Source organism: Gymnogyps californianus, chromosome Z, assembly GCF_018139145.2.
Source record: "Gymnogyps californianus isolate 813 chromosome Z, ASM1813914v2, whole genome shotgun sequence".
In the NCBI taxonomy this organism is placed as follows: domain Eukaryota; kingdom Metazoa; phylum Chordata; class Aves; order Accipitriformes; family Cathartidae; genus Gymnogyps; species Gymnogyps californianus.
In genome coordinates, this window is record NC_059500.1 from 27,132,635 (window position 1) to 27,276,813 (window position 144,179).

General features: G+C 38.9%; 1 protein-coding gene across 1 annotated transcript; it reads left to right on the plus strand.

The window, feature by feature from the left end:
• The first annotated feature begins 16,680 nt into the window (after positions 1–16,680).
• ST8SIA4 (ST8 alpha-N-acetyl-neuraminide alpha-2,8-sialyltransferase 4) lies at positions 16,681–81,105 on the plus strand. Its single transcript, XM_050912858.1, has 5 exons — positions 16,681–17,068; positions 21,737–21,868; positions 31,558–31,815; positions 46,388–46,681; positions 80,242–81,105. The coding sequence occupies exons 1-5, from the start codon at positions 16,956–16,958 to the stop codon at positions 80,516–80,518; spliced, it is 1,074 nt and encodes a 357-aa protein (XP_050768815.1). The 5' UTR covers positions 16,681–16,955; the 3' UTR covers positions 80,519–81,105.
• Positions 81,106–144,179: the final 63,074 nt, after the last annotated feature.

Sequence of the window (144,179 nt, forward strand, 5' to 3'; positions counted from 1 at the left end):
GCACTAAGATAAAATCCAAGTGAGATATGAATTGGGTCTGCGCTTTGCAGGTCATGTGGTAGGAATGGGCACAGACTGAGCCAGCTTCTGTAATGTTGGCTGTGTGCTGCTCTGCACTGGTGCTTTGACTTCTTGATGGATTGATTCAACAGCTTGTTAAAACTTTCCATGGAAGTAATACAGAATGGTGTTTACATACCTGCACCATGAGAGTGAATCTTGTCCTTCTTCAAATCATTCCAAAGTGCAGCCTTTGAAAATAATGTGATGACTGTAGTCTCCTGTTTATTCTAGTGTATGCATTAGTTGTTGGGTTTTTTTTTTCTTCATAGAACTTGATTATGAATTTTAACACTCAAAAAACCTCCTATATTTGGCACTTCTCCTTAATCTGTATTTATTTCTATAAATATTAGACCACATATGCACCCTGTTAGTAATTTTAGATCGTGAATAGAACTATGCCATTTTAAAAACATCTCCATCTGTTCTTAAATGTACCAAAAAAATAGAATGAATCTGAAGAAAACATAGAAACATACAAATAATACCTGTAAGAACTAAACAGTATCCTAAACCAGGTACTTTAGTCTGAAATCCTTCCAAACTTCTTGTGATTAAAAAAACCCCTATCCAAAATACAAACAAATGATTATGAATGTAATTTCTGAAGTAATACAGGGGGAAATGCAGTCCACTACATACTGCAGTGCAATGCTTGGGTCTGTTTTCCTTTATGCGCTTGCTATTTTGTAAGCATAGCCAAAGGTCCTGAGAACATCCTCTCTGAAGATGAAATATGTCTGATTTTCTCTGCTGCCTGTAAAGTGTGGTAGAGTCCTCTCTGAAGAAGTACCTCATGCACCACTTTGAGTTGAGACAGAAGACAGCAGCTGTCATACTGTTCATAGGCCCACTATAAAGAGCAGTAAAGAACATTCTTGATATTGACACATGAATCACTCCATATAACATGCCTGCAAGCACTGGTCAGTATATCAAATCTAACTGTAGTGTCTGATAAATGTCTACATGTCCATAAATATGCCATTAATCTAATGCCTAGAGATAAGTAAGTGTGTCCACAAAGCCAGTAATCAGGAAATTATTTCTAAAAAATCTCTTTAATAGCCATCGCATGTATGCAAGGGAGCAGTGGTATATTTTCTCCCCCTTATTGTTTTATTTAAATTAATCTAATTGCCTTTAGGTTGAAAAGCCTTGAGATGCTTCCCTGAGAATGCTAAAACACGAGCAGAGGAAATGGAGGTGACCAGGGTAATATTCCAACCATGTCAGCTTTTAGAGATTCAGTTACTGCTCAGATAAAAATGTTACAACAAAAGCAAATGTGTGCTTTAGTATATATAAAAATCTCACTTAGCAGGAGAATGGATTTAATTTTTCAGATGGGCCAAAGATAACTTAGGCACATTAAAGATAATTTAGTGTAGGATATTTCCTGAAACAGAAGTTTTTTTCAAACGGTGCATTGTCCTCAATCTTTTGTGTGGCAAACTGATTTAGGTCTACCAAGGGTAAAAATTATTGGAATGGACTCTGTCTAGCAAACTATTATTTTGCCTAAAATGTTAAAACATTTTGAAGTCCTGAGTGATAAAATAGCTCAACGTACTACCAAAAAGCAAAATTATTCCAGGAAAAAGAGAACTTTAAGTCTTGGCTCTGTAAAACCCCGAGAACCCCAGCTGAGTCCAAAACTTCTTAAAATGGGCTCATCTGCATGCATAGTACCATCTTAGGACAACACACATGCTTTAAATTAATGAGAATGGGACCATTTTTTCTTAATATTTTGCAAAATTGAGATCTCCATTTTGTCCTTTTGACTGGGCAGTCCCTGGTGGATAGTCTTTCTTCAAATAGTTTATCGCTGTCTTTATTTGAAACCCATCTCTTGTTATTTAGTCTGCTGTAATAAATGAGTTAATTGTAGGATGTATCCGTGTATATCTACAATAAGTCCTGACAAACAACTGATTCTGCACCACTACCAACCTCAAATTCTTTGTTTTTTTCATCAGCAGTTTTTTTTAAATAGCACATGTTGTTAATGTTGCTGTTACTGATCGTGTGATCTATTGCCTCTTGTCCTACACACCTCGGCATTTTGCTTTGAGAACTGTCCCATTTATTGCACAGACAGCTTCAGTCATTGATTTACCCTTCTATGTTTTTGTCTGTGATATCTGTGTTTAACTAGGTGGAGTTTCTTTCTTCCTCTGCTTGCTAACAAGAGCATTTGTGAAGCACAGTTTTCACTGGCCCTGGAGATATTTGTTGGGATTTGCAGAGTAAAAATCTTTCCTCACACTAACTTTGTATGTTGCCTTTTTCGTCATGCAGAATGTGGTCACTGACCAACTTCTGACTGGGATATTCAAATAGTTAGCTATACTTCAGGTTGGTAGAAAGATGGGTCTTCAGTTTCACAGGTCATCTTGCGATTTCCCCCCAAACCAACCCTTTATGCATGGATCAAAGAATTCTTTAGATTTTGAATAACTTTTAGTCTAGCATTTTTTCCTGCTCCTGGTGCAACACTTCATAGGTTCCTGAATCTTTAAATGTTTATGATTTCACATATCCAATTTCTTTACACTGTGATTTGCTTCAAGAAGAAAACAAAAGCTTTACAGAGGCCTAGACTGCGAGAGGTGGGAGAGACTGTGGAGGCTGCATTTCACTTTTGCTAAGTGTTTGGTTTTTTTCTCAGACCATGTAGTGGAAATGTGACACACACAAGTGATGGCAAGAGGAAAAATTCTAATTTGCTGGGCTTTGTCAAATGTCTCGTGGCATAAGGTGTTACCTGTTACTGAAAACTGCTGAATTAAACATCTACTTCTACAGATCTCCTTAGTCGCGTGGTCCAGAAACCTAGTGAGAAAGGCATCCAAAAGGTTGCCTTGTTTGGGTACTGGAGGACATCACTGGGAATTGAAGCAAGTTTAAAAGATCAAGGGAGCTGAATTTTCCTTTCCACCTTCCATTTCTTTTTAGAAGGCGGCAGAAAAAGCCCAGATATTCACTTTGGCTGCTGCTATGAGACCTCCCCTCCTGTTTCAACCTCTTTTAAACAGCTGAGAAGACCAACTGCATAAAGGTAGGTACAGCTTCAGTCAGAAACTCTGGTTTTAAATTGTTTCACTTCTCAGACACAGAAACTCTAAGGAAGGATATCATGAACACAAAAGACAAATTACAGAGAGACTGGCAGACTTCTTTCACTGCATGAGAAGGGGCAGAGCAGACTTGGACTGACTGCCCACACAAGAGCATTCCCACAGGACACGTAGAAATGCAGTGGCTGGAAGGAGAGGGCAGGTAAGTGTTCCAGCAGAGCTAAAAATGTGGTAACTGTAAGGGACTGACTGAAGTGGTGGCTTCAGTTAATGTTCACTCGAGACCTGAAACAGAAATTGAAGGTCTGCTTTACTTAATATGAAAAGGGAACACACCAAAGTAATAGTTTTTAACTGAAAAGTAAAAAATGCCTGAAATGACAAAGGCATAAGTCTTGCAGTCTTAATTGATTAAAATGAGTCCTTCCTGAGAGAGATGATAGTAGTTGGAATATGGAGCAACCCATTAAAACAGATGAAACCCGCTAAAACTTACTGGACCAAGAAGAAACTTAGAGATAAGGATGAACAGGGCTTTGATACAATGATTGTAAGTTCAAATTGGCTTAAAAAATAAAATTCTGATCCAGAAATGTAAATATCAGAATCAAGGAGGTGAAGATATACATGCTGTGACAGCCTGCAAGCCAGGGCATTACTTGGCACATGGAAAAAAAGGTGCAAGAAATGCAACAGAGTTTGCATGGGCTGGTCAGCACCTATAGAGCATGTGCAATCTGGGTAAAGAGAAGGACCGCTGCAGAGCGAGCTGAAATGTAGTATTTTCACTTCTACTTTCATCTCTCTGGTGGAATATGAGTGAGCTATGCTTAAATACAGGACTCTACTGTTAAGCGGTATTATTCAGCATGTTTATAAAAGCTTCACCTTATGAAAATGCTACTTTCACTTGAACGGTAAAGGATCAAATTAATTTTGCAGGAGTTTGAAGACATATCCCAGCATTTAGGAAGCCAAAATCTAAAGCTGAAACTGAGCAAATGGCACACAATTCAATTTGTTAGAAAAACTTACTATGCTGTACAGCAGATAAAGCAAAACAAGTAAGCAATGCAGTGGGTAATTGACTAGATTTGGGGAGTCAGGACAAAGGAAAAAAACATTTTGTACACAAACACAAAGAATTGGTAGCCTGCCGGAAAAGATGTATCTATTGAGGACAAAAAAGGAGCATTTGTGTGGTGTAGGATCTGTCAGTGGAGAAAGACGTCTGTGAACACACAATAATGTTTCATATGGAGAGAGTCCATTTCCTCAGATTGCTTTTTGGGTTGCCCTACAGAAAGAATTGCACAGGGGAACACAACAGAATAGCACAGCTAGGATAAAAGTTAACCTAGCAAAGAACAACGATTTTTTGCAGCAAGCCTGAGCTCATTCATCACCAACTTGCTTGCTTTGCCAGACTGTAAAAGTACAAAGTTCCCTGCAAATAAGCACTTTTTTCTTGAAAATCATCAGTCTGAATTCTAAAATCCTTGCCCTAAGAACGCTGCTTTGCAAGATGTACAGATCAAATCTTGAAAATCTGAGATGCTGACAGAAATGTTAAGAGGAGTCCTAGATGTGAGACACATCCAGGATTAAGTTGTCCTAAGATTCTGAGAAAGGTGCTGCTATAGCCCATTTGCAATCATGTGGTCAAAACAGGCTAATGCATCACAGGTGCTTATGAAAGCTGAGTGTCAATACACTCATACTGACAGATACTCCCATATTACACTATAAAATCTGCAAGCCATTGATTTTTGGGAAGAAAGTGCCACCTGGAACTCATCATAAATATTATATTGTTATTGCCAAAAGGGCTTCCTAAGCCTTTCCTCATCCTGAGAACACAGAATATTTCTGCGCTCTGTACCAGAGTTCGGGCTGGTAGGACATGGCTCCAAAGCAATTTCCAGTCATTGCCAGGTGAGGATTGACGTAGTACACTACAGCTCTCTTCTGTCTCCTCTTCCCTCTGCTTGGCATTTTTTTATTTTGAGGCAAGGATTTGGAGAGGAAGCACAGACCTAGACATGGCACATCTGTGCTTTGCAGTGTGGAAATTCTACACTGAGAGCACACAATCAGACTACAGCACTTTGCAGCAGCTGAGCAAAATAATTTAAAATGACCTGTTTCTGGGCACAAATCTATATTAATCATATACTTTTGTCTAGCCTAGGACCAAGGCAGATCTCCAATCAGCCAAAATAGACATATGAAAATAAGTTCTCAAAATTCTGCCCAGGTAGGTGGCGATTTCCTGTTCAAGCACTTCAAACTCAGATTTGTCGCTTCCTCTGTAATTAGAGAATATTTACTTCTTGTGACTTATAGCACTTTACATGTGTGTGTGTATAGATATTCCTTTCCTTCACACATCACTTTATTTCAGTCAGGGCTGAACCAGTGATTTCAAAACCAAACATCCCTTTGGCTTTAATGTTAAAGTTCACAGTCTGTGACAAGCTTGGTAAATCATATTTACTTTCCACAGCATTTCTCTGAACTATAAAAATAGTTATTGTGCTATTCATTTCCATCAAAAATAGCTATTTTTGATTTTGCGATGTAATTTCCTGTAAAAAGCACTAAAACATAAAGTATTCTAAGCAAAAATAAAAAGTTCTCTGCCTTTTATTTAATGCAAATCATATTTCTAAAAGTCAAAAGAAAAAGTCTCTGAAGTTGATACAGTGCTTGTATTTCCTCAGACAAAAAAGTCTTAACACTGAAAAGCTTCTAAAGGACTTCTATTACTGTGACTGGTTAAGATTTTGTATGCTTTTACTGAGTCATCAAAATACGGAAAAAAATTATTTCCCTCTATACTGTCTTTGAGCAGACTATAACTAATAGGATTAGATTATTAATGCAATTTCTATGGGATACATTTGTACTTCTTGTAATTTTTTAAACTTTTTTGACTAAGAGATAATATTTAATGAAATACACTAAGTAAAATTAGGGAACACCTTTCTTGATGTGTTCTTGTTCCATTTAGTGGCTTCCTATTTTGAGTATAGGACTGGAAGGTACGAGAGCTGAAGTGATATCCTAACCCTGCTGAAGTCAAAATTTTAGCATCTTCTTCAGTAGAGTCAGCAACTCAACCTTACATCTGCTTCACATGTCTGCCCACTGACTTGGGTGACATAGGGGAAATACTATTTCCTTGTGGGTTTTTCTTACCTTGGTTGGTGCCAGTGTCTTCTGCGTGGACTAATTTCTGAGGCGGGCTTTCCCATGGGAATTTAAGTACCTAGGACCCTGATCACCTGTGACTGGAATACAAAATCCTAGTTTGCAAAGAAATAAAACAGAAAATTTAAAAAAAAAGAAGAAAAAAAAGAAAAGGATATTATTGCATTTTAGAGAATTACTTGCCCTGAAGAGGCTACTGCTTACTTGGAATGTGGTAGACAGGGGTTTTGTCCTGCCTTAAACACTAGGTAATGGTGTAAGCCTCTTTCTCTCACTCATAGTGTAAAACTGTCATTGAGAACTGTCATTAAAAATGAACTTGATCATAGCAACGCAGGCTGGGAGTACAGCTTCGAAAACAAGTTACCACAGCAGAGGGTATACTGTGAACTTACAGCATCTGTTGGTTGTTATACAGTAACAGTTTGCATGCATGCTTTTGTCTGCAGCAAATATGAGATCATGTTGAGGTAGCTTAGCTGTCAACAAAAAGGGCTTGCTTGTTCATCTGCCCATACAAGGTCTATGTCGTGGTTTAACCCCAGTCAGAAGCCAAGCACCACACAGCTGCTCCCTCACTCCCCCTCCCCCTCCCCCTGCTCCCGGTGGGATGGGGAGGAGAATCGGGAAAGAAGGCAGAACTCGTGGATTTAGATAAGAACAGTTTAATAACTAAAATAAAATATAAACTTAACAATAATAATAATGAAATATACTACTACTACTACTAGTAATGAAAAGGAATATAACAAAAAAAAAGGGGGGGGGGAGGAAAAAAACCCAGTGAAGCACAATGCAATTGCTCACCACCCACTGACCAATGCCAGAGCCACAATCCACGCCTCCCAGCCAGCTCCCCCCTGTTTATATACTTGGCATGACATTCCATGGTATGGAATATCCCTTTGGTTAGTTCAGGTCAGCTGACCCGGCTATGCTCCCTCCCAGCTTCTTGCACACCTGCTTGCTGGCAGAGCATGGGAAACTGAAAAGTCCTTGGCTTAAGATAAGCGCTACTTAGCAACAACTAAAACATCAATGTGTTATCAACATCATTTTCACACTAAATCCGAAAGACAGCACTGTACCAGCTACTAAGAAGAGAGTTAACTCTGTCCCAGCCGAAACCAGGACAGTCTGTAAGCTGCTGCTGAAGGCAGCCAAAAACCTCTTCTGACAGGGATTTGAGTCTAAATCCTTTGTATGCCAGGTGAGTGCAGAACAGACTAAATTACTGGTAGGTCTGACCTCTCCCACTGACCAGAAATACAGTTTTGGACATGGAGAAGATTTCCTTTTGTTGAAACTTATAAAGACGTCATAAAAGTGTTGTTGAATTACAGTTTTCCAATTAGAAAACAAAGAGGAAAAAAAATTCACAACAAGCTGTAGTTTTAATCTCAGCAAATGCCTCAAAGTGTTACTGTCAAAGAGATAAGTAAGAAAATATAGCTGAAGGCATATGGGAAGCTCTTTTGTGTGACTTTATCTAACACAAAGCAATAAAAGTCAGCCAATTTTGTAGTATCTATCTATATACAGTTTAACCACCATTAAATTAAGCAAAATTAAAAATAGCAATAACAAAAATGGGAATTAGTTCCCAAAGAGTGAATGGCTCCTGCTGTGGTTTGAATTCAGACAAAAAGCTTCTTTCCCCACTTCCAAATCTATATAGCCTAGGTGGTTATCCTGCTGGGAACTATTAGTAAAATGATGGTTCTCACCGGGAGGCCATTCACAGTTATTAAAATATAGTAGAACCTCACATATCCACCATATAGCTTCTCAGAAAATCTCTTTCCAGTTCTCAGACATGGAAAATTCATGCAGTAATCTCTCATATTATATTTTCACTACGAAGTGTTTAGGAAATATATTACTCTGCATGCAGTAATGAGTTATGAAGTGTTATAAATAAATGAAACTAAAGCATAGGCTTTCAAATAAAAGAAAAAGTCATTTAATGTTGTATCATCTCCCTTACTTTTATAACCACGATTACTCACTTGGAAAAAAAAAATGAACATGCAAGCTCTACATTAATAGATGTAAAGCAAGTATTATTATGTCTTTCAGATACTTCCTTGAACTTCATTTCTGCAGTAACAACTGAAGAGTACTCTGGTAGCAGGTGTGCTGACAACATGTCTTAACTACAATTAATCACACTGTTCCTTGTCTTGTGTTTGCCTACTGCCTCTCAGCAGAAAGCAGGACTTAAAACTTCAGGCAGACCCGGTCAACATTGCTTCTGAATAAGTACCATGGTGCTGTATTTTGTGCATGGGTCTGGGCTGTGTGGAAACCTAAATTCGCCTTGCTGTGATTCCAGGTCTTTCAGCTCTAGAAGCTTGCCTAAAACATAGAAGAACAAAAGAGAAAGATTGAGCTTGTTTGAAACCAACCTGGACTTTTTGTGCCATGTTGAATGAGTATGCAAGAACAGAGATGATCTGCCTGAGTCTGATCTCACTTACTGTCTTGGGAGGCCTATTGGAAACACCATAGGACCAATATAGGGCAGACAGTTTGGGGCCTTCCTGATGTCCCATGTAGTAAGGAAGTCTACTGGGATCACTGATCTGAGGCCACCTGAAAACAGAACAGACTCAATGCAGCCAAGTTAAACCTAACCCTAACCATAAACCCTAACCACAAACCCTAACCCCAAACCCCAACCCTAACCTTAACACTAACCTGTAACCCCTAGCCCCTAACACCTAACCCTAACACCCTAACCATAACCCTAAACTCTAATGACCATAACCCTAATCTTAACAACCCTAACCCTAACCCCAACCCTGACCCCTCACCCCAAACCTAACCCCTAACAGGAGCCACTTTGGACCAAGGTTTCCCTGCAGGCGTGAGCAAGCACAAAAAATCAGGACTAACCCAATGCTAACATACAGCCATGATCTTTCTTCACGTCCCCTCTGCAATATGGACAGCTCAACTGACATCATAAGAAAGTATTCATAGGCCTTTTAAACTCTTAGTAATTTCCCATGACTCATAAGGAAAGTCTCGGTGGGGCTGGACAGTAGCAAAGGTTTTCTTGATTAACTCCTAGCAGTCTTACCTGGGAATACTTAAACCATTAGGCCTAGGTTCAGAGTCTGAAGGAAAGGATGCCTTATTGCCCTTATGAAGAGAGGAGCTGGAGGTTTGGTGTAATCAGAAAGAGGAGTGCTTTCTGGAGTTGTAATCATTTATCTAGTTATGTTTTAATTGTGTTTTTAATTTACAGATCGTTAAGCTGCAAGGATGGAAGTATGGCCAGAAATTTTCTTGACTTTCTTTCATTTGACCAAAGAGAAACTTTTAAGTAAACAGCAGTCTCCTCGCTGAGCCACACTTTACTTTCTAGAAAGATAAATTCTTCATTCAGACTCCAAAACAGAATTGTATCTGAACAGTGAAGTGAACTTAGAGCTTGAACACAGGCTCAGGCAATTTTAAGCAAGGGAGACAACAGTTTTGTTCTCACAGGAAGGACAAATCAAGACAAAAGGCAGACACAACTGTACGCATTTCTTACCTCAGCTTCCTCAGTAGGCCTAAGTTAGTCATGCTCCTCCATTCAAGTAGTTTCTTGTACGTTCTCTGGACTCTCAACTTTTTCTCCCATTTCTTTTATTGGATCAGATACAGCTGTTTCCCTATCTGCCAGTTCCCAACCCCTTAATCCCTTCATCCCCATCATTCTTCTATATCTACTTCCTCTTGTCTCTTTCTTTTCTGTTAGTTTCCTAGTGTTCTCTAATCCTTATTTCTGTTTCCTCATTTTTTCTATTCATCCCAATTATAAAAACTACAGGATGATTATTTTCCCTAAGGGTAGACTGTCTTGAGCCTCACTGAAAAAACATGGGAAGTAGTGCAGCTCATCATTATCTAATTTCACACATACAGCCTCTAGGAATGTGATAGCCATTTTGATATAAAGCAGTGAGGTTTTAGCCTTTCTGAAAGGCATACTAGCTGACAGCCATTTTGAATTAGCAGAACATTTGCATATTTATAACCAATGTCTATGGGACATTTGCAATATCCTATGTCACAAAAGTAAGGAGGAGATCATGACAACTGACAATGTCTTCTTTTAGACTGGCCTCTATCTGCAGGATCACTCTCCTTGAAATGTTAATATAGTTTATATTTTACTACTATATAAAAGTGTGCCTGGATCAGAGAAGTCTGCAATGCAATAACCACAACAGTGTGTGCCCTTAAATTAAACATCCTTCCTTGCTGTTACACTGCAACTTCATCTGGGGACCTCTGCACTGGATAAATACATTACTGCACAAAAGAACGTAAAACAGAGAATATGGCTTCATTGGGATTTAGTTCCAATGCTTTCTAAGGAATTGCTGTAGCATTTCTTCTAGAGAAAAAGATGTTCTCTTCCTATCACACACACAAAGAAATGGCTGAGAGATTCAGGTAAGCTTATTTCAACTGTCTCCACATTATTGATCCTGTGGTTGTGTTTGCAATCAAGGCGATTGCAAACACTGTCATCATTGCATGTTAGTCACAAAAACGAAAGGGGAGGTGAATCTGAATACAGATTCTGACCTTCTTTTTGTGTCTCTGAACTTCAAGAGAAATTTAAGCACCACCAACCCAAACTTTGAGTCCTATACAGTGGAATAACTATACAAAAATGCAGTTCATTGCATCATCTTTAATTCTGCTGCCTACAGAAAAGCTGTTGCATTATAAAGCTGACGTATTTGAAATGCTGCTATTTGCAATGCCAGTAATGCTAAAAATGTAATACAGGACTATACTTCTATTACAATACCAAGTAGATTATATTTCAAAGAGGAAGACATTTTAACGAAAGTATGTATGGATGATGACAAATAGAAGCATAGAAGATATTCAAATTTTGGCTGTAAGAGTATTTCTGCAAAGTATTAGTGTTCTGTACACATTAATATTAAGCAAACAATGGGGATGTCTGGTGTCTTTGCTTGAGCCATCAATGAAAATATTGAAGGACATTGATGTCTGCATGAAAACAGATCTAAGTATCAGTAGTACTTAAAAATTTCTCAAAGAATCATTCATTGTTTTAACTGATGTTTCTTTTTTACAACAAAATTTGAATAGTTAATACTATTAAACACATTGCATAGGACGAAATCAGAGTTAAAAGTGTTCAGCAAATGCAAGAATAAAGCATCAGCCATTCCTATTCCTGAAACAGAAGCATGGACAAACACATGGTCTTTCCACAATATTGAGTTATTATATAGGAATCAGAAAGCTCTACTTGCTGTAAATTGAGCAGATTTACATTAAAATTATATATTAAAAGTAATAGTTAGAAGGGACCTGAAAAAGTTACCTTTTCCATCTTTCCACCTGGAGTTAGGAATCCAGAGATTTGTGTAACTTGGTCCTAAAGATATCCAGTGATGGAAATGCTACAGCTTCCCCAGGCAATCTCTTCTAGAGTTTCTCTGTCCTCAGTGATAACAAGGACAGAATTAAGTCAGAAGATATTTCTGGGCACCCACCCACAACATAAAATACTCTTAATGCAAAAAGGACTTTATATGGTAATATGTTTTAACAAATGTAAATGTTTCAAGTTTCTAGCTACTTTCTTCAGCATGAAATGCAGCCTTTCAAGAACTCTTTGCCGTAGGAACTAATTAGCACTCTGAAATTTGAAATGCTTAAATGCATGATTATTTGTATTATTCACATTTTTGTTCCTCCAGTAGTCTTCATGAAAGAAATTTTACTGTCATCAGCAGCTGCCGTGAAATAGGATTTACTGAACATGTTTCTGGGTTCACAGAGCTAAACCATTCCTTTAATTCATATAAAATAAACCATACTATTTGATATAAACTCTATTCATTATTTAAATATCACTTGATTGTATGAGAAAGAGGAAATAATTTCAAGGCATAATTTAGATAGCTTGTTAGAGTTATGAAGTGCTGTTGATGATACATTAAAGAAAAGTAATTAAAGGAATTGGTGAAGTACTAGATATGAATGTTTAAATTCTCTATATAGTAAACTAATTTTCTGTTATCATAAACTTTGTCATTGCAAATGATATGTACCACCTGGCTCAATTATGTTACATATATGCTATATACCTATATACTATACGCGTCTGCCTGTTCTTGAGTACATCAGAGAGCTAGAGAATAAGACTATATTAGGAGGGAAACCTGTTCAGAAGAGCTATGAGAGAGGTCTTCCTCAGTGTAGTCACAGCTGTATGGCTCTCTGAAACAGAGATGAGGACTGATTTGGGACAGCACTGAACAAGTTGGGAACTTGCCCTTGATCAACTTTTAAGCAACTCCTGTGACTCTGGGACCCTGCTACACAGATAACTTCAAAGCTTAGAATGGCATCCACAGAAGGTGAAGATGGTGAATCACTGCAGGACCAGATCAATGGAGACGATACGTGGTGGAGTTGCCAACAGCAGAAGTCTTCAAGAACAGGTTAGATGATATGGGTCAGGCACATGAGTGATACCACAAATCCTGCCTTGTGACGAGGGATGCGCTGGTGTATTGGGTTTGTGTGGCAAGGTTTTGGTAGTGGGGGGGCTACAGGGGTGGCTTCTGTGAGAAGCTGCTAGAAGCTTCCCCTATGTCCGATAAAGTTAATGCCAGTGGGTTCCAAGACAGATCTGCTGCTGGCCAAGGCCGAGCCCATCAGCAACAGTGGTAGCGCCTCTGGGATAACATACTTAAGAAAGGAAAAAGAAGTTACAGGGGAGTAGCAGTTGCAGCGAGAGAAAGGAGTGAGAAGATGTGAGAGGAACAACTCTGCAGACACCAAGGTCAGTGAAGAAGGAGGGGGAGGAGGTGCTTCAGGCGCCAGAGCAGAAATTCCCCTGCAGCCTGTGGTGGAGACCATGGTGAGGCAGGCTGTCCTCCTGCAGCCCATGGAGGTCCACGGTGGAGCAGATATCCACCTGTAACCCATGGAGGAACCCACGCCGGAGCGGGTGGATGCCCGAAGGAGGCTGTGACCCCATGGGAATCCTGCGCTGGAGCAGGCTCCTGGCAGGACCTGTGGACCCATGGACCTGTGGAGAGAGGAGCCCACACTGAAGCAGGTTTGCTGGCAGGAGTTGTGACCCCATGGGGGATCCATGCTGGAGCAGTCCGTTCCTGAAGGACCGCACCCCATGGATGGGACACATGCTGGAGCAGTTCGTGAAGAACTGTAGCCTGTGGGAAGGACTCATGTTGGAGAAGTTCATGGAGAACTGTCTCCCATGGGAGGGACCCCACGCTGGAGCAGGGGAAGAGTGTGAGGAGTCCTCCCCCTGAGGAGGAAGGAGTGGCAGAAATAACGTGTGATGAACTGACCGCAACCCTCATTCCCCATCCCCCTACGCCGCTCGGGTGGGGAGGAGGTAGAGAAAATCGGGAGTAAAGTTAAGCCTGGGAAGAAGGGAGGGGTGCGGGGAAGGTGTTTTAAGATTTGGTTTTATTTCTCATTATCCTGCTCTGATTTGACTAGTAATACATTAAATTAATTTTTTCCCCAAGTTGAGTCTGTTTTGCCTGTGACAGTAATTGGTGAGTGATCTCCCTGTCCTTATCTTGACCCACGAGCCTTTCGTTTTATTTTCTCTCCCCTGTCCAGTTGAGGAGGGGGAGTGATAGAGCGGCTTTGGTGGGCACCTGGCATCCAGCCAGTGTCAACCCACCACAGCTGGGTTACCTCTCAGGATCCCATAGCCCTCTTCTGACCCAGCAGTGTGTTTTCGTGGTAGTACAATGACAGGCATGGGAACAGCCTGAATTTTCAGGAAAATGGCCACAGATTAGTAATGTGTACTTCTGGAGAAGTGTTTTGCTCCATAAACTCAAGTGTAACTACGTTTACCCTACTCAAGTGTAAACTGACAGTTTTACATTTTAATAACTGAATAAAAGTTTTGGAGTCTTGATGGTTTAGAGCTTGCAGTTACAATATTAGATAGGTTCCTCAAGGGTGCTGGGAGCATCACAGAGCACATGCTGGTACCGCTGATGGTATTTAAAACCACAAAGACATGAAAAAAACCCAACAAAATTGTTCACTTGCATGGATGAGGTTGCTGTGGCTACCTGTACAAAAAGTCAGTTTGGAGTCAACTTTTTTGGTCTCTCTGGGTGGTGGAGGTCAGTTTCAGTGTAGACTGGTTGTAAGCAGACTGAGCACAGAGAGAAAAGTGCACTGCTGGGCAAGGCACCTCATGACACCCATCACCATCAGTCCTCAAGTCTCTTGGATGCAAGCAGGGATTCCTTGTGTGGAGTGAGGATTAGTCCATATGAAGCAGCAGGGGAGCTGGGTTTTAAGCTTCAGGGGGAAGGAAGTGCAGCAGAAGTTGGGGAAGAAGAAGATGAAGGCACGCTACTTTCTGAATGTGCACATGGCCTGGCACGAAACCAAGAGCTGCTGTGAATAACTGGTATTGTAAGCTGCCGTTGGTAGTTGTGGGTGGAACCAAGTAAAACCACCCACTGAAGGTGGGTGAATTTGGGATCCTGGGTACACATTTTCAATATCTGTTGCTGATGAGCCCATCTAACTATAATCTAATATACAAAAATAATATAATGTATAAAAGAGTATTACAGATGTTCAACAGGGCTGACAAGACTGATGGAATCCTAACTTTTAAGCTGAACAAGTGATACAGTTTTTACAATGGTATTAAATAGGGTTTTGCATTGAATCCACTTTTTTTCTAGAAGAGACTGTCTGACATGAATTATACCAAGTGAAATTTGAAGTTCACACTCACAGATAGCGTGAAAAGGTTTTTCTCCTTTTGCTGCTGATGCTATTTAGAAGTCACTTTCAAGACTAGGTTATCAGAGCCACAGCAGAGAAGAGCACAGAAAACACAGGCTGATCTGGCTTGTGTGGAAGGAAATTGCAAAGTTTCCATTCCATTCCACTGAGGCTGAATTAAACCTTTCCTATTAAAGAGAACTGATTTTTAGAACATAACAACTACTAGCAGCCCTGACATTCTCAAGAATTTCTCTAACCTTTCTTCACTTCTAATGCCTGTGAGGGAATACTCTCTTGGGAAAGAAAAATCCGTGCTTATCTCCAAATTTGCTTGCATCTTGCTGTGAAATGTCTGTTACCAAACAGTTCTGGAGACAGCATATCAGACCAAACAGACCTATGGAAGTTTCTCTCATCCCATAAGCTCCCGCTCTTAACTAAGAGGAGAGGAGTCACTCTAGATTTGTCACAAACCCTTCCTGGATCCCCGTGGGACAAGAGTGATGTTGGTGTTGAAGCCTGTTCCATAAATGCAAACTTAAGGGCTGTGGGCAAGATCCCTGTCACACAGAATAGGGATAGCCCAGGACAGCCCAGTCACTTCGAAGAGGGTAAAATAACACTGAGAAAAGTGGATATAGCTCATGATTTCTTTTTTATGCTGCGTTATGCATTTTAAAGGTTTTTTTTGTTTTGTTTTGGGGTTCGGGGTTTTTTAGCGCATTTCAGAGAAATCGTCGTAGCAGAAGTAGGAAAGTAACGGCCATGTTGAGACCGTGTAGATGAAACAGGACGCCGGGGAGCGGGGGTTGGGCGGTGGATTTGGGCAGGCTCCGGAGCTAACCTCCCGGCGGGGGTGTGCAGGGGCCCTGCCGTTTCCCTTCCTTCCCCCCCGCCTTGCATTCTCCGGCTGGTGTCGGGGCCGGGAGAGCTGCCGAGGCGGTGCTCCGAGGCTGGGAAAAAACTCCAATGCCCTTTCAAAGCTCCAACCGTCCCTCGGGGAAAGAGGGGAAAAAAAAAAAAATCAACAAACCCCTTATCCTTCTCAGAAAAGGAAGCGTGTCGTTTCTTTTTAGTGGCACTGCGCTGGTGGTCCTTTACTCAAACTTTCTGACACCCAACAGGCGACGGGGTACAACGTGCTTCAGAGGAGAAAGGCATCCCCTCCCCAAACACAGCGGGGCTACAAAGGGGGGGCCTCCAGCCTCGGCGCAGCGGGTGCCACCCGTGCGCTCCCACCCCGCGCCGCGCACCTCCCGCAGCCGAGCGCCCTCGCAGCGCCGAGCCCCGGGCTGCCCACTGCTCGCTGCCGCTGCCCGCGGCCTGGCGGCGGCGCCGGGTGCCCGCCCCCGCGCGGCGCCCATTGGCCGCGCTCCTCCCGCCAGCGCCCCGCCGCGGGGAGGGAGGCGCCAGCGTCGCCCCCGGGCCGTCGCTGCCGCCGCGATCACATCGGGGCTGCAGTGGAGCCGGAGCCGGAGCTGGAGCTGGAGGGGAGCAGCGACGGGAGGAGCGCGGCTCGGCGGGCGCGCAGCGGCGGCGCCACGGACTTGTCCCCCCGGCCGAGGAGGAGCCGCCGCCTGCGAGCTTGGCCCCTGGGCAGGGGAGGACAGGGTGAAAGAAAGACAAACTAAACGCCAAACAACCCCCAGGGTCTGCGGCCGCCTGATTGTTGTTTTTTCTTTAATTATTTCGAAAACAAAATTTACTGTGTTTTTGGCAATTTGTGGCGCGTGTGGAGTTGTTTTCCGCACGCCCCTGACAAACAAAGGAAAAGGGGGAGGGGGACCGCGTTTCGCAGAAGACATGCGTTCAGTCAGGAAGAGGTGGACTGTATGCACGATAAGTCTCCTCCTCATCTTTTATAAGACGAAAGAAATAGCGCGGACCGAGGAGCGTCAGGAGGCACCTCTCGCCGGGTAATTGCGGGGCGCCGCGCCGGGAGGGCTCCTCGAGGGGGCGGCGGGGCGATGTTGCTGCCTGAGGTCCTCTCCGCGGCCCCACCCTGGTCTTCAGGTCCCCCCGCGCCGTGACCCGCTCCCTTGCGGTGCCACCGCAACTTGGCGCTCTCGCTGGTCGGCGCAGGGAAGGGTGCGGGGGTGCGGGGCGGGGGGTACCGCTGCGGGACGAGTTACGAGCGGGTTTGGCTGGCGGAGCTCAGCGGCTGGGGGCGAGGGGGACAGGGGCGGCGGGAGGTTGCCTGGTGCCGGGGTTGCGGCCGGTGCTGCTCCCCCCAACCCCAGTGATAGGGCGCGCCGGGGAAGTTCACGGGGCCGTGGCTGCTCCCCGAGGGCCGGGGAGGCTGGAGGTGGTGGCGGCGGCCGCCGGAGCGCGTTGTGCCTCGTTTCCTGCTTTGGGAGCCCTTCAGAGGCGAGCGTGCAGGGGTGCGCGGCCGCTGGCAGCTCCAGGTGGCCCCTGCCCTCGTCCTTGAAGGTTGCCTGGGAGCTGTGCTTAACTTCGGTGCTGCTTGGGGATGCTTGCTCTGAGGGTGTGCGGGACATCGCCCTTAGCTCCCGAGGCTCCTCCGCTGGAAGCTCTGGTCCCTCGCTGAGGCCCTCTGTTACATTTTTTCCCTCTCCTGCCTGCCTTCGGTTGAAAATAAAAGGCGAAAAGTCCCCTGCCGTTTTTCTATTTGTACCTCAGCTTTCTCTTTGTTGCGCATTGTGTTTGTGTACGTGCATGCCTTTATTCCTCATTTTTCTCCCAACTTGCAGCTATCCTGTGAAGATGTTGGGTTTTCAACCAAGCCTGTTTCTCCTTGGAGGGGTATAATTTTTTGTTTTCACTGTGCATAAATTCCGTGGTGGCTTAGTGAAATCAGCAAAGGCGGGGAAGGGGCTCACACTTTGTGTTTGCTTGTGCAAATCGGCTAGGGCGGAGATGGATTCACAGCAGATTTTCGTCCTTTGGTGTAAGCCCTTGCCTTAATTGGAGAAGAAGGCGGCATAAGGAGGTTGTACGTGCCCGTACGGGCCTGGAGGAAGCTGGGGCAATTACAGCCTACTTAGTCCCCCCTTCCCCCCGCAGTCCCCAGAGTTAAAGGCAGAAAGTGCATCCCTCTTCCCCAGCCCTTGCCCAGGCAGGCCGGTGCGGGAGTGGGGTGCAGGCAGCTGGGCGGCAGTGGCCCCGGCACCTCCCGGGAGCATGGAGTGGCCTCGCCTGTGTGTGTGTGCTTAATGATGCGATGTTTGCTTCCCGTGGTATTAAAGATTTTCACAGCTTGATGATAACTTTCCCTCTTGTTCAGCCTGGGTGTAAGCCCAGTTTCTGCCGCGATGCTGTGGTATCTGCATACTTACGAGAAGTACAGAAGTTTAAATTTTTTGGGTTCTTGGTGGGCAAAAATACATGTGAAAACGAATGTGTGAGGGAGATTCAACATTAAAGATAGTCATGTTTCTTAATTTGTACTCCTTCCTGTCAGACTAGAGGTAGCTGCTAAAATGATTCAGAAATTAGTCACTAAGTAGAATCCATACATATTTGCAAAAAAAGCCCACTCCAGCTTATGATACATTGTTTGACATGATTTAAAAGGTACTCAAATGAACTGATGATTTAATATTAAATGAAAGAAAATACATTTATTTAGTTATAAATATGTGTGTCCTTAACAACACTTTAAAATATAGCTGTAATGTACTTCTGCCAGGTCATTTAGTGATATCTCTAATTCTTTGGTATCAGTGAGACTTTCTGTGCAGTATGGTGCTACTCACTTTGGCTGAGGATATTGGAATATAGTTTCTTTTCCCAGCCTGTTATCCCATCCATTACTGTATGAAGCAGGAAGAAAACTCCTAAGTCTACTACTAGTACCTGCTGCCACTATTGATGTTACACTTGCCTTTCTCATGAAGGAAGGGCTCATGCCATTTGGTTATTTTTGGCTGGCCACATGGGCAAGCAAAGTCAGTTTTCCGTGGGATGTTTTACTTCCAGAAGTACCAGTAATGCAGAACTGTGAATGCGTGAGGTGGCCCATTTTACGGTTATTAGTGTCACTGCAGGTAAATCCCAGATGTTCCAAAATGGACTATGTGCAATTCCAAAGTATGTGATAAACCTTAAATCAGCTGTGTTCTCATAGCAAATTTTGCTAGGACAATAATTGCGAAAACATGCCTTTCTTTAACTAGACAGTAACATCCCTTTAAAGGTTAAGCAAGTAATGAAACATGCATATTATGTGGAATGCAGTGTTTCTTAAACAGTGTTATCTTCTGGTGATATGGAATATGCTTGAAGACAGTTATTTATATTTTATGAACTATCTTCAGGAGAAGAGATAGTCGTGTTATATTGGTCTGATTGGTCACCAGGGCAAGGTAATTCAGAGTGAAGGTTGACACTGTCAGCCGCATCAGAGAGGTTTTGCAGTGATTGTAGAAGATACAAGTACCCCAAATTTATTTCACGGTTGTTTACATAATGAAGAATTTTCTGGAGTAAATTTAGCTTTTTATGTGTTAGTTTATTTAATATTACTTTAAGTGAAAACTAAATAAAACAATACCAATAAAAGGGAGAGGAACATGTAAGTGAACACCTTTGTGTTTGTAGTAGAACTTTAACACAGAATGCCTAGGACCTTCTTTTAGGTCATTAGAACATAATTTAACAGTGTTTTACTGTACAATCTATATAGCTCACTGCAGATGTAAATTGTGAATATGGAAGACAACCACATTTCAAATGCTATGGTGCTTTAGGTGTTGGCAACTTATTTTGTTGCTAAGTTTTGTCAGCTGTGTCACTGTTGAATTGTCTACTGGATAACATTTAACCCAGTGTAAACTGGTGACATCTCTGAAGTACTTTCAGAGTGAGTACTTTATTTACGTGGATGTGTTTCGGTAATTTTCCTTTAGATGCATATGCTCTGTGCATCTAGAAAATATATGCAGGGAAATATATGTAACTGTACATAAATGTATATTTACAACCATTATGAAAAATTTTTAGGGAATAAAACATTTTAAAATACCAAGAAGTATTAATTACATTCTGGTTACTGATTTTAGGGACTTCGGCAGCATCCTCCCATGCCCATTAGTGTGATTTGGATAATTTGCGTACAGATCTTGTACCTACATGATTGCTTAAAGTTGTAGGTTTTTCGGTAGGTGGCAGTCTCACCTATGAGTTAGTGTAATGTCAGTGCTGCAGCATGTTGGCACAGATGGGATGAGGGAGGGAGAGCGATGCTAGTAAAGCTGGGTTGTTTTTGATGAAGTGTATAATACTGATATATTAGTTACAGGGGCTTTTGCAATCATAGCACTTTTTGCAAATGACTACATGTTACCAGTTTTGTTAATTTAGCTTAATTAATGTCCCATAGCAGGTTAGCTTGAGTTTAATCTGCTATGTAATTTACCAAATATTAATAGTTTTTATATATATATATATATATATACACACAGCAGTAATGTTGCTGTAGCTCTTACTAAGGGCCAGGATCCAATTGTTTTAAGAACTTACAGCCACAGGAAAACAAGAGTGAGCGATTCCCTGGAAAGCTTACAGTCTCACATCTTTTCCGTTTTGTTGGTTGAATGGCTGGTGGTCAAAACTTCCATTGGCAAACTAAGTGAAGTTACTGTTATTGGCAGTATTTCAGAGCGCGCTTATTTAACAGATAAAGAGATTTCTGTATGTTGCTGGTATATATACTCCTGAGATACAAGACATTCTACATGGTAGAATGTTGTATCCAACAACTTTGATATATTTATGATTAACAGCTATGTTTGAACTCAGCTGAACATTGCTCTGGTGCCTAAATGGAAACAGTATGGAAGATAATGGAAACATATGGAGATAAAAACAGATTTTAGACCTAAGACCTTAATTTGTGCTTGCAGTGTTTTAGCTTCTCCATCACATTTGTGTGACCCTATTGGCTAATATCATTGCAAGTGATAATGTTATGATACCTCATCAGATGTTCAGCGATCATCACCCACAGCTTACTATATTTTTTTATTTTTTAAGGTTACCTTACCAAAATTTATGAATATGATAAGATTGATGAAGAGGATAAGACAACTGGGTTTGTTTGGATGTGTGCATACAAAAGTTTCAGAAAGTCTTGAGGAAATTGTGTTTTGTGTGCCGTTAAACTCCAGAATTCCATGCATGAAAGTCTTTTAGTATCAACAGGAGGTAAAGGGAGTCTGTTAGGCCATTATTGTAGAACATGAGCAATTGCTGAGTGAAGCTTTGAAAGTTAACACGTAATTTTTAGTTTAGTACTGGAGATTTGGAACATAGAAATGCAGAATCTGCCTCACAAACATACTGAAGTTTGATCCAGGTTCACAATTCGGAGTTTAGTGTAATCTTTGTTATGTCTATTTCATTACAAATATAAACATATTTAAGCTCTTAAATTGCATATTCAAGTATTAGATACAGGTGTCCCATAGATTTCTCACAGGTACAGTTTATTTGCTTTGGCAAGCATACACATAATTGCTTTTTTGTTGTGAATAAAAGGAAATATCACTGGTGCTTGTGACGTAAATTACTTAAAACTAGAGTTAGCCTTGATTTAATAGTGTCTTTTCTATATTGCATTGCAGAGATGGTGAACTGAGTTTGAGTAGATCAATGATCAATAGCTCTGATAAGATAATTCGAAAGGGTGGCTCCTCAATCTTCCAGCATGCTGTAGAAGGTTGGAAAATCAATTCTTCTTTGGTACTGGAAATAAGGTGAGTGTCTTAAATAAAAAGCAGTTCATTTCATATTACCTATAATTCTTATCATTTCATATTGCCTATAATTCTTCTGGTCTGGAAAACAGTAATTTGATTTACAGGTGCAGGTGGATGTTTTATAACTGTACATATTTAGGGTTCAATGTTAAACGTGGCTAAATTACATTAGACTCCAAAGTCAAGTCATCCTTCAGAAGAATAAATAAAATGTTTTCATCTGGCTGTGTCAGTCAAACCCGTGCAGTCAGTATCTACATTATGCATGTCCACATTTGAGCTGGTTGTCTAGAACTCTGTTGCAGTCCGTGGTGAGAAACGGGCACTTTTAGGACATGATTTCCTCTCATCCTAAAGGTCTGAAATAGAACAGATGGAAGTACCCTGCACATACCAGTTTTTTTCCCTTAACTACAAAGGGCGCTTAGGCAGACAACTCAGATGCAGGAGTAAAGAGCTAGGACGTCAGGTGCTGCGAATCCAACCCTGTCTGTGGCTGGTCCAAGTTACAAGGTCAGATGTTGACAATACCATATCTTACGCAGTTTTTTTTCCTGAAGTCAGAGAGGCCAAAAAGAGCCTTTGGTTCATGCTGAGGGGGGAAACACAGTAGCAGAGTTGAAGTGAGTGATAGTTCTGATGTGTCTTAGTAGTTACAGTGGGTCTACTCACATTGGGGCCTGAGAGAAGAGAAAGCAGAAGCCTCTTAGTGTGTTGTATTGTCATCATATCTTCCCTGTCTTAATCAGGAAGGTGGCCAGTGAGAGAAGTGCATGGAGGGAGCATGGGTTGGCAGTGTGGAGGGCTAGGAGTGTCACATTCTGTGAAAAATGATAGAAAATAACTATTTTTAGCAGCAATTACATAGCAGAGTAGACTTGATTTTCTGAATATTAAGATTTTGAATGGGAATTTGATCTAATTGTGGTTTCTATGTCAATTCCCTTTCTACCTTTTTTTTTAATTAAAGGACAGCTTACAAAACCCTTAAACAGGCAGTGTTTCCATGTACGAAAGCAGGGCTTCTCTGAATGAGGAACTTAGGGGTTTTTTTTAATGACTGCTATTTTATGTCCCTAATTCTAACACATGCAGAAGATATGAGTAGCTCAGAAATCTACAAAGCTGTAGTAAAGGATTGATGTTCTGGAAGTGTTGTGCTATGATGGATGTAGCACAGCCCCGCTGCGAAAGCCATGGAACAGCGTCAGGGATGGAAGGAGTGGCAGCATTTGGATAGGCAACAAATTAGTACTCTGGAGCCTGTAGCTGTGTCTCAGTTGCCTGGTGCTCTCCGGAGTCCCCACTCCCTGGCTGCCTAATGAAAGGGACCCTTGGGCGCTCGGCTGCTCCCCCGCACCTGTGTTTCCTACTGGTGAAGACCTGGTGGTCGCCCTAAAATGCAGCTGAGGTGCAGCTCAGGAATGGAGTTTCTTCCAGGACCATCTGTTCAGGTGCAGCCTGTTTGACCACTGTATCGTTGTTCCATAAAGGCTAAGTTCTGCTCCAAGGTAGTCTAGGAAAGATAAGCAGATTTTCTATATCAGTAGCAGTATTTAAAATTTATATACATATAACTGACAATTTAAGTTGGAGCAATATTGAGTAACTTCAGAAGAATACTGTTGAAATTTCAAATTATAGGTTATGGTTCTGATAATTAGGAGAAAATAGCACACTGTTTTACTTGTGAAATAAACTGATTTGAAAGCCGTTGAGTGACTATAAGTAGAGACAGATAATTCTTTTCAGTCATTTTGTAGAAAAATTGTGTCATATTTCAGAACCTTTTAAAACCAGTACACCTTGCTGCTCAAGCCAAAGTAAAAATATTACAGTAACATTTTGATTAAAATTAAGAGAGAAAATGAAGCATGGATTATGCTCATTTTTCATCTGTTTCAAAAGCAAAATACATCATTCAGACAAAGAAGTAAAACAGTAGAGAATGCTTTAGATTTTTTTAAGCTTGTTACTACATGTGTATCATCTCAATCTACTAAAATCATGAGGTTCAAAACCAGTTTTTTCCTTACTGTTGGCCGAGGCAGGGAAAGTTCTCTCATTTTATAAATTACTAATGTGCTCTTAAGAAGCATCATGATGTGATTACATGGTGTTTTTTAAAAATTGTACAGTGAAGGATGTTTTTTTGTCTCAGTAGTACAGTGAAGAAAAACATGTATCTTGTACACTGGTTTAAGCAGTAAAGGTTCCACTTCATCAGCGTAAAAATTTTCTATACAGTAGAGAGCATAAAGCTGAGGTTATTTGGATGTCCATGTTGCTAGTCTTGTTTTGAGATGAAATAGCTACCATCATGCACACTGGGGCAGAGAGCAGGTATACACAGTTTAGATTAATGTGACGTAGGGCCAAAATTTGACATAAACTATATGAAAGGAATCAGTGCTACCAGCCAGTCATATTCTTTCCAGAAATCCTCTTTGCTAATGTGCATAGCATATTCAGTTATGGTGCTCAGTGGTGAGGGAGGGAAGTTTGGCATGCTTTTCCCTGAGGAAGCCACATGCAGCCCCTTGTGATATGTGTTCCACTCTGATACTGGCTAAACAATGTGCATTCTTTCACTTTTACAGGCAGTTTGCTGTACACCTTTCTTCTCTGTCACAGCAGTAAGAAGCATCTCAGCTGTAAATATTTTTACTTTTACGGACCTATCAGGACTAACTTCAAATGTGTCTAGCAATCTCCTAGAGTGTTCTCATGGTTAAACTAACTGTTCAGCCCTCCAAAGTACATTACATGAACTGTGTAGACCTTGAAGATGATTCATACTCTATTATTGCAACTGTTAATGTGAACAGTGGTGGTCTTGTGGTGTGAGGTTGACTATAGCTAGTGCCTGTTGAATGATGTATAAAAAGTTATCAGTTCTTACCAGTGGAGAAATAATTTGTGAAACCATTAATGTACAGCATAAAGAAGTCTCATAAAACTTATAATCAGCCATAAATGGAAGCTACTTTTGTGTCGTACGTCAGCTTGACACCCACATTAGCAATTTTAAAATGTAGAAGATATTTGATAGTGAGTTTTGCTTTGTGTGAGGACTGTTGATCAATGGTATGCCTGGACCTAGTCGGCTGGCAGCTGGAATATTATGCTTTGCTTTTTGCTTTGTTGACCATGGGCATCATCTCTGGCCATCTTGTTTTTGCTCAAGGTAGTGACCAATATATCAGCCTCAAAGATCCTATGAATTCTTGGCAAGGCCAGGGTCAGGTAGGAGTCAATGGGTGAAAAAGCTCCTTTGTCAGGACCCCATGGGAGGATGAAAAGCTTCCACTGGGTTTCTCGTGTCACAAGATGCTCTCTGGAACTTTGCAGCCAGAAGAGGCAGTCTAGGGAGTGTCGCAGCTCTTTTGGGAGGGCAGCAGCCCTTTGGAGATGTTAAGCAGGCATTAGAAGAAAGAGCTAGACTTGTGATTGAGGTGGAATGATGGGCATCATTAATTACTTGAGACTGTAGCAAATTTGCTGCCTTGCCAATCATGATTGGTCTCGTGGGAGAGTGATTTTTTCCAGCTGATGTTACCTTCTGATTGCTGGCAACTTCTTTGAAGAATAATTGGTAATTCCTGTGTCTAAGTGAAGAAGACTGCTTGCTCGGCTCCCCTTCTGTCTGAATGATTTCAGTCATCAAGAAGAGAGAGAATCCACCATCTGCAAGGTTTTGTGTCTGAAGTCCTTTCTGCTCTCTGTAGCAATGTGAAAGTTTTCCAGTTGTGGAAATTAGGAAATTTCAGTTGTATTGAAGGCCGTATTTCCAGAAAGGAGAGATGTGGCTGAGATGGTACAAACCTATCTGAGGAAGCCTTCCACACAGGAGTCATGCCAGCACATCTGTGACCTGTGTGAAATGAACTACAGTCTGACGTCTCAGTGTGTGACTTACTTCTTCCACTTATTTTTGATTAAATATGGGCATTTATGTTGGAAGGAGCAGATGAAGGTTTTGAATTGCAGGAAGGCAAAATAAAAAAAAAAGTGTGTTGAGGATGTAGTTATCTCCTTGCAATGTAACATAGAACTCGATGAGTGGAAATTTCCTGTCAGAAAAGTGTAAGAACTTGTAAGATGTTAACAGCATCATTAAAAAAAAAAAAAAAAAGTGCAACTTCCTCCTTAGAAAGGTTCAGATTATTATCGTTGTTTATCTTTTCAAGTTAATGTGAAACAGCTATGGTAAGTCCCTGAAGTGCAAGCAGTAAATACTGAACTGGGGATGGAGCAGTACAATTGCTCTCAAGCTTTTGGAGCAACATTTTGGGGCCAGTTGCACTGTTTCCTTCAGATCTGTGTCTCTAAGACATGCAAACTAGGGCTCTCTAGTCTGATTTAGTCATAATAAACCTTAAGGGTTTTTTGCCTTCTTTGACCCTTGTCTCAACTGAAAAGTCAGTGTTCACTGTCAGTTGGGGTGATTAACTCCTTTGACTCCTTTCTTTTGACTCTAACTTGCTTAACTTCATGAAAAGCTGACATATGGCTGGCCTTCATATGGTAAGCAGTAGTTGAGTCATGCTCTATTTAAAAGCCCTCTTTTCCTTTTGCATGCCCACTGAAGATCTGTGCCTGATTAGTACATGCTTCAGCTAGTCAGGTGACCTTTCTGGTCAAGGGAGAGTGAGGTGCCCTGAAGGGCACGAGGAGGGCTAGAATGGGGACAGAGCCAGAGAGCAACTTCCCGTAATATGGCGCTTCTGTTTGTGTGGTCCTCTGTGGGCTGGGGAATGCCAGGAACCTTTCCATGGTTAGTTGCAGTTAGGCGTGTTTCTAACAAATCCAAATGGGGGTTGGACTAGGTGACCTTTAAAGTCCCCTTCCTACCCAAACTGTTCTGTGATTCTAAATGCTGCTTTCCTTGACGAGGTTTTCTTAAAACTCCCTTTCAGTCAGACTAAAGCCAAACCCAACACAGGTGCAAACACTCACAGTCCCCACTGCCTTCTCAGGAGGCCAAGAGAAGGTGTATCTGTAGCCATCTACAAGGGCAGGCTGTGACCTTGTGTTACCACACAGTTTGTTCTTGTTTTGTTTCTTAATTAAACTAATTTAGCTGGCAAAAAGTATGCTTTACCTAGGTCATAGTCCTTGGTGATTTCAAAGGCTGAGAGCCGCCTTCTGCCTTCCAACTGGGGAGTGCGAAGTAGCGTCAGGACTTGCTAGCGTTAGAAAATCAAGTTGTTTAAAGACCTGTGTGAATCAGTCAGAGAAAGTCTGCAGGAGAGCAACAAGAGGGGTCAAAGATCTGCAACACATGACCTGTCCAATTAAAAAATAAAAGTTTAAAAAAAAAGTTGGATGGCTCCTTAGCCTCAGGTAAATGCAGGCTATTGCCAAGAGTAAGGAATAGTCTGTCCTCCACAGGCAAGGTATAAGGAATAAGAACAGGCTTCAGTTGCTGTGGGAAAGATCCGAGCTAGCATGAGGAGTATTGTGCTGCCAGTAAGGCTAGGGAAGCACTGACGTAGACTGCATGGGGAGTTTGCTGAGTCCCCACCACAGGAGGTTGTTAGGAATATATTAGATAAACATGGGATGGGGGTGATGTAGATTAAGGCACATCTTCAGTGGGGGCAGAGTGTGGACTAGGTAGTCACTTAGTCCGTCTCTTTTTCCATAATGTGGTTGCTGGTGAGCTAGCCCAGCTTCCTGGGTACTGAGGATGCACTTCAGGGGCTTCCCCTCATGGTTGGGATCCAGACAAGTCCAGATGCCCCAGCAGTGAGGATTTCTGGCACTGCCTTGCTCGAAAGGAATAATTTTTCCAGGAAAAGTGCTGGCGGTCATACTTCAGTGTTGTTGACAATGTCTAAAAATATCAGTTTATTTGTAATCTTAAAAGTCAAATGTTTAAGTGATTTCTTTTCTTTCCTTAATCCACACAATTCTGAGGCAAATGAGGGAGAGTTTGCCATTATATTATAGTTGTGTAGTACAAAGATTACAGTACAAAATAAAACCAGGAAAATGCACATAAGTAGAAAAATGTCACCATGTTGCCCCAGAGCAATACATATTTATATCACTTGGAAAGCTGTTCAGAGACAATGCTGTCTGTTACATGTACTTTATCAGATAACTGGGAGTTGTAGTTGATATTTCAATAGTATGAACATCTGTTTCTGGTTATCAAAGAAAAACCCTAGGTCAACCACAGATTGTGACACCATGTTTCTGTGAGTCATGTAAACATGTTGCAAACAGCTGCTTGGCTTCAGATAAGAGTGAGCCACATCTGCCTCACCTGCCCACAAAGGACTCAGGCCACACCCCAGATACAGTTTTATTCATCAAAACAGTACTTGAAGACCACCTCAAATAAAACAGTTTCTTTACACATTTTAGCTTAAGGTTGCAGAACATCTTTGCTTCAAGGTTTACTAAAAATTATGCTGTTTTTTTCCTTCCCCTAATTGAGCTTGCTTGTGAATTTTATGTGCAGCTGGATGTGGATTAGCACTTATTTTAAATTATTTTGTCATGTCTGTTAAATCAGAATAACCTTGTTATGCTATTTTCAGTGCTCTTTGTGGGACAGAACAGAGGTTTGAACAAGTTCTTATTATTAACCAGCATCAAGACTGACTGAGACACTGATGTATGTACTTTCAGTTTTTGTCATATCCCTTAGTAAATTTTTTTTCTCTTAGCGCTTACGTGAAAATGAGAAGTACTACTGTCCCCGCGGTACAGATGACTCAGTAGCATAGAGGAACTTAAAACAATAGCATGAACTCTGCGTTCTTATTCATATTTCTTTCAGTATTAGAAGATCTCTGGATACAGTCAGATTAATCAACTATTTTAATGTTAGCACTATTACACATCTCTTATACAAGGATTCTGTACTGTAATACCTGTGCAGACATTTAATTGAATATGCTACTGACAACTTCAGATAAGAAAATGTTTTTAAATATGTGAGAAGATATTAAGATTCAGTGACTTTTGCCCATCTCAAATTTTTATTGAAAAATACATTTCTTAGACATTTTGGAAATTTTAGCTCTGTTATATAAGTGGTTGATTATCTGAACCTAATTCAGGTTCACTTGAAACTCTTTGGAGCACTTCTATGAGCATATGTAAGCACATAGATAGATAAATAAACTTTGACTGTAAGTGACGAAGTTAATAATGGAAGCCAAGGTGCTTTTGGTTTTTTTGGCACTGTTTGCGTAACTTCACTGCCATCTTATGTTTTAAAATAATACACAAAATACTCTTATTCATGCACAAATGTTGCTACTTGTTTGCTAACAGAAACAGTATTTGGCCCATTCATTCTAGGTATCAGGGATGGGTGCTTTAAATTACTGAAGCGAATCTTCTGGTGATCACGTAACTTTTTTTAGTCAGAGCCCTAGGTTTCTGTACATTTCACATAATTTCTTTTGCTTTTTGAGACTCATTTGCAGTCACCCCTTCTCATGTCAGAGTGCATGTGAAGTGAGTCTCTGGATAGCTTGGCTGATGGTATTGCTAACTTTTAATGCATTCATCTTGTCCTTTACAGCCATAGCTCTGGTAGCTCTTTTCTTAGGTAATGAAGAACTTCAGTCATTTTTAATACTGCTAGATTGGGCAATTCCTTCTTTCTTGCTCTCTTTCATTTTGTAGCAATTTTTATATCTGTGGCAGAGTACCCACAAAATGAAGCTTATCAAACCCATGGAGATGTTAAGTCCATTCAACTTACAGGCTGAAGTGGTGTCTTCATCTTCCTTTTGCAGAAATACCTTGCCTGGCCTTACCAAAAGCTTTAGACACTCAGGATTTTAACATTATCTATCCTGCTCTGTTATTCTGAGTCCCTCATATGCCTCAGCACAAGCTGTCTTTGCTCTGATGCTGCTTCATTCATACAGGACAGCTGTAACAGACAGCCCAAGACATTCTTTCCTTTTTTTTTTTTTTTTTGGTCCTAGTTTAAGAAATGAGAGGAAACACTTGAAAAAATATTTTTATCATGTTTCACTTCCGCTATGGCTTTTAAGGTCAGTTCCAGGGTATTTTGTGTCACTGGTTGGAAGGTTCAGACATATTCTTCCCTCTTGAGGCTAGTGAGCATGGTGTTCCTATAGTTTATCCCTTTTCATTTGTAGGGGATTATTTCCCTGTTATGTCTCTGAGTGGATGTTGCAACTGCTAGAGTGGCATCTCTAGTTATCTTTTCCTGTTTTGATCTGCTCTAAGGAAGTTCTGCTCTAAAAACTTATTACATAAAAATAGCATTCTCTTAACAAAACATCTATTCTATTTTAAATTCCAGTTACCTGCTGACAGCAGTTGAAAATACAAAGTTATTGTTTTTCTTCTTGTCTTGTTAGAGTTGCAGAGGCAAAAGTTTCTATTCAAATTAACACATAGTGAACACCCTGACCCAGCTCAGCACTCCCCATCTGTTCTGTATGTGCTTAAGTTCAGATACGATCTGTATGCCTCTTCACAAATGTACATGCTTTGCAGAGCAGCGATGGACACAAACTTGTAAGGCTTTGCTCATTTGCAGTCCTGAGCTACCAGTGGCTCCTGCAGGTCTGGCCTGGAGCCCTTTCCAGCTTTTTATACCAAGGATAAGTGTGTACTGAAAACTGCTCAACACTGCCAGTGCAGGTACCAGTCATTACATAGCTACAGTCGTTAAAAGTGTCCTTTTTTTAACTTATATATTGAAAGTGTGTCAGTTTTCAGACCACTGTGCCCAACCCCGTAAGCAGTTACAATTATCGTGACTTAACTTCTTCAGCTGACATTTAAGCAGACATTCTTCACCTGTTACTTGCTGTGGATTGGGAGTATACAATGGTTTAATTACCATAGTTCATTTGACCCGTGGTAGCTTGTTAGACCCTCCTATCTTGGTCATGTGTGTCTGAACCCAGCTAATAGTTTAAACAATTAATTGCAGAGAAGCAAGATAAAGGATTGAACTAACCTGATTTAAAGCGATAGAGTTCGTAAGTGTTCCTATGAGTTCAGCTAACAGCTTGATTAGACCCTGAGCTGCGGTCGTTTAATTTGCAGTATGATTTTAAGCTGATTTTGTTTAAATTGGTACAAAAGAGTGTGGGTGTTCTTATTTCAAGTTAATTAGGATAACTTTGGCTGAACTTCAGTTAATTAGGAGCAAGTTTACACTAAACTGAATATGTTATTCTTGTGGTGAAATAAGAATTTATAAGAAAATGTGGCCATTCCCGAACGAAGCTGATTTGTGAGAGATGAGATTGTAGTGAAGCATTTATTTCCTAAATCATAAATACCTCATATATTTAACTATGTTGCTATGAAAACAAACTGCTCTGGTCCTTTTTCAAATACGTGTTTATTCCAAAGTTTTGTAAAATACTTAAAAATAGTATGCCTTCTAATTTCCAAAGTCATCTTCCCTTGGTCTCTCAGTGCCTTCGTCTGTAGGAAGTCATTAAGCTCTATCACTGTAGTATTTATATGTTATATTGTAACCAAGATTTGAACTCTGTCCTAACAGCTTTGCTCTAACTCCATCCTAGAGCGTGGGAAATGACCTTTGTCTGGGACTATCTCCCCTCTGCTTTATGTTGTATGCTCCATACAGTCTGTATTACTATTAGATAAACTCCATGCGAGCAGTGAGTGTTGGGTTTTATCTGTGCATTTTTCTGTCAACCCAGAAAGAACATTCTTCGATTCTTGGATGCTGAAAGAGATGTCTCAGTGGTCAAAAGCAGCTTCAAGCCAGGAGATGTAATCCATTATGTACTGGACAGACGTCGCACCCTAAACATTTCTCAGGATTTGCACAGCCTTCTCCCTGAAGTTTCCCCAATGAAGAATCGCCGATTTAAAACCTGTGCAGTTGTTGGGAATTCTGGCATACTTCTGGACAGTGGATGTGGAAAAGAGATTGACAGCCATGACTTTGTAATAAGGTGAGTTTTCATCTGCTGTTGAAGATAGACCCTGCTATGTTTCTTGGAGAAAAGCTGGGAGAAGTGTTTTAATCTGAGATACAGATTTCAGGCATTATCTGAAATTAATCTGCAACAGTATCCTTCACCGTGTGATTCCCCAAATTTAAATACATGACCATATTGTTGACAAGAAGATTATTTTTGCAGTGAAAATAAAACAAGGGCCAGAGGAGAGAGGTTTGTGCTGCTTATTTTTGCTGTTTGTTGTTTTTATTCCAGGCAAAATAACTATTCTTAGGGAGGCCTTGGTAGAATAAATGTAAAATGTTTTCTCTTTCAGAAATATTCTTTCTTATCTTTTGGCCAAAAAAGATGGCCTATTGTAAATTACTACATGACTTATGTGCAGCATACGGTAAAATTTCAGTTTGTTGTACTGATGTTGAACCAGATGGCTGCCATTAAGGTAACTGGAAGTCACACATCTAAATCCCTTCACATTGCTCTAAAAATGTATCCCTACAGTTTGGGCAAAAATGTTGATATGCTTCACCTTTTATTCATTCTTAAAACACGCACAGTAGAATACCTTTAGACTGCACATATCAGTAGGAGATAAAGAGGAATAGCGGGCCTCATTTGACAGCCTGGCATTATATGGATATAGAGAAGGCTGGGCAAGAGATAGGTCCTTCTGCTTTTGAAGCAGAAGTTTCAATTGTTTTGGTTTGAGAAGCATGAAAGGGCAGAAAACAGAAGGGCAGTGACAGAAAACAATATAGAAATAGTTGTCATTGCGAGTTATTTGCTTTTTCTTTTCTGACCTTGAAGAAAGATGGTGCCAAAAAAATATCAAAAGGATATGGAAAAGAAAAATTACATTTTTTCGGTACGTAAATCAAAACAGGATATGCACATGAAAGTTGTATTTTATTTGAAAGGTGTACTAGCAAGTGGCAACTGAGACAATAACACACTACTCTTTCATTTTCCTTACTTGTTTTGCTTGTACCACTAATCTTTCAAACTAGCATCCTTATTGCAGAAGGCATCAAAAAATAAATACTACATTTTAAAACCACATTTAGCTTATGGCATGCTTTTGTACTCCCTCTGAGATTAAATGTGATTCATTTAACAGGACTACAGAAAAATTTAGATACCAGATTTTCTAGAAGAAAATTTTCTTTCAGAAGGCAAGTTGCATACTTTTACTTAAATCATGTGCTGAATTACTTTGAAGTCATCTCCATGCTCTTCCCCATGTTTTAACTAGCCATGAAGCTAGGTGATGATATCTGATAGGAGATTCTAACTAATTCAAGCCATGTAGAGTAAAAATAATATTCTTTTGTGTATGAGTACAAGCAGATTTGTGTATGAGTAAAAGAAGAATGGCGAAGCTTAATAGGAACATCAAGAAGCTACTGTTGCTAATCAATTATTTAGACTGGAGAAACATCTCTCATATGGTGTATGACTAGTGAAGTGATCAGTATAACAACTAGTTAGTCTGATGATGTTGTGGATAATAATCTTTATAAGGTTCTGGGAATAGAATACTTGACCCTGTAGCTTATAGAGTGTTTTAATACAGTGAAATTTTTGGATTTACAAGTCAACCTTAAAACATTTTAGAAGTTCACGGATTATCTCATAGGTTAAACTATATGGTATTTATTTATGTACGTCTGGATGGGTGCACAGGTACATAACCTGTTTAAAGTAAATAGCAATGAATTCATTTGTATTTCAAGTTAAAGAAAAAGGCAAAGCATTCTCCAGAGTTATAGCTTCCTACATTCCTCTTCTTCCATTTAAAAAAAGTTGTACGCAACATGACATGTAATCATGTGACCTAATGGTACTGGCATACTTGGTAACCACTCACCTCTATTGCTATTAGGATTCTGGTATTAAAATGTACCATGACACTCTGTTACTCTCTTTGCTTTCAGCTGATTTCTCTAGAAGTAAAATGCACTCATGCTACTTGCCACCTGCTGGTGTTCTGAAAAGCAGTTACTGTGTGTACTGTGTGCTGCTAGGTGTATAGGCTGATGAACAACAGTTTTGTAGAATCTTCTGATGCTGAGTGCATTATGCCTATGTGCTGTGACAAGTATGTCATACTATTTTGGTTAAATATATTATCCAGTTGATTTTGATAGTACTCTGTGTTCTTTCTGAGGTCTGAAACAAAAGTGTGTGTTTTTGTGAGAGTTGTTTCTTAGAGCAGCAGTTCTAATGTTAGATCTAACGCCAACAATACCATAAATTTAATGATAAAACACTGATAGTAAAGATCTGTGAAAGTGAAGAGAACACAACAGACATCCAGCAGTATTTGCATTACAGTACAATAAACTCAATATCCTGAATTTTAATGCTTCTGTAAAGGTGGTATAAAGATGATATAGTAATAACTGATAAAGACACAGAATATACACTTTATTAAGGGTAAAGAAGAATGTCAGTACTTAGCACTTTAAGTAATTTAAGTTTGATAGTATCTGTCAATGTCTTTGAAAGTCATCCAAAGTTACTAATAACTGTCCATCTTCCTTGGAGACCTTCTAGCATATTCAGTGCCTTCTGTATAACAATGCCCCTCAAAGAACATTAATCCAACAGAGACATCGGATAATTAGAATAGTTGTATTATGAAAAGTGTTTAAAAATAGGCATCTAAACTAGAGTCAAATAATAAGCATGCCTGCAAGCCAACATATAATTCTGTCAGCAAATTTTACAAGTAAAACAATACAATTCTTCTTCTTCAGACATCTCTGAAAGTGCATAAATAAGGGTAATTTGTGCAAGCAAGGTAATACCTTGTCAGCGTAAGCAGATTTACTGTATTTACTGAACATTTTAAAGTGGCTTGGTTTTAATTACTTGATCTCATAAGGCCTTATTTTGTTCTCACGGCATCAGAAATCAAGAGTCTAGGGACATCTTCTGCTAGGATGAAATGGATTAGTTCCACAAGTTTAGTGAAGTCATGCCTATTTTGACAGTAGAAAATGTGACTTGTCTAGTTAAAATGGGAAGCAAGGAGACTCTTTGCTATTAAAAAAACCCTGTGCTGACTATAAACTATTTCCTGTTTCCCATATTCCTTTCCTTTTTACCTCTTATGGTTTTATACCCTGTTAAGTGAATATTGATCCTTGCACCTTTACTACTTTTGTAGTGGTGAGCTAAAGCATGCTGCATTTTGATACTATACCCAGAAAGGGTCTTAAGCATTTCAAAATCTCTGATTCCGTGAAATAAATCAGAATGAAAATGTGAGATAATCAACCAGATTACATTTAAAATGTATAAATGGCACAGTGCTGTTGCAGGAGCTGTTTTTTGCATGGTACTATTTTCAGCTGTTTATCTGTTGGGTCATATATATGGCGCTCACTCCCTGAGATTTAAACGCAGTAATGTGCGATCGCAGCCCAGAAGGCCAGTTGCATCCTGGGCTGCATAAAAAGAAGTGTGGCTAGCAGGTGGAGGGAGGTGATTCTAACCCTCTACTCTGCTCTTGTGAGACCCCAGCTGGAGTACTGCATCCAGCTTTGGGGCACCCTGTATAAGAAAGACATGGACCTGCTCGAGTGAGTCCAGAGGAGGGCCACTGTTGTGGTTTAAGTCCAGCTGGGAGCAAAGCACCACGCAGCCGCCCGCTCACTCCTCCCCCCTGGTGGGATGAGGAACAGAAAATACAACCAAAGCTCGTGGGTCGAGACAAGGACAGGGAGGGATCGCTCACCAATTATGGTCACAGGCAAAACAGACTCGATTTTTGGGGAAATATAAACCAATTAAATTTGTTAACAACCAAATCAGAGTAAGATAATGAGAAATAGAACCATATCCTAGAAACACACCTTCCCCCCGCCCCTCCCTTCTTCCCGGGCTCAGCTTTGCTCCCAATACCTCTGCCTCCTCCCCCGCAGCGGTGCAGGGGGGCTGGAATGGGGGTTGCAGTCACCTCGTCCCACATTGACTCTGCTGCTCCTTCTACAGGGGGAGGGCTCCTCACACTCTTCCCCTGCCCCAGCGCAGGCAGGACCCCAGGGGGGTCAGCCCTCCATGAGTTTCTCCAACTCAAGTCCTTTCCATGCTCTGCAGTCTTCTACAAACTGCTCCCACAGAGTCATGGCCTTTTCCGGGCCCAGCCAGCTGCTCCGGCCACCTGCTCCTGCTGGAGGGGAATCTCTGCTCTGCTGTTAACTCTTCATGGGCTGCAGGGGGACAGCCTGCTGTCTCACCACAGGCTGCAGGGGCATCTCTGCTCCAGTGCACCTCCTCCCTCTCCTTCTTCACTGACCTCGGTGTGTGCATGGTTGCTTCTCTCACATCCCACTCCTGACTGGAGCTCCTCTTCTTCTTCTTCCATCTTCTTTTCCTCCTCTTTTTTTTACTGTAGCTCTTCCTCCTCCTCTTCTTCTTCTCCCTCCTCCGTCTTACTCTCCCACCACAGGAGTCTTTTTTTTTTTTCACCTTCTTAAATATGCTATCACAGAGGCGCAACCACCATTGCTGATGGGCTCAGCCTTGGCCAGAGGCGGAGCCAGGGAAGTTTCTAGCAGCTTCTCACAGGAGCCACCCCTGTACCCCCTCCGCTGCTACACAAACCCAACATAGCCACGAAGACGATCAGGGGGCTGGAGCACCTCCTGTATGAGGACAGGCTGAGAGAGTTGAGGTTGTTTAGACTGGAGAAGAGAAGGCTCCGGGGAAACCTTACAGCGGCCTTCCAGTACTTAAAGGGGGCCTACAGGAAAGATGGGGAGGGACTCTTTTATCAGGGAGTGTAGTGATAGGACGAGGGATAACGATTTTAAACTGAAAGAGGGTAGATTTAGATTGAATATTCGGAAGAAATTCTTTACTGTGAGGGTGGTGAGACCCTGGAACAGGTTGCCCAGAGAGGTTGTGGATGCCCCCTCCCTGGAATTGTTCAAGGCCAGGTTGGATGGGGCTTTGAGCAACCTGGTCTAGTGGAAGGTATCCCTGCCCATGTCAGGGGGGTTGGAACTAGATGATCTTTAAGGTCCTTTCCAACCCAAACCATTCTATGATTCTATGATTCTATAATACATCTTCCTCCTCCGTAGTCTACACTTTCTCATGCTGAAATTCTCATGCCAGGGCTGTGTTAGCTGTTACATCTTACAGAACAGATGAACTTGTTATAGTAAGTGGTACATTTTGAAATACAGTAGTTACATAGGACTTCCTGAAAAATACAACTATATTTTGGGTAAATGTAAAATAACAATACTAAACATTGCCAAGTAGTAACTTTCTGATTCCTGGAATTACTTCTGGCAGCCAATAAGTACCAAAAAGAATTCAGTTCAACTTTGGGTTCAGAATTTGAACAATGCCAAAGATCAGAAGAAATATATATTTTTTTTTAAATTAATGGAGTTCAGCATTCATGATGGGAACTATTCAAAAGCAGAGGCCAAGTAGAGTTTTGCAATTATTTGGTTAAAAAACAAACAAACAAACAAAACCCCCCAAACCTAGTAAATAATCTTGTGTTTTTTTCTCATAGTGACACTACTTCTGGAAAAGTCCCTTTCATTTCAGTTGGACCATATGGAGAACAGGCCTGTTGAGTGAAGCTGTTTGACTAGCTTCGGGCTGCTCTGACAAGGAACAGCCAAGAGAGGATATTAGTTGCTTGTTTCTTTGGATTGAAGTGCATAGTTTATACATTACAACTCTTCTTTCTTCCATTGGAGTGTTTTCCTGCTAACTCTGTCAGCATCTAGGAATCAAGCTGAATATTTTTGCCATCATTGGTGATAAAGTTTTGCTGGGCAAATGCAGCTCTTATTTTTCCAGTGTCCTTTGACTTCTATTTTTTAACATGGCAATTCTTGTGGTTAGTAAAGTTGACATGGAAAAAACTTGCAGTCCCTTAATAAGTTTGTTGGTTTATCCTATGCAAAGAGGAGGATCATCTGTTTGACTTCCTCTGTGACGTCTTGGTTTTGTGGGCAAGCAATTGTGATATGAGCAGAAGACAGTGTATCTGTTCAGGAAGAAGCAAAGGACAGACCTTCTAACCATACCATGAAGGTGCGGTTGCTCATTTCAGGAGAACAATTTAAATTTCTCTGCTAGTATTAATATGTAAGCAGAGAGTGGTAGTAGCTTCTTTCTTCTGTGTTGTTCCTTCAGCTGATAGGAAAAAAACAATCACAAATTTGTCAGAATAAAAAGATTCAGGATATCAATGTACTTATATTCTGGAACTTTTATTTTTGTAACTTGTATCAGCTTTTATGTCCGAATATTTATTTAATATACCTTGCTTGGAGCATAACCATTGTGACAGTAGAGCTGGATGCTCAGAGCCAGCAGATCTGTTGAAAGCGAAGTTGCCAATTTAACAGATCTATTTTAAAACATGATTCTTCCCTTAAAAATAACATTTGAATACATCACGACTAGCTTGTTAAGACATTTTTCAACTCTCAAATGTGGCAGCTCTATTTTTGCCCTCTGTCTCTTCCTACAAATTGTTACACTACATTGAAACATTAAATGAAAGCAGAAGAAAGCCAGAAGGCTATCATCTTCAGATGTTGATGCTCAGTGATTTGTGTGTCTGAGAAAGGGGGAGCACCAGGGTACGTGTTCGGTGTTTCCAGTCAAGTTAGACATGGGTGGCCTCCACCTCAGGAGAACCTTGGAGAAGGCCTGACTTCTTGTGGCCACATTTTCCCTATTTGGCTTCACCTCATGACTTCTTCAGCTGCTGGAAGGGTCCTTGCATGACTGCTACTCCAGGCAGCCCATCGTGGGGCGAGATGTCTTCTTATGAAGCTGAATCTCTTAGTCAGTATGTACCACGCGGTGCTACCTATGCTGGTGGGCCACAGTACTGGGTACCCTCCATAAGCATTTATAATTCCAACTTTGGTGCAACTTCCTTTTTTTTTTTTTTAAATGGAAGTTAATTCTTAAGTAGGTAATATGGGAGGAGATTTAATGACATAAGTTTAGAAGGCTAAGGAAACATCAGTAAGAAGTGACTTCTGTAAACCCATATACAAGTGGTCAAAGATTCCAAAGTGGTTTCTTAAACAAACAGGTGTCCTATAAGCATCCAAATGCAGAGCACATAGGGTTAGCCCGACTCTTTCTATAATTATCCTGAGATAAAAGGATAGAATTCTTTTAAAGTTGCTTACTCCTATTGTTGATAATACAGTGCTTTTAATTTAGTAGTTTTCTGAAGAGTTTCAAATGCAGGAAAGCTTCACTAATCCATTTGTTCATTGACCAAGTGTTTCGATTAAGAGGTGTGACAAAGTTCAGAACAGTCTTAGTCTGAACATTATCTTTTTTGCTGTTCTCCATTTTTTAATGTTCAAACTACTGCTTTTTTCTACATTCCAAACTCACGATGCCAAAGTGCTTCTCCAAGACAATGAAAACTATCATTTTGCCTGAATTTATTGCAAGGTTAATAAAAATTTTTTAACCCTTTCTGTCCTCATGATGCTGCAGAACTGTTCTAAAGTTTTCTATACGAGAATAGTGACACTTCTGTAGCATTTTGATAACTGCCTTATAGAATATGCCCTTTATAGACAGTAATGTGTAAAGGTATTTTCACATAAAAAGGCAAAGATACAGGTATTCAGGAAACTACTAAGTTCCATTTCTCAGGTTTTCTTACATTAAAATATACTTCTCAATATTTTGCTGCTGTAGGGTTTTTTTTCCCCATATGCAACAAACTTTCAGTGATAGAAATTCCTTTCTTTATTTTGGTGTCAAAGTAATGGTATTAGAAAGAATAGTAAAACTCTGTAATTCATGGGTCATGTTGCAGCAAAGACTCACAATAAAGAGGTAAATAATGTGTTTTGCCACTGTTTCTAAAATACCACTTACCACTTTTCTGTCACTTCACTGTGCTGTGTCAGTTGAGGATAACTTGCTTTTCAGTCACTGGTGTTAAGGAAGATGCTAGGAAGAAAGAATTTAATGATTATCAGTATAGATTCTAGTTTGGGCAACAAGAAGTAGTGAAGTTTATTAGCAGGTGATGTTACAAAAATGCATCTTCTAACTAAAGTGAAATCAGTCATAAATTCAGGATTCTTGTGGACTTGTGTTGTAAAAGAGGATATCAGGTCAATAATGGTATATTTTACATGACACATCTTAAAAGACAGCTGTGATTCCTGTGTGTGAATAGAATCCATAATTATGCTGTACCTGAGCCTCTACACGGCTTGCAGCTGTCATGAGACGTTCTCTATTGTGTCATACAGAGGATAAGGACTGGGATGAAGTGGGATATGTCGGGGATTCCCTGCTAATCCAGATCCCTATGGTTAATTTGAAGCAATTTTAGTTTTATCAGGAGCCAAACAAGTATACAGAACATGTGAGAATCCATACTTATTACTAAACATTAGATTCAGCAGGGGGACATAGGAGGTTTGTGTATGGTTTTTTTGTAAATGTTCCTTTTTTGGGTGTATGTGTATGTGAACATTACCACAGTGCTGCTGCACACCTCTGTTTGAAGAACCGGGTGAAATGATGTGCTACATATACACAGGTATTAAGGTGATGTGCTTCCTGCAAGTAGACTAGGTAGAGAGTACTCCAACTGTTAGGTTGTCTGCTGCCTTGAACCTAACTTTTTTTTTTCCCTCCTGTGTGCTTGAGCCTTGAACTTTACTTTCACATCCAAATGTTTCTTAAAATGTCAAGAATCTTCGAATTCAAAATTGCAATTTTGATTCTTACAGGAATCTGGATATGTACCTGAATATAAAAGCTTTCAGGCTATTCAGGAAACAGTGTATGTTATTGATACTAGTTTAGGTAAAGCCTTATGTTTCAGAGAGATTTAATATTATGTCTTCCAGTAACAATCTAATTTTCATTTTTTTGGCTTCTCAGAGTATGTGGTTAATATTGTGTGATGGCTATTTTTGGCTTTGCTCTACAAGGAGAAGATATTTATGAAACAAAGCACGTTTTTACAGCACTTTTGTGCAGCTTGGGCTTTAGAGTGCTTTCTAAATACTTATTTCAACCTGTAAACCTCAAGTGCACAGATTGTTAAAGGATTAACAAGTGTACAGATTCATGGCCAAGTCTTGTGTTATTACTGTGTGAAGAATATTGGTTTAGTTCTCAATGTCAGATAAAGTGGAAATAGTAATCATTTTTACTCAAGCAAATTTTTATGCCTTTTATTTAAAATTAACTTGAAAATACCAATATATCACCTATGAATATTACGTATTGGACATTTGTGTGCATATACGTAAGCTGTATGTTTATCAGTGACCAAGCAAGTTCAACTGAATCTCTGTAGAATAACTGACTTCTCATTTGAGTGTATTTTTGTGAATTTGATTTCACCATTTTCTTTGTTAAGCTCTGCTCTCTAAAAGGCTAAGTATGTTATGGATGTGTTTGGGCCATAAAGGTGTCAGAGCAAACCCAGGGTTGATTACTTTGATGTGTAATATAGCAGCACTTACTCCATTCTTCAGTCTTTTGTCATGGCATGCAACTCCAGCCGTTGGCAGTTTGGTTCTTTTTTCTCCACACTTTTTCTTAATATATCCCACTGTAACTAATATATGCAACAGACAGTTGTGGAAGAAGCAAGTTTTCAGTCACTGAGACTTTATGGTCTGTGTATCTTAGGATCCCAGTTGTTCTACAGATACCCAAATACCATGTGATATTTCAGACGTGAACTAATTTTTCCCTTTTACCCCAGATCTCTTTTCAGTGATAGCATTGCAGTGCATGTTCCTGTTGAAAATCTTCTGCTATCACACTGAAAGCTTGTGTGTGTGAAGCTCTGCATTTTTACTATGAATATTTTATGTATATATTTGCCTTTCAGTATCATGATTATAGATGAATACTATGTAAATTAGGTGGCCCTGAAAACTTACTGATTACCAAAATCGTATAATTGATGCCTGATAGTAAGTTTAGACTAACTACCCTGTTGAAATGGCTGTGCTGAGGTTTTGGATATGGTCTGGATTGATGTAATGGGAAGAACAGGGACTGCAGTATTAATTTGAGGTATCTTGCATGTTATTGCCTATGATACTACCAATCACACAGATTATGAACGTTTCCCACTTACTTAGATTTTTTCCTAACCCCCTCTCCCAAATATACCAATCTTTGTCTCATTAGACCAGTTTTTGAACACTTCTACTGTAGATAGTGCTTAGAAGAAGTAAGGGAGCAAATAATGACTCTAATTATTTGCTAGTTTAGCGCAAGGGAAAAAAGGAGCTAGAGCTTCTGATTAAACAAAATTATATAGAAAAAATAAGCCATAAGCTTGTTCGTTTTAAAGAATACACTTACAGTGAATTTTTATGGGGGAAAAAAAAAGAAACCAAAGGAACTCATGAAAACCATTATTTTCCAAATTTATTTGTGCTGGGGCCAGCTGCATTTCATCATTTTCTCTGGAAACCATCAATAGGTTGGGCTTAGGAGAAGGAGGTTTACAAACCTTTATATAATGTGATGTGTATTCTCAATGCTCCTATTTACAGCTGTTTGCTTAATTGCTCAAGTCAATCTTCAGTGCTATGTGTGACTATTAATTACAACCTGTTCTCATATTCTTTGTGTTAGTAACCTCATAGCAAGTTTGTCCTGCTCAGCTTTGACCTGCAGCCCGCTTACTTGCAGGTTGACTAACATGAAGGCAATACTGAAGTTTTTTTTAGAATGAATGGAAGATGATGGTATGTTGCAGAAAACTGTGTTCTGGAGTCAAATTTTAAGCAATTGTATAGTGGCAAGGTATCAATAATGCAGCATGTGAGAAAGAGGAAACTCAATAAATTACAGTCTTCTATTTATTCTTCCTGCTGGATTTGATATAGCAATGATAACTTAAAAAAAAAAAAAAAAAGGTTTCATTTGTTATGTACAAATTCCTAGGCACGTAATGGTAAAGCTTGTGGTGCAGAGTCCCCCTCACCTCCTCTTCATTGTTGTGGATATATTCAGCGTTCTGTGCCGTACGACAAATGAGCTAGAATTAAAGAATATAGCAAGGGAGGGGTATTGCATTGCCTATTTCAAAGTTGTTCAGTTAATAGGCTTCTCAATTTGACTTAAAAGACAATAAGTATTTATTTATGTGTGTCTCTGAATATGAAGTTTTCTTGAAAGAGTCATGGGAGATGATTGACGTCTGCTAACAAAATAAACTTAAAAATTCCAACAACTGTATGAAACTGTGGCATAGTATAAAGATGCATTAGAGGTTAAGATAAAAGCTCTGACACATATAAGAAAGACGGGGACAAACTTTTTAGCAGGGCCTGTTGCAATAGGACAAAGGGTAAGCATTTTAAACTAAAAGAGGGTAGATTCAGACTAGATATAAGGAAGAAATTTTTCACAGTGAGGATGGTGAAACACTGGAACAGGTTGCCCAGAGAGGTGGTAGATGCCCCATCCTTGGAAACATTCCAGGTCAGGTTGGACGGGGCTCTGAGCGACCTAATCTAGTTGAAGATGTCCCTGCTCATTGCAGGGGGGTTGGACTAGATTACCTTTGAAGGTCCCTTCCAACCAAAACTATTCTATGATCCTATGATTTTATGATGCGTTTCTATAAAATTTTCTTGAACTCATCTGGAAGTATAAATTATCTGGTACTAGCAGTTTAGGGTGTTACAGTTCATGACTAGCAGATAAACTCTTGAACTTGTATGGAAACACTTCTGACATAACTGCTCCATTTACTCCCTACTGAAGAATGTGCTGATTTTAATTGATGGGTTTTAGCAGGTGTTTTATATTTTCCAACTTTGTGGATAAATACAGAGTAAATATTCAATATTGACACTTCTAATTTAATGAGCACTAGAATCATTCTTTGAAGGAAGTAAGCTCTAAGAAAATGAGAAGTGGCTTAATAAGAGTAGTATTTTTATAACTTGGTCAACTACAACTAATTTAGTAATGTTTATTTCCTTAACAGAGCTAGAAATTTGTGTAGAGCTTGTCTTACATTCATGTTCTACTAAAATAACAATCTTAGCAGTGTACTGCTAACAGCATCTAGTTACTTCTTTGGAAACAGTCTTTCAAAGTGCAGATGTACTTATCACATTATTTCAAACTTCAGCACTGCTACTAATCCATATTTATATAACTGAATTTTTAAAAGATCAAAGGTTTAGACGTGCTCAGCATTTGGAACGCAAAATGCCTTACCTGCCTCTAATATTATAATCAGGTGTCTAATCTGAGACACTAAAGCTTGAAAAATATGACTAATATTCTAAATAACAGTTCATAGATAACTCCATTGTTACTGAGTGCATTTGGATTGCTCATTACTTTCTGAAGTTACACTTGAAAAATCTGAATGTGCAATAGGTTAAGAATTTATACTGCTTACGCTGTAAACCTTTCTAAAATACAGTATTTGATATAAAGTATACTATTGATGAAGCAGTAAGGACATGCAAGGTAGGTAGACCTTGTATTTGGTATGCCTATGATGATTTTTTTCAGGATTTAGGTGAAATTACATTTATATGCTGGTTTCAAACTACATACACTTTTAAGATTTAGGCCCTGATGCTGTTGGCAGATCAGAAAGGAGCTGTCAAAAGACATGGAATCATAGTAGAACCGTAAGGCCTATGTTATATGTGCACGCTTTGCATATGGCGTATAGCTTTTAAAACGGAGTAGTGTTGGTATATAGGTGCTTCTCAAAGTTGGACACAGAGAGAGCAGGATTTGCAACGTCAAGCTCTGTCCTATGTTTGTAAGTAATAGATGTCATCATGTGCATATATGTGTGACTACTGAAAAAACCCTGCTGTTCAAGAATCCTTCATTATGTTGTGCAATCTGCCCTTAAAAGAGGTATTTTCAAGAGCAGAAGTAATTCAGTGAATTTGATTGGTTGATTTTAAGTCCTTGGTTTGATTTTTTTTTTTTATTTTTAGATTTTATGCAACACCAAACTTTTGACAATTCCAGGTTATAGGTTCATGCATTAAGGTTTTTAGAAACAATTTTCAAAGCCAGTATTGAAATCACCGGGAGTTTTTCTTGTACCCTAACTACCGTTTTCTAAAAGATACTACTCTTAGCAGCCTGCAATACATGCAGATGGTTTGTGGAATAGATGTATAAAGATACTGAAGAATGTAAATCCGTTTCCTAAGAAAACTCACATCTGCCCACATGTCATCAGAAACTTGGACAGCTTTATCTCCTAAGAATATATAGGCTTTACAGTTTTCAGAACATTTTTTTCTGAAGAAGATACGGCCACTTCTTTAGTTGATAATTACAGAATGAAAATGATGTTCTGAGGAATTAGTATTATCAGTCAGGACTAGGTCATCAGTTGGTGTTAACCAATATTACCCTGCTGACTTCAGCTATTTTTATATGACATTGGAGATCTGGACATTAGAAGATGCTAGGGGATAAGCTTAAGTAAAAAGTTTACTGTACCAGAAAAGAATTGCAGAACCAATAGAATACTATTTATATTAGGAATATAATAACATGCAACTGTTTTGAAGGACCTAGTTCCGACATTGCTTCTTAGCATCTTTTACCTCAACAGAGCAGTTTGTTAAATTGTGGAAATATTGTTGTGTCAGGATACTTACTTGGGGCATACCACCTACAGGCTAATTCACTGAGGATGTTGTGCAGGTGATTTGTTTCAGGTGGATCATACTGGTCACTGAAATCACAATCTGAATTGCATTTTGTCACCTGCATCCAGTGCTGCCCATGGAGAATGCTGCCTCTGTGTGATTACATATGTATGTATTTATATAACTTGAGGTAAAAAACTGTTGAACAAAGGCCTGATGAGACCTTTTTCTCAAGCTTAGAAAAAAGCACAAAGCTACTGCAAAATTAAACAAGGTTTGAAAATGAGACATCAAGGAAAAATGGAAAGATTAATAGTTTTTTCCAAAAATTTTATTTCTAAATTAAATGAAAATACTAAATTTCAAAACGTCCAATCAGCTGCAGTGATAATACCAAAAATCAAAATACCAAAAACTCATTTAACATGGGGTAAAGTTCATTTGTAAATCATACTTAAATACAGTACTGTAAAAAAATGCAATGACTAACCTGCATAAATTATACCTTAATTGGCTGGCATGGCTTCCTTTAAGAGCGTGAGCTGTTGGTAACATGATGACAAATGCGTACTAATGAAAAGTAATATGTGTTAGAAAGCATACTCTTATTCATAAGTGCTACTCTAGCTGTCAATGCATTTTAAAGCATGATGACATGGTTTTCAAATGTACAAAGAACTTTTTTTTCTCGCAGCATTATGTACATTTAATGTTTTTGAAAAATTTGTCTAATGAGTGTCCTACTTGGATAAAATGCTACGTGTTATCACCTATTATCACTGGTATTTTTTTCTCACGTTAAATTGAAATAGGCTTGCATGTTCATTTTCAGCTTTCCCTTCATGCACACATTGTTCTGAGTTAATGTTTCATATTTATTTTCATTTTTCCATTAATTTCTTCCTCTTCAGGTGCAATCTAGCTCCTGTGGTGGAGTTTGCTGCCGATGTGGGAACTAAATCTGATTTTATTACCATGAACCCATCAGTTGTACAAAGAGCATTTGGAGGCTTTCGGAATGAGAGTGACAGAGAAAAATTTGTGCATAGACTATCCATGCTGAATGACAGTGTCCTTTGGATCCCTGCTTTCATGGTCAAAGGCGGAGAGAAGCATGTGGAGTGGGTTAATGCATTAATCCTTAAGAATAAATTGAAAGTGCGAACCGCCTATCCATCACTGAGACTTATTCATGCTGTCAGAGGGTAAGTGTCTGGAAAAGACTGGTCTGTCCTTGGCACAATGAAGCTTATAACTAGAATTCCTAACAGGCAGAAAAAAGCTCAAGTAAAATGTTAAAAGGAGTATGATATTTCCATTATTGTTGTAATGGATTGAATTTATGATAAAATAAGTTTGTTTGGTAATAAATGTCATCCACTCATTTGGCCTGCTCTAATGCAAACAACTGAAATGCATTAGCAGAATAACTTTTCACTTTCACTTTTATGTACAAAAATTTTTCATGATCATTATAGTGATAAATTAATGAAAAAATAGTCTGAATTCAAAGGGTATCTGTGAGTCATCAAATCAGAGGACAATGAAAGTGCTACATGTCTTCTTTTGGGCAAGACTGTGGAGATAAAATATGATTTAAATAGCATAGGGCATAAGGTAACAATCATATAAATAATGAAGTCTGGCAGATCTGAAAATAATGAGCTGCTTCCTAAAACATCTAGGATTTTGTAGCAATCTTTCTCCTTTTGAATTTAGCCAGATGCTTAGGCAATTCAAAAACATTGATCAGAATCACTGAAAACATTAATGTAGCCAGTTGTTAAAAAAAAAAATGCATCCATGCTTTGTGCAGAGACTTTTTTCTTAACCCCATAATTAAACAAGACTGTCAGATGAAGGCTCCAATGTCTTTGTCACTACAAGTAAGGGTATATAGGGCTATGCATGAAAAACATTCAGAAGATGATGGTAGTGCAATACCTGTTTGTGCAGTGAATTATGACAATATGATAATATTCAGGTTGAGTTCCTTGAACTGTCTGTTTGTGGGGTTTGCGGAGATGCCTTAAAGTATTGGTATTGGCTTGTACACCAGTTACTGATTATGTATCTGCCTAAAAAGTTGTTACTGTTACAGCAGCAGAGAGAAGATCAGAGGGGATGTTTGAACTGTTAGTCCAATCTAGTATGAGAGTATAAGAATAAACTTAGAAATATGTTGTTCTTCAGGATATTAGGACTTTTGAATATGCTTTTGTCCTTCGGCCATGTCTCAAATAGATTAACTGCTGTATTCTTAACGTGGTACACTTCTGGCACTGGAAAAAAATAATCTGTTCCCTTTGGAGCTTGGAAATCCTTTGGAAATCCTTTAATTTTCTACCGAGTTGCTCAGTTTCCATGGTTGTTTCGATAGTTGTTTTGTTATACAGTTACACTTCAGCTATTTATGGGCCTTGATTTTGTTGAATTTTCAAGTATTCAAAATGCCTATAACACATGACTAGGTGTAGTAGTTTTTGTGTGTGTATATAAATCTGAATAAATAACATTACTTCCAGTTTACAAACAGCTGTTCTTGTTTCCATCTGCTAAATCTGGGCAAAATTATCAAATGTGAATGGTAATTCAGAATGTGCAGTCTTTCAGTTGGCCAACTTGAAGGTCCTTTAGGGGACTTCGTCTTAAAAAAAGAACTAGCATCTACATTGTCCCTCTGAAAGAAAGGCAACAAAAGCTCTGCCATCAGAATTGGTGTTGAAAATTTAGACTGTACTTTATTTCAGATTATACCTAGCAGTGTCATCTGATATGACTGCACAAATTTGTCAAGTTGTTGAATCTGTGCTCTAAACCTTAAGTCCTCCGCTTCAAACCTTGTTGTTTAATCACCTCACTTTTCCTTTTTCATTGTTGTGGGAAGTAACTGAATATCATCATGTATTCTTTACTGTTCTTTTTTGTAATTTGAGTAAGAACAAAACAAGAAGTCAAATTTATCTTTGATCTAACTCTGGACTTTACTAAGTGAGGTGCATGAGGTGAATATGTCTTCGTGAGTCAAGTTTGGAAGTGATACAGTTAGCAGTAATACATTTGGAACAAGTATTCTTCAGATTTCTTAGACAGCAGTCTTAAAACACCAGCCCATAATCATGAGGTTTGTATTATAGCAAAGTTAAATCTAGGGAAAGAGTGTCGTCTCTTTACAGGTTGAATTACATCCCTCTAAGATCTGTTAGGTTTATATGTCAAATGGAATACCATGGTAGTATGAGAAATTAATAAGCAAAAATTATTCTTAAATTAAAATGTGCCTGAGCTAAAAATTAATATTTTCTACAAATAAGTAAAGTAACTTGAAAAATAAAGTAAAATTTAAAGCTGCATAACCTGATTATCAAATCAGTCCATTTTGAGCAGTAAAACTTGGGAAAGTTTAAGCAAGTTACAACTGCTAACTTCAGTTTGAAACTAATGGACAGCTAAGTCTGCTGCTATTTAAAACAGTGTGTGCAACTTACATACTTAGTTTTAAGGAAAATCTTCATAATACTGTATTCTATCTATTGTGCTCATGTTTATTTCAAATTCAATGTAAACTGATGATTTATGAGCCTCTGAAGAGACACTATCTAAAAGGAACTTCTGTAAAACACTCCTTATTTTATGAATCTGAACTGGTTTTGTGTATTTGTTTTGATATATTTGATATATTCTTTTGTATATTTGATGCTTTTGCAAGCTCTCTGCTTGCAAGTCTAAGTCTTTGTGACCATGTTAACAGTGATGACCTAGTGGAGGCCTGTGGTGTTCCAAAACAGAAAGGGTAAAATAAACAGAATGTGAAGATTGCTGTTAGTTGAATGAGAAGCGAAAACAGGAAATCTACCCACAAAACCTGCATGTTAAAACACACAGTAAGACCTGTGCAGAGCATCTAATCTCCTTTGTAGCGTGCCTCAGCATACGTGCAAGACTGTGAGAATGCAAAGGTTATGCTACGTCTTTCAGCCTCGTAAGCGTAAGAGGGAGATGGAGTTTGATTTATTGATGTAAGCATGGCAAGGGAAGCTGAACTGCACAAAGTGGTTTTTGTAGACTGTCTTACTTTACACAAGGAAACTACTTGCGTCTGCAACCTTTGTTTTGTAGATTGTGAGCATTCTCAGATAGTTGTATCTTTGTGCTCGAATGTAGCTCCATGATTTTCATTAAAGGCCACAAAAGTTTAGAGCAGACACATGGGAGTGTAGCATTTGCAATCACTGTCCTGTATTAATATTTGTAACATCCCCAAACTCCTCTTAACCTCAATACAAGTAAGTATTCACTTCTTTTGTTTCTGGTTTCTTGCCTTGATAATTCCAAAGCATTCTGGCTTTACTCTTTATTTGAGTATGCATATTTTGCATTAAATAATAATTTGTATGAAGGTAGTTAGAGCTGTTTTAAATTAGACTTTAATAAGAGAATTGGTCAAGGAAGTCAGTGTGGGTCTTATGTTCCTTCTTATATCTTGAAACCCTCCCAAATTCTTAATGACTTAAACACAGTAAGGTTTTTGTTAGACCATGCCAAAGACATAATACCAGGAGGGTATACTGAAGAACTGTCATCAGCTTGAAAGCATATTCTTATGGAGACGAATAAAAGGTGCAATTTTATGTTTAATAAGCTAAAAGATTCCATTAAGCTGTTTTGGAAGACTTAGGCACCCATGCTGTTTTTCCTATACCACAGATATATCTGTAGATGTGGTATACCACAGGGCTATACCATATCCATATCATTCAACTTGTTGAAATGAGGCTTTTATTTGAAACTTTAATGTATTATATTGCAACCACATGTCTTCATAATCTAAAAATACAAAACACACTGCTGCAGGCCTGAAAACTGCCTAAAAAGAGAAGATGTCTATCCTAAAAAGTTACAATTAAAAAGTCTTCTTTTTCTTTGGAAGAACAAATTCCTAGTGTAAATTTAAATTGATATCAAGAGTTCTTTGATTTAATGCACCTAAAATTTTATTCAAAATATGGAAGTGTAGTGTATTTTGGGCTAAATAGTTTAGTAACTAATCATCAATAAACTTCATAATTCCAACCTGACATATTAAGTGCTAATAGAGACGTTTAATGCTGAAGCGTGCAGGCTGACAGCCACAATGTTTGGAAAGTATTGTCTCTATTCCTTTTTGTGTGTATCACACTGCCAAGTTGTTCAGGCAAATTAGGTTTTTCCTTCTTCAGTCTTAAAGCGTAAAGCATAGGCAGTTTCTAAAGACAGAACATTAACTTTCTTAGACTTCTGTTCTGATCTAGTGAGGCCAAATTCTGTATTCCTATGTGCTGTTTTACGTAACAACAGGGCAGTTTTGCTGCAGTCATGTATGGCACTGAAATTCTCTCTCCCATTTTTCCTTCTCTTAATGAAAGAAACTTTCTGAGCAGCACATAGTATTTGAGAGTTGCTCTTGATCAGATAGTAGAATAATGACTGCATTCTGAGATAATTTTGAAAAACTTTATTTTTTCCTGTCCATTTGTGCACTTTTTGGGTCATAAAAAAGGTAATGTGGTGTTGGAAAAAGAAATTACTTTTTTTGCAGATTTCATGCCTTATTAAACTTCTGTGAGTGATGGCCACTTCTCTGAAATCTCAGAGGGATTCTAAGTTTTAAAAACAGATTATGTAAATACTAAATCCAACATGATAACTACTTTTTTAATTAGTAGCATGTCTTAAATGGCCATTGGATTCAGATTTTTTACTTCAGTAGATTTAGATCAAGTGGTTTCATGTGATAATCTGTTTTCTCTATTTTGCTTTTGTACTTCTTGATCAACAACTTTGTATTTCAAGTTAGAATATTGGATTTGGAAAGTGATTTGGGGGCAGTTGCATTATTTTTTCACAAAGTGTCTCTAAAAGCTGTTTTATAGAACTTTTAATGTAATTGTGCACATATTACTGACAAAATAATTGAGGTAATCAATACGTAGCAGAGTTCAAGAAGGAACTAGAATCTATAAATGAAGAGCCTTACTTATTAAAAGGATTTATTTGCTCTGTAATGCCACTGCCAGGAAGGTTACTTATAAAGCAATTATAATGAGCAAACCACACAATGTGTTTTGTTTTTTTTTAAATTGAATTTAACAACAAATTTCGGAAACTTTGATTTATTAATAGGACTGAGATTTAGTACTGAACTCTTTCATTAGGATTATTTTTAATAATATTTTCCAAGTGAGATGATACACTTTGAGGTGTGGACAGTGTCTGTATTGAGTCTGGTCTCAGTAGCAGAGCACTAATGGAATATGATTAAACAGTAGGCAAACAGGAGCTGAGCCTGCTGGGATTGGAGTCCAGATCTTCTTGTTTACTTCTAATGGTGGCAGACAACCAAACCTGAAAGTAGGATCAGGGGATGCTTTCTGCTATGGATCCTGCCTTGCAGTTCTCTGGAGAGAGTAGAGAGGGCTCCTGAGACTAAGCATGTTGTTGGTACATTAGGTGGAGGCCAGAGTGAACTCCCAGAGCCTTGCACAGCACTTCTCCTGCTTCTGCTGGCAAATATCTGCAGACATGCTGAAGAGGCAGAACACCACCACCACCCCTGCCCCGCTCTGCCAAGCAATACAGTCTTTTAAAATACATTGGTTTTCTGAGAAGTTTTTTCTCATGTTTCCTCTACGAACTCCACAAAACAAAGTTCTCACACTCATCTTCATGTGTAAGGATGTTTTCTTGGCTTTTTTCCCTGCTGGAGCCATCCCATGAACTATTAGTCACTCAGTAGCAATATTGCTGAAATTGCTTCACATAAGATTCCTTCCTGTCTTTTGGGTATGGAACAATCGTGTGGACATCCTGTGGGATTTCCCTGTGCTCAGCTTATTTCCTCCTTGATGCTGCCTGTGAAAGAGCACTATTAGAGTTGATCCTGCATTAAACATGGCAGAATTCCCACTGAACTCTGTGTTTTGCCTCTGTAAAAAGTATGCTGTGCCTATTTATGGTCACTTTTCAGTACAGAGTCTTTTTTCCTTTATTAGTGAAAGCTAACAGCTGTTATTTGAATGTAGTGACCTTTTACACAACTTCACCACGGCTCCAGAGTCCTTTGCTGTGGGAATTACAGAAAAAATACTTTGAGAAACTCAAACATGCAGAAATCATGTAGTTCTCCATCAGCTCTGTGCTAATAAAGAAACAATTACTGGGAGCAATCTATATTGTAACACTTCTGTTTCTTTTCTTACTGCTAACAGACTTTACTTTTTTCTTTACTGCTAAAATATATTTCTTAGGAAAAGACATTTTGGAGTACATGGATGAACAAATAATCACTGCAGAAAACAAAAGATTTAAAAAATGGCCATTAAGCTAAAAATACAATACTGTACTTAATATAACAATGTCTTTTGCATCATGTCATACAAATATTCAAAATATTAGGAAAAAAATTCACGTTGCCCTACTTTTGAGTGGAGTACAATCCTGTTTTTCATATATGTGGATGTTAAGATAGGAGTTCTGTATTACAGTACCCTTGTGCCCTTGTGTAACGTATCAGTAGAGCTGGCTTTGTTTGGTAAGTTATACAAACAAATGGGATGCCAGTTAGTTTGGATTTTTCAGAACTTAATGTATTGTGCGAAGTCGTACTTCGGATCCCAGGATCCTGTCCTAGTGGGAGAGCAGGAGGTGATGCTCCCATTCCTGAAGCGGCGACACTCTGGGGTTGATCTTTTAGGCTAGCAGCTCATTACCAGGGCTGCAGGGCCTGTGCATCTCCTGAGGGTGCCTCCTCATATGGTTCAAAGTTTCTCAGGCTGAGCTTTTATTTCCTTTGCACAAGATCTCCTATTTTATTGTGTTTCAGGAAGATTTAGCAAGGCCTGTCAAGAGATATGTCACTTTTTGAGAGAAAGGAGAGCTTTTTCAATGGGGGCAAACACAGTTGAAGTAGAGGAGGACACGAGGGAAACTGAATGCGCACTAAACTGTCTGCTTTTTATATTTTTCATTGCCTGGTCCATTCCACACAGGAGGCCATGAAAAGCCTGGTCATGATTGTAGGGAGAGAACCATATTTTTATTTTTTATTTTATTTGATAATAAAATTCTGTGGCGTTTTGGTTTGGGTTTTTTTTTCTGACTCTTTTGCTGTGGCAACTGCTTTGTTCCTGATTATCAGAAACGTATATACTTAAGACTTGTAAAGCTTACTCTTCTAAGGTTGAATGTCAGGTTTCGACTAGAGGAGAGCAACAGAATCAGTCATAAGAAAAATAGTAATGAAATTGCCCATTTTCAAGTTTTGCTGCTTAGTTTATCTACCATGAGCAACAGCACTGTACCTAATGCTAATGACTGTTATCAGCTAAGCAGGGAATAAATAACACATAGTTTATTCATACAGTGTATTTGCAGATTTATATTTATTTTGAAAACTATTTTGCTATTGTATTATTATTATTTTTCAAATTTTTTATTTTATCTTCCCTTGCATAAAATCTGTTAGTTTCTGTGTTTCTGAACACTATAAAAATGTGCAAAATTAATTAACTCTCATTTGACCATATTGCACTCCTGTAACAAAAATTGTAGCTGTGCTGCTGAGAAGCAAACCGGAAAGAGTTTTTATAGTCTTTCTTTGAGGACCAAAGTACAGAGAGGAGTGGAGTCCATAGAGAGTCATGTTGGGCAGATAGTATTAATAGGATGGAGAATAGCTTCTCTTTTTTTTGACATGTGAGGTGAGCTATCTGTTGATTCTATATGATACATGTGTGCATGAGGAAGTTCTGTCAGGTTTCCTTCCTTTTTTAAAGTGATGTTTCTAAGGTAAAACCTATAATAATAATTCTGCTATTTTTTGTTTTGATTGTAATGCCTACCAAGAGTTTTCAAAGACGTGTGCATTAAGCTTTGATCTTACTGAAGTTTTGTGATGAGGAGCAGTTGTATTGAGCATCCAGTCAGTAAGGGATTTCTTCAAATGCTTAGTTAATTACTGAGGTAACATGGACATAAGCAAACAAAACTATAGCTTTATACACTATATGGTATGGCATTTCCCTTTGGTCAGTTCAGGTCAGCTGTCCTGGCTGTGTCCCTTCCCAGCTTTTTGCCCACTACCATCTGGCTAAAAATGCCTTTGCATCTGAACTTTTCAGTAAAAGTGGAGAGTTGTTGTGATACCATGTTATCATATGACAAATTCTACTAGTACTAAATATATTTATTAATCTTTTTTCCAAATTGATCCCCTTATCTGGAAAAAAATAATAAAAATAGTTAGAAAAAGAAAATTTAGAAGACTCAGCTTTTTTTTCTCTTTTGATCTTTGTTACATGTTTTCGGGGAAGGGGGACAAACCAAAACAAAAAGCCCAAACCAAACCAAAAGAGAGAAGATGGAAATGGATACACATGCCTGTGATTCTTTCTTTTGTAATTCTTTTGTATTACACTTCTAGCTGCCACATTGGCATTAGCAGAGCTAGATCAAGAAGAGTATGGCATTTCTTTCTGCATGGATGACCATGACAGATGAAAGATGATGCCACCAGGTGCTGTCAGTTACCTTATACTTCAAGTCATTGGATTGTTTGTGAAAATGAATAAACAGTCCTTCAGTGAAATAATACACTGGGACAATCCTTACAGTGGTGTCAGTATAGGAAGAAGCAGTTTGGCTTAGTATCTTCTGTAGCCTCGCTTTTTAGTGCATAAGTGTCCTGGTTTTGGCTAGGATAGTGTTAATTTTCTTCCTAGTGGCTGGTATAGTGCAGTGTTTTGGATTTAGTAGGAAAATAATGTTGATAACACACTGATGTTTTTAGTTGTTGCTAAGTAGTGTTTATACTAAGTCAAGGATTTTTCAGCTTCTCATGGCCAGCCAGCAAGAAGGCTGGAGGGGCACAAGAAGCTGGGAGGGGACACAGCCAGGACAGCTGACCCAAACTGGCCAGAGGAATATTCTATACCATATGACATCATGCCTAGGATATAAACTGGGGGAGTTGGCTGGGAGAGGTGGATTGCTGCTCGGGAACTAACTGGGCATCGGTCAGCAAGTGGTAAGCAATTGCATTGTGCATCACTTGCTTTGTATAGTTTAATTCTTTTAGTATTACTGTTGTCATATTATTATTATTATCATCATCATTATCATTATTTTCCTTCCTTTCTGTCCAACTAAACTGTCTTTATCTCAACCCATGAGGTTTTTTGTTTTTTCCCGATTCTCTCCCCCATCCCAGTGGGTGGGTGGGAGTGAGTGAGCAGCTGCGTGGTGCTTAGTTGCCGGCTGAGGTTAAAACATGACAATGAGTTTCTTCAAGAATGCTTTAATGGATTTATTTTAAGTCCTTGGGTTCTTGTTCGTATGTGGAGAAAGACTTAAGTGCTTCAAGTCAGAAGCGCTGAGTAGCATTTGGGCATTTTATGTCTGAAGTTACCAAATGCCAAGGCTAATGGCTACCTTCCTCCCAAACACAGCTTGTGGGGAAGCAGTCCGTCTTTTCCTTTTGCACAATGAGTATTTCTCTGTTGTGTAGGAGAAAAGCTCCTGTTCATTCCTCTTTCTGAGGTGTACTGGGTCTGGCTGGGATGGAGTTAACTTTCTTCATGGCAGCCCTGTGCCAAAATATAGGTGCTGTGTTCTGGATTTGTGGGTAAAACAGTGTTGGTAACGCACCAGTGTTTTGTCTGTTGCTGAACAGTGCTTGCAGAGTCTCAAGGCTGCCTCCATACCTCACTCTCCCCCACCAGTGAGTAGGCTGGTGGTGGGCAAAAAGCTGGGAAGGGACACAGCCAGGACAGCTGACCTGAACTGACCAAAGGGAAGGGGGATGTCTTCCAAGATGGCTGTTGCTGAGAGACAGGTGGGCCTCTGTCTGCTTGTGGGTGTAGGTGAGCAATTGCCTTTTTTCCCCCTCTTTCATTCACCTAGTAAGCTGTCTTCATCTTGATCCATGAGTTTTCTTGCTTTTGCTTTTCCTATTCTCTCCCCTGTGCCACCGAGGAGGGAGCAGGGAGCGGGAGAGCAGCTGTGTGGGTGCTTGGCTGCTGGCCAGGGTCAACCCACCATGTGAGGGAAGGAATTTGTGTGAGTATTTGCTACATCAGCCAAGTATAGGCTTTTCAGAGACTAAGGGAAGCCTACTAGCCTGTTCCAGTTTGCATCAAAGAATTAAGAGACTGAGAAAGTGAGAAAAAGGGTGAGCATTGCTGTATTTCAGACACTTGGGAGATAAAGAGGCCAGGTGGTTAGGTCAGTGCTGTCATGCCTGGTGATGTTTTAAGCACAGAACATGTTTTGAAAGAAAATAACTGATTCATTAGGCGACAGGTCTGGATTCTGCTTCTTGGGTGTTAGAAGGCGCACCGTAGTTGAGTTAGATGCTAGGTGCCTGCATTTTGGATGGAATGAGATTTAAATCTCTCACCAGTCCTCATTTCCTTCCCATGCTAGACTGAAGTCTCTGCCCCACTGTGCATTCTGTCTTACGCATCTCTTTCAGCAGAGGTTGTTCCTGTGAATCCTGTTCTTGGGTGTCCTGCTGTCCTTACACTCATGTGTAGACATAAAGACATGTCTATACGTGTATGGGAGATAAATGTTGTGTGTGGATTCACATTATGAATTTAATATGGTAAGGTTGCTGTATTGAAGTCCTTTTTTGAGATTTGTCCTTCAGTCTTCAACAAGTGAATTAATGGGCCACAAGAAAAATTAAGAAAATAACTGCTACTTCTAAAACGTAAAAAAACATTACTTTTGTTTCTACCTTTTTTTTTTAAACTATTTCTGTATTGAAATAATGGTTGATATACCTCATGAGCATTGTGGAGAGAGCTTATTTACATTTTCCATTCTGTATTTAGTGGGAACAAGAGTCATCATTTGCATTTTTTGAAGCATATACTTAGTGAAGTAGTCAAAGAAAATTGACCTAGAGAAAGTTACTGCTAGAACTTGCTTTTTCATTTTAAACTTAGTTGTACTTTATTGGCTAGCAGTGGGATACAGGGGAATTTCCAACCAGAATGAGTAATCATTTTCTCTTACAACTTGCAAGCAAAGAAGACCTGTAAAAGGATCTGAGATAAGACCCTGCTGAGAACAAGTGCAACTCCTGGTTTCAGAACATTTTGGAGGCTCGTGAGAGGTTTTTTATTTTTATTTTTTCCATTTCGGTATAAATGTGGGCACACTCACCAGAAGTGTTGGCAGAGAGGAAGTAGTGGGTGTATCAGAGTCATACTGAAACCAACAGGTGGCACAGCTTATGCTTATATCAAAATCTTTAGCTTCAGATGAAACATAACATACAGAAGGGCTAAGAGGGCAGTATCCTCCTGTTTGTTCCAGGCTGCTCTTACAATGTAGAATTCATCTGTGGGCTTTGCAAACTGTTTGAAAGATTGATGTTTGGCATGAACTTTCCAGATGAGGCATGTCTCACCTTTCGTCTGTAAGGGACAGAGTATAGAAGAAGATGCAACAGAGAGAAGATAGATTACAGAACATAGCTCTCAATGACAAGAAGCTTTCAGAAAATAATCTCAGTGTTTCTTTTTATCTTCCTTTGCAGAGCTACCAGTCATTTTAAAATCACTAAAGCAAAACCCTGAGGGCTGATAAAGACAGGATCGAGGAGGGAACCCCTCCCTCAATGCTGCAGTGTGTTTTCTCTAAACAGTGAGGCACACACGCCTGCACCAGCTGGGAAGCTGCATGGCTGCATGAAACCTGACAAACATAGCTGTGAGCCGTGCTGTGGAGACTGTGTGCTGAGGAGATGGTGCAGCGTGGCTGGCTGTAGGGGATTGCTGTAGGCTGGCACGGGCAACAAAATGCAGGGCTTGACTTGTAGACCACTGATGGCAGTTGGGATTTCTGCCTGCAAGGGGTTTGTTGCGGGTTTTCATAGAGGAATTGATTGGCTGTATTTTGTGAGTTTCTCTGAGTCCCCAGGGATGTTTCACAGTGGGAGCAGATCCATAGAGATGGCACTGGCTGGCTGTGGAGTCAATTCGAACGTGAACTGAATGAATTCTGGGGAGGGAGGACGGGTTTGAGAGGATATGGGTAGAGGAAGATTTGGCTCACGCATTTGGAAATCTCAACTCTCTGATGTTGTTAGTAGTGAACATCTGTCCTTTTCCTGCTGAATCCATTTAGAGAACAGTAGGCTCCTCACTGATAAGGGTAATGCAGAAAGGCTGTTGTGGAGTGCAAGCCTGTGATCTCCTGGTTTTAACTCATGAGATTGCTAAGCCATTGTTGTTATTTTGGTACGATGATCATCCTCTGAAACAGAGGCGAAAAAAGAAGAGGAAATCTGTCTTTCTGGTTTTGTTTTCAATTTCTATAAACTTGTTTGTAATATGCAAAGCAAGTTCGAGGCATGAAATATCTGGGAAATGTGCCAATATGTAAACACCCTTCATTTCTATAACATTGATGACTTGAAGTTGAGTAGCTTGAATTCAGACTGAAGATCTCACTTCAAATTACTGTTGATTACATGGCTGATGGTAACTTAGTAATATACCATGACTTTTAGCATAATAGTAAGTAAGTAACAATAAGACAGTTCAGTTTTTGCTTAAAGGTTTTAATCAAGAAAGTGACAAGTTTTTCCTTTCCTTTTAAAAGAATTTATTAAAATGCATTTACACAGCCTTTTTTTCTTTTTTTTTTTAATTGTAATCTTACAGTTTAGTGAACTGGCTAGCTGATTTGTTTTGGGATTGTCATAATTCCTTTTTTTCTTTATTTGATTTATAGCAGCAGTAATAATAGTAGACACCTACCTGCTGGATGCCTCTATTGATACATTTTAAAGTGCATGAAACCCACAGAAAGAAAATAAAACAAGTTATACAATGGAGGGGACACATCTCTAAATTTTGGGGGGAAATACTAGCCAATCATGACAAAGTCTTTTGTTGTATTTCTCTATACTCCTTTCTGAATTACGTAGTAGAAAAGAGAAATTGATATAGAAGGCTGTCATATCAGCAAATGTTGGAGGAAAACAGACTAAAGATGGGAAATCTTTCTGGAGGAAAAACATTCGTTAATCTCCTTACTTGAAAACCACAGGAATTTCTGTTGGGAAATTATTGCTTGTACAATCAGTAGTGGGATCTGCAGCCTTTCACATAGATATCATATATTTCTTTCAGACCAAGTGTAGCACTGACCGAAAAAATTTTTTTCTTGGTCTGTTGCATGTCCTTTTGAAACCAGTTTGTGGGCTTGGCAGAATTCCAGTCACATCTTATTGCTGCTAATTGGCATTTTGGTTGGCATTGTTTGCAGTGAAGCTAGAGCTTAATAGGATGTGAAAAGTGAGCAACAGTTATTCTTTAAAGGCGCTGGTCCTTTGGCATGGCAGCTTGTGGACTCCTGTGTATTGTTCAAGGGTGCTTTTCATATTTAATGGACTTTGTAAGGCAATCTCTCACTTTTGAGCTCTACATTAAGTTGTGATGCAGCAAATTGTTTCTGTTCAATCACGTTCTTCAACACATGCTTGCACATGCTTCAGTTAATGCTTTTTAACTGTTAAGGGGTTTGTGTAATCTTGATCCTAAGGAGTAACTTCTGCCTCCTTATTTTACTCAAGTAGTTTACTTTTATTTGTATGAAGCCTGGCTGTTCTGGTTGGTTAATTCAGTGACAGCTGTGGGATTTATTATGGCAAAATCAATAGATTTTATATCTGATTAATCTGCTTTGGTTCATTGCATTGATCAAATCTAAGGGCCTGTAATGGATATTTTATATAATAATCTCTAAAAGGGAGACTTCAGATTATGTTGATTAAATCAAAAGAAGTCAGATTTTCTTCTATATAATTGAAGTTAGTCTAGTAACAGCATTGAACATGTTGTTTTACTGTATCTATCCAGAGTTGGTGTTGGACATGATTGACTTCAGCCTTCAAGGGGAGTTGCCACAAGCTGAAAGCAATTTTAACCTGTTTATCAGTCCAATGAGCAAAGACCATCCTGAACATACTCTCAAGTTCACAGGCTACATTTTCCAACATCAGTTTCAGTATCAGTGCCATTAATGAAACACTCTATGGTACAGGGCGTAGTCTTCATCCTGGGATCATCTTTATAATTTTCCCCCTATTGCAGGGACACAGAATATAATATTCCACAGCAGGGAGCAGAATGTCCCATAGTTGTGTCTTTGTCTTTTTTAGGGTAAATATAACAGTTGATATAAGATGTTAGAAAATGGTGTCTCAAGAATAAAGACCTGTGGAATAGATGTTTTGGGGAACAAATAAATTATTCCAGGGTTTTCTGAAGTGACAGAGACAGAATTTAACAATTCAAGTAGGTCCTTCCATTATTGTGTTCCTAATTCCTTAATATACGTAGTGGACACACTGCATTTTATTCTTATTCCTCATATATTTGTTTTTTTAATTTGATGAACATGACAGCATTTGCATTGTTTTGAAAAGAGAGAAAATTAGTTCAGATTTTTTCTGTTACAGAAATATGTTTACTGGGCATTAGCATAAGAACAAATATTCACATCAGTAGGAAAGACTAGATCTAATGGTGAAAGCTAGAATTAGTGCAAGTTATTAACTATAATTACACCACTCCAGTAACATTCTGCTGCAATTTTCATAGGAAAAATGCTAATCAATTGTAAGCTGTAGTAATGCTTTCATAAAATATTAAGAATTCCATCAGTTTTTGAAATGTGTGTTTTATAAATTTAAACCAAACTTACCTATGTTTTTCAAAGCACTTAGCAATGTCCGCCAGTCAGTCTGCTGCATATTACTATTATTATAACTTTGCATTAAGACTACATTGTTCTTTTTCCCTTACTAGCCCTTAGCTGAATTGTTATCTTTGTTCAAACAGAGATTTTTCCCTGTTCTTAACTTGACATGGCTTTGCCAGAGAAGCATTGGCTGATGTGGTTGAAGAGTCTTGTCCAATCAGTCCCACTCTTGTATTGTTACAAACCAAATTCCTTTTCCACTCCATTTGCCCATGTTTGACATGGGAGATAGCTTTGCATGTGGTAATTTTTAATGAACATTTTGTCATGCCCTCACCAATCCCCAGGAAAAGTCAGGACCCCAGAGCACAGTTTGACAAAGCACGTAAGTTCAAGATTAACATGAACATGTGCTTATGTTGTATTATATATTATTTCAGTGACATGGATATGTATTATTTCAATTGAAACTAAATTTAAAATTACTTAACGTCTCTCGTAGGTGAAATATAATCTGTAATTGCTATCATGTAATAGATATTTAATAGTCATGCAATAGGAAAATTATAATTTTGCATTTATTAGAGGATTCATCATTACTGAGCAGGACATGGGTCAAATTCATTTCTTGGCTGCGGTATCTTTGCTGACCCAAGCCATTATCAAGGTTTCCTACCAAGGAACTGCTTCAGTAGCCTTTCTGAGGCTTGAATAGCTACTCTGAGACATATAAATAAAGGCTCTTTCAGGAAAGGAATATGGCTGGTAGAAAGCAGGCTGCTTATTTATCACTCTGCCTAATCTCTGCCTGTTAAAATTGCCCCTGTGGGCCAGGTGAAATCGGATGCACTCTTGGGTTCTGATTTCTCAGTTTTAGCTCCAGCAATAGGAGAGGTCCCAGTGTGGGCTTGTGTCTCTGCCCTTCAGCTGGAGGCTGACCTCTGGTATCAACTCTGCTGATGCCACAGACCAAACTTCTGCCTAGAAAGCTAGCCCGCCATCACAGTTGGTCTGGATCAACTCTTAGGTCCATGAAATGTGCCAGCAGCAGGGAGCAGCAGTGCTCTCTTGTGCTACCCCTGAATGGGAAGAGAGCCCCAGAAGATGAGTGGAGGGGAAAGGAAGGTTTTCCAGCAGTGGTTACTGCTCAGGGCAGAGCTTTTCCTTTAGTGGAGGAGGGAGTTCTACTTCAAAAACAGACACAGCACGATTGTGAGTCAAACTATAAGCTTAGGCTATAAGTGTCCTAAAAACTTGAAAATCTCAGCAAAGTAAAATATATCTTCTATGACTGCCTTGTCATTTTGCTGTTAGGAAATGCTGTTTTTTCTGTACACTACACATTTTCTTTTGTCTGTCACTTTTCCATACTTTCACTCTCTGTTTTGCCTTATTTCCCCCACCTCTACATACGATTCTGTGTGTGAAAGAGTTTGGTAGGTAGTCTTATTTTACTGAATAGAAAATTAGTTGTGAAGGCAAAGGTAGTTCCTTCTCTAAAACCAATAAAATATTCTTGTGCCCTCTCCAATCTGATCACGATTTTTCTCTTCCTCCCATTCATCCTTTTGCTTCATCACTTCTGTTTAATCCAAACTAATGCCAATACTCTTTTTAGAGAAGGAAATAAGTAATATTTACAATATATATGAGAGGGAAAAAAGCAATTGACTCCCCCTAAAACATACTTATATTTCTAGCCCCATTTACTTAAAATGCAATTACTTTCTTGTGCTTACTTTTATAACTGTTTTGTTAGGATTGGGCCTAGTGTGCTTTCCAGAATGGAAATCCAACACTACTTTCCCTGCCACAGTTCTTCATTTGCACTGTCAGTGTGCTTAACTTTTGTAAGCGTTATTTGCTTGTGTTGAATGGTTGATTGGGGAAATGGAGACGTAGTGGTGCTCCAATCTTTAGTCTCTAAAGATTTGTGTAGAAGTCTGATTTGGTTAACCCGTTACAATGAGTTTAGAGGTGTTTACATATTCCCTAGTGTATGTTTAACCACAAAGGAAAACTGCACAGCTCAGCACTACTTAAAGTCACTGGCCTGAAGAAGTGTGTTCATCTGGAATAGCAAAGACACGCTCTAACTGAAGCACATTAGCACAACTGTGTAAGCAAAGCAGCACAGCGCCTTTCTCCCATTATGCTTTGCATATTCTCTGGTCATGAGCATTAGCATTAACTCAAATTCTCTGAATGTATTGCTGTCTCCAGTCATGAGTGACAGAGGACTGTTGCTATTATCACTAGCTATTATGTATGTCTGTAAGACTATACAATAGAAGCATCTTTCCAGTCAACAAACTGTCTCGCTCAGAAAAGCTTTGCTGGGTATTTTGCACCTTCCCCCTTGGTCATAAAAGACAGCCAGATAGTGAAAGCTTGGACCTTAACACAAAGCTGCAGAGCGTAGAAAGGATTGAGCTGAACTGTCTTCTAGATTATACACAGACTAATTGTTTATGAAGTTCCAACCAGGTATTTCTTTCCAAATGTGTTGCAGGAAATTGGGAGATACTTGTGTAACAGACAGTATAGCATTAATGAAAAAGTGTCATGAGGAAAGATTCGTGTTAGATTATGTGGATGAAACCCAAGCCCTACTGAAACAAATCAGAGTACACTTACGAACTTCCATATAATTGAGATTGCACCTTTTGCTCTAACCTGGCCTTTATAGGGTTAGCATTTGGAGCAGGAATAAAGTTGAGAAGAAAGAAAAAACTTGCTAAATTAGTACATTGACAAGTCATGGAAAAGTTTCGAATGGGAACATCATTGATCAGTTCATAGCTGTGCTTTGTAGCTATAGACATAGGAAAATAGTTTCTCTTCTGTGAATTCATGCAGAAGGAATGAAACAAAGGAAAAAAGAGGACTATCAAATTATGGCAAATAGTTGCTTGGGTTTGGTATTGAACTTGTCGGTTCTATGTTTTTTCCTAGTTAATCAAATGCTTTTTCTTTTGTGCTGTTTTCTCATCATTGCTACTGTACCTTGCTACAGACATTTGTTTTGTATTAGCTTAGATCTGACTATTTATGAACTGTCTAAACACATCTCCCATCTTCCATTTCAAATCCTCATAAATTCACATACATGCTTTTTGATCACCATTTTTACACCTAAGGGTCACTCTGTTCAAGTGTTCTCCATAATTTTTTAAGGTTTTATCTTAGCCCTTAATGTTTCCACATGTTTAAACAGTTCCATGGGGCAAGAGTAAAATATATGAAAAAATAGTCTTCTTAACTATTAGCAGTGTAAGGGGGAAAAAAAGCCCATTAATGCCAGCAGCTTTTAACCGAAGTATAATAAAAAATAATTTACTTGATGCAGATTCTGTCTATATTAATCAAAAATAGATTGATTTGAACTTACAGACTGATGCATTGACTTTTATCTTGTAAGTGTGAAGGTAGTTAATTCATTTATAATGTGTGTGGGAGGAGTAAAACAAAAAGAAATTGATGCAATTTTATTATTTATCACTGGTGGGTTTAGTTTATGGCCACAAATTGAAAAAAAAATACTTTTTTTGAGCAGGTCAGAATTTGTTAAACTGAAGGAAACATTAGCATATCTTCATATCTCTGTATATAAGCTGGCAATATATGCTTGCAGCCCAGAAAGCCAATCGTATCCTGGGCTGCATAAAAAGAAGCGTGGCAAGCAGGTTGAGGGAAATGATTCTTTCCCTCTACTCCGCTCTCATGAGACCCCACCTGGAGTACTGCATCCAGCTCTGGAGTCCCCAGTACAAGAAAGACGTGGACCTGTTGGAGCAGCTCCAGAGGAGAGCCATGAAAATGGTCAGAGGGCTGGAACACCTCTCCTATGAAGACAGGCTGAGAGAGTTGGGGTTGTTCAGCCTGGAGAAGAGAAGGCTCCAGGGAGACCTTATTGCAGCCTTTCAATATATAAAGGGGGCTTATAAGAAAGATGGAGAGAGACTTTTTACCAAGGCCTGTAGAGAGAGGACAAGAGGCAATGGTTTTGAACTGAAAGAAGGTAGGTTTAGATTGGACAGAAGGAAGAAATGTTTTATGATGAAGGTGGTGAGACACTGGAACAGGTTGCCCAGAGAAGTTGTGGATGCCTTATCCCTAGAAGTGTTCAGGGTCAGGTTGGATGGGGCTTTGAGCAACCTGATCTAGTGAAAGATGTCCCAGCTCATGGCAGGAGTTGGACTAGATGATCTTTGAAGGTCCCTCCCAACCCAAACGATTCTGTGATTCTGTAATTCATAGAATTCTGTATTTTTCCCCATTATCTGTATTGCAGGAATATGTTATTGTCTAAGTATGTCACAGAAATAAGGTAGACATGGAACGCCTCACTGAGAGATATATCTCTTTCCACCAGACCACAGGAAGGAGCTGATTTGCCAGAAAGGAAAACTTTTTCTCCAGAAGTTTATCTATTGGTTTTCTTAGCCTGTAAAATGTACTCTAGGTCTATTTTACTGCACCTTTGCTATGTACTTGTGTGCACATCTAGTGCACCTGTGATCCCTAAATAAATTATTTATAACTGACTTCTTTTAAAATGAAGATGTGTTTCACTCTTAAAAATGGTTTTATGTATGAGTTGAGGGAGCAACGCTTTTCAGCAGAGGCAAGTACTGTGCTAGAATGGGTGTCGGCTGATTACTTCCATGACTCTGAAGCAAGGATGAGTGTTTAAGTACAACAAAGACTAACCACGTTTACTGTCAAAGGTTCAGCGCTCTTTTTGGTGTAAATGGATTCCTAAGGGCTTAAATGACTTCAAAAAATAAATTTGTGGATATTCTTTGTGATTTTCAGTAGCTACATAAGTAGCCTCTACTGTCCCTTCTCTCCTGTAGTGTGATATATCACAAAGAATATTTCTAACTACCCAAGCCGCAGATCAGTGTTTCCAAGGTGTTTTGAGAGTTGGAGGAAGAGAACAGTCTGGGCAAACTCAGCATGCTTGGAGCAGCAGGGAACACTGACTGGTGGGGGGGGGGTACAGAAATCATGACTTGTTACAGAAGTAACAAGTGCAGATAGAGCTCTGATGGTGCGGCCTGAGACAGTGAGTCATTTCTGTGCCTTAAAAGTCACAATGAAAAGAGAAGTGATTGAAGTGACTTCCTAGAAGCTTGAACACTTTGAAAAAGGAGGAGGTGAAAGGAGCTGTGGAAGGCCCCGTTCAGGTGTTTCTGTGAGAATGCTGAGCAGTTAAGCACAGCCTGAAGACTAAGGTGTCCCGTAGGTGTCAGCAAAAGCTTTGCTCAGCAAACTTATTTTAAAAGTTGTCATGAATGTGACTTGCATTGTGACAAAAGCATGAAAATAAAGTAAAATAAAGTAAGAGAAGATGCATCTTCCCTCACTGCTGAAAAAATATTGTGTGGCTAATCGTAGATGACAGTGAATAAATGATCTGGAAGACCAATGATAAGCAGGAAAAAAAGCCCTTCTACCAAAAATAAATAACAAAAGTGACCTTGGCTTCTGGAAGCTATTAAGGGAATGTTGAATAGACCAAAGCTTAGGACCTGGGGAATTCTAATACAGGTTCTCAGATGCAGAAAAGAACTTGGTAAGTAGGTCTTAAAAATAGTATGTCAACATTAGAGGATGTGCATGCATTCCAGCCTACCCAGTAACGCTATGAGAAGATGGTTATTGTGAAGTGAATAGAGGAAATGTGGACATGATGATCCTCCTACCAGTACTTAGTTTGGACTAGATCAAGCCCAGTCTGTTAATAATAGCATTTTGTTATAAACAGTTTCATTCTGCAAGCTTCTCTAATGATCTTTATTTCCAACCTTGTTCTGCACTTAAGATAATCTTTATCACAATACCTTTAAAATGTCCTTGTTCCATTGCTTTGATTTTGGTCTTCATTGTCCTTCAAAATAAGCAGCTGTTTCCAAGAGGAAACATCGAAACATCTGCATTGAAACGGCTATTTCACTGTCTCACATACAAGCACACACATGCACACTATTACTCCTTTTTTGTCTTTTTCTCCGTTATTTACTTACTTTGTTCTTCATAATGACAACCAAAGCATGGCAATGGCAAGTCAGGTCTAGCTATTGTGCTAACATCAGATTTGCAGTCATTCTTTCCTGATGAATGTCTGAATTTCCAGTCTATGCTACCAGGCAAGGGTTGGCACCTTTTCTCATGATCTCCACTCTTGACAGATATGTAGTCTCTGATGAGAATCAAGGAGCATCACTTTCAGTATTAAAAAAAAGTGCCGTTGGTTTTTTCAAGTACAGTAGGCCAGTTTTAGTAAGAGACCTCAAAGAATTGCTTAAACATGCTAATTGCAGTCTTCAGGAAATATCTTGGAGACTGTACCTGTGTTGTGGTTTAACCCCAGCCAGCAGCTAAGCACCATGCAGCCACTCCCTCACTCCCTGCCTGCTCCCAGTGGGATGGGGAGGAGAATCGGGAAAGAAGGTAAAACTCGTGGGTTGAGATAAGAATGGTTTAATAACTAAAGTAAAATATAATACTAACAATAATAATAATAATGAAATATAATAATAGTAATGAAAACGAATATAACAAAAAAATAAGAGGGGGGAAGAAAAAAGGAAAAAAATAGTGATGCACAATGCAATTGTTCAGCACCCACTGACCGATGCCCCAGCAGCGATCTGCCCCTCCCGGCCAGCTCCCCCTGTTTATATACTGAGCATGACATTCCATGGTACGGAATATCCCTTTGGCTAGTTCGGGTCAGCTGCCCTGGCTATGCTCCCTCCCACCTTCTTGTACACCTGCTTGCTGGCAGAGCATGGGAAACTGAAAAGTCCTTAACTTAGGATAAGCACTACCTAGCAACAACTAGAACATCAGCGTGTTATCAACATTATTCTCACACTAAATCCAAAAAACAACACTGTACCAGCTACTCAGAAGAGAATTAACTCTACCCCAGTCAAAACCAGGACAATCTGTTACATTTTAAGTCAGTAGTTGTCATTTTTTAAGTAAATGTCCTGATCATTCTCTTTTACTGTTCTTTATGTCATGGAAGGGTCTTAAAGCATATGATTTTCAGATTAAAATAAACTGGGTCATTCCTGTGGCTCACCAAGTATGCCCTAACTCAGCCTGCAGTGAAAAAAAACTGTAATGGGTATGGTGTGGACATCCTGTACTCAGCACCATCTGTCTTACAGAGCAACTCCTAATGGTCGCCACTGCTTGCTAATGTAGTCCTAGTCACTGACTCCAGGGGGAGCAAAAATCCAGGTAACTTTCTTTGGGAACATTTTAAGTACTCCTTTGCCCTGCCCACTCTGCTTTTGAGTGGTGGTACAACTGTGGAGCATTGCAAGGCAGATAAAATTCTAAAAAACAATTTTCTACCTTGCATTGTAATATTGATTATGTTACAGAAGTAAATATAATAAGTGGTAAAGACAGAACGGTTCCCCCACCCTGAAAAAAAGAAAGCAAGCCTAAGTCTATGCTTCCATAGTTATGATCGATTTTAAGGATGGATTCTGGTATAAGGCATTCTGAGACCATGTGATTTGGCAGAAACTGCTGACTAAAAAATGTTAAGATTTTTGGTACAGGACAATATTCTGTAATTTTACTTTTGCAAATGTTTAAACTCACTTAGCTTTTTTTAATGTTTGACACTGAAGTATTTATCCGTCTGCTAGTATCTGACTTGAGAGACATTCTCTGTATATCAAGGAATACTCACATAAGAGTTTAAACTATTTTGTCAAGAAATCTCTTCTAGGAAGCTAATTGCCATAGCATTTTCAGACTGAAGTCAGTTCAAAACATTTGACAGACCAGTAGCATGTAAATAACACTCAAATTCATAGTGAATCAGTTTCCTCATGTGTAATCTCCTTGGCAATCCCATGTTCCTTTATCGTTAAACAAGTTATTTCTGAACACAGTCACATCAGTGTGTAAGTCAATTTAGGCACTTGAAGTTACTTGTACGTGTACCTTCACTAATATTGTCCCAAAATCAATATGTATTTTCAAAAGGGCTATTGAGGTACATGCAAAATAGATTTATAAGTGCAGTAATTTTGCTCTCAGAGTACCTCTACTCAGCTAGTGTCAAAATGATGTTAATGATAGTATCTCTATGAATTGCCAGATAAGTTATATTGCCAGTTTGATCATTAGTATATTGCTCATGGAATGAAAACTACTAATTTTCAATCACACTTTGGCTGTCTTTTGAAAAAAGACATCACTTTCTTTGATGTGTTTAGCATTTTGGAAGCTGCATCAATTATCTTTTCACAGAAGCGCTTGGAGACATTTCTTCTTAGTCCTATGTGTAAATTACTATTGCAAAAGAAAATATGTACAGGCCTGGGCTAGTATCTCTGCATTCCTGTTGCTTTCACTTAGCCTAAAGATTGAAATTTAACATAAGATGTTACTTTACCATCTGGTTCTTTATGGACCTTCTGGAAAAGGTTAGTACACTATTACTATTTACACTGATGGCAACTATTCTCATCAGTGAAATCTAAAGTGAACTAGCTGTTAAATCATTGTTTTCTTTCCCGCATACAGTCTTTTTCAACATAATTTCCATTACTTTTTAAAAATATACATAGATAAGTATTCGAACTGTTTCTGTGGGTTAATTGCAGAATTAATTGGATCATGTTGTCTTGAATAGCAATAAATGTGTACTGTTTATTGCTTAAATTTGAGTTCATTTTAATTTCTGTTTTGTTCTGTAAGGTTTGCAACTCCTGTTGCTTGAAGTCTGTTCTGTGGGGGTTTACTACTCGCTGCTGGAACAAACCAAGTGAGGCTCAACTTCTTAAACAAGGAGGGTGTTTCTAATAGAAACCTTGACATTTCTTTGAAATTTTAGAGCATCTTCTAGAAAGTTTTTCCTTTTTGACAAAGAGTCACTGCTCTGCTTACTCTAGTAGGTTTTGAATGGCTTAAATCCATCTGGGTACATAGGCATTAACCAATTTCACAGATACAGCGTACTTCATAATAGCATGAAAATAAAGGACCATTTACCAAAGTTTGGTGGCTAAGTGAAGACGATCCAGCGTCAGCTGAAATACATTGTGTACAAGCAGGTTTGCGTACAGGCATAAGTGTTTAGGGAAACAGCTTGGATTTTTCTAAAATTTAGAATTTTGGTCATACAGTTTAACTTCTGTTCATGTTCTGGAATGGCTTGGTCATGACAGCAGTGAGCAGGGTGCCAGCTACTTCATTGCTAAGCTTTGCAGAGGTGTGGACAGCGTGACCTTCTCACAGCCTTGTAAGAAGAGCTTGGTCTTGTAGGCATGCTCTGAGGAGGCCCTGGGCCTGTGAAAAATAAGTTTTCACACAGATGCACTGCTATTTTCTTCCAGAAGTTACTTAAGCAGATGGGAGATGATGGCTCTTATTCTCCTTTTGTACTGCAGCGCAGGGTACACAGCACCTGCAAAGGCTTAAACTTGCCTCCTCCCCCATCTGACCAGATTGAGGTCCATGTTTTCTGCAGTCACGCTCTGCCTCATATCTGTTGGGGGCTTTTCTGGGGAAAGGGATGTCATCTGTCTGTCCTGCTGGAATGCTTCTACTTTAAAATCAAAAAATATGTGGGCAATTTTGAAAGCCCTTGTTTATAAAGGAAGAATCAAGGACTCTGCAGCATGGGCATTTTATATTTTGAAACTAATGATGGTTTTACATAAAAAACTGTTGTCATTGGTTCATCAAGGATTGAAGTGTGGGTCTTTTCCTTTGGGTGAATGCTTTTATCAAATGGTTAAAGAGGTTTATTCATCCTGTGATTTCGTTCTAAACTTAGGTCAATAATTTCTTGGTTTAGATGAAAACTAAAGGAGCTAGTGTGGGTTCAAATGAAAGTATTCTGATAGCTTGGAAATATTGCAGAAGTGGAGCAGAAGTCGAGAGATGTTCCCAGTCTTAAATGTATCCTGTTAATTAGTCCTGAAGGCTTTCTCTTTCATACATAGGCCTTACTGCCCCATCCTTACAAATATTATATAGGGCATGTGGCTTATGGCTGTGGTGGATTCCAGTTGTTAAATCAGAATCTTTTTATGTATGAGAAAAAAAGTTCATAGGCTTAAGTGGTCGTAACTTTAGCAAGTGTTTCTTAATTCACTGGCAACAGAAGGGCAAAGTTATGCTATATTTTGATACTTCTTTATTCTTAGCAGAGCCTTTTCCTATTGAGGTGATTTTCCAAAAGTTGATTAAGGCAGCTTTGGGAGCAGATCATGCTAGAGCAATGGTGCAAAGCAGAATAGTCTCCTACACCAGGGAAGCTGAACCATTTTATTTTAAGACAGATAAAAGTGAGTTTTAATATATTCTTAATTATTTTGCCATAGCCAGTAAAGACTATGCTCACAGTGGTTAAAATTCTCTGCAATGGCGGCGACGCTGAATGGCAGCCTGCTGGCCATGCTCTCATTTAGCTGTGGCAATGCAAGGTATGTAACATGACTACATTCACCATTGATATCACTAGTCTTTCTTTCTCTTTCTAAGGAATATTGCCAGACAGAGTCCAATCTCTCAAGTGGTCCTTGAAATCTGCTTTATAAGCAAGAATTTGAATTTACTTGACAGTATAAGATGAAGGGGTAAAGGAAAAAAAAACCAAACAAAAAACAACCCTTAACATTAAAGTAGTGAATTAAGTTTGCTAAAAAGCAAATGACAATTCTGGGGAGTGTTTCAGCTCTTCATAAAGTGCATTGTTCCTTTTAATGAAATGGGTTTTGTGTATGCTATTTCAAAATATTGTGCATTGAAAACTGTAAAGTAGATCTTACACAAACAGCAGTGTTTCTGTACTGGCTGTCATACTCTCAGTGTTATTGTTCACACTTTCACGCTCTAGATTCCTTGTGCAGCCTCGTGCCCAAGGCATATCTCAGTAAGAAAAGGACGAATAATGCATTTTTAATTAACACATTCACATAAATTGAGAGGGTCAGTTGAAGGGCTGTTCATATCATTGATGTGATTAATCCCACTGAAGACATGAAAGCACAAGCAAAGGCTTTATTCTTTCTGAGTTTGAGGAAGTTATTTTAGCTAACACCTTCTAGAGAAAGAAGACGTTGGGTCTGAGAACATAAAAGTGGCTGTTTAAGTAGATCCCTCTCCAGCCTGTGGTCTTACTGGTGCCAGGTGCCAACACAGAGGCTTAGAAGAAAAGTTAGAGGAAATGTCAAGCATTTACCCTGTGATATGTCCTCCCGTGGCCAGCAGCCTGGCAAACCCATGAGAAGGGGCTTCATCTGCATCGCTGTGTTTTTGAACTTTAACAATTTGTATCTTTTTAGTCAGTTGTCCGTTGTCATCCAAAACATCCTGTTGCAATGAATTCCACTGTTCAATGGCATGCTGTATGAAAAAGTACTTTCCTGTGTTTAAAAGACCTACCACTGAATAACTCCACTGGGTCCATAGTTTTTATGTTACAGTGCTTGTGTTAAAGTAGTAATTAAATCCCATTTGCCTTCTTTACACGCTACATAATTTTGGAGCTTTCTGCAATATCCCCACTTAGTTGTCTCTTTTTCAAGCTACTCTGTTTACTCTCTCATACAGAAGTTGCTTTATTCTTCTGATAGCCTATGTGGCTTTTCTCTGTGTCTTGTCCTGTTCTACAGTATTTTTTGAGAGAGTGTAATCAAGACAATATACATCCTCTAGCTTCTCCCACTGACAGACACTCTGCAGTAACACTGAAATGTTTTGTCTTCTTTCTCACAATCTTTTTCCCTACCTTCTTATTAATGCTAATATTTTAACTTTTCAAATATCATGTAAGATTTCTCAGAAAGCTCTTCTAAAAAATATTCTCTCTGTGTAATGGCTGTAGAAGGAACAGAATTTCAGTGACAGGCAAGTGTGTATGAGTGGGTTTACTTGGAGATCAACTTGCCACTCGATGAACAGACCTTGGTATATAATCTTTGAGAGCTATTCAGGGTTATAACATGTGTATTTCCTCAGATTCAGTCCTGTCCAGAGAAAGGAGTTAAAAATCTGTTGAAATATACACAACTAGATTCTGATCTCATTTATACTTAGAAATCCTATGGAATTTGTAGATATGACAAATAAAGATGTTAAGTATGCTAAATTATCTGATATTTGAATGTAGCCCATCGTATCAGGTTTTTGTTGTCTCAGGTGACACATATCATTTTGAGTACAGCCTTGGGAAAGCACCTCTCATGTTTTAGTCTAGCCAGAAGTCATCTATTCCACAGTAGCAGGGTAAAAAATTGTCATGTGAATTCCTCAGTATCCATTTAATGTAATGATGATTGGCATCAATTGTTGCATATATTAGTCATTGTAATAGAGTCTTGTCAGAAGATCATTTTAACATGAACTATTTTTAAAACAGATGTCTATGTTTTTATGTGTTTATATGAATTTAATTTTTGTCAATAGCTGCAAGAAGTCACTATCTGGTAGCAACATGCTATTCAATTAACGTTTCTTCTGCAATCATGCTGATAGTAGTACATTCCATTTTTATAAATGTAAAGGTATCTTGCTAGATACAGGAGCAAGTCTGGTGTTCTTGACTATAGGTTAAACTATAGGTGATATCTTGATCTGGCAGAAACAAGTTCAGTACTTTTAAAGGCCAAAATATTAGAGGTTCCGTCAACACTAAGACAAATGTAAGCGTCAAAGCAATCTTTTAACAGTGATTGTGGATGTAAAAAATTGATGTATCTCATATTCATCAGGGCACTTTTACATCTTTAATTGCTTTTCTCACAATTTTCAAGTGTAGAAGGAATTTTTCCACTTGTACTCCTTTCCTTCATGGTTTCTGTCATTTTTCCAGATCATTACAAATCATATCAATTTACTGCTGACACAGGGCTTAAGACCAATGTACAGTACAGCTCATTTGTAACTTGTAACTTGTAACTCTTTCAGAGCCCAGTGGCGAAGAATTGGTTACAACTATTGAATTGTTGTACCAGTGATTGGAGGCAATCATTTTGCCAGAAAGTTACTCCTGATCAAAGAAGGAATGTTTTATATTATATTCTGCTTACACTGTTTTTCATTTGGTTTCACTTTATTTCAAATTTCTTTCATGCAAGGTTGAGTTCAATAGTTTGAGGTCAGCTGAGGTTAAGAAAAGATGAATGTTTGTGAGGATTGAAAGACACAGTAAAATGTTAAAATAGAAATATACTCAAATGTATATTTGGAAGTCCAAACCTCAAGCAGACTGAGAGTTTGTTGCCATCAACAGAAACAAATTCTTAAATTGTTACTTTCCAATGTAATCCCATTGATTCTGATGGAGGTACAGCAAGTGCGGGACTGGAGGTTGCTGGCAGAGAGAAGTTTTCTGGTTTCTGCTTCTTTACTTGGAGTGGAAAGCCTTCTTGCAGCTCCTGGGATGGCAAGAATTGGCATGCAAATACCTCAAATTACAAACATGTTACAATAAAGCTATCTGTAGTTTGCCCTGTTGACTTGTATGCAGTTTATGACCAGTTCTAACCTCCACATGCATCTCTGAAGAAATACCACCTTAAGAGTTTTTGCCAGCCTTCGCAGGCAATTCTCTGCATAACTTACATTTCCTGTTTGTTAAATTGTATCATATGTTTTTTCTCAAATCTGTCAGGCTTATTTTGTATTTTCAGTCTTATCCTCTACTTTCCACCCATGGTATGTGCAACTTTCTATTGATGGAGAACTAATGATGGCTACTGATTATAGTTTTCAAACCAGTTTTTCTCCTAGATAGTAGGAAACTGTAATATTTTACTACAAAGTCATGGTTTTTAGCTTGTTTATGGTAGTATGAAAATAAGCTTCTACAAGAAATGTCAAAATCTTTTCACTTCTAACAGTAGCAATTTGTTGTCAGTGTGAGTAAGAACAGAACATTATTTTACCTGACAAAGATAAGTCCCTTTTAAAAGGGACTTGCTTCATGAAGAGACAGTTGTACTCTTTAACTAAATTTAGCTGGTGAAATAACTGAGCATTTTATAAATGTCCTATACTTTGTATATGAGGGGAGAGCACTGGATGTCATATATCTCAGTGACAGCAAGTCTTTCGGCACTGTGTCCCACAATATTCTTGCATCCAAGTTAGGATATTGTGGTCTGGATGACTGGAAAACTAGATGGGTCAAAGTCTAGCTGGATGATTGGGCTGGACTCATAGGTCAACAGGAGCCTTATGAAATTCAGCAAGGACAAATGTGGAGTCCTGCACCTGGGAAGGGGTAACCCTTGCAGCAGTACAGGCCAGGAGCTGACTGAGTGGCTGGGGTCAGCTCTGCTGGAAGGAACCTGGGCATCTTGGCAGGCAGCAAGAGCACAAGTCATCAGTGCTCCTTGGCAGCAAAGGGCCAAAAACATCTAGGGCTGTATTGATAGAAGCCTAGTTGGTCAAGTGAGGAAAGTGATCACCCCCTTCTACTCAGCACTTCTTAGACCACATCTGGAGCACTGTGCCCAATTTTGGGCCCCCTAATACAGGAAAGATATTGGCCAACTGCAGCAAGTTGAGCTGGGGGCTACAGAGGTGTTGGGCTGGAGTGCAGGCCCTGTCAGCAGTGGCTGAGGGACCCTATTTGAGAAGGAGGTTGGACTAGAGATCTGCTGACATCCCTTCCAACCTGAATGATCCTGTGATTCTGGTAAAAGTCATTACTGAGATGTTTAGTTTTTATACCCATGTCTCAATTTAAAATCAAATCATTTTACCTAACAAATAAGTCTTTCTCCTTTACCCTAGTTTTTATTATTATCTTAGTAGAGATAAAGAAGTCTCTTTGCCAAAAATTACATTTTTGCATACAGAATATTAGAACATGCAAGTCTTTTTTTCATGGTGTGGAACTTCATGTAAGAACTAGGTTTTGGTAAGATAATAGCATTAAAAAGGAAAGAAAAAACATTTTCTTTATGCCTAAAGCATCAGAAAGTATTAAAATAATGCTGGCACAAATCCATTATTGACAATACTTACCTCCAGTCTTAACAGAAATACTGAAAGATGTTTTTGATTATTTTCACTTTTATATGTAACATACAGTGAAACATGCAGGAGATCACTGTTCAAATTTTAAAATCACGTGAAATCTCTTTGAAGTATGTATGCCCAGTAAAGAGAAAGGATTGTAGAAGAGATCCATATTGGACTGGATGAAAGAGGTCTAAGGTGTGTGGCCATGATTTACTACATAATATGTCTGAGGCAGGTAACAATGTTTTGGAGGCAAAGATGCTTGGATTTGGGATGAGGAGCTGAGGTGAAAATAGACAGGATGATATCAGAAGAAAGGAATAGGAGCAGAAGGGCATAGTTAGAAGAACCAGTACCTGCTTGAGCATACCTTCTTTTCATGGGAGAGTTTTAGCAGTCCCCTGCTATCAGCAGGGTGTCCTTTAATCTTATGGTGTATTGTGCTATTTTTAGTTAACCTGGTGCAATCCTGATAGTTACTAAGTGTAATTTTATAAAAATCAAATACATGAACCTGTCTAAATTAACTAAGTATTGAACTGGCCTTCCTTTCATTTTAGATAGTTCAACATACTCTCTATTCTTGCATGTTTTTTTTTCATGTTTAGTGGTGCTGTGTTTTTCCCTTACCACTGGAGATTTATTTATAACTTCTGAGTATTAAGCTGAAAGTCATGATATATTGCCAGTGTCTTTACTAAGTTACCATCAGGCATGTAATTAAAAGTAATTTGAAGTGAGATCTGTTTGAATTCAAGCTACTCAACTTCAAGTCATCAGTGTTATAGAAATGTAGTGTGCTTACAGATTGACACATTTTGATAAATTCAGTAGTCTGCTTTACAGCATGGCCCCACAAAGGAGTTGTTTTAGCACAGCTGTCAAAAGAATAAGTGACTGGAGCACCGTAGTGGTGCACTGTGTGACTGCAGCCTTCCGCTTATGGGCTTAATAGTGATGCTTAAATAGCAGACTCCATTTTCTAACACGGCAAGATGCACCTATTCCTTTGTCAATTAAACTTATTTCTCTATCCAGACTGAAAATCAGGAATTGGTCATGGGTGAAGATCTGGAGATTAGTTATGAGAAACAAGAGATTCTCTTTTGGATCTGTTGTAAGTTGCTTCCCTCACATTGTAAGCTTAGTTATACAGAAAATGAGTGCATCCCAGATAAATAGGTAAGAACGGTATCTTTAGCCTTAAAACTGAAATTATAACAAAACTCCAGAAACTGAAAGCAGGTACAAAAATGCTTATTGGTTAAAGCATTTACAACATCAATCAATCTCTAAAAATCAGCCTTAACTAAGTTTCATACTAGAGTAGCTACTCGAGTGACTAAGAAGATGACATATATATTTCAGGACCAAAATCACAAAGACTACCTACACCACACAACCAATTTTATCAATTCAGGCAGAGGTTGGGAGCCACAGATTTGCAGAGATCAAATGATCTGCACAAAGCTTCAGCCTGGAGCACTGAATGCCTCTTAACTGATTCATTCATTACATTACTTGTGGTTTTTTTCATCTGAAGTAGAATTGATCCCAAGTTGAAAATTTTGATAGTAAGTATAGCAAGTACCATATTTTGAGTACAGAGTTTGGATACCTTTTCCATTTTTAAGAGAAACCAAACAGCTGAACTTCCCTTTTATATGATGTCTGAATATGACAAGCAGAAGAAAAGATTTTCTTTTATATTCTAAAATTGTGAGAGGCTCTTTATTACATCTTATTCCTTCATTACATACTTATTCCTGTACAGAAACTCTTAAGTAAGAAGTTGTAGTGTCCTTTTCAAATAATTTAGATTCAGCTGTTTACTATTAATTTCATTCTCTGCCATGATCATCCTGTTCCTGGAAGGGTGAAATTCATCTGCGATGATAGCAGTTGTGCCCTGTAGTACTAGATGCATCAGGTTTGATTGCTGTTTGGCTAGAGACACTTATGTAGATGGCTGACTGTATGTGATTAGAGTGAGCAGCAACTTTTGAAGAGACAAATACCAGTTTCTACAAAAATGAAATAATTAGCTTTGACTTTTAATCTGTTTTGCTCTATCTGTGATATGAAGTGCCAAAAGTAGTCAGATTTGTTTCTTCAATAACTTTTCTATAAGGAAACGTAAAAAAAAAATCTTCTAGAATTGAAGTCTCTCCTTTGGCTTGTCTTGTTTTAAAATGCTGCAGTTTCTCAGAGTAGGAAGCAAACTACTTAGCATCTTATCTCAGAAACCTCTGTCTGAAGGTTAACCTCAGGTTTATGAAAACAATGAAAAAATTATATGCAATACGTTTGTCATTTGTACATGTAACCATTCCCCATTGCATTTGCTTCATAAATACCTTTTTACCATCCTGTTTTTTACAGCCAAGCAAAATTCTGTTGGCTTTGGAGAAGCACTCACTCAGCCTAGAACTGCTTTCTGCTTGCAGAGTCCTTCAGCTTTCAAAAAAGAAACTGAGTATAATGCAAAAAAATTTATCTTTCACATGCATATGTATCTGTGATTCAAAGACATCAGCCTTTAGGCCCTATGTTTTTGGCAAAGAGTGAAACTGAAAAGGCCAGTTTCAATGGGATGGTTATTTTTAATGTTGCACAGCATCTGATGCTTTTAAGACACTTTAAGCTTTGATTAAAGACATATTTTTGCTATCCTGTCTGATAGTGGTGGGTGGAGTGTTCCTCCTTCTACACCACTAAATGCCTTTAAAGCAATCTGGTTTTATACTCAGAGTTGCAACCTTATTGTAACCCTGTTTAACATAAAGCTAACTCTGGTCTGATGAGGCTTATCTCCCTTGACACCCTGTCTAGGCTATGGTAGAAACAATTCACAGCCTACAACTAACAAACAATATAGTGATAGAATGCAATGATCCAGGTTTGTGTGGTAACACTATGTAACGACTTGCTTACATACTTTACTTGGCAGCCACTCGTTCCCACAGTTTGACCAGTACAACTGTGTGTGTGGCTGCTGTTTATCTGAACCAGCAGAATGACCAGGTTTAAGTTTCTAAATACCCTTTTTTATTTCTATAAAGTACTAACAAACTTTACATTGAATCAGGCTTGGGAGAAGCATGTTACCAGTAATAGGCTGGCACTATTTTAATGAAGTTTTATTTTTAAAGATTGAGGATGTAAAACAATGTTGGTGGCAGATTTTGAAGGTACCAATGTGAGCTACGTGCTGGAATCCAGTTCAGTTCCCATGTTCCTTCTGCACTTACCCACCATTTGCCTCTTTGAAAACTCTCTGCAGCTTTTAAACCCACAACCAGATAGTTGTTACTGGCTCAGGAAAACTGTCCCATAGCTTCAGTTGGATCTGTGAACCGTTGAATACAAAACAAAACCTTTTTAAAATTATTAGTGTGAGATTTTGCTTTTCTGGAGGCTGCCATTAGCAACCAGGAAGCTTTATGTACTTAATCACAAGCAAAGTAATTAAAGCTTCACTTCTGTTTACTTCTGAAAGTTACATTCTTAACCTGTTATGTTTATTATTTCCATTTACTTTCTATTTAGACAAGCAATCTGTGAAGTAATCACTAGGCCAATCAAATACTCAATGTAGGGCTGACTTGATGAGGTGAATTGGATACTGCAAGAGGTCAAAGCTTATAGCAAGAGACTGTTCCCTGATCTGGCTGAGGAGGTTAACTGCAGTTTTCTAGCATTTGCAGGCATCATGACTTCTTGTTAGGGTTAAAGTCTGAACTAAGAACCTTAGTTAGCCAGCTTTTCTTCAGTACTGTGTTAAGTAAGATCTCACTTCTCCTCTTCTAGGTGGAATAAAGGTGTGCCAAAACAGTGTCATCATTTATGATCTCAGTTTAGAGAGAAGAAGGAAACATTTAATTTCTTATAGTGTAAAATGAATGCATGATAGATAAAATAAGTTTACGGGATTTATTCACATGGAGTTGTATGAGAGTTTCTTAATGTACTTTTTCTTTCTTTGCAGCTATTGGCTGACAAACAAGGTCCACATTAAACGACCCAGCACTGGTCTCCTCATGTATACGCTTGCCACCAGATTTTGTGATGAAATTCACCTGTATGGATTTTGGCCATTCCCAAAGGATTTACATGGAAAACCAGTCAAGTATCATTATTATGATGATCTGAAGTATCGGTACTTTTCTAATGCCAGTCCTCATAGGATGCCATTAGAGTTTAAAACGTTGTATGTATTACATAACAGAGGAGCACTTAAATTAACAACAGGGAAATGCATATAGCAATAAAGCACATGTAAAGTACAATAAGAAGTACAGAATACACACTTCATCATAAAGATGTTGTGGAATGGCAATGGGATCCCAGTGAGGATATGTTTCAATACCCACTAAGCCATCAGAAAAAGGAATTTTATCAGAAGTACATAACCAGCTATTATACCTGTAAAGTGCTATATAACTAAGCTATCTTGACTGCAAGCGTTCAAGTAAGTGCCACTTTCACTAAGAACAAAGCTTGAATGTATACTCAGTAGTGTTTACAGGATTCAGTGACACATTCATCATGAATTAAAGAAGAAAAATATAGCCTGCTTACTGCTGACTTGCCACTGTGGTCAGACAGCCCACAGAAGAAATCCCCAGTGGATGGAATATTTTCTTGAGCAAATAAAGCAGGCTTTGGCAGAAAAGATCATGATGGAATTGAGCAGAGAAAGTGAAGTCCATAAGATCAAACAAATCAGTAAATGCCTTCAGTCAAAGGACTGTTTCTGATCTTGTATTATAACCTCAGCTTTTGTTGCTGTTTTTCTTACTGCTGTTGGTTGGGTTTTGTTGCTTTTACGTATTGGAGCCCTTAAAGGATTTTGAGGATGTTATCAGTAATTAAAAGTATATATCTCACGGAATTGTGTTAGGAAAAAAATTCGTGAGGGTGGAGGGAAACATCAGATATTTTATCAATTGTTATTGTGTTGTATCCTGCTGTCACACAACCCTTAACGTCCCAATTGTTTTTCTAGCTACCGCTGTCAATACCCACTACATGGAAATACTCAGAGGTCATTTTGATCCATTTTTAAAGAGAAGTTTTTCTGTTGTGTTCAGATTTGAACACATACGAGAAGGTGCCCATATTTTCGGTACCAAAGATTACTCTTATACACATTTTTTCCTTTCCTTGAAGAAATGGTATGGATTTAGTATGATATTTCTTTGCTGTTGAAGGGAACATATTCTTTATGTTATTAAATTTTTGAATTAAGCGTCTCAAAGCAAAGCCTCTTTACTGACTTTGCACATAGAATTTCATTCTTCAGAAAAATCTGCAGGAGTAAAGAAATTATTTCATACATTCAAATATGTATATATGTACACAATTTTTATTCCTGATTGAAAGGAAAACACAAAGTCTAAAGGAACTCAGGTGACATTGGAACACGTCTAAAGAAAAAAAAAGACCTAGCCAATTAAATGGAAAAGAACTGTAGATCAAACAGTTCTTTTAGAACTTAAATTTCTAATGGTGTTGGGTGATATCTCTCTGTAATATACCTCTTTTCTATCAGCTTGATGTTCTGATGTGTAATTGACTGAAATAACACAGAGCTGCATTTTCTCACAGTGATTTTTCTAAGCATCATTCTTGTTTTTCCACACAACCAAGCATTCTTTCACTCTCTTCTTTCAAAAAAGAGAACAAGAAATTACAGGAGGGTAGGAGAGGGTGGAGTGTCAGTACAGCATATACTAAGATACAAAACCTGTCTGCATATGGTATGTTTTAGCACTAATGAAGCAGGTAAATGAAGAACACCATGGTTCCACAATTTTCATGTCAGGCTTGGCTAAGGAGGAGGCATGCAGATACAATGTATGGGTATTTTCCTGTTATGTTTTCAGCTCTACATTAGGTCCTCATCTCCAAATATGATATTCGGTGTATCTTGAATTTTGAACTAGCTTGAGCACTTTCATATGTAGCACAACACTCACAAATATTTACTAGCTAAAAGTGCCATTTATTACCCATTTTTCCTCTTAAGTTCACATGTATTTCATCATGCATGACTAGAGGTCTGTGATTATGCAAATCTAGTAGCTAAATTACTGCCTTGCAGACAGTTTTGCCAAAAGTTGATGGGAAATAGAAAGTCATTCTTCTATATCTAAGACGCAGTAGCATCTTTCCTTATTCACCAGTCTCCTACCCGGGACAGTTTACTTTGGCTGTATGCTAAGGTTTGGGATGTGGTCCTAACATGATCACCACTGAAACCAAGGCATCACGAGGAACTAAACAGCAATACAGACTGGAATATGTTTAATTTGTTGTTAATAAGCCAGAGGGTGTTATTTGTACACTGTGTAAACTTGCAGTTTAAGACAAGGTTATTTCCTTGATGAAAGGTGGGCGTATTCCTGTTCTTTCTGTTAGGGTTTTGCTGCTGTTCATCTTTTAAAACATATTTTATATACATTGACAGAATTTCTGTTGAGATAAAGAATTCACAGCTGCCAGTCTCACAGAAGCTCAGAGAAGCATCTCTTTAGCTTTATCTTTTCTTCTGGGAATGTCTTTTCTTCTCTCTAGTGTCAGGCCATCAACAAAAAGGGAATTCAAGTAGACTAAAATATTAACTGACAGGTGATTTTTTTTCACCTCAGGGAAGGTTTTGATACACCAATTGATTATTTCTCTGAGAGCAAAGTAGACAGAGACACTCTAATTCCTATGGTAGTTAAAAAAAAAATTACTTGTGTAACTGAGTGAGTGAAAACAATAAGACGTAAATAGGAAGACAGATGAGAAAGTTTGCCTTTAGAAGTCAGCAGATGAAGAAGAATTTGGCCTGAGCCTGTTTTGCAAGCTTCACATTTGGTTGTCTGTGAGTGAAGTTCACTTTAGTACACAAGCCACAGAGTCCAATTCTTTACCATATCACGAAATCTGATAGAACAGGGCAAGGTTTCTCCAACTTGGTTTGGCACAACACATGACAGTAGCACCTACTGCCAAGACAACAGAGTTTGACCATACCTTCTCAAAACTGGGCCTTAACCTCATCTCCTGCAGGCTTTCCACCTTCAATACTGCACACTTCTGGCACCATGAGCCATGGTCTCACAGCTCTCTACCGTCATCCACACTCATCCTTCTCATAGCACCCTCCCCTGAAACTGGCACCCAGGTGTGCCTCCCTACCGAAAGCACAGGACTCCTCACTAACCCGTCTCCTGTCTCACCTGCCTCAGCTTTATCCTGAGCTGAAGTGTAATGCAGTGGGTGGTAGGTTTCAAACCATCCTCTGAGGCAAGTAGCAGTTGTAGTCTTTGACTGTGCAGGTTTTCACAAGCACTAGGAGTCATTTTACTCTATTGCTCTTGCATAGGATCTGTGTCCGTGTGGAGCCCAAAGCTTCTGGGGATCCCTGGTGTGTGGTTTGCTGTGCTGCAAATTTTCTGTTTTGAGGTGGTTTGTGACCACCAGTTACTGGTTACTCTAGGGTGACCTGAGGGGGGACATGCCCAGAGCTTTTCCTGTTAGGTTATGTGGCCTTAGTTGTTAGTCCTCTCACTGCTGGGAAGCTATAGCAGTGGACTCATTACAGACACCCTTTCTTATCTTTCCCTTATACCTCCTGGCTCTGTGTTGCCTTGGGGCTCTTTTTGTGCATTTCTATTAAGGCACCCCAAGTCCTGATTGAAAAAAACAGATTACTTCTACTGTGTGACTCTTTTTACCTAAAGGTGACCCAGGGAATAGCACCAAAGGCTTAGCTGCTGTATATGGACTTTACAGTGGAATAAATTTCACCTCATGGTCCTTCACCAGGCAGCAGTCAACAGCTCAAGCCTCCATAGCTGCCTTGGATGATTTCTGTTGTTTATATACATTCTTACCTCCTGTGCTGCCTACATCACAGATCAGATAAACAGGCTTTATTATAATTACCACTTTTATCATCCAAGACTTTCAACAACTAATACGAAGTAGATGATAGGATAAAAAGAAGAAGGATTCCTAATATTGTAATCGTGTCTGCCTTGGTGAGGAACAACTGAGGAATGCCCATCAGTTGAGTGTTCCTCAAATTTATCCTCACAGCAGTCATATCAATTGCCAGCTATGGTTCCTAAATGTATGTTAAAAATAAGAACTGGGAGGTACATCAAGACAGCAGACAGTGTGTATTTTTCCGAATCTTAATGGCAGCTTTACATTGAACAACTTGATCTCATTCAGATAAATGTATTGTAAATTGTTTATTAACGTACATGTTAATGTTTCTGTGGCAGAGTGTCTTTCATATATCATAAAAATAATAGATAAATATATTTGATTGTTAAGGTTTCAGCTTTGGGACAGTTCTTTCTCCCACAGCTCTGAGCCACTCTCCAGATATAAGATCTACTGAACCGTTCAAACCTTGGCTGGTTTACACTATCTGCTGTGTAATAAAGACTGTACCATTCTTTTGTTAAACCATATAAGCAACACGTGCTTGAGGTCAGCACCTTTTCTCTGATTGACTGCAATTTGAAGAAAAACAGGTGTGGGTTCAGTACCTTTTTTTAGTGTTTGATCTAGCAAAGTGCTGAGCACTCTTTACAGTGACTTTCCTGAGAGAGACATGTCCAGGATTTAGATGGGGATCTAGATTAGCATATTTCAGGATATAACTCTGAAATTGCACATTATTTATTTTTAAGAGCACTGTTACTTTGTGTAGGGAAAAGCACAATTGTTCTAAATGTAGATAAAATAAAGGAAGAGCGTTTACAGAGCTTCATTCCTGCACAGTATTGCTACTGAGCGTATGTAATACAATTTCTGTGGTTTAAAGCATTGATACGTATTCTGTCAGGATTGCCATGTTTGACACTGTTGATATTATTTCAAGTACAGCTATGGGGATTGTTTTTTATTTGTATAATTGTAAAATAAAGAAGTTTTTTTCATTTTTTCTGCTATATTCTGTTCCATATTCCTTTGTAACACAGTTGTGATAATATTTTTCAATTACGTGCTAATTGTAAGGATATGTGGAAGGAGAGTGTCTGCTCCTTTAAGCTGTCTGATCAAGGACTTTCTCAACACAAAAGGGGATATTAAGAAAAGGAGGAAGCCATAAACAAGAACACAAAGAGACACAAACCTGACCGGCAAATGATAAGGAAGGCAGCGATGAGAACCAAAACTGATCAGTTGTACTAACTGGTAAGGATATGTGGAGTGTAGGAATGTTTATTCCAGTAAGATTATCTGATCAAGGACCTTGTTAAATGGGAAACTGAGGAAAAGGGGGAAGCAATAAAGTATACGGACACACAAATCTGACAGGCAAATCATAATGGAGACAAAGACAAGAAGCCAACCTCATCAGTCACACTAACTGAACAGCTATCAAGAAACTGCAGGCAAATGGGACTCTGCGACTGCTAAGGATGCAGACCTGAGGGTCCGAGATGTTGGAGGGGAGTCGGTGGGACTGTGCAAACTGATGAGGCAATGTGCAAGGGAGGAAGAAAAGAGGAATAGACAGAAAAGGGGCCGGTCGCATGTAAACTGGCTGGTCAGTTCGTTTGTGTGGCTGAGCCCTGTGCCTGATTGCCGCAGCCTATCCTAACTCCCCATTAAATCTTTTCTTAACTACCTCTCTGCGTAATCTCACTCTCTATCCTGTGCGTATGAGTGATGCAAGGACTCTGCTAGCTGCTGGGGGACCACTGTGAGAGGACTGGGTGCCAGCGGCTGGAGTCAGACCCGGGGTGTGGGCGCCCCTGGCCTGTGGTATCGTCTGCTGGAGTGAGTGGGGGGTGTCAGTCACTCTCTACAACTACCTAAAAGGAGGTTGTAGCAAGGTGGGTGTCAGTCTCTTTTCCCAAGTAACAAGTGACAGGGTGAGAGGAGATGGCCTCAAGTTGCACCAGGGTAGGTTTAGATTGGATATTAGGAAAAATTTCTTCACTGAAAGGGTTATCAGGCATTGGAACAGGCTGCCCAAGGAAGTGGTGGAGTCACCATCCCTGGAGGTATTTAAAAGACGTGTAGATGTGGCACTTAGGGACATGGTTTAGTGGTGGACTTGGCAGTGTTAGGTTTACAGTTGGACTCAATGATCTTAAAGGTCTTTTGCAACCTAAATGATTCTATGATTCAGTGCCAGCAGCTGGAGCAAGTGGGGGTCTTTAACCTCCAGCTATGGGGTGGGAACGGGTGTGTTCCCAAAACCAGCTACTGGGCGTCACCAGTGTGAGTGAGGCGAGTGAGGGGCTCAGCGCCGGTGGCTGGAGCAGGACTATGGGTCACAGCCCATGTGCCTGCTGCCAGCTGCTGAGGGGTGAGTGTCTGTATCCTCCCCAAACCCAGTGTGCATGGGGTGGGTGTGTGTAATCACGAGCAAACTTCAAGCTGGACCAGCCAGCGAGTAGGAGACCATGGGTCAGGGCAGTGGTCCCAGGTGGGAGAGGGTCTGTGCTGGTGTGCCCAGGGGGACCAGCAAGTGTGGGGTGCTGTGAGGTGAGTGTGTGAGGGCTGTGTGTTTGCAGCGAGCACCAAGATGGACCAGCAAGCAAGTTGGGGACCCATCGGGCAGACAAGGGGGCCCGGGATGGGGGCAGGGGTGCTGGGCAGGCAGAGGGTCCATGCCAGTACTCAGGGGATCTGCAAACGTGCATGTGCTTGTGAACCTGGAGAGTGTCCCGTGTGTGCTGCCCTAGTGACCTTCTGCCTCTGCCAGCCCAGGAGGAGGAGGGGGCTGGGCTGTCTGCCCTTGTGTTTGTGTGAGTCCTCTATGGGGCTGCTGTCAGAGGCAGCGCCTCCTCTGTGGCGGTGCGAGTGACCGGCTGTGTCAGTGTCCTCTGTGTGTGTGTCCGTGTGTGTCACAGGGACACATGCTCAGCTTCACTTCTGGTTGAGCCTGCAAATGGGAAAGCAGCAGCCACGTCCCTCAGCCTGGGCAGAGACCCCAGGTCCCCGGGCACCAGGCTGGGCTCCATCAGACAGGCAGGAGAGATCCTGGCCCAAAGTGGCTGGAGGAGGCGGCCGCTCATAATGCCCCATTAATACAATCCATTATAAAATGTTTGAAGTTGTTCACATGAGAGCAAAATTTACCTAATGAGGGCCAGAATTAATCTCTGTATACACTTTAGAATTTAAAAGAAAATGAGAAAATAGCTTGTAAAAATCATATACAATACTGCAAAAACCATACACTATGCTTTAAAGCCTTTTAAATCAATCGGTATCATGTTTTGATCAATAACAGATTTCTAAACCTTTACCAGTCATGCTGCAAAAGCAAATACACAACTCCACCCTGGCTATAGAAGCCAGAAAAAACCCCCAACCTTTTCCATAATGAATTTGATGTTTTTATTCTATAATTGCAGATTCAGCCTTCATACACTGTTGGAGCTTGTGTGTATTTAAAAATGCTATGACAGTCAATATTTTGCTGAGCTGTGTTCTTTTTCATGGCACAGGCGCAAGAGGCCATATTTTGCTGAATCCTGCTTATAGCTCTGTAATATTAATTAGATTATTTTAAATTACTATTCCTTTTTATTGGGAAGCTGCTGTCTTTTGATTACTTACTACAGCAAAAATATAAGCATATAATTGATAATCAGTAATTGTGTCCATGAAAAATTCTTGCACTGTAATGAAGACCTGCTTACACTGGCAATATTCAGCTGTGCTTTTTCCTGCAGCCTTTAACAGTGGCCTTGTGAGCCCCACCTTTCTGTATTCAGTGCATGCCTTCTTATCTTCTGTTTGTCTTTTATGTCCCAAAATAAATACATATATAAATCAAGGAGATGTTTTCACCATTTTCTTATAACAAAACTTTAAAGGTATTTGATGTGATTCAAGTGCTGCTTCTAAGCCTTAAGAAACCTGATTAACAATATGAAAGACTGCTTCTCAAAGGAGTACTGCCAAAGGAAGTGTAATTTCCACTTCTAGTTTAGTTGTCCCTTTATGGCACTCAGGTAATAACAGAGCTAGCCAACTCCACAGGTAGCTAGTAAGCACAGTAGAGAGGCTGTGGTCTCAAAGAAAAAGAATACTTCTTTCCTGGAGATTAAAATGTATTCCAAGGGAAGTGCAATAAGAAACATAAAATGACAAAGATGGAATGAGAAGTGTCCACTCTGAAGGAGACATCATTTCTTGAGTCTCAGTGCTCTTTGATTGTTTTAGAGCAAACAGGAAGCCTCTCCCCTTAAATGTATCTGCTAATTACAAGTCAGCCCCTTAGTCTCCTCGCAGTCATTCCATGTTCTCTAGACTGTTGTATACGTACTCTGGGTATTCTCACATTTTCCACTCATTTTACATTGCCATAATTTGAGTGGAAATAGAGGAGTTGATTCTGTTTAGTGCAGAGTGTGTTTAAAATAAAATGGTATTTAGTCTTTTGAAAGAGTGAGGAAAAACAAGTCTATAGACACGTCAGATATTACCTGTACATCGAAGACTCAGAGAAGAAATACAGTCTTCACTCTGTTGCTATTAAAGCTACTGTCTAGAGTTAGATGGGAAGTTTTGTCCCCTTTCTCCTCTACAGACTAGCATCTCTTGTGGTGCACCAAGAAGCATCCTCTGTTCAAGAGCCAGGGGGCCTCTCATGACTCTTCTCCATGCTTAAGGGCAGTGTGAAGAATGAATTTCTATCCCAGAGTGGAAAATCCAGACACCTGCCCAAAATACAGCTTCTATAAAGCTCAGGCAAACATTACAAAACAAAACATTTCCAGTCAGGAATGGCAAACTGCTGTGCTAGGACTCCAAATGCCAAAACTACACTTAGGGACATTTCCAAATATAATGTAAAAAATTTTTAGTCTCTCAGCTCTTTATTTGCTCCAGAGAAAAACAAATATGAAAATAGTTTGTTTTGCCTAAGTGATAGAATTTTTGATTGTGTTTCTGTGGATAAACTCAGATTTTTGTGTTTCATAAAACAATCCTTCCAGTTCTTCCAGAATAGCTTAAATGGAACTGTTGTATTTCTCCTCAGGACTAGACCATTTTGTAGGTCATTATTATTAACGGATTTTTCTCTTCTGTTCACTGTGGTTGAACAGCTCTGAGTGTTACTATTATGTCAATGTGTGGATAACATACAGAGAACAATTATGAGTCTACTGAAATAAAGTTCAACTCCTGCCTTTAAACATAGTCCCCTTCTAATGGACACTCAAAGGCATTCCTGGAAATCCCCCTGCCAAAAGAAAGTCTATTAACAGACTGGGATGCTATCCAGGAGTTAAGTCCCAGACCAAAGCAAAGCTGGGTAAGTAATTAGTTGCAGCGTCAGAATGGGCACGGAGAGTCAGCCAAGGCCCTGACTGTCTGAAAATATGTTCTGTACATAGAAGGAATCCTTCTAAATTGTCACCATCATTCTTAATATTAATGTATATCTCTAACAAATGCTTTAATGAGATATATGCTTTTCATAGTTGGTCTTCTTGCCTCAAGTTATTAAGTAATCAGTCAATTTCTGAAATCCTGACAAAGCTAAATCACACTCACAAAGTGTTTCGCTAATACAGAAGGGCTGGAATGGGCTGTCTCCCTGGATGGTAGCAGGTGGGCAGGTGCAAGCTCTATGTTTACTGGTGCACACCTTTTTTCAAATAGTACCTTAACAAAAAAAACTTCTAGATGAGCTAGCTGTGCTGTCCAGGTAGTGTTTCTAAGACTTCTTTTGCTTCCTTATTACCTCACAAATATTATTCTCAGTAGCTTCTGTTCCTTTCAGAGATTGACAGCTGCTGTTAAATCCAACTAATCTGCCTGCTTTTGCTATCAGGTTTCTCAGACCCACCTTCATGACTCAGCAGCTGTTCTGGAGCAAGCAAATGCTTGTGCTCTAACAAAAAACAGCTTCAGGTCCGGTAAGTTCAAGAACAGTGTCTCAGCAGCCGGTTCCCACATTGTTTTCCTATATAATCCTCTGACTGCAGGAAAGCAAGAGGCAAAGTGAAGGTTAATGACATTACGATAGTATGAAGATAGCAAGAAAAAAAACAGTAACAAAATAAGAGCAGATGCTTTCAAATGTCCCTCTCCTGAACCCCCAACCCCCTCTCCAGGGTTGTCCATTTGCTCTCCAAGCTCTCTGTTCTTACTCATGCTGAATCATTGGCAAGTGCAAGCTGACTCCTAAATCTTTGTGTGAAGAGAGACTATTTGAAGCCTGAGGCAGTGTTATGTAGCAATGCACCAGCCTGTAAGAAGAATAGCAGTATGAATTGAGTAGCAGTATGAACAGAAGAATTTAGTATGGTACTCCATGTGGATGAATTGCTTCTTTTAGAAGAAGGATGGAGTAGCCTGGGAAGTGCATCATGGTAATGCTCCCTGCTCTGCTTCTACAGTGCATAGAAGCGTGCTGTGTGATACACAAAGAGCATTCAGTACTATAATAGCTTTAACTCTGTTCATCAAACAAGTTATCCTATGAGTAGTAGAACATGCAAAGCCTGATTTTACACAAAGTTATGTCCTGAAGTAACCTCAGCTCCTCCCATGTCAGGTGCATCACTGCTTTTCCACCTTCCACCTTTCCACTTCCAGTGTCTTCCAGAGTCCTTTCACTGAGCTGCTTCCTCTTCCAATAATTCCACATTCCTCCAGTATCCACTATTGCAGCATGGGAGAGAGGACCTGTTTTGCAAAGGCAGGAGAAGCTCACAAGCCAGACAAGTAAAGGTGCCTATGATGCCAGTTTGCAGCTATGCAAGGGTTAATGTGCCCATGCTAGTAAACCTATATCCCATTTAGGGAGGGGGCTGTTGCTGCTGAGGGAGCGCAAAGTGCTAGTTGCCTTTCCTGCAGCAGCAAAAGTAGTGTTCACTCTCCCTCTCCTTGTAACCTACTTATTTCCAAAAAGTTTTAGGAATTTAAAATGTCTATGACAGCTACTCTTCTAGCAAATGTGGCTGAATTTGATCAAGCGTTTAGTACAGAATCACAGAATTGCTTAGCTTGAAAGGACCCTCTTGAGATCATCCAGTCCAAATCCTACTGCTCAAGCTGGGTCAGCTAGAGCAGTTTGCCCAGGACCATGTTGGGTTTTGCAAGCCTCCAATGATGGAGACTCCACAACCTCTCTGGGCAGCCTGGTCCTGTATTTGACCACCCTCACAGTAAAAAAAGCATTTTCTTATGTTCCTATGGAATTTCCAGTTTTTAATTTGTGCTCATTGCCTCTTGTCCTGTCAGTGTGCACTACTGAGAAGAGTCTGGCTCCCTCTTTTTCATTCCTAGCCATCAGGTATTTATACACATTGATGAGCCTTCTCCAGGCTGAACAGTCACAGCTCTTTCAGCCTTTCCTCATATGAAAGATGCTTCGGCCCCTTAATCTTCTTCGTGGGCCTGCCCTGGACTCATTGGTTAAGTTATTAGGATGAACTGACAGACAAGCTATGGCATCATATAAACCTTAGTGCCGTAGCAAACCAGGCTGAAGTGAGCTGTACGTAAAGACAGAGCTATGTGACTGTAGATGGGACAGTAAAACACCTTAAGAGAATTAAGGTATTTATTTGCTCAATAAAAGTAAATCCTGGTTCCCAGACTCTATTACTACTGCTAGTATTTGAAACCCCCTCACTGGGGGTATCAGTTGTGACACAAAGGCAGTAGAATCCAGTCCATATTCTCTTTCATTTTTAGTAGCTTCTTATCTGGAGCATATGATGAAGTTTGGAAAGATGATGCAGAATTCCTGATAGGGAAAGTAACTTGCTTTTCAAGAACTGTATGAGAGTTATGATGCAGCCTAGGAAAATTTTGTTCCTAGATTCTTGTGATTCACTAGACCAGAATACACGTATAGACTTAACATGGCTTCTGGCTTGAGCAGATCTTTAGGTGACTATGATGAGGCAAGTGACTCTAGACACACTTGTGTATTGATTACTTTCATATTTTGGAAAGGGTGTCAATTAATGGGAAATCTATTAAAAACATATGGCTTTGTTTTGATCTTTATTTTTAGAGCTAAATAGACCAATACATCTGGAAGCTGGCTTGCAGGCTAACACTTATGCTGAAAAAAGGTGATTTGGATTTTCTCCAATTTGCTGTTGAAGCCAGTTATAAGAAAGAGAGAACTTTGTGGTTTGAAAACTAGTAGTTCTCTAAAAGTAGGAAAGATTTTTCATCTCTGTATCCTGTTTTATTTTGGGCTTATTTGAATGGCACATAGCACTAGAATATGTTTGCAATATTTGGCATAGAAATAGTTTGTATAAAGTATATTTCTTAGCAATTGCTTGACTTCTTTTTAACTAGTATACAGCAAAGTGTTGATAAATTTCAGTTTCGGTTCAGTTGCTGCCATAATGAAAGTCAACAGAAAGACAGAAAAGAAGTAGCTGAGTTAAGATGAACGTCTTTCTATTTTTATATAGTACACATCTGAATGGTGGCTTGGTCACTAAGCAGAGGATCTAATCTGCTATAGCAATACTCCTAGTTAATTAAAATTTATAATGGAAAGTTTGAAGATGGTGCTCTGACTTCATTGTGGGTTTTTTTTTGCTAAGAAAACACTGTAGTTTTTTAATGAAGGGGTTCTGCTCCTCAGAGTGTTCTTGTTTGCTTGCTTCTTTGATAATTGTTACAGAGCATATAAGGTCTATATCCTATACATACCCACCAACATTAAGAGCAAAATTAGCAGAAACCTTATAAACTGGGGAAACACCTGTTTGCAGCCAGTCTTTTGTTACAGGGCAATCACTCCATTCTCACCAGGTCACCTGGCCAGGTCCCCAGCTCCACCTTGCCAGGCAGGAAAGCATAGCAATGTGAAAATTGTGTAACCTGGGGGCAAGAAGTCAGTAACTGTGACCGGTGCACCATTACTCACCATACAGACATAGTTTCCTACTTGCAGGTCAAAATCCTGGAAAGGAAGGTTAGACATGCAGGCAGTGTGAAAGAAATAGTAGAAGATCTATGGAAAATTACTTAGTCGTTATTTGCATCAGTCTTTGGACTTCACAGGAGGTGACAGGACCCTCTGGCAGAACACAGTATGGCAGGACTGTGTCTCTGAAAAAATCTCTGGTTTGCAGTAGCACTGTTCTGCTTAGCTGCTGAAGAGAAGTATACAGGTTCTAATTTAAGCCAATTCTTCTTGAGTTGCCTTGACAAAATAATAAATATTTTACACAGTAGGATAGAAAAAACATGCAAATATATATTTACTTAATTTATGAAGTATAGAAATATTGCTGACCATCCAAATAAGCTGAATGCATTTGAAGCAGTAAAACTGATCAATAAAATTTTTAAGCAAACTTCTAATTTGCAAAAGGCAAAACCTGTTACTTTAGAAGGCAGAATGGATTGTAAATCAGGAAAGAGCCATAATACATGTGACTTCAGACTGAATTCATAAATAAGGTATATATCAGAACTAAGGATTTTTCCCTTGCTTATGGCTGATCTCACTGTTGAAGTGGCTGATCATGCAGCTGGCAAAGAACTCTCCTGAATGCTTTTCTTTTCCGTATGATGGAGACACAATCTAAAGTGAAAAGGAGGCCAGACAGAAAATAGATGTGTATTATATTACACAGGGAGCAGAGCAAAAAACTCAGTGGGTAAGTGTGATTACTTTAGACTATTGGCCTACATATGAGGCCAGCTTACTTTACGATAATGCTGTAGGCAGGACTGCTGTCCCACAATTCCTTACACTCACTCAATATGGAAGACACTTACACTTCTGTTGCTTGACTTAGATGAAGTCCTCAGGGTCGTCTGAGTCACTGTCTTGGCTTATACTACAGTACAACATATAAAATATGTGCAGAGGAGTGGTTTAGATTTTAGCTGTTTGAAAATGCATTGTGTTTGGTGAAACCAGGTTTTCCTCAGCAATTAATCAAAGTAGTTTTCAGTGTATTGTTTCACACACAAAACCCCCAAACATTTAGTGTGGATACTTGAAAAACATACTTTGTTTTCAAATTTGATTTGGGCCAACAGTGTATTTACAGCTTCTCTCTGGTGGTATGTAGGATAAATTGGAATATTTCCTTCCAGCAGAAATTTATCATCCAGAGACAGTGAAATTAGAGCATGTTCACTGCTGTGGCTGCTTTGTTGCAGCCAGCCTAGAGTGTGGATGGGAAGCAGGTGCAGCAAAAGCAAGGTGACTGAGCGGTGATGTTTGACATGTGTCGTGAGTAGCTAATATTTGCATAATTTTTTTAATTGAAGAATAGAGATCTTGTTGCCTTAGGAAAGGCATTCTGGAATAAAGACTGAAACCACTGGCAGAAATAAGTACATGAAAGGAAACTTAGTCCAGGAGAGAGCTCAGTAATAATGAGGTGATGGACAAATTAGGAGGACTGTAAACATAACAAGAGGGAGAGGTAGTGTGTATTTAGAAAGCTGATGTTAATGGTGTGACCCTTTTGCTGATGCCATGTAAGTACGAGTGCAGTCAGCTGTGCGAATGTCCCCTTCCAGTGGCTGGGACAGCCCTGCTGCATGAGCCTCCTTGCAGCTGTGAGGCAAGGGACAGGGTTGTGGCTGTTGGTGGTCAGTTTTGGTCTGAGGGGATTTGGGGGGCGGGGGTGAGTGACAGAGGAGTGACTTTTTAAAGTGCTTCTGGCAAATACCATCTGGGTGGCTGTGTTTCAGAGTAGTGGCACAATAAAGCCATTCACATTATGTAAGATACTCAGGCTGTTTGAATCTTAAGCTGTTTAAATGAGGTTCATCAATGGAGAAGCTTTATAAACATTTCTGGGTTTACCTTCAGTTTACTGGTCCTTGAACACTTACGCTGGTTACAAGTCATAATGTTACACAGATCTATTGAAATGAAAGAGCAAGAAAAACACTTTTTTCTGTGCATTAGCTAGTACTGACAAAGCACAACAGTGATTCTATTCATATATTATGTATATCACCACATGTTGTCAATCATTCCTTTTTCTTTTTTTTTTTTTTTTTTTTTTACAAAACCTACCTTTTAGGCTTAAGCAACAGCTAGGATTAAAACTAATGAGTGAGTTCTGGAGCAGGCACTTATGTTGCTGCTGATTGCTATCAGGCACTCCTCTTACCTTAAAAGCTTTCCTGCAGCAAGCCAGGAATTAGGAGTTAGAGGCAGCTGATAGCTAGATTGTTTTCTGATGCTGTGTGTGCTAAACAGCAAAAAAGCAAAGGAGTATTTGTGTTTTCTTCTAGCAGTATGAAAACCTAGCAGGATGCAGAAATAATCAAGAGGCGACAACATCTTGTATATACAGATACATGGGAAAAGTGCCAGGAGTTAAAGGTGGAAAAAAGTTTTTGAAAGGAATCAGTGGCCAGAACTGAAGCCAGATAAATTCCAGAAGGAAGAAGTGATACCATTGTAGCGGGGAGGGTGGTTAAGTAGTTTGATATACACTAGGGATGGATAAATGGGGAGATAAATAGCTGGGGAGAGCAAGACCTCTCTGGAGGAGGTACTCTTCTGAAGCTAGTAGGGAGAAAAGAAGAACTAACGCAGGGTCCAAAGGCCTGAAACAAGGCCTTTGCTTTTACCTTTTTCTACTTTTTGTTTTATAGAAATGAGTCCAAAACTTCCTTATTTTAAAGAGATAAAAAGTTTCTGGTTGGAGTGCTGTATGAACATGTGGGCTGATTAAGGGATGCCTTAGGTAGCTTTAGTCTGGGGAAGAAGGAGCTACGAAATTGGTAATGAACTTTGGGAGCTTCCTGTTTGCAAAAGAACCAGGTAAGCCTTCAGTGCTGCACCCACCCTTGCCAACACAGGCAGGACCTGTGTGGGAGCACCTGCAGACTGTGTCCAAGAGTAACAGCAGTTCAGTCAGCATTGCCTGACATTGAAGGTGTTCCTGCAGGACGGTGAAAGTGTGCAGCCGAGGCAGCTAGCAGCCCCCTTACCAAGGAAGAGGGCTCTAAAGGAAATACAGGTTTACTTTAGGATCGTGGAACTGTGTGTTTTCTGGAAATGCCTGTTAGCCCCTTTATCTACCCTGAGTTGTTTTTTGTCTTCTATTAAGCCAATGGAGGTATGTTTATTGGGAGGGTAAAATTAGCTTGTTCAGCACCAGTAATTTTAGTTCATTTTCCCATGATTCTGGACACGGGTGTAAGCAAAATTGAAATTTAAGAAAGAAAAATTCCTTTCAATTTAAGTGCCATTGTCTTTGCCTCTGTAAATTTCTAGCAAAAGGCTTAGGTAAGACAGTGGTGGCTTGTCCCTTTCTTGTGGTCTTTTCTGGAATATGATTTTTAAATAATGAAGCATTATTGACCTCAGTATAGAAATAATTTAGAAAACTGGTAACCAAAAGCACTTCTAGTCTCGCATGCTCTGTGAAACAGTTCATTGCCTATGGCACAAAGTTGCCTACACAAACTTGAAGTACAAGAGATGATGCTGAAGCTGTTTTACATTACTGCAGTACTGCCAAAAGCTTTGAGGTGGAAAGGATTTAAATGAATTTTCATTGAGGACAGTTTGGATGTCTGTAGCAGTCTGACAGGACATAAATGTGACAGAAAATCAGTCTTCCTTCTCTAGGTACTTTTTTAACAGATCCTGGATATTATGAAATACTGAGACTAGTAGGTTCAGTGATAAAAATCTTTTGCCTGATGGCAATGGCATTTTTGGCTATAAGCGTTGGGGGAAAAAAAAAAAGAAGAAAAAAAAAGGAACTGAATCAGTGGACTAGAGATTTGAACATACTTCAAAAGGAAAGAGCATTTCCAAACAATGATCATTAAAGCACATTTCAGTCCACATTAACCTGCTTTATATGCCAACATGTTGAATCTCCCATTTATCAGCCAAGCCACATGCCAATGCTGTACAAAAAGCACTGAATTATATTGTGGTGACTGTTTGACCAGCTCTCCATTCTGCTTGTCTGTCTTTTGCTCCCACAGAAAAAAATTTGCCTATTTCAGTACTCAAAGTAATCTTATGATCAGATCAGGAGTGTGAGGAGAAAGCAAACCAATGTTAGTGCTCATAACTAGAACATATGATAGACATAATTTTGATTTATCAGCTTAGGAAGGTGCCTTTTAGCATTAACTCAAATGTTTCTTGATAGGCAGTATAAAAAAAGAATAACACAGTATATATAGAAACAGGAAATTTTATGAAAAATTAAGTCTTGGCAATGGTTGGGGTTTCCCACAAAAATTTTTTTGCCTTCATTTGCCTATGTAGTTCCCATTTCATTGTTCTTACATTTCTAGTCTCCTGGGGACACTTTTACTGCTGGCTGAATTTCCTGAATTTTCATCCAGCTGAGAAACGTGATGGTACAATGTCAAGTCAATACATACGTTACTTTCAAAATCTTATTTATGGGCAAAGAGGGAACACACTTTACATATAAATCCAAGAATTTATTGTTAGTATCACTGAAATCTGGACAATGTAATTCAAGAATCATTATTAGTCTAGACCTAACTATTACAGGAAAAGAATAAAATCCCAGTTAGAATACAGGGAAACAAAAAGTCTTAGTAATAGTAACAATACAATTTAAATTGTAATACACACACTTAGTTTCTGGGTTTTTTTCTGGTGCTATACTCATCCTTCCTCTGCTCCTTTCAGTACTAATGTCAATGTGGTCATTCTCATGGTTCATGGTGAGTTACGGGGCATTGTCAGCATCCAGTGTCCTTTGCCAGGAGGAATGTGATGTTCATGTTGCTCTTTTCTTTCTTATTCCAGGATTCACTTGGGGTCATTTTTATGTTTACTGACACATCTTTACATCTTGCTTTTTCTTCATTAGTCTGCAGCTCCATGTTACACCCAAATTTACTATATACATACTTTGTGTATGTTGCACACCATTTCTTTGTTATGTAAAATCAGATTTTATTTCCAGCTACAAGTCTGCATTTTTTAACTGACTACTGGTGAGTTGTTTAATGCTGTGGGGTCTCCAGGGCCAAGCCTGTGCCTCACCTCTCAACCTACTATCCTATGCCACATCCTGTGCCTCCACTTTGCAAAGCTTCTGCTGTTGTAACAGACCTGTGCTTCTCTACACCATGTGTCAGAACAGTATCTTGCGCTACATAGGATGACTGCTTGTTACTATCAATATAAAAAATGTTGCTGTGCCATACAAAGAAAAATAATAGTTAGAACAAATTAGCCATAGACAGCTTGTCAGTTAGAGGAATTGCTGTCACAGCTAAACCAGGCAAAACAAAGCTGCAGGTAGGTCAAGAAAACTCAGACAGAGCAAGCCTGTGACAAGTCTCAGTCCTGAGGCCTTGCAGACTCAGTACAAAACGTATGGCTTGTTACTAGTAACGGCAGTAAGGTTTTACAGGGCTATATGCTTACACGCAGGGCTGGGAGTGAGCATGGCCATGAGCTTAACAGCAGCCTATGAGAACTGGAAAAACAAGCCATCTGAATGTCTTTCAAAGCTGTATTTGTTGAAATCAGTGTGGGGTGGGTAAGGGAAGGAAGTATAGCATTTTAATTTAGTGGCAAATTTCCAAGAAATCTGTATTAGGAAAAATTTCTGGACCAAAGATGTTATGATGTTGATGATTTTTTTTTTACATGTAATACAACGTTTTTCATGTTGGATTAATCTTTGGATAAGAGAGCACAGAATAAATGCTCTTGACTTTGTAAAACACTTGTAATCATGAAATATGCCATTTTTGATTGAACAACCACTTTAAGATTACTATTGAAGCTAAAAGGCAGGCTGAAGATAAAGGAGTAAAAGAGAAAAAATGGAACCAAAAATGAGCAGATGTAGCATTTATTAATTAGGGATATCAGAACTGCTAGGACCACATACTAGTTTTTAAACCTGTTCCCACATACAAACAAGGCTTAAGCATCATTATAGAGTGCTCAGGAAGCACACTTATTCAATTTATTCTTAATTTGGGTACATATACATAAGAGTACAAAGTGGTTTTGTTGGGGTTTTTTTCAGCCATGTCTGACATATGAAGAAATGGGTAGGCAAATTTGTTGTTTTTCAATGGCCAAGTTCTTGCCCTTACTTTTAAACCAATTGTAGGAAGGTAAGATGCAATTAGTTGGTTTTTAGCTGGAGAGTGTTTTGATTTTTAGCTTTAGATAATTAAATTCAAGTCCTGCATTCCTGTGCACCTTCTGGGAGGGATGTAACAGAGACCTTGTCAACAGAGATACATGTCAACTTACTGATAGAGAAGTGCTCATGGTAGCAATATTTAGAGTAAAATATCTTCAGACAGTTGAATGTAACACTCTTCCTCCTGTTGTAGTACTGCCACCTTACTTAATGCATTCCGGCCATTTATGCATATTTTAGCTAAAATCTATGTACTTTTTAATGTGTATGCTTTTTTTCAGATTTTAGGACGGAACTGACTTTTAGCGCAACCTATGTAAAATTTAAATGTTTCAAATCCAATGGAAAGGGAGGTCCTTCCTGAAGTGCTACTTAAAATAAAGCTTGATTTTAAAGAACTGTAAAATATCAGCTTCTCCGGCATGCTTCTCATTTGTCTGAGTATTTAAAGAACAAAGTAACAAACCAGTACTTAACTGAATACCAAAAAGAGGGGAGTGTGGGGTGTGTTTGTCTCACAAAAAATATGATTGTAAAACCTCACTTTATACATGACTAAGTAAGGCAGGGGCTGGGGGGGAGATGTACATGTTTGATTGTTTTGCAAGAAACAATGCAAACCCACAAGCAAAAGGCAAAAATATAGTCCTTAAATGTTACATATATTTGTAACATTTATCACTGAGGAAATTGTAACTTCTGCTTTTATTCTGAAGATCTTTAAAAAAAGAAGCAGCTACTTAACGGGTCTCTCATCTAAAATGATATTTTGTGTTTGTAGTTCCACAAGCTTTGTCCTTGAAAAGCAGATAACATTCATGTCATCATTTTTCTAACTCATTATCTTATATCACTAAGTGAATGTGATCATAATTGGCCTGCATATACTTTTTTCCCCCAAACTATTCAGCTATTTCATACCACATTTCTGTAAATGTGTTTTGTCAGTTTTTCTGTAAAATATGCATGGAATGTTTACGCAAATCTTCAGAAGGCAACAACTTTCAAATATATATAATTTAATGGGATGGCTGCAGCTCTGGCATCTTTAGTTTGCTTAAGAAACTGCAAAGTTGGATTTGTCCATCTCTGTGTTCCCTGATACATGGAGTGGCCCCTCAGCAATATTAGAGTAGTCTTTGAGCTCAGTTGAGCTGAGCTGAAGTGGGCTTGGGAGACTTCTCAGTCACTGAACTGTTAGAAGAAAAGAAATCCTGTGATCTGTGGTCACTCTCTCTGCAGGAAACCACCTGGGAACCACTGTGGAAAACACAATACCTGAATTTTTTTTTCTGATATCAGTCAAACATAATGAAGAGCTATAACTAAACTTTTTGTAGAAGTAGCTGCATGCAGAGACCTAGGCAAATCCTAGCAAAATCCCTGATCCCTCTACATACAGTGAGAATTACTTTGGACTTGCATGCACTTATAGGGACAGGGCTTGGCACTGATAACCTGAAAGAGCTAATATCTTCTGAAAAGTGCCTGGATGAGGACTACAGGACTAAACATAGGTGGCATTAAATACCCTCAGGCTAACATGCTGCTTGGCAGATGAGTGTGTAATTGGTTTATACACCTCAGGCATTCATCTACTTTTTAAAATAACCATGTTTTCTAGTAAGAATCACAGGAATGCATCACAACTTGAAGCTTCTTATTGATTGAGTGAAAAAACTTAATTCTTAGCAAAGTTTTTAAAAAATTTACATTCCTCCTGATTGCAAATTTGGCTGAAATAATATATAGGAAAAAAGATGAAAGGTTAATCCCATGTGGGGTTTATTTTGTACTTTAAGTTTTTCTGGTCAGCATGATGCAAGATCCGAGTGATAGGATGCTGTCTTTTAGCCCCTGTTGTATCACCACACCCTTTTCCTTTCCCCTGCCAGTAACACAGAGAAGAGGAAGTTAAAGCAATGCTGAGCTGATAAGCTACAGCGAGCAAACTGAGCTTTACTGGCTGAGCATCATGTGTCTCTTGCACCCTGGCCACTTCAGGGGCTATTGTGATGGATTGACATGGAGAGCAGTAGCACAGTTGTGTTTGGGAAGACTTCTTTGCAGAATAGTCTGTGCACCAGCTTACAAACATGAGGGAAGGTGATCATGAATATTGGTAGAGAAACTGTCGCATTTTCATTCTTTACTAACCATGTTCTGGCATGGGAATGGATCAAAGCAGAATATGATTCCTTTATAATTTTCAGGGCATTTTGCATGTCTTTTTGCTTGCAGCCTAGTAAACATTGTAAGATCAGATCAGAGAAATCTTTTAGAAAAGAGCATACAAATCACATTAATTAAAATTATTGAATGAGCATTTAATTTAGGGTCACTTGCTCAGAGCTAGTGACAGCTCACCAGGAAGCGCTCAATAACACTTCACATCTCTGTTGCTCACCTGCAGATTGTCCAGTTGTTCTGGCAGAGGCTTTTAATTCCATGTTGATAACATTTTTGGGGCCTCCATTCATATTATTCCACATTGTGTGCTGCAAGGCACCATCAGGAATGAGTTTGTTCTGCCTGGAGTCTGTAGTTAGCATCCCAGAAAAATGGCTGTGATCAGCCAAATCAAAGTCTTTCAAAGACAGCAGCCATAGCCCAGCTGAAGTGCTGCAGCTGATGTCACCCTATTAAAACACTGTCTTCATTTTAATCAGTGGCTAGAAGACATTATTTTATTCAGTGCATACAATGCATATAATGAACTGCCTCTTGCAGACTGAATCTTCGGGAGGTAACAAATGGGGTGTGGGCTGGGAGTTTGTCTGTGGAGATTTTTTTTTTTGCTTGCTTGCTTGCTTATTCCTTGCTTCTGTACTCCAGTTCAAATCATAATAAAACTGCTGATTCTTCTCATCCCAGTTTAATACTGAATGACCCTCAGACACAGTTGTTTTACAGAAATACTGCTTTTGTGCTTAGTAGATCACAGCGCCTGAAGGAGCTGAACCCAAATAGCCACTCACCATTTCACAGCAAATGTGGCAGAGAGATTAAGCTCCATGTCTGTCGCACTTGGACTCACTGACCTGCTTACTAGTAGAAATGCTTTTGGAAATAATCTGATATCACAGCTTTGCAGTACTCTGGTCCAAATCTACTAGCCTCTGGCAGGGCACAACTGTTCCCTTGACAGGACCTTGCAGTTGGTATAAGGGTTGTGATTACAGCTGGTTGGCACTGATGGCAAAAAGGGGAAAAGTTTTGGTTTTGAGAGAGTTTTTAAAAATGAAGATGAAATCCAATTTAGTAAAATAGGAACAGTTATGGCAGGAAAACAGAGTTTATTTTTCTTCAGAAGTTATGTTTACTTTTCATTAGATGTCAGAAATCATTCTCGGTCATACTAAGATAAAGCGAAAATGTTGTCTCTTGTCCTTCTCTCTTCCTCACACACACTTTCTCTCTACCCACCCCCATTCTTCCTTTTCTTTCTCCCTCTTTCCCTCTTTCTTCCCCCCTTTTTTCTCTTTCACGCTGCCTCTCTCACTCTATTTAACTCCCTTTCTCTCTGACACACCCTCTGTCTCCGACCCTGTCTCCCTCATGCTTTGCCTTTCTCCCCACCCCTGGCCCCATTTCCTTCTCTCTCTCCCTCTCTACCTTGGAAATAGACTTTCTCTGGATCCTTTTCTCCCCCCAGTTCCAAATTCTTGATCATAGCGATCAGTATCTCTCCCTTCCCTCCACTCCCCAAATTTACAATAAGAAACCTTATTTTTTAAAAATCCTTCCTGTCTCCCAGCCCCTCAAAAACTTGATGTATGGATTTTGTTGAGGACATCATAAGCATAGTAAACATACAGACTTAGCCATGGTAAAACGAGCAAAACAGAAATGCTGGGATATTGAAAAGGAATGCATTGAAATTTTTAAAAGTACGACACTCCGGTCTCTGATTTTCTTCTCTACCATTCATTATTCTTTTACTTGCCTACAACAAGTCCATATTTGCAGACAAGTACACTGCTTTGCAGCTGAGTGTCTCAGCTGAGACTGGACTATATGAATAGCAGCTAATTTGGATGTTCAGTCCTTGACATCTGATGATTTGATTTCTGCTTCTTGAAGTTTAGTCAATTAAGAATATAAAAAACCCTCTCTTGGATCTCCTTGCTGTGTCCCTGAGATCACGACATTGGTTAAATCTTATTTGTAAGAAGCTTTTAAATATATATACATGAGATTTAAAAGCAAAATCCTAATATTTACTTACAATACCTGTAAAAGTCTCTTTTATTTTATAAATGACATTTGCATTTCTTGTGTCTTCAGATCAATCCCTTGTCAACGGAACATATTTTAAATAGCTCATGCAAAAGTAATGAAATGGAAAATTCACCTAATAAAGCTGCTTTTTTACCCTTAGTTTAAGGTAAATGGTATTTACAAAGTAAACAGTTTGGACTTAGCCTGCCTCTTTGTTAGAATAAATTAATTTCTTTCTGTGGGATAATTGCAAACAAGACTGTATTTAAATGATAGTGTGAGCTTTAGGAAACAAAGCAAACCTCCAGATTCTTCTAAAAATGACAGCTCTTTGTCTTGCTATTATTGTTATCCAGGGAATGCCATGAATTGAAAAACCGTATTCTGCCAATATACATAGAAAATTATTTTCTTGTTTACAAGCTCTTTGTTTAACTGATGACCTGTTTAAAGAAGCTATAACTGACTCTTGTTTAGTTAGACATGTAGGTGATGTCATGCAAGGACAGTCTGTGATTATGTATTTAACTTTTTATTTCCTAATTTTTTATGTAAAATTATTGTACTTCTTTCCCTTACAAATCTCTCTCCTTTCTTTCTTTTTTCTGTCTCAGTTACCCTATTTTAATTTTTACATGTTTGATTTTTCTTGAAATAAATCTTCCTGGCAATGAGTTATGGTTTAGAGGGGAAAATTAAAGTGTTCAGGTTCTATCTTTTTCTTTCTTTACTAAAGAGTATATACATAAAAAAAAAAATAATTCTTCAGCCCAATTTTACTCACTGGCTACAACGATAACATAAAAATGTAAGTCTTGAACAGTCATTTCTAGCAAATGATGATATATTAAACCTCCAGCTGTGTCTGAAATGTAAAGATATCATTGTCCTTTACTTGTTTATGACTAGTTTAGCTTGGCAACCAAGTATATTGCTTTCTCAGCTGAGTATTCAGCTGCGGTTGCTCTGTGGGAGTACCACCTAATCTTGCTGTTTCCTCGTACTGATGGTCTCATTTCGGCTGGTTTGCACAGATTTGACTTGGGATCATTTAACTTCTGCTGAGGAGCTGTAATGAACTTTGGGATCTAAGGAACAACCTGAAGTATGATTAAAGGGAACAAGCTATTTGGGAAGAAGAGGGATCCTGCATCTCACTGCTAGGCAGTCCAAAGGGAAAGTGCCCATCAGTCAAAGCATTAGCCAAGTGGCTATCATCAGGGCACTGATAGGAGAAGTGGAAAGGTGCCCTTTAGAGCTGGCTTGAGAAACACTCTTCTTTCAGCACAAATTATTTATGTCAACCAGCTCACCACCGTAAAGAATAAAGCAGGTAGCAAGCATACCTAGGTGCATCAGACTGGGTACCTCAATAACTAGTATATATTGATCCATATTGCACTGCTGTAATCTAGAATGGTGTGTAACTGGGATGCTGTTGGGCGCTTTACATATGTAACCAGGAACACAGCAGCTATGTCACACATCTAAGAAAATGCTTTAAATGATCCCTGTCTAATCACAGGCTCCTACTGTGGCTTGTCTGGAGATTGGTAATATGCTGTTCCAGATACTTTAAAAATCTTTATGTGTGGGAAATGTGTATTTCTTGGCTGAGACTGAACATGGTTGATCATAATGTCAGAAGAAATGGAGTTTCTAAGAGGCCAAGGGAAGGTAAAAAAATACATCAGGGGCTATATCACACAACAACAGAATGAAGAAGTAGCAATACATAATGGAAGCTCTTCCCTTTCCTTCAGACTTACTGTGAATTTTGTGTGTGTATAAGCTGAAACAGATGGAGGGGGAAAGACAGGACCTTTCTTCAGATGAACGGGAGCATTACAAACTATGTATGTGAGAAAGGAAATATGTTCACCCTCACGGTGCTAAAAACCTTTCTACAGACACTCCAAAGCCTTTTAACACATCTGCAGCAAAACAGAAAGAGGTCATCATCACCTTGACCTCACCTTGTATCAAAAAAGAATGAAATAAAGCTTCAGAAACCTTTAACAAATTGCATATAATCCTTATTTGTTCACAAGCTGTTGCATTTTATTCACACATGGATAGGCAGCAAATATGTTCAAAAGCAGACAGTACAAACAAAAACTTAAAAATGGTAGCATTTACTTTTCACTCCAAGGATCCTTCTGTTTTCAGTGACAAAATTTCCTATTTATACTTTGTCAGCTCAGCTTTTAGTTTTACATGCATGAATTTAGTACTATAACAGAGACTTGTACAAGGACCTATAACCAAAGATGTTAAGTTTTAAAGTGAGACTATTCCATTTCTGCAAATTTATAGACCCTCAAATTCTAGAAATAACACACTTTTAAATATTGAATGTGATAAGGACAAATGGCTGTCTAGACAGGAAGTATGTTATTCTACAATCCCCTGGCATGGCTGCCTCAGAGCTTAGCTTTGGATATGGAAGGCAGAGATACCTCCCAAAACACAGTTAAGCTGGAATAGGAGAAAACCTTACTTGACAGGCCTCTAAAGCATTGATATCCCAAGGAAAAAAAGGGAAGCTCTTGGGAACGGGAAGATGTCCACTCCCTGTAAGTGCAGAGTTTTATTTCTCTGCCCTTACTAATGGCAAAGGATGATGGGACCAAGTGGAGTCTGTGCTTTGATGGCCTACTGTTTCTTTCTTCTTTTTGTCCATGACTCCTTGACTGGGTTTCTGAGGTCTGCTTTTCTGCTTTTTCTCCTACTCATCTGCTAGGGAGTCACAGGACTCCCTGACAGTATATACAGGATAACTAAGAAGATATTTAATGTTCTTTAACTTCAGGAAACTGACATCCTAGTAAACTGTTGTATTCCTGCTGATGTTAGTCTGTTTCAGATCAGGTTCTCTACAATGCAGAAGAGTCTTTAAATAGTTTTCTATTTTGAGCCCACAAGTTCTTCTTTGCTAATTCCCAGCTGACATGGGATTAGTTTCTTTCTTTACTAATTGCGAATGTGCACTTGCACCTCTTTTGTTTCATAGGTTTAGAACACATACATACACAGATATAATAGATACATATATAGAACACTAAATTCTTGAAGCAAAATGTGTATATATTAAATAAGCATATATATATGTTAAAAACCTAACTGAAATGCATATGATATTTCCTGCAGGATTTTTAGCTACTTACAAAGCAGCGTCAATTTATTACTTTGTTTTATGTGTTACGTGTTCTCAGTTAATTAATCCCATTTTTTTTCCCTGTAAGTTTTATCCTCCTGTCTTCCTCAAGGATGTAGAAGCCCCTGATATGTAGAGTGATATTAAAAAGGAAGCCTTTTATGATATTGGCTGTTAGACAACAGATACTTCATTACCTGTGCATTTTCTTCAGCACTGTTAATCATTACTAGGGCAATTATTCTAGTTTTAGCAAGCATGTCCCTTGTTAGTTAAGTGGTCACTTCTCTCTGACATTTTTACTCAACACAGAGCAGTCCTTCGGCCTGGGTGTGTTACCAGAGGTCTGTGAGCACTGCTGGAAAAAAGGATGATTTACCCCAGCTGAGATTAATGCCTCCATGTGTGCACTCCCACTGACACACTTCACCTCATTTCATTATCTGTCCTGTTTGACTCTCCTCCAACAGAAGAAAAAGACATAATGAAAGGGAGAAGTCAACAGTTTCAGATCAGACTGCAAAAGACTTTCCACATTGATATATAGGAGAAATGAAAGTCTCGCTCCTTCTTTCACTTCCTGGACCACTGTTTATCTGAATGATGTGGAAACACCAGTGTGAGGGAAGGGTGGTTTCATGCGATGCAAGAGTTTGCATTTGGAAGTTTCATCTGATATTGAAAACACATCTTATCTTACAGTGAGATCACTGGTTTTTTTGTCTTGAGTTTACAAAAATTGTTCTTATTTAAGTCTGTGGGGCTTGAGAAAACGTTCACAATGTGCTGTGCCGTAGCAGCAGCAGAACTTCTGCAGGGTTCGTATCAGCATGTGTAAAGATGCCTAAAGGTCCTGTAAATTTGGCTTCTTAGTAGGAGTGATCTTAGGTCTAACTGCAAAATTGGTTAAAAAAATTTGGCTAATTGAGAATTCTTCAGCATACTTAAAAAAAATAATTCCACAGTTTTTGATTTTTTTCCCGTAGAGCTTGACATTGCTTCCTAAATTTAGAAGGTAAAAATAAAGGACAGGTGGCCTTACTTTGAAAAGAAGATGAAATGTTATTTTAAAACAGTATATCTTTCAGGGTAAAAACTTAATGAGATCAGTAGCTGTAGGTCCAGCAAAGAAAACTCTGCCTCTCCTCATGAAATAAAAATGTATATTTTATGCTGACAAAAGAATAATAAGAATGAAGAAAAATTCCTACAGTTTATGGTCTAATCTTGCCAGAGGTAGAATACACATGTATTTCTACACTGTGAAATATTGATTAATACTATGAAATAAAATTGTTATTTGGACAAAAAGTAGTATAGAAGCACTATAACAACTAGTTAAAGAAGAATGTCCTAAAAATAGCTTCTATTATTATTTTCACGTATACTCAGTGTCACAAAATCAAATATACCTCATCTAAAGAAGATATTTTGGATCTTTACAAGCTGTGTTACGATAGCTGTACTGGCTTACATGCACAGGGCTTTCTGTGTGTAAAATTAAACCATGCACACTGTTTCTTAAGTTATTGCTTAACTGATACCTAAGAAATATATATTAGTATGAGTGAGAGATGTGTTGCCAAGAATTACTTTTATCTGATCAAATACAGAAAATTACTTCTGCTTCCTCAAAGTAACCAAGAAGGGTGATGATTACTTTTAAATTTGTTTGGGTAATGGAAATGCAAGTGAAAATATGAGAAGTTTAAAGGGAAGAAAAAAAAGAAAATATTAGTCATTTGGTCACTGAACATACAAAGAACAAGAAAATAAATTAGGCAGGTTAAGCATCAGGAAGAAGAAAGGGATGATGACATTAATGCTGTGCCTGTGAGGACATGTCCTTTCCAGATGTTGTTCATAACATCTTTGAAACACAGTTTTTGCTGATAGAAACAAGAGATAATCAGAACAAATAGTAGAAAGAAGTGATCTTCAGGCTATGCCTATATGATTTAAGAACAAACTGTTACCCTATTCATGCTATCGGAGCAAAACAACTGAATGTCTATTTTGTTTTGAAGAATTCTGTGGAAGTACCCAAGGAGGAATAAACCTGGTGTCTCAGCTGTGAAGTCAGCTATTCATAAATACCAAAAAGATGTGTCTTCCTTCAGCATCCACATCATAATGGAAGCTGTCCTGTCAGTCTAAAAAGGAGAAAAAAGTGAGAAATTCTTCTTACTGTACCAACCCAGAGCCAAGAGTCTAAAGGAAAACCATAGTTGGAGATACTAACTAAAAGTGATGCCATGTGGTATCTGAAATAGATTTAGATTCTAGAAATAGAATAGATTCTAGAAATAAGCTTTTGATCCCTGCTTATTGCTTTGGGGTAGAGTCTTTCAGTGACATGGTCTATTTTTTGTTCTGCTTTGAATGTCATACTAGCTCTGACAAAGACTACTGCATCCATAATCTATGCTTGTTCCTAAATGTATAGATACCATGCAAACTAAAGAATGATTCTTTCTTTATTCATTATAACTTTTTGTTTACTTATTATTACTGTCCATAATTCTATAGTATGATTGAAATTCTCTTAAAATATTAGTGTGTCCATTGATATATTTCTAGAAATTACTAACTTACTTAGTCACTATTCACCATAAGTTTTGAGCATATACATAACACTAGTTCACCATAGAAAGGAATAGTGATAGTTGCAAGACATTCTATATCCCGAGAGAACATTTAGGCAGGATAAGAGTTAGCTGTACCTGTTGCTTGAAAAATAGTACCCTAAAATTGTACAGTTGCAGCCTTACGTTGATGTCAAGCCCTGTCCTTCTGATATCTGGGTTTACTGTTTCAGAGGGCTCATACTAAGTTAGATAACATCATACCAGTGGATTTCCAGGAACTGAATTAGTTGATTCATTCCAGGTTGTTATTCATACATTGATATATTGATCTGATTTCAAGATTAAGAGACAGTACTGTTCCATTTTAGTTATATTAGTTAATTTGCCAGGATTTCAAGCTGTATGCACAGAAATATATAGTCAATTTCCAGCAGAACAAACAAAAAATACATAGCTATCTTTATTTACAGGCTGCAACAAAGATTTACAGCTATTAGGTGATTTGTTCCATTTGTAAGACACTTGATCTGTCTTCCAAATTAACGTTGTTGTCACTCTCAATTTACTATTATTTTCACCTAACCTGGTTTCAGCTGGGATAGAGTTAATTTTCTTCTAGTAGCTGATATAGTGCAGTGTTTTGGATTTAGTAGGAAAATAATGTTGATAACACACTGATGTTTTTAGTTGTTGCTAAGTAGTGTTTATACTAAGTCAAGGATTTTTCAGCTTCTCATGGCCAGCCAGCAAGAAGGCTGGAGGGGCACAAGAAGTTGGGAGGGGAGACAACCAGGGCAGCTGACCCAAACTGGCCAAAGGGATATTCCATACCATATGATGTCATGCCTGGTATATAAAGTGGGGGGAGTTGGCTGGGAGGGGCGGATTGCTGCTTGGGAACTAACAGGTCATCGGTCAGCGAGTGGTAAGCAATTGCATTGTGCATCACTTGCTTTGTATAGTGTAATTCTTTTAGTATTACTATTGTCATTTTATTATTATCATTATCATTATCATTATCACTATCATAATTTTCCTTCCTTTCTATTAAACTGTCTTTCTCTCAACCCATGAGGTTTTATTTTTTTCAATTCTCTCCCCCATCCCACTGGGTGGGGGAAGTGAATGAGTGGCTGTGTGGTGCTTAGTTGCCAGCTGGGGTTAAATCATGACATCATCACATACTCTAATATTTTTAGGTGCCTTTCTCCACTACTTTGCACCGTGACTGAACAAGTTATTTATAAAGTGTGCTTTATGTTTTTATCTGAGGCTTTAAATAACTTCCAGATTCATTTGCTTGTCATCTAAAAGGTTTATAAGAAGACAAAGATTTGAAAGTTATCTATACTGTGCCATATGTACTGTAGACAGTTCATATAATAATGGAATTAGGCTTGGAGCCTTTGGTTCCAAAACTAAACAATTCTTTTTTTTGAGCTTAAACAGACTTATTTGTAGCTGTTAGAAACACAGAGGTTTATAGCCTCTAAAAGGCATGAAGATAGTGGATCTCATGAAAAAAACTTCTAGTAAATGTGGTTTTAGTGTATACTTTTGTCAATAAAACAAATGTAAGATCCAGAATGATAAATTTAGATAAGTAAAAAAGTGTTGCTTATTTGTAGTGCCTCCATTATCTGAATGAAGGTTTCTGAGTTGAAACCTTTAGGATCTCAAAGCTTAAGATGATGTTTAAATGAGACACCAGGTCATTGGCTTTGGAAGGATGTAGTCCATACAGAGATTGATGTAGTCTACTGTAATGTAAGAAGTGGAGCAAGTCTCCAGGCAAGGAAAACTGGCATTGTTTGAAGAGGGTATCTACAGCAGGAACTGGGAAGGTGGCACGAAGGTGCTGAGAAGTACAATAAACATACCTAATATGAAGAGCTTTGTGCTGCATAAAATTAAATAGTAATAGGCAGTAATGCTAAATGCTCTGAGCATTTTGTTTTTGCTTTTGTATGTATCCTTATGTGTTTAGTAATGAGCAAAGTGAGCAAAATGATGAAAACTCCTGAAATGTACTTCAGAGCTTGGTCTGCAACCCGTAAAGGTACTGCATTAAGATTAAGATCTAGTCAGTAAACTATTTTTCCTCGTGAAAGGAAACAAAAAAAAAATCAGTCTTTCCTGTGGCTGAAAACTCTGCTGAATCTGACAGAGCCAGTCTCTTTTAAGTATTAGAACAAAGTTAAACAAATCCAAGCTATGGATTATAAGAAATGCCATTCACCCTGACTCACATTTCTGTTATAAAGTTGGATACAACAATTTAACTGAGGACATCTAGTGAGCTTTATTGTTGCTGCACATGTATTCCACTGGGGATAAAATTACACTACATGGATTAAATCAATCTAACACCCTTTCCAGCAGTAGCAATCTGTTAGAGGAGCTCAGGTATTGTAATTTCCTCTTGCTATAGGTAAACTTCTGTGGTATATTCCTTGTTTCTTTATGCTGCAGAAAACAAGCTGTTCTGATCTCTTGCTGGTAGACTGTGGAAGAACAACTGTCTCTCCTGGAAACACAGCAGGAGTTTAGGGAAGGCACTAGAAATTGTTGGTTTAGTCTTTCATTTTCTTTGCAAAATATGGAGTTCAATCCATAAAGTACAGTTTACCAAGAAGGTATGTGGCTGAGAGGGGCAACCAGTTAACAATCTTGGTTAACACTGCAAAGAAGAGACATCTGTTTATACGAGATGGTGATTGGAAGAGATGGATTACAGAAACAGCATTTGCTGCCTAAGACACAGAGTAACTCATAAGACCAGTACAGTCCTCCCTCCCTCATTTTAAAGGAAAATATATATTTAGGTTATCCTCTATAATTTCCTAGGTTTGACAATTATTTTAAATTCTTTTATCTTGTTTTGAGCCTTTTTTTGAACCTTTGACCTTTCAGCACATAAATGTTTGTGATGATAGAGTAGGTTTCTTAGTGCAGTTCTTTTTTTGCCAGAAGTTATGCATCCTGTTGTTCCTCAGCATGGGTGAGAGCAGAAACAATTCCTGTGCTCACAGTCCCAAATCTCAGCTCTTGCGTAAGCTGTCCACAAGATATTCTGTTCCATCCCCAGGAAAGTGAGCCTCATATACATGCCTTTGATCTCATGTATATCACTGGAGTTGGTACTGTTAGGAAGAAAATATGTCATGCCAGATCTGACAGCCCAAGAGAGTTGAAGTTGCTGCAGCTCCATGTCTTAATTTTACACACAGAGAAGATAGGGCTGACTGCATTATTCAGGTACATGACATGGCTAGACAAGTGTACTGACCAGCAAACTATTTACACATAACTGACCCTTTTTATCACCTTATTCCTCTATTTTCCCACTCTTGTTCCTCCCAAATCACTTAAATCCATCCCTTTCCCTGCCTGTGGTTCCTGCCTCACACATCCCATAAGTAGTCTTGTCCCCAAATGCTCTTCCTCTGCATGCCATAATGTGTCCTATTTCCCTTAGGCAGTGACCATTCAGTCTGAAAGGTGCTCTGGAGTTGACTCATCTTGAAAGGTTTCATGCCTGGACAATGCAGCTGGGGCTCTCCTGGGACAGTTCTGGGAGGTGCCAAAACAGGATGTCCTTTCTGAGTCCTTACTTTGGGTTCCCGCTTGTGTTTGTGCCTCTGGGTTCTTCTGGGTTTGTGAAGATGGGCATTTGATGGGCTGATGAGTCCTATGATGGGCCTGGAGTAGGCAAGGCAGGTTGTTCCTGGGCTTCCACACCTGCTGTTGTTTCCCTGTGCTCCTCTGTGGGTGTGCAAAAGAGTTTTTATCACATAACCTAACATTGCCACACTTAAAGATGCAGCTAGAGGGGACCACACCATCCCCTCTCCTTGTACAGCACTTGAAGACATCTGTTCACCTCCTGGGAGAGCTCTGCTCCGGGAGCAGAAGACTCAGTGCTGCTGCCAGGTACCTTCTAAGGGGGCTCGCGGGTCTACGTGGCTCCAGTGGGCTGAGTCTTACAGTCCCACTCCCCAAGAAGGGAACTGCAGCATCAAAGTTGCTGCGGGTTTCAAGGTAACTCTGTACTCAGCTGGAGAAAAATGTACCACTAGCGTATACTATAGGCTCCCTTGGGCTCCATTCCCACCTCACCATTCCAGCCTTCCCGTAGCAGGGGTTGCTGACCAGCTGTGTCTTGACAACTAAATCATAAAATTGGGAAGATTTCATGGCACCATAGGTCAGTCAAGGGTAACAGTACACCAGGTTTAAAGAAACTTTGCTGGAAGCCATATTCCCCTAGCATAAAGTCTGCAGTCTCTCCACTTGTCACTAAGCCTGCCTCCCTCCTTTCTTCATCTACTTGATGACCCAGCAGGTAGAATCTCAAACACCAGGAAAGAAAGACGTTGAGAAGTCCACACATTGATGCATATCTATACCTATCTATCTACAGCTATATATGTATATATGGGAAGTGAATTTTTCAGCTCAGAGAAAAATCAAGAATCCTGAAGGACTCAGAGTATAGTTGACACTTCTAGTTTCAACATAGAAAATGTTTCTTACACAATGAAACTCTGGAAGAAACTAAAAGACATTTCTCAGAAGCAATTCCAGATCGTGTTATGATTGTTTGATAATTTGTTCTGATTTCTGCATTCTATGTGTTATTATTTATAAGATAATATCAACAAAGTGACAGTGAGCATAAGATTCAAAACAGAAAAAGAAGTACCATTTTGGAAACAATGGCAGTTTCAACATTAGTAAAATGCTTCATCTTGTTATTTGAGTTATTGTTTTTACTGAAAAGCCATCATTATTGTTGCTGTCTGTTTGCATTTCTCAATGCACAAATAAAAGGCCTTGCAGACAGCTCTGTTCATCGCAAGAAAGATCCAGTTAAATGAAAAAGTTAGCACACCTGTTCCTTGACTTTGACAATCTGTTACATTTTGAGTTTAAGAAAACAAAAAGAAAAAGATAACATACAACATTCATTCCTGGTAGTTCTGGCTGTTATTTCAATTACATGAATATTCAGTTTCCAGAGAACTGGGTTTTAAAAGCTTTCATTTAAGAGAAAGATAGTAAAACAGTTTTAATGACTCCAAATAATTACAGTTCTTTTTAAGGGCTTTTTAAAGCAAACCTCCCTTTGCTGTTGCTTCTCTGGCTTATGGTTTTAAAGCTATGTGTTTCTGACTGCAGTGATACCAGCTAGTGACAATCAAGGAAGACTAAAATAGTCTTAGGCCACATTTATTCTATTTGCATCTAGGAAAAAACATAATAAAGACTAGAAGTACACCTTGGATGCATTGGTCTATATTTTATTCTGACCACGTTGGAGAAATAACTGTTTAAATGTGACAGTTTTTCACTGTTGCCACAGTAGCCAAGGACCTAAAATTGGTGGACACAAAACCTGTCTTGGCATGGACTCCAGTATATTGGGTTAAATGTTGTACTTTATATTTCTGGAACATGATTTTGGTTTTGAGGCAGACCATGAAATAGTTCTGAACTCAGGGACAGGGGTTTTGTTGAGATATCCTTTGAATTAGAATTAGAAAAATGAAAATCATACACATTGTAAAAACAGAAAAGAGGACAATGAAGTCAGTGGGACTTTGTGGAGAGCCTGATCAGTGCTTTTTGCACCCACAAATCAGTCCAGCTCTAATCCTCCTCTCTTCTGCTCTAAGCTCTCAGAGTATTTTGTTATTCAGGATGACAGCATTGCTTGTAATGTTATCCAAAAACCTACTGATTATACAGGAATAAAGTGTAGTATTTAGGGAACTAAAATAGTATGAAATGTCTTTTATTATTTATGGCTATTGTGCCTTTATTGTTATGATGTGGGTGGGTGCTACTGAAACCTCCCTGTCCAGCTCACAGACTTTGCATAGGAGATGAATGAAGATGGAAGCAAAAAATGCCAAAGAAAATTGAAGCAGATACTTGCATTTCTACCACTGTTGTAAAGCTATCGTAAAGAAAGCCTAATGTATGTTTTCAGTCCTTCTTTAGTTCTGATTATTTCTGGTTTTTATGCAAAACCTTCCTAATGTAGAAGAAAAGAGTTGTGGAAGGAGGGACAGGAGCTACCTGGCTGCCTTCACCATAGGATTCGCAGTAATGTTTGCTCTTGCAAGCTTTTTCACAGGCCCATTATACAGTCTATAATCAGCTCCAAATGTGATTTCTGGATTGTAACTTCCACATGGGTCACTGGGAAACAGGGAAATCTGACTCCTATCATCAGGCCAGTTATTAAAGTCTTTCATTTCTTGGGTGAGTCTCTTACTTCTGCATTAATAGGCAGGAGACAGGCAAGCCCTTCTCATGTATATGTGTTTTAAATTGAAGTACCAATGCTCCCTTGCTATTCAGTGAAACCAAAACATATTAAGTATCAGATAGTTCATCCAATGGAATGGGATCTTCATTGCATATCAGGATGGCAAGAACATATTGCCTGGGAAGCTCAAACAATTTTAGATGGGACAAAGGTTCTAGAAGTTTACCATCTTTGGGAATACTCAAAACAGAGTTGTCAGCATCTAAGTCACTTTTGGCATCAAAATTTGAATGGGTAGGTAAGCAATAAAGCCTCCTTGTAAGCCTAAGAACCTGGCAGACATTTACATTATTTTATTTTAATGCTTTTCTAGTTTTAGGTCCATATATGGTATGCATTGTGGCTGTGTTTATGATATGTAAATGGGATTGGTTTAGATTTTGCCAAGTGCTTTTAAAAAAATATAAAATAATAACAAGAAAATTATCAGAAAATAACTTTGGCAAGGGAGGCTATATTTTTACAAAGCCCCACCAACAATTATAAGATGAAAACAATGTAATAAACGCCACTCTGTTAAAATGAATTCTACTTCCATGACTGTAATATTTGTGTTCTACTACGTAGTTCTCCCTTCTTATGCTGGGCAGAAGACCCATGACCTTACACCTCAGTGAAACTGCTCTCTAAACTATTTAATTATGGGTAGAAGTTCTTTCTGAGCTTTACTTGAAGACATTTGGAGCACTTGCAGTCCTTTGGGAATGCACTGAAATCACACTGTTGATCTCAGTGACACTGGATAAATCTTGAGTAATGTCTTTGAAAGAGGTAATGCTACCGTGGGCTTACAAATTTACTTGTGACCTGTCATGCAATGTAACAGCAGTACCACCAGAAACTAGCAATTTCTCATTATCTAACCCTGAAACAGAGGTCTGCTTCAAAATACATGTTCTCCGTTACCATTCTCACTTAACATTTTAATGTTTTAAAATTCTTTGAAGCATGCCTTCCCATTTAAAGAGCAGCATACCTGAGAGAAAATCTCTATTGCAAGGCTCCACCTTTGTTGTTGAGCAGGTATGGGAAAAAGCCCATGAAATACAAGCACTGTGAAGAATTTTACCAAGCACAGAAGGATTCATGTCTTCTCAGATGAATATTAGGAATATTTGAATATTGTAGGCTCCTGACCTCCCCTCAAGGCATTAGCTCATAAGCTCTCTGAATTCCTCAGGAATTTAGAGTATCAACCCATTTTTATTTGTATTCAAGAGCTGAAGGTAAATAAGTGAGAAACACTGGTCTTGTGGAAGAGGTTCTTCTTGTTTATTAGCTATTCAGACAAACAATATCATGATAAGGAGACACTGTAAGATTTTTTTTTTAAATAGTTATATATTGGAAACAAAATATTTGAGTTACTTCATAGCTTCTACAAAAAATAGAGAAGAAAAATTTAATTTGGAGATAATACAAAACTGTTATAAAATCTTATTAAGCATAAAGGATAAAAGAACTAGTGAAGCTTTAAAAATGGTGATTAAAATAGCTGATGTACGTCTAATGCATTTCCTCAGTGTCTTCTGGGACCAAATCATGATAATCTCTGTTTAACTTTTTCTTCCATTTTATTGAAATTATTACTGCTAAAACTCCTATCTCAATAGTCTGTCAATATCCTTATATGATAGCTGTACTTGGAGCATAAAAGAAGCAATATGTTATCTACTGAAAATTCAGTGTGTGAATGTACAATAACTGAACCATCAGCTTTAGCGTTCTGCCTAATTAGAAGGCAATGTGTAAAGCATGAACTGACACGAAAAAACACTGTCTCTGTAGCATATCATGTCTGTTTTAGGATCAGCATAATAGCTTATAGAGGAAGCAGAGATGACTCAATGATCTGTGAGACTTTTTGTGCTTCGTAGTGAATGCTGCCTATCACAATTCCGTGCTTCCAGATTTTGTGATTTATATGATGGAATGCTACCAAAGGTTGAGGGTCTGTTGAGCTTTATACACTTATTGGTATGGTGCTAAACTCCAAAATTGCTCAAGAACATTTGGTGTATCTGACTGAACACACAATTCATAGACTTCAGATTGTTGGTATTATACCCTACAAAAATACACATGATTTGGACAAACAATGCAGAGTGATATTTGTTACAGTGTGTGCATGGTAATCTGATTCAAAAATTCTAAAATTTGTTTTGAGTTAAACCTGTACTGTCACATAAAGGCTTCGCCATCTTGGTTTTCTCCTTTCCAAAACTGACTGCATGCTCGCTAATATGCTCTGCTTTTTGCAGTCTATCTGGAGTGTATTACACTTGCCAATCTGGAATATGTATTCTGGAGGAGTGTGTTTTCCAAGGTTTTCTTTAGGCTTTTTAGCTGCTTTCCCATGCAATGGAAGAACCTAGCTGTGTTGATCTTTCAGATCTTTCTATCCTTACTGCAATGATCATGTCTATACAGCCAATTTAGTCCGCTTTGTACATCTAGAAGTGGTAACTGTTTGTAAATAAGGTTTTCTTCACGATCTTCTCCTGGCCCATCAAGGGATACAAGCTGCTACGTGCCTTTCCAAAGGCTGTCCAGATCTTTGACCCTTTCAATCTGCTTATCTGTTTGGAGAGGGGAGGTTCTAGCAAAATCTAGTGTGTGACAGGAATGCAAGGGAGATTGTTATTGGCAGATACTTTCACTTGCTTTCATTCGCTTGACTGACCACTTGCTTTCTTATTCTTCTTAACAACAACAACAACAAAATCACAATAGGCAATTAGTCATAGTGCTTGCAAATTTTACACCAGTCTTTGAGGTGCAACAATTCCATTCCTCCACTACCACGGCTTGGACTTGTCATTTTAAAGTACTTTGTATTGTAACTGATCTCTTCTATTTTTCTAAGGTTATCAGGAGCACTTTCAGCAATTTATGGTGAACACAGAAAGCAGAAGAAGGGATTATTAATAAGTATTATATTACCTGCCACCTGGAGAGGCTTAACATATGATAAGGTGTAAAGCTTGGGAATGCAGTTGCGGTACCTGGTTCCATGCCAGGACAGAGCTCATGATAAGTTACTTCGAGACATCTCTCTGAAGAACTAGCCTGGGAGAATCTGATCATGTTTCCAACTGTTTTATCCACATGGGAACTGCCACAGTTACCACAGTGAAAGATGTCCTTTCCATTAACCCCCTACCAGGAGATTCCTCAGGAGAAACAGCAATACAGAATATTTATGGAATATTTACTCCATAGCTATTTTTAAGGTAAAAATGTTTTATTCAACTTGCATCATTCTTAGATAGAAATCTTAAATAAATATAGTTGCAAATGGAAATACCTATACCTGAAACAGGTAACACCACCCAATAAGAACAATAGACAGTTTGTGAACAGACAAGAGGCTGGGCTGAGAGACTCTTAAGATTCCCACTCTATGACTTCGTGAAGCTCTTGAATCAAATGCCAAGAGGGGATTAGATGATGTGATGCTTTCTACTGTCATGCCTTCATGTTACATTTCTTTCTTAGAAGTAAAACTCACTATGCTGAGTTCAGGAGACTAAATTCCCCACAGCAATTCGGGCAGATTTAGACACTCAAAAATGCATTCAAAGAAACCAGCACACTGAGCACCAAAATCCTTAATCTGCCTAAGAGGAAATGCTGAAAAGATGGATGTGCCGAAATTCTCTCTCCCTCCTAGATGCCTAATAAAAGCTCTAAGGAAAGTTCCTCTGTAAGGTTGAGGATCAGTGGCAGAAACGGCTTCCAGTAGTAGGTGTCCATTTCATGCAGTTAGTCAGGCATGGGCAACTGTGTCATTATTTGCTTTTTAAAAATGAGCCAACAACTGGCTGTGGATAAACACCCCTTTTTCATGGTGGTCTTGTAGTTTAATCATCTCCCGCTCTCCAGTGAGTATACTGGATGGTAAGTGCCTGAGCTTGTGGGATTATTAGCCCACAGCACCTCACTGCAGGTTTCATCCCAAACTAGTGCTAGACAATGTGCATGAAAGAGACTGAATGTGTATGTGCTGTGTGTGCATGTAGTGATTGTGCATGTGTAGGCATATGTGTGTGTGGATATTTGTGTATGCACATACTCTGTAGGAGCCCAGGAGCCTACTGAAATATATGCCAGGTATGTACCCTTCCCCACCACCCCAAAAGGGGAGAGACATTTGAGAAAGAAGAATCATAATATTAAAAATATTAAATATTAAATATTAAATCAGGTAAGACAATGCAAGAGACTGTTCTGTCCTGCATGGGTATTATCTATTAAACTGTAATTTAAACTGTCTGGATAAAATCCAGAAGTAATCCTGAGAATGGGCCTTGTGGGCTCTTCACTCTTGTGAGAACTATTGAACTAGTATGTTGAAAAGTTCCAGATATCACTCCTTCCGATTTGTACTGATCTTGTTTATTCCTCTGTGGTGTAAATCAAGACTGATAATCTTTCTGTACTATAAAAGAAACAATCTGGTTTCACCCGCATTAATTTCAAGTTTAGCAGGATGAAACAAGCACTCAATTTTATAATCCCAAAGCTTCCTCTGTTTCCATGGATTCTGCTTCCTTTGTATTTTCATACTGCAATCAAGGAACAGAAATACTTATCTAAATTATAAATCAGACTTTTATTCAGTCTAGCCAGCTGTAACAGCTTATCTGTATTACTATAATTAAGGAATTTTATTATCATTTCTTTGTGGAGGCCACCAGGTGCTCTGCTCACTGTTCTTTGCATGACAAAGGATGCAGCCATAAAATTTTCTATAAACATTTCTTGAAAGAGGTATCTGTTAATCTTCTGTTCTTATTTTCCCCTCTCCTTCAGGCAAGTCAAAACAACAGATTGTTTCTCCCGCTTTCGTTTACTAATCCATCTACTTTCAGTCTTCGTTGTTTCATTCATTTAGACATTTGCTATTCCAAAACTCCAGTTTATTCTGGAAAATCTGTATTCCGGTGTATGTAGATTCTTCTACATTAGTCACTTTCATTTCACTGACCCGTAATATCATTTTCTTCATCTCCTATTCACTCCATCAACTGAGGTATAGAGATCATCAATTTGGTTAATAATTTAATTTTCCCCTTGTCTTTAAATCATCTTTTAAATACCTAAATACTGTGTACTGCCAAATTGCAGTCTCTCTCAGCCAGAGCTACTACTTAGAGCAGCTTCATGAGGTCAGCCTGTGCATAAAAGCAAAAGACGGTATCAGCCACCTGCATTCCTGGGATGGCTTTCTCCAGCTGTTTGAATGACTCTTTTGCATCTTAGCTGTTTAATCACTCCATCAGACATATTGTCGTTTTCAAAAATAGACTCAATTCCGAATTCCTAATTCCCTTTCCTGTATTCTTAAGAGAACTAAGTCAAGGAAAAGTGCCTGCTGAAAACACTTAGCTCCTCTTAATATAAAATCAAGAAACTTTGGTGATAAGCCATCTCTGGTCAGCTGTGAATTGAATTAGAAATTTAAAAGCAATATTGTATAATTTATCATAATTTAATGTATAATTAATGGGAAATATATAATGAATGGAAAATCAGTTGCCAAATGGCAACTGGTACAGATGAGTTCTGAAATAAAGAAAGTTGCTAAGGCAGCTAAGGATTTCAGCTAAACCTCCATAGATAGATAAGGAGAAGAAGGAGTTTAGGAGCTTACAGTATTCAAGGAGAAGAAAATTGATATTTAGTAGACAGAAAGGGGAAGGTTGATAATACTTTTTAAAAAAATAGATATTTCTCCAGTAAGTATTTATGAATAAGGATGATTTGACTGTATCACAGAGTGATACGAAGTTCAGTAATCATTGGGGAAGGTGCTTTGTTCTGAAAGGAATAAAAATATTTTTTGAATCATTGGGCTGGAGTACTTGGCACCTAGGAGTTCTAAAAAAGAAGTATAAAATCCCTAAAAAAGGAGAAGAATTCTAACATTATGCTGACTTTAAAGAGAAAAAAAAAACCAACACAAAAAAGCAAAAAACACCCAAAGAGGATGATCTAAATAATGATGGGCTAGAGAGATCCACACAAATAATGAAAAAGCTCTTGCAAGAACCATTTTGTAAACAGTTTGAAGGATACAAATTTAATTCAGCTGATATACTCTTATAGGGAAAATGGATCTTCTCAAACAAGTCTAATTTTATTCTTTACTGAAATTTAATCGAGAAAGGCAAATAGATATATTTGGATGTCGTAAGTTATTTGACCATGTAACACATTGACTAAAAGCTACAAAACCAATATAGCAAGTGTTGAATAAAATCTACCTGATGGATTGGGTTTGAGTTATACCTTAATAGCTAGGGTACACAACAAATGATAAGAGTGCTCCTCTATCAACATAGCATGGAAGTAAAAACAAGGAAGAAATTAATCCTGAGGATAAATTGATGAGACACCCATTCTGATATACAACTTCTTAAAAGATAATGAAAAACTGGATACAGTACAGAAGAGAGATGCAAAAAAGGTTTGAGAATTAAGAAACCACTGCAACATGAATGTGATAGCTGCTGTCTCTTTTGCTGTTTTCTGATCTAAATGTGCCGTATTTTCTGGGACATACACTCCAAGTAAATGCAAGTTTGTGTTTTCTTTCTGTATAGTTGAATTGGTTGCAATATCAAGAAGAGTGCTGTTTGTCCTGGCTTTAAATGTTATGAATTTATGGCTGCCATACCTCAGGCTCTGGTTATTTTTAAGTGTTTTTTAATCATAACTTAAGTGATTCCCAAGTTTTGTTGGAGTTAGTCTTACCAGACAACTGCTCTTTCCTCTACAACAACAAAGGTTTGATATGTGATACCTGTCAACCATGCCTTTGGTAAGCTGAAATTCCTCCTTAGGCAAACTCTTTTCCCAGCAGTTTTATGTTGAAAATTTTTCAGCATCTATCCTGCTTTCTAAGGTGAAAATCTCTAAGATGAGTTACAGATAACTAGCAACACTATTTCTTTCTAAACCTGTCTGGAAAGCGCTTTTGCTTAGAAAGTACATGCACTCCCTTTCTGTAGGACTGTGCTGTTTGAAGATGAGGCCTCTACCTCTTACTGAAGATTGGCGCTAAAAGGCAGAATCAGCTTTTGTTGTTTAATGTTTATACTGCCATAGAAGCTGAAGCTTTTATTAACTAGTCACATCAGGTGCACTAGGCTTTCACACACCTGTGTGAACAGAAGAGTTTGCTAACTTTCTACATGGAAAGACACAATATAAAACTCCTCTGAGGAAACATGAATAGAGGGCCTTATAGTGACATTTGCTTTGCTACTACTGAAAACACTTTTGTACAGGTCATTGCAAAGGTGCACTTCTTCTAGTGAAGAGTCTCTAAGGGGATAATGTGGTTGTCTAAGATTACAGTGTAAGTAAATCACTTCCATTGATTTTTGTGGCTGCTGTTATAAAAAAGAAAGAACTGTTTGCAAGGAGAAAAGGCAGTGTTTGAGATTAAGATAATGTTTAAAAATCTGTTTGGAGAATTCTATACTCAGGGAACCTTATATTAATCTTTGATAGTGCCAGTACTTTTAGCACTAAATACAGCATAATTCAAATAGAAGTATCTAGCCTCCTTCTAAATCTAAACACAGTAAAAGGCTTGTAAGGAATGCTTACCTGAAAAAAAATGAGAACAAGGCAGCGATTTATCAAATGTTTTTATGTAATATCTTTACATCCATAATTACTTTAAGGTCCAGGAAGACAGATATATATGACTAATTTGGTTTAGAGGAACAGAAATTGAATATTGTGTACTATTCCAATAAAATGTATAAAATATGAAGAAGTATTTAAGATGCTTCCTTACAATGTTTTCATAACTCATTGGTTTCAAATTATATGAAATAAAGAAATAGACAGGTCAGCTTCTCCCCACCTTGGATTTTTTTCAGAACCAGGACTAATACTTAGGATCTGCAAGCCAGAGCTCAGACACATAATTTCAGTTCAGGTGGTGAGCAGCTTTCCCAGTGTAATTCTGAATATGTTGTCTGCTTCTAATTTCTCATCAACACATGCTCCATTTGTCCTTAAAACCTTTCTCTGTATTTCTACATTTAGATTCTTACCTATGTCTGAAAATTACTACTGCCAAATGCAAGTAAAAGTTTATGCACCTAATCCCTTTGGAAGCAATGGGTTTTTAAATCCCTTTGAAAATTTAGATTAAGGTGCTCTTGAAAATGTTATTTGTCTTATCTTACAGTGCAGTTTAATTTTTTTTTTCATGAATATCAATTGTATTTGATTAAATAGTCAAAGAAAATAGTTATAATAAGCAGTGACATGTTGCTGAGGAAAAATATCATAAACAGTAAATCCTGCAAAAGATGGAAATAATAATTAGCAATAACAAAAGGAAGTAACTTTCTGCACAAGGCTTAAATGAATCTGCTCTAAAAAGTACTCAGTTGAAACAATGCTGGATAAATGTCAAGCTGATTACGTTTTAGTGAAAAGTGTAACTATGATGCTTGACAAAACACAATATTAAGGTTATTATATTTCCAGATGGGTATTTTCTTTGTTGTGCATTCAGTATTTTTATCTTTGCAAAAATAAAACAATTGTAAGCTAAAAAAAAATCTTTAAATTCATGGGTCAGATTCACAGTGTTTGCTGCATCCTGAATTATACCATCTGAGAAAGCAATCCAGAATTTCCTCATTTGTCAGTGATTTCCTTATTTGCTCAGCCATATCCAAGCATTTCTACTTGTAGGCACAGAGGCACAACATTCCTGCTGTGTACTACTGTTAACCAGCAGACTTGTCTTAAATTTGTTAAATTGCATCCAATATCTGTGTGCTGTTTGCCTTTTCCATTAGGGCTGTAGCCTGCCTCTATATTAGTTACTTGATGATATGTATGAAGTCTGCTGAATTATGAATGTTAAAATTAATGCAGATTCTTTTTTTTGCCAGTCTTAAATACTGATGTATTTTATTAAAAAGCAAAAGACTGTGTTCTTTATGATTTACAGGGGTAACACGCTGAAAGTTTTGCACACTTCCACTTCCTCCTATCAGAAAGAGTTTGGCATACAAAGTAAATAAAAGAAAAAAAAGCAACTGAAATCAACAAGTAGGAGATAGATAGACACTGGATCTGAGAAGACTTTTTCTCTAAGATGCTGTATATTTCTCTGTAAATAGTTTTCTCTCTCTTCAAAATTCCCTGTGGTGCCTCAGTAATCTGTACCCTGACACTGCCAATTTTACACATTCCATCTCATTTTGGCATCAGCCAGTTCTATTTCCTAACTTTCCCTGCTTCTGTGTTGACACACATCATTCTACCACTATTAACTTACAAATATCCTTTGTAGACAGGAGAAAGTATGATTCCTTCACTTATGATTCCTCCATTAAAGAAAAAGGATGATGATTGTTTTTTTCTGACAGCATCAGGACACACTGTGTCAGTGAAAGCTGCATTTTCCATTAAGGGAAATGAAATACCATTAGCTTTGACATGTGCTGATTTTCCCTGTGCTTTTGCTCACTCCCAAAGTGTCTGCCTGAGACATTTTAGTAAAATTCTCATGCTTCAAAAATATAGTCATGTTTCAATGGATCTAACTATCTTATGTCAGGGCAATAGGCAGTCACAAGGTGTATTCTCCATAAACAACTTAGGTGTTGCTCCAATATTGCAGTCCATGATCTGCCCCTAAATGAAATAAATGTATTTCTGGGTTCCATTTCCTGTAGTTTTCTTGAAAGTCATGATACTACTATAAAACGGGCTATTCCACTCTTACCTGCATCACAGCGATGCCTTGTCTCACTCTCCCCATGGGGCAGTAAGGGCTGAAGCCACTGGCAAGCACACTGGGGGTATTTACCTGTTTCTTTTCTCTCTGTTCAGGATTTTGGTGGCAATTTGCCATGTCCATGAGCCTGGAAATTTGCCAGATGTAAAAAGTTCTAGCATCAGGAGTCAGAAGCATCTTACTCCAACAGGTCTGGTAGGGGTAGGCTGGTAACATGAGGTTATACTGTCAGCTGGGCAAGGCTGTCCTTTCTTTTACTCTCTGTGCCTAAATCTTATTTACATAAATGCAGAGCATGAGTTTAGAGATAGATTTTTGTATTTAGTCTTTTTTCCATCTCCCATTGTGCTGTTAAGTTTTAACAGTTTATTTACCTCTATTTCCCTCCCCTTTTTTCAAATGACACCGTATTTGATAGATGGCCCATTTACAAGAGTTTCAAATACCCTACCAACTTTTTACAGTCTCATTCCCAACCACATCACTTATCTGCCTCCTGCAGATGTTCTAAGCCCTTGTTTGTGGCCAAATTCCCAAAGGATCTGCAGTCTCAGCTACACTGCTGCCTCTCTAGGGCCAAGGCCCCCCCCAAAAAAAAATGCTGTAAAGCACCTGCCCAGTGCTTTGGCATCTTCAGGCATACCCTTAAAGGGTGTTGGCATGTGAACAGTCATTGGAAAGACTGATTTGGGCAACAGTGCCAAATATTGTGAGTTTCCAGGCAGTAGTAGATATATGCTTGACGTCTTTGCCGCAGATTCTTCAAATGACAAGGCATCGGTCCTGGTGCCAATGAGACAGTGGTAAAAGACAACTAAGAAATATTTGTTGACAGGCGCTGTAGGGCAGACTGGCTACCAAATTGTCATGGTTTAACCCCAGCCAGCAACTAAGCACCACGCAGCCACTTCCCCCTCCCCCTCCCAGTGGGATGGGGAGGAGGGAAAAAAAAAAGGTAAAACTCATGGGTTGAGATAAGAACAGTTTAATAACTACAGTAAAATAAAATATACTGCTAAATAATAATAATAATAATAATGATGATGATGATGATGATGATGATGATAAAGATGATGAAAAGGAATATAACAAAAAACGAGAAATAAAACCCAAGAAAAGACAAGTAATGCACAATGCAATTGCTCACCACCCGCTGACTGATGCCAGAGCAGCGATCTGCCCCTCCCGGCCAACTCCCTTCTGTTTATATACTGAGCATGACGTTCTGTGGTATGGAAAACCCCTTTGGCTACTTCAGGTCAGCTGCCCCGGCTATGCTCCCTCCCAGCTTCTTGCACACCTGCTTGCTGGCAGAGCATGGGAAACTGAAAAGTCCTTAACTTAGGATAAGCTCTACTTAGCAACAACTAAAACATCAGAGCGTTACCAACATTATTCTCAGACTAAATCCAAAACACAGCACTGTACCAGCTACTAAGAAGAAAATTAACTCTATCCCAGCTGAAACCAGGACACAAGTCCTGCAATTATCTATGGTGAAGGCCACCATGGGGATTCCCAGCAAACGAGGCTCAGGAATAGGCAGAAACCTCAACACTGCATTGCAAAGTGTCATTCCCACATTGCCAGACCTCCTGATAATTCTTCTGATCCCCCTACTTAGCCAAAAGCGACCCTGGTAAACTTTGGGCAGAGGGCCTCTGTCTACTGGGAATGGATATACTCTGAATACAGTAGATCAATTTCCTGTGCTATGTTGCAAAACATCGTAATTTTTATTTTATTTTACAGAACCCCACAGAGGTTTGTATTTCCTGTTCCACAGGTTTTTTGAAACCAGTCATTTCACAGTTGGTTATATTTCTATTAATAGCTTCTCTTTCTTGTTCATTTATCCAGGATTTTCACTGCTATGATTGTTTTTTTCCTCCCTGACCCACTCTTTTCAGCTGTTGGGCAGAAAGTCTTCTATTTTTTTCCTTCAATACTAGAATTTTCTAGTTTAGCACTCTTTATCCAATAAAGATATATTTTGACTTTAGCTGTGCTCTGCTGTTTCACCTTTGTAACTTTATTTGTTTTATTATCCTGCCTTAGGACATAGCAATATGTGGCTAAGCAAGGAAAGAATGGCTCAGGACTATTCAGGTCCCAAGGTGGAGGCTGGTGTGAGTGGCCATGACCATCTATTCATTGGGGGACCCATACACGCATGCCTATTTGGGGGAAAAAGGATAGTAAGTGGATAAAAGAGCATGAAGACTGGATAACTAACTAGCAGGATATCCAGGTATGATTCATAGAACAGTAACAATCCATGCAGGATGGCTGGGAAAGGAGAGTGCTGGGTGAAGTAAATCTTACTTTCTTTTGGATTGGAAGTGAGGAAAAAAACCCACCTTTTTTTCCTAGTTTTGGATAGAGGAAAGCAAAGTATTTTCAGGGCTACAAAAGCACACCATGGCAGAAAGAAAGGAAAAGGGTGGGGTTTTTTTCTTTATTCTCAAAGGCTTTGGAAGAGGAATAACAATGAAGGAAGTCAGGTTGGGTTTGTTTTGAATGGTTGTGAGGCAAAGAAAGGAATGACAAGGAAAGATAATTTTATTTTGTTTTGTTTGTTTTTTCTTTTGGGATGATACAACGTGTGTATGTATGAATGTAAGAACAGCTATGTATGATCCATTTGGTCCAATGTCCTCCAGCCATATCCTCAGGATGACAGTGGTGAAAAGTGGGTGCCTACAGAGAGTGTGAAAACTGGGGCAGTATGGCATGGCACATTATACAGTTTTTTTAGTTTGGCTCTGCAACATCCTTACCCAGACTGCAACAGGCTGACGTGATCTCCATGGTAATAGTCATTCTCGCCTTTAATTGATTCTACACGTCTGTGAGCAAGTTGTCAGTCAGCCAAAACCCCTGCATGATCCTGGCAAGAATGCTTGTGTTTTCATGAGCCAACAAGTCATCCATGCCTGTGACTGATACATGTGATGCTGCTAAATCTGGTCTAAAGCAATAGCCATGGCAGCTCCTCCAGGACAGCCATTTCCAGGTGTATATTCAGATGGTGCACCTGGCTCCCTTCTACAAAGGGATCAATAACTTAACTCTTGATCAATAAAACCCATAAAGAATAAGACTAGATGAAGTGGCCAGGTGCCATAGTCCACAAAGACTTAGGGTGTCTCCTTAGATGGTAAATTCAGTGTAATGCACGTGAGGTAGACAAGTAGTGTGTTTGGGGTATGCGACAGAAGCCTGAGTAAGAAAGGCTTATAAGATAGCTATGCAGTTAAGATATAGTCTTGGATACACTAAACACCATGCATGCAGATTTTCTATTCTAGCAAGACCTTGTTTTGTGCGAGACAGGCACAAGATATCTGTACGAAGGAGCTCAGAGCTGGCATTTGCTTTGTGACAGGGAATGTACAGGTTATTTCAAGGTACAGTAACAACTTTTCATTATAGTGTCTAACTCTGCCACAAATATACGGATACCTTACGCTCAAAAATGAGCCACTGGGACACCTTTCCTACTAAAATACAAAAGGCAAGGGAGGACTTATGAAATGTGCTTCAAAAACTATAACTAGGAGCAATGAAAAAGGACTAAGGAAAAGAAGTCCAGAAAAATCTGCTAAAAATACTAGAACTCAGATTCAAAAATGAGTCATGCAATGGAGAATTATTCTGTACACCTTTCCTCTATTTTGTATACTTTCTTTCACATATATATTATATTTAAAGTTCATATATATAGTATATAGTGAAAAAAGAATCAGCAAGCAAAACATTAAAGCCAGAAAGTCATGTTAAATGATTAATACTTTCATTGGGATGAGGAAAGAAATAAAATGTAAATATGTAAATAAAATGGTGTTAAGTTCATTAGAGACTATTTGACTAGTCTGAATTGCCTGGCTAGAAAAATGTCACAGAATCACATCTGTGACTAGCATGGCTCTCAGACCACTGGTGGTACTAAGGTAGTCCGTGGCATAGTCTGCAGCTGGCTCCGGGGCAATGTGTAAAGCAGAGTGGGCTTCAGAGCAGGCAGAGCCAGGATGCTACTGCTGAGAGGGAGCTGCCAGTACCCGCAGCCATGTACTCCATGGCAGAGTTGTGAGCACATCTCTTAAACTGTTGGTGTACAAACCCTATTCTCTTCTGGGCTAGGACTGGAAGGCAGGGAATACCTGCCTTTGGGAGAAGTTGGAGTTATGTGATGCAGAGAGGTAGGAAACATGAGAAGTGAAAAACATGGAGTGAGTCCTTTTTTTGATGTTTGGATGCATGACAAAAAAAATGTGAAGAAAGGCTGCAAATCTATGTAAGTCTGCAGAGAGCAGCATGGTAAGCTGTGATGGGACACTGGCTGGCTACTGACAGGCATTTAAAAATCAGGAGAAAACCTGGTGGTTTGGTGGCCTGCCTTTTCTTCACAAAACACTGTGCTTCAAGCTGAACCCTTTTGTATTTCCAGAAGGAGCTTTCATCCTGCCTACTTCAGAGTTCCTTTAGTTGGGAGCTGGGGCTCCAAGTCTCACTTGACTGGGTGTCACTGCTTTACTTTTAAAAAATGCACTTCTCTGCTGGGCTGCTAGGAATAACAGAAACTAAATCTTCCACCCACGCTGTTTATTTTATTGCACTGAGGAACTATTTCTTGTTTCTGTGTACTGCAGTGGTTCACTGCTTGTTGTTTGTGTTGTCATTATATCTCAGGAATCTGCATTTGCTGGAGTAGTTATTATGAATAAAAGCTTTAGTATTTATGAATGTCCAACTTCTCTTTTAATGTGTACTTACAGATGTGAGGGTTTACAAATGTTAAGTTGATTCTTTCAAATCCTGCATCGCCGTTAAGTGCTCTTAGTCTGTTTTTTAAGCTGCCAAAGAAGTTTTACCTGTATATAAAATGCTTTGTGCAGTTCTAAGGAGCCTGATTTTCGGTAACAGATGTCAGGAGCCTTGTGCTTAGAGAGTAAAGAATTGCTTAGAAAGTAGGGGATTGGACTGACATTTTAAAAGTGTTGTAATTGGAGTAGATGATGTAGGACCTTCAACTCTGAATATTCAGAATTCAATGATGAGAAGAGCTGTTCTTGGATACCCAAGAACATACAAAGGCCTTGATATTTGATATCAAAATCCAAATGGCATGTTCTTGAATATGTGATTCACTCTGGCTTTAGGAGAATACGCTTCTGCTCAGCAGCTTTCAGAGTCTGGCTTGAAGAAGTTGTAAACATTCAAGTTCTCATGCTGTGACACCCTACAGAAAGAAGACTGTGTAACTTTTTTCTGTAATTTTGTCAGTTTCATGTGGTTTATATGTGTATTTTGGTCTATTTAGTCTTCTGCATAGCAATCATTAAGCAATAGCTTCCTAACCCATGTTAAGCGAAGTACTTTTCAATAACCAAATCCACCTTTTTCCATACTGGGTGTGCATTGAAAAAGTATCTCCATTCTCTACAATGCATCAGAGATGCAATACCATGGCAAAAGAGCTGTATTGCTTTCAAGTTCTGATTGGTATCCATGAATGATGCTGCACTGTGCCTTCTAGGCATATCTGGCAACATTCAATTACCTAAACATATACCTATTTTCATTACAGGCAATATAAGATATTTTGCTGGGCCTTGAGCTGTCACTGTAGACCTCACCTGTCATTAAAGACCTGCAAGGCCTATGCTGTGTCTGCCAGGCCACGCAGATGTCTTTCACTCCCCATGGACTCTCCAATGGCACAAGAAACCTGTCTTTAGGCAGCTGAATCCTGCTTTCCTGCTTGGAAGACAGTTTGGGGATCTTGTGCAACTATGTGCTGCTGAGCACAGGCATGCTCTTCCCTTGTGACCAGGCTGGGAATGTTGCTGAGATGAAGCCAAAGTCAAAGTCCTCATCCACGCTGACAACAAAGCAACACTTTTATTGGTGGTATCTTTTGACAGAGGTGGAAACAAAACAGCAAACTGGGCCTGGGGTTTTCTGCCAAGGTGTCTTGTAACCCTGCCTGGGCATTGCTAATAATAGCTGGGTTCCAGCAGTGAGTGCAAATTAAGGACCTCATTTTCCTGTGGATGTGGCCAAGAAAGGAAAAAGGCTTGCAGAATCAATTTTTCTGTGGCATGGTGTGACGTATGGTTACATGTGGCAATACAGTCTTGGAGGGATGTTTCAGTCTCTCCATGTTCCTGAATTATTATTCTGATGATATTGCTGCAGCTAAGGAAGAAAAGATGTACAATTGTTTCACAGAAACAGGTACGGAAATTCTTTAGCTTGAAGAAAAACAGGGGAAATAGATGTCTGCTCAGAAAGAATAATTTCTCAAAAGGCATGTGGGACAGTGAGAGGTGCATATAGAAAGGGACAGTTTACTTAACATATTTTAAGCAACATGCATTCAATCTAATTGTCGGTTACAAATTACAGGATGAGCCGTCCGATATTTATTTATCATGTTCTCCACAACACTTAAACACTTGCATGAGATCTTCCCACTTCTCCCCTCCTGAATTAAAACACTGTGACAGATGACTATTTAGTATGGGGATTCACAGTCAAAAATTCCCTCCAGAGTGAAGCACCTAAGTCATATCTTAAAATGCACACTGATGGCTCACTTCTCTTTTATGAAGCCAGTAAAGATGTAAGAGGAAAACCCCACTTTTTGCATAGTACCTCAGTGCTTACTGGTGACTACATGATCAATATTAGTCATACTAGCTGGATACATTCTTCTAAAAAATTGCTGAACTCCTGGTTCCACTGAAACTGGTGATATTTTTTTTCTTGTGGAAAATGTATTTTTTTGGATTCTGAGAATGCAACCATACAAATAGTTGTCAGATTTGATATTTCTGATATTTATTAGACATAGCTAGCTTGCCTTCTCCTTAAACTTTCACAAATACATGCACAGATGTGTTTTTCTCTTCCTGCGTCTCCAGAGTACCAACTATTGCTGACAGCTGTCCCAAGTGCCTATGACAGGTTCACTCACAGCACTTGAAAGAGAAAGCTAGTAACTTCTTATTTTAAAAATATTTTATCTATTCAGCAGGAAAGAGTCAATCCGTATTTGATTCACTATTCACTTTTGAATCTCTCTACAAATAAATAAATGCTTGCCACTAAACCCAAGGTTTTAGAAAAGTATTTTGTATTTTCCTGTACACGGCCACTGGCAACTTGCCAGTACCCTGCCGTTCTCCCTTCTTTTCCTTCCAATAACAAAGTAGTGCCAACAGAGGCTAACATTATTTCAACTCATTTGGTCCCATGGTCTAGTGATTGCTAAATGTTCACCATGATCCCAGGCCTCTGTGGGATTTCTAACTGGTTTCACTTCCAAAGGTTAGCAAGGCCAAAGATTACTTACTTTCCAAGATGAATTATGCATTAATTATGGTAGAATCAAGCTACTCATAGCAAAAGAAGTTATCAGGCCCAAGAACTCTTCCTTGATTAATATGGCGCAGCAAGTGGTGTTTCATGTATTAACAAGCAGGTGTAATGGGATTTAAATAACATGAACTCTGATGCAAAATAGAAGCATTTACTGAGGTGGAATGGGCAAAAAAAATTAGCCTGCAGTTTTGATAATATATGGAAACATTTCACAGCAATTCTTTCAGGCAAGTTCTATACCAAATGCTTCACAACCTGCTTTTCTGTGTGAACTGATAAACAAAATTGGAGATGAAGAATTAAAATCCTTTGAAGGGCAAAAAGGATTTGTTTTCATGTGAGATTTGAAAAGAATGAGAGAGAAAGAGAAGTTCACAAACATATGTTAATAAAGTGGTAGAGATTAAATGGTTTTATATGAGGTCAGCGAGTCATAAAGTTCTAGCAATTCCTGGCATTTTCCATATTGCAGACCATTCTGTGAAAGTTGACGCACAAAGGGAAACATGGTGAGTTCCCTGAAAGAAAAGTATTCATCATTGAACAATGTCGGTTAAGGAGATGAGATAACTCAGGCCATTAACAGTAGTTGCACCAAGGGACAAGCCTGGAGCTGCCAACAAAACTGTTTAAGTTGTCTGCCAAGATGCCAGATGCTGCTGCTAAAAAATAAATATGAAAAATTTTTATCCAAAATTGATATCTAAGCTTCATGACTGCATTCCACAGAAGAGAAAAGAAAAACAACATAGTAAAGAATATCTTCACTACCGATCTATTTTTTATAATATTAATTGCTGGGGTAAATGGGAAGAAACACTTCATCCTATGCAATTCTGAGACTTGTGAGATTCAATAATGAAGTATTTGACTTGATACTACAAATCCTTTCCTTCCCTGAATTCTTTCTATTCCCTTATAGAAAAATAAAAAGACTTAAAAAGCCTTTTGTAAGTTCCCAGCAGAAAACACTATTTCTATCTCTATGTCTAGTTAGCATGGAATTAGAGGTTGTCTTGGAAGTTTTGCAAGTGTGTGTACACATGACCCAGAATTTCTATAATGTAAGCACTTGGCTTTGTTTTTCCACATCTGAGTGTTAAGGGAAGAAAGCTGAAATTTTCCTAGCAATATCCACAAAAGGGTTTTTGCTAGCAGAGTTCTTACAGCTTAGTGGTGGCAATTTGCTGTGAAACAACGAGACTGCAAAACCTGCTTACAGTGATGCCTATTCAGGAAAGACGTATGGCTGGCCACAAACTTAAAAAGGTTCAAGCATGTCCCTAAGTTCTGATCCAAACATGCTGATTTCAGTGTGAGTATTTATTCTGGGCTCTGCTCCATGTCAGCAGAGCAGTGCTTCTCAGCTCCTGTTCTGTCTTGAACATTTGGATGGAAAGAAATGAGGTGAACAAAGTACTTGCCATGCCTCAACCAGAGCTAAAAGCAGAGAATGAGAGTCAGGGCTCCTACTGTGTTGGTGGTCTGCCACCTGGCTGCACGCAGGGCTGCAAGCTAGAGGTCAGGGGTCCCTGAACTGAACACAGGAAAAGGGGCAAGTCTATATGACACAATGTAGCACTGTGTGAAAGATCCCCATACTGGCAGTAACTGGGGATTCTACTGGGGTCCCACACTTGTACCTTTCAGACAGCATAAGCTGTCACATTCAGCTCTCCTTAAAGTCCAAGGAGATGCTTATGCCAGGGAACAAGGAGTAAAAGGCATGGTGGACACCAAGGTACAGACCACAAATCAGTGTACAGGGCCTGGAGAGGCATTTAGATACCCACGGTCTCTTTGTGACTCCAGCTCACCATCCTTTTGTTCTGCATAAGCTTTAATCCCAGCTAAGAAATCAGAAAAAAAACGTACGCACTGGATGCATTTGCTCTTTGTGATTATTCTTTTTTAACAGAAGATATATCCACATATTCTCATCTACATCTTTATTGTTTGTGACATACATTAGTCCCGTTATCAGCATTTGCAAACAAAAAGCATATGTTTCTGTACATCAGGCAGAAAATGCACTTGGCTTCTGCATATGTTTCAAGTTGTAGATTATGCAGTGGTTGGCAGGAGAGTATACATAAATGCCTTATGAATATAATGTTAAGTCAGGATAAATAAAGTTATCACATATTTACAGATTAAATTTGTACCCTAGATTTAGATATCTTTAATGAAGGCATCTGCCTTTTTTCTTTGATGCCCTTCTTGCCTGTTGTTTTGTATCCTAGCCATCAGCCAGTGAATCATCAAGCTATTATCAAAGTCAGCATCAAGGTAAGTATGATACAGAAGCAAAGCTATCTCATAACATTTCAGCAATATGCAATACAGCCAGGTGAAAAGAAAAAAAAGAAATCTAGTTAGGACACTGTATAATGCATTGTAATCAAAACATCTATCCTCATTTAGCATGCAAAAGAATTGGAGAAGTGAAATACTACTTGAATGTCTTAGTCTCTGTCTCTATAAGAACTGGAGCAAAACTATAGCACCCACTCCTCCCATCCCAATTTCAAAATGGTATTGCCTGCTTATAATTCACATTTCAGCTATTTCCAGGAAAGATGACCTTTTCAGAAAAAAAGGCTCTCGTGTTTTGAAACAGAATGAGCAAATTAACAGCTTGACATTTTGTGTAAAATACTGGGCCTGTACCAATTTACACAAACAGAACTTTAAAGTGCAAACTGCACCTGGACATGTTCTTTTGAATTGAGTCCACATGTAGACAAACAAGAAAGTTGCATGTGGTTCAAAGGTGACTGCTTTTTAAACACATAGAAAGATTTTTAAATATTGAATTTATGCCTGTTATGCAGAGCAGTGGAAACACATTACTTGAATTGTTCCTTCCACAGGGAGAGTTTGACCATCCAGCTTTGGGGAGCTTGGAAGAATTACAGTGAAACGTTTCAGTGAAAATATATGCAAAGCTTGTCTTCTTCAAATCCTTCTGGAACTGTTTTGGCTGCTTTTAAACACATGAGCAGTGCCAAGGAAATGGATGGAACTTAAAACTAAAGAAATTATTGTGCAAGGTAATCACCTCAGTGTGATCACTTATATACTTACTAGCAAAGCCTTTGCATCAATGTTTTCACTAAGCTTTCTTTGAAACTACTTCCAATCACTTTCTTGGCAAATCCCAGTATTATTGCTGTCTGCAAATCCTTATCAGACAAGTATCTCATATAATAATTTATGGTGGCCTTCAAAACTAGATTTCAGATCCAACCTTTCATTATTTAGACAGCACTGTTCTCCCACTGAGTCTGTTTCATCATTATGATGAACTTCACAAAACGTCACACCATCACTGCATTACTAATCTGTCATAGATCATTGTGTATAGATTTTTCTTTTATTTTCTAAAAAAAGATGTTTAAACACAATTACTTCAAATTTAATTAATGATTAGAAATTACTTTTCCTAGGTCTATTAGCCATTTCCCTAGTTAAATTATGTATTGGGCAAACCCAAACAAAACCCAACAAAAAGCGATTCCTACATTAAAAATGAAATTAAAAAGGAACAATGTGGTACATGGATAGACTTTACAACCATGATGGACTGCAGTCTGAAATGTGCTGTAAGATTCAAAACAATATAAATGTTGTTGCCTCTCTGATATTTGTGGCCTTTGTGATTACACAAAATAACATGCATATCAAAACAGACACTTTATTAGAGCTTTTCAGCAGCAGAAATAAGAAGATACAAGGCAAACGGCAAAAACAAACAAAATTCCTAATGGCAGCTCTAAATCTGTATTAATCCCATTTAAAGCCTTGACATGAACTTAAGTGTTGTATAGGTCCTGTGCTGATCTTCTGCAAAGAGGGGATCTTTTTACTCAGTCAGACTTCTGCTTATGGCCCACTGAAACTTTATTAAACAAATAAATAACTGAACACACTATTTATTTTTGCCCTCTATGATAGGAATGGACTGTAGTCTAATCCTAATTCTGTATATGAGTATACACATTTCTGCTTGCTATTCCTGACAGTGAGTATTAAAACCACAGAGCAAAATAACCCGTAAGTATGCTGTTAACCAATGGTCCAGCCTCTCAATCTGTTCCAGGGCTTTGGGTGTTATGTACAACATCTTTGCAGGGCTGATTTGCATAGTATGGTGGGCGAGTATTCAATTCTTTCCAATATCAATGAGTAATATCCAATACCAGCAATAATATTTTTAGCCCTCCAACCTACCAAGACATTTATAGCCTAAGCTCTTTTTTTTTTTTTTTCTGACTGCTTCAGCATCTCTATTTAAACCACATCTTACAGGTGTATTGGATAGCTGTCATTTTCCACAAAATTTGTGAGGCTTTTACAATACAAAAGTATCACATTGTGTATATATCTTGGTTATCTGAACACTCTGAATACAATTTCACAAATTACAAGGAAAACATTTTGAAACCTGAATTTGAAAAAAAAATTCAGTGATAAGATTTACTTAAAGAAATTAGTTGTCTTGATATTAATACCTACAGTAGGACGCAGACAGACAAAAGATTTCTCTTAGAAATTGTAGTGGCTAGTCCAGGATTCACACTGTTGGGGACTGAAACTTTAGAGAAAGGCACATGATGAAACCTGACAGATGTTTACATTTCCATTTCACGTTTCTCCTCAATTCACTCAGCAAAGCTATTGTAAATCTTTTTAGCAGACAGTTGAGGAACTATTAACAGCATCTTGTTATCTACCTAAAAGAGCCATTGATGACTTGGCCACCTGGAAGGACACTGTACTTTTAGTACCCAGAAAGGTGTAGTTTTCCGATAGTGACAGAAGAGAGAAGGAAGAGAGAATAAAGCATCCTCAAAATCTTAAGCAAGAGTTACCAGATGTGTAAACATCAAAGAAATTAAAACCTCTTGTCAAGGAGTCTGTTCTACCAGAGAGCCATTCACTTGTTTTACTGTGTGACTAGGACACTTTAATGCTGAAATATATTAGACTTATTTGTGCTAGAGGGTGTGACGTGTTTCTGTGAACCACCCATGCCATCAAACTACATGGTCATATGAAACTTTCCACCTGCTGGGCTTTTTGAGTTTTATTCTTGTATTTAATAGGATAAAGCTGATTCGTGACACTTTGTTAAATGAAGCTTTAAAAAATTACGTATTTAGCTAGTATAATTAAGCATCATTGAGAAGCTCTAACAGAACAGTTATCCAAGATCATGCAAAACTGACAAGATACAATTCCATTTTAAATGCAGTATATCTTCCAGATGATATTATAAATGGTAATAGTCACACAATTTAATTAATCATGCTATCGTTATTCAATAATTGAGAAGGCACTATCAAAATTATAATCAGACATCTAAAATATAGCTGGTACAAAGAATAAAAATATTACACCAGCCTATAAATTAATAATGCACAGTATTGGTATCATGAAAGTGACTAGTAGCAGCAGAAAGTGGTCACTTTTACCTTCATGTTGAAAATAATGATGGACAGGTACCTATTAAGTAATCTCTGTTCTTCTGCATTAGTTAGAAATACATTCTGATCATAACAACATCTAAATTATTAAAATGTCGTACAGTCTAAATTCTCAGCAGACATTCAGCTAACAAAAAAGATTGGAAGAGTGCTTGAACGATGTCTTGCATTTCATTATAGCTTTTCCTTTGTGTCCTATTAGACTCCCAATGCTGCAGATCAAGCTGATGCACATAAAGTGGTGACTAGTACTCAGGGAAATACGACTCCCTCGAAAGAATGCATTACTGGACTAGCTCATTTGTCTGGAAACTTTTGGGGACATTAAAACATGAAAATACATGGGCTTTGGATAACTGGGAGCATTACTGGGTTAGTGACTCATGGAAGGGGACTTAACCCAGATTAAAACTGAAATAGGAAAAAATTTTGTATTGCATAGACTTTTTCTGTATTTAGTTAGTAGATCAATCCCTTATGTGGTCCATTTCAGATATCTTTCATGTTTAGGGTGCCCACTGTCAGGAGAAATTGCACCTGATCCTGCATACAGGCCCGATCCAGGCATATGAAGATATAGTCATAGAATCACAGAACGGTTTGGGCTGGGAGAGACCTTTAAAGATCATCTTTAATCCAATCCCCTTGTCCCATGGGCAGGGACATATTACACTAGCCAGGTTGCTCCATTCACACCTGACCTTGAACACTTCCAATGATGGGGCATCCACAACTTCTCTGGGCAACCTATTCCAGTGTCTCACCGCCCTCATTGTAAAAAATTTCTTCATTACATTCAATCTAAATCTAACCTCTTTTAGTTTAAAACCATCGCCCCTTGTCCTGTCCCTACAGGCCTTGGTAAAAGGTCTCTCTCCATCTTTCTTATAAGCCCCCTTTATATATTGAAGGCTGCAATAAGATCTCCCCAGAGCCTTCTCTTCTCCAGGCTGAACAACCCCAACTCTCTCAGCCTGTCTTCATAGGAGAGGTGTTCCAGTCCTCTGACTGTTTTTGCAGCCCTCCTCTAGACCCTTTCCAACAGGTCCAAGTCTTTCTTGTACTGGGGACCCCAGGGCTCGCTGCAATATTCCCGGTGGGGTCTCATGAGAGCAGAGTAGAGAGGGAGAATCACCTCCCTCGACCTGCTGGCCACGCTTCTTTTTATGTAGCCTAGGATACGATTGGCTTTCTGGGCTGCAAGCACACATTGCTGGCTGATGTCCAGTTTTTCACCCACCAGTATTCCCAAGTTCTTCTCTGCAGGGCAGCTCTCAATCAATTCATCCCCCAGTCTGTATTGATATTGGGGGTTGCCCTCACCCAGCTGCAGGACCTTGCATTTGGTTGAGGTAGATGATTTAGAAGTTTAGGTAGATGACATCCATAGTTCTTCCCTTGTCCACTGATGCAGTTACTTAATTGTAGAAGGCCATTAGATTAGTCAGGCAACATAAATGTCTCAGAAGGTGGTCCACAACAGCCAGCAGCAGGAAATGAGGAGTTAATTTGGCCAGACAAAAACCCTGGGGAGCAAGATCTGACTGCAGTCCGGTCTGTCTCCAGATAGCATCACTTTTACCTCAGAGGTCATTTAGCACTTAATGTCCTCGACTCCCTTTTGAAGTCAAATGTTTATGCCTGGCCTTTCTCCAAAAACACTTCTCACAGCAACAGGCACACTTTTTTAACAAATACTTAACAGCTGTACCATTTCACCTTCGCCATTTCTTCTTCTGCATAGGGAAATTTGAACCCACAGCTTCCTCTCTGCCCCCAATTCCCACTCTCCCTTTGCTTTCTGCACCTGAATGTGACAGAGGCCCTTACTGTGTGATGGGTATGAAAACCACCTTGGTGACATGCATTGAAGTCTGGAGTCATGCCAAGTTCCCATTTTGCATGGGATATTAAGCAGGCCAGGGAGGAGGAGGCATCCTGGATCTTTTTTTAGGCATTTTCTGAATGAGGAAAGAGATACCTGAGTCTTGCTGCCTGATACAACAAGGTTTAGTCGTTGTGCATCAAATGGGCAAGAAAACAAACCACTGTCACTCTTGAGAATGAGGAAGAGTAAAACATTTCTAGGTTCTCTTTGAGTGTCAAGAAACTTCCCTCCAGGTGTTATGCATTGACACTGGAAACAGCTGAAATAGCATATTTGAACCTCTCTCCCTCCTGTTCCTTCAGCTGTTTATTATGGGCCTCCTGCTTGTGTTTTCCCATCCTCCAGCTGAGCTGATTGAACAAACCAGAGGAGAGGGGTGAGTCTGAGCAGTGCAGAGGGACTGCACACTCATATCAGAGCTCTTGTGATATCTTGTCTGGGGGGACTGTCACCTCCAGTGGATGGCATTTCTGAAAAGCTGTTGGTAAATAGTGTTTTAAACCATTTCATGTGTATCTGCAACCATGTCTACAATGTATCACTCACTCTCTAATTCTGTTCTGACATTCAAGCAGCTGACTGTCTGTCATATATTTCCTTTTCGTTTCCAAAGCCTGTTCTCTTTCAGAGAAGCAGGCACTCTCTAAGAATGAGCATTGCTGTGAAAAGTCTTGGGGGAAGCATAAGAACCAAATACTTTTTTAAAGTGCAGCCAAAAAGCTGCTTTTCTGTATCCGGGCTGAGGGAAATGTATTATTTCATGCACTTTGCGAGCTCTGTATAAAAACAAAGGTTGGCGTAACTAAAGATTATGCATATGAATTTGACTTAATTGGCTTCTTACATGGTTCACATTTCTGTTAAGTTAGTTAATTAACAGAGCTTTCAAATCACTGTTGCACTGTATTCTCTGGAGCTATCCAAGTTTTGGTTGCCAAGTTTTGGTTCCCAACCCTTATAAGGCAGGAAAGAGCCCTCCTGGATACTGTCTTCTGCTTCAGAAAGGAGTAACTATTCAGCATCTAATTGAGATAGTGTAGCTATTCTATTAGTATTGTAATATTTTTCCCTCAAGGAGATGACCTGCTTAATCCATGAGGTTAGCTGATGCTATGCTTCTATACCTCAGGAAAGTCTAGTACATAACACCTTTTGAACATTTCTGTAAGACTATATCATATATATCCACAGCTTGCAATGCATGTTACTGTTGCAAGATTTTAAATTTAGTCCTCTAAGGTTATGCTCACCTTAGCAAATAGAAGTGCATTTGTAGACAAAAAAAAATTGACACTGAGACCCCACCGTCCATACTACATGCATTTCAGGGGTTTACCTCAGACTAGCTCCACTCTGGTTCCAAGGACTGAATGACCATCAGTGGTTGGAGCCCGATAGGTGCATTCCCAGAACGCATCTTCCGTCTTGTTTTCATCTTGCCATTCAGTGACGTGAACTAAAGCATGCTAAATGGGGACAGTTAGGAGTTTTGTTTCAAAAGTACACTCCTGCTAAGAGCAAGATTACACAGAGAAATGGAAGTTTCTAAAACAAACCATTAGGAGTTTGTTGTCATCCTCTCCTAGTCATTTGATTTGCTCAAAGACAGCTCCAAAAACTTGTCTAAACCCTCTCTTATTCCTTATTTACATGACATGACTGAGACATGAGAGATAGATATATATATATTCTCTTGCCTAGTCCAAGTTAAAAGACACTAAAATTAAAATAAACAAAAAAGTCCTTGCATGTTAAAGGAAAATCATTTTGGTCCTGTCATAGAAGCATCAAAGAAATACTACTGGGTTCTTAAGTTTTAATTTTAAGATTTTTTAGATTTGTATATATGTAACATAATTCTGATAGATAAAAATATTTTGCATAGAAAATGTCTTTGTGGTAAGTATTTCAATACCAGTAAAATGCATGGATATATTTTTATTTCTTTTTTTTTGTTGTTGCTCTTAGAGGAGGTAATATTGTATGCAGTGAGTGTGTAAAATGCTGCACAAAACCAGCTAGCAATATTCTTTTGCTCTCACTTCTGTCACAAGGATTGGATCCCCGATTTCTCTCTCGGGCAGTCTCTAGCTGCAGCTGCTACGTCATTCTTTACATGAGTGATGAACATTTAATCCTCTGTAGATCAAGGTTCAAAACATGACCAGGTTGGAAAGCACCAGGCCTTACCCTGACAATATTTTGTTATCAAAACAACCCAGGCCTGTCCCTTTGGCTTTATCCAAAGAGGGTGTCTCAGAGAACCAGCTTGCACCCCTGATGTGTCTGACCATGGGTTCAGGAATGCTGGATCTAAGCCTCAGGATTGGAGGAGAAGATGTGCATGGTGCGTGGCTGCAGTACCAGAGATACAATAAACCCCACTGGTACTGTTCAGGTGCTTGCCAGTATTGTCACTGCTCATACTAATTGTAGATCTGATAAGAAAAACCAACACAAGTGAACTGCTGTGATTTATAGGTGTTTCTGTGTCACAGGTTATATGCCCTATTTTTGGTTTGGGCCCAAGAAGATACCATTTGAGCAAGTATTCAGTGTCTGCATGTATTAAATAAAAAGTTTTACAAACTCCCCCACCACTTATCTGTGAATGCTGCTTAAAATTCATTAGCCTTTGCTGTTGTTTAGACTTTCCCTTTAATTAGTTTTCAGACTGTACATTCTTTATAATTACCCCAAGCAAGATAAAATGAGAAAGTTTAATACACTCCATTTATGCAATGAACTGAATCATCTGTGGAAGGTGCTGTATGATTAAGGTAGGTTTGTTGCCAGCGTACCATTTTCCATTTGATTACTGTTCACGTATTGCTATGTCTAATTTAGAGTCCTATTGTATTTTGTGGATATATCTTTGAGATGTGCTAGAAATGCCCTCAGATACTGAAAAAACAGCCAGAATAATTTTTGAAAAATTTGTTCCATTCAAAGCACAGAAGCCAACTGGTTTTGGTTGTTTGGTTTGATTTGTTTTTGTTTGTTTGTTTGTTTTTTTCTTTTGGGGTGGGGAGGATGTTCAATAATTTCTCATTTTAATGTATTTTTCTAATAATAATGAAACCTCTTCTTTTGGACATGTAGAGGTACTGGATCCTACCCTGTTACATACCATTGCTTTTGATCTGAGGGTTGTAAAGGTTACTGAAATCAATTATATTTCAATGAAGCACATCATCACAAGAAGAATTGCTGTAATATACTCTATAATAATATATTTCTTCACAGCCTTCAGGAAAGGTTACAAATAAAACACTAATAATTATTTAAACATGAATTTTCTGATTTTTTAAATATTTAATAAAATAATTCATTCTTTATTTTCCTTATCTTATAGAAAAAAATGGAAAACCCTGTTTCAGATGTAAAATTGTTTCTACTGTTTCAATTCAAACACTAAAAGTGAAGCTATTTATTTGAAGCAAATCGAAAAACCAAAATCAAACTGAAACAATATTTTAGCAAATTCAGTATCAGTATACGTGAAGGATGATCCACCTGATAATTTATATTATAATAGTTTTCATGCTTAACTAAGACAAATGAAGGACATTATTATATTTAAACATATATTCTTATTCTAATGCACTAAATACGGGTACAGGTGTAGAATTACACAATCTGGACTGACACCTGATAGGTTAAAGTCTTTGAAAATTTAGCCCATAATTAGAAACATATGCATTTTATATTCCCAGGAAAATGTAAGGACCTCATTCTTTTCAACATAGATTTTCTTTTTTTCTATTTCAGTAATTATTCCATTCTTTTGTTTCTTACTAGAAGGTAAAGAAATTGATTTTGACCTGAACTAAAGCTTATGAATCATGAAAACTGGAGTTTCTGCTTGTATTTGCTCCTAGCCTTTAACAAGACATTTAAGCATGTGCTCTAAACACAGGCATAGCTGCATTGAACAGCTCTGTAAAGCTGAGCAGTAATAA

Excerpts from the sequence above, each read along its gene's own strand:
- ST8SIA4 (XM_050912858.1), top strand. The coding sequence starts at position 16,956 with ATGCGTTCAGTCAGGAAGAGGTGGACTGTATGCACGATAAGTCTCCTC. Across the intron at positions 17,069-21,736 it reads CAGGAGGCACCTCTCGCCGG|AGATGGTGAACTGAGTTTGA; the intron begins GTAATTGCGGGG and ends ATTGCATTGCAG. Across the intron at positions 31,816-46,387 it reads AGCCATGACTTTGTAATAAG|GTGCAATCTAGCTCCTGTGG; the intron begins GTGAGTTTTCAT and ends CTTCCTCTTCAG.